The 139159-nt window shown below is 37.2% G+C and overlaps 9 protein-coding genes, 1 long non-coding RNA gene and 1 pseudogene across 13 annotated transcripts; 7 read left to right on the top strand and 4 right to left on the bottom strand.

Annotated features, from left to right (window-relative positions):
- Positions 1 to 31392: 31392 nt before the first annotated feature.
- Positions 31393 to 43830, bottom strand: LOC147512728 (uncharacterized). The gene is made up of 18 exons (XM_086595743.1): positions 43305 to 43830; positions 43178 to 43236; positions 42977 to 43108; positions 42763 to 42903; positions 42183 to 42239; positions 41253 to 41347; positions 39820 to 39952; positions 38866 to 39012; positions 37768 to 37961; positions 37571 to 37637; positions 36312 to 36445; positions 35940 to 36006; positions 35256 to 35318; positions 34942 to 35171; positions 34730 to 34859; positions 33528 to 33620; positions 32905 to 33108; positions 31393 to 31911 (listed from the first exon to the last, which is right to left on the bottom strand). Exons 1-18 carry the CDS (start codon positions 43651 to 43653, stop codon positions 31618 to 31620), a joined length of 2589 nt encoding a protein of 862 aa, XP_086451869.1. The 5' UTR covers positions 43654 to 43830; the 3' UTR covers positions 31393 to 31617.
- Positions 43831 to 44608: 778 nt separating this feature from the next.
- LOC147512727 (uncharacterized) lies at positions 44609 to 47343 on the top strand. Its single transcript, XM_086595738.1, has 2 exons — positions 44609 to 45208; positions 45742 to 47343. The coding sequence occupies exons 1-2, from the start codon at positions 44856 to 44858 to the stop codon at positions 47015 to 47017; spliced, it is 1629 nt and encodes a 542-aa protein (XP_086451864.1). The 5' UTR covers positions 44609 to 44855; the 3' UTR covers positions 47018 to 47343.
- Positions 47344 to 47632: 289 nt separating this feature from the next.
- On the bottom strand, positions 47633 to 51460 carry LOC147512726 (plastidal glycolate/glycerate translocator 1, chloroplastic-like). 2 transcript variants are annotated; one of them, XM_086595741.1, is made up of 8 exons: positions 51026 to 51460; positions 50629 to 50944; positions 49857 to 50118; positions 49647 to 49762; positions 48936 to 49045; positions 48598 to 48775; positions 48200 to 48329; positions 47633 to 48079 (listed from the first exon to the last, which is right to left on the bottom strand). In XM_086595741.1, exons 1-8 carry the CDS (start codon positions 51065 to 51067, stop codon positions 47929 to 47931), a joined length of 1305 nt encoding a protein of 434 aa, XP_086451867.1. In that variant the 5' UTR covers positions 51068 to 51460; the 3' UTR covers positions 47633 to 47928. The 2 variants fall into 2 exon arrangements, with proteins under 2 accessions (XP_086451867.1, XP_086451868.1); XM_086595742.1 differs by lacking the exon at positions 51026 to 51460 and having other exon boundaries at positions 50551 to 50685.
- A 736-nt stretch (positions 51461 to 52196) lies between these two features.
- LOC147512725 (plastidal glycolate/glycerate translocator 1, chloroplastic-like) lies at positions 52197 to 56777 on the bottom strand. The gene is made up of 8 exons (XM_086595740.1): positions 56592 to 56777; positions 56194 to 56509; positions 55427 to 55688; positions 54679 to 54794; positions 53959 to 54068; positions 53189 to 53366; positions 52793 to 52922; positions 52197 to 52627 (listed from the first exon to the last, which is right to left on the bottom strand). The coding sequence occupies exons 1-8, from the start codon at positions 56634 to 56636 to the stop codon at positions 52447 to 52449; spliced, it is 1338 nt and encodes a 445-aa protein (XP_086451866.1). The 5' UTR covers positions 56637 to 56777; the 3' UTR covers positions 52197 to 52446.
- Positions 56778 to 65651: 8874 nt separating this feature from the next.
- LOC147512724 (uncharacterized) lies at positions 65652 to 66604 on the top strand. The gene is made up of 3 exons (XR_015217257.1): positions 65652 to 65740; positions 65892 to 65978; positions 66155 to 66604. It is a non-coding gene; the product is annotated as an uncharacterized LOC147512724 (long non-coding RNA).
- A 4781-nt stretch (positions 66605 to 71385) lies between these two features.
- On the top strand, positions 71386 to 75703 carry LOC147512723 (AMP-dependent synthetase and ligase family protein). Its single transcript, XM_086595736.1, has 6 exons — positions 71386 to 72618; positions 73785 to 73974; positions 74173 to 74318; positions 74982 to 75049; positions 75166 to 75268; positions 75394 to 75703. Exons 1-6 carry the CDS (start codon positions 71515 to 71517, stop codon positions 75505 to 75507), a joined length of 1725 nt encoding a protein of 574 aa, XP_086451862.1. The 5' UTR covers positions 71386 to 71514; the 3' UTR covers positions 75508 to 75703.
- A 187-nt stretch (positions 75704 to 75890) lies between these two features.
- Positions 75891 to 80634, top strand: LOC147512722 (uncharacterized). The gene is made up of 10 exons (XM_086595737.1): positions 75891 to 76170; positions 76269 to 76334; positions 76428 to 76608; positions 77289 to 77485; positions 77636 to 77686; positions 77790 to 77881; positions 78017 to 78069; positions 79036 to 79118; positions 79741 to 79845; positions 80187 to 80634. The coding sequence occupies exons 1-10, from the start codon at positions 75946 to 75948 to the stop codon at positions 80322 to 80324; spliced, it is 1191 nt and encodes a 396-aa protein (XP_086451863.1). The 5' UTR covers positions 75891 to 75945; the 3' UTR covers positions 80325 to 80634.
- Positions 80635 to 81539: 905 nt separating this feature from the next.
- Positions 81540 to 83598, bottom strand: LOC147512721 (small ribosomal subunit protein mS80 (rPPR6)-like). Its single transcript, XM_086595735.1, is given in 2 exon segments — positions 81540 to 82728; positions 82730 to 83598. Coding segments are annotated over 2 exon segments (1644 nt in total). The 5' UTR covers positions 83546 to 83598; the 3' UTR covers positions 81540 to 81900.
- Positions 83599 to 99096: 15498 nt separating this feature from the next.
- On the top strand, positions 99097 to 99573 carry LOC147512720 (LEAF RUST 10 DISEASE-RESISTANCE LOCUS RECEPTOR-LIKE PROTEIN KINASE-like 2.4 pseudogene; annotated as a pseudogene).
- Positions 99574 to 100144: 571 nt separating this feature from the next.
- LOC147512719 (P-loop containing nucleoside triphosphate hydrolases superfamily protein) lies at positions 100145 to 104051 on the top strand. 2 transcript variants are annotated; one of them, XM_086595734.1, is made up of 4 exons: positions 100145 to 101712; positions 101807 to 101854; positions 103164 to 103238; positions 103456 to 104051. In XM_086595734.1, exons 1-4 carry the CDS (start codon positions 101613 to 101615, stop codon positions 103866 to 103868), a joined length of 636 nt encoding a protein of 211 aa, XP_086451860.1. In that variant the 5' UTR covers positions 100145 to 101612; the 3' UTR covers positions 103869 to 104051. The 2 variants fall into 2 exon arrangements, with proteins under 2 accessions (XP_086451860.1, XP_086451859.1); XM_086595733.1 differs by having other exon boundaries at positions 100154 to 101712; positions 101807 to 101861; positions 103159 to 103238.
- A 1415-nt stretch (positions 104052 to 105466) lies between these two features.
- LOC147512718 (urea-proton symporter DUR3-like) lies at positions 105467 to 122013 on the top strand. Of its 2 annotated transcripts, none has more exons than XM_086595730.1 (3): positions 105467 to 106093; positions 121103 to 121210; positions 121301 to 122013. In XM_086595730.1, exons 1-3 carry the CDS (start codon positions 105908 to 105910, stop codon positions 121448 to 121450), a joined length of 444 nt encoding a protein of 147 aa, XP_086451856.1. In that variant the 5' UTR covers positions 105467 to 105907; the 3' UTR covers positions 121451 to 122013. The 2 variants fall into 2 exon arrangements, with proteins under 2 accessions (XP_086451856.1, XP_086451858.1); XM_086595732.1 differs by having other exon boundaries at positions 121711 to 121993.
- The last annotated feature ends 17146 nt before the right edge of the window (positions 122014 to 139159 follow it).

Raw genomic sequence — 139159 nt, 5'->3', positions numbered from 1 at the left:
AAAACTAAAAATTACATAGATTTGTATTCTAATACAAAATCGATCGGCTAGCATTTGTGAATCTTGCGATATGATAGTAAATAAATTTAGTTGCAAATATGTGCATATTACATGGTCCCAAAAATCTTGTGGTTTACTGGCCGGTTTTGCTATACTAATCAAGAGTTGTGACGAGGACATTGATCCATACAGACATACAGTATATAGATGAGGGTTTACCAATGAACTTGATTAAGGATTTGTTTGAAACCGAAAGTGTTGCAAGTCTCTTTACTTCTTTTGCTTTCAACCATCTGATCTATACACAAATTGCACAGAATTCATCTCATCTGACCGTTTCATGTTTACTACATTACTCTGTCTCTGACTCTCTGTGTGTGTATAAACTAGGATTATCGAAAGAAGAAAGACTGTGTTGCTGCCTTCCTGGAACTTAAGTTATCTGATCAATCCATGTTTGATATGTAGAAAAAAAAAAAGTTCACTCCGTGTTTACCTCAACTATGTAAAAACCGTTATGTCCCAGTTTGAACGGCTTAAATGTCCATCACATCAAGTCCCATGCTTGAGTATGGGCCTATTGTAATTGTACTAAGACTCTAAGACTAAGAGAATTAAATGATAGATTCTTGATGCAGATGAGTGTGTTAGTTTGTGTTCAAGCATGTGGTTAGAAACTTGGAATGTTAGATGATGGCTATGTGGGTCCAAAAACTGGTCGGGTCATTTAGTGCCGTTGGGCCACATGCTAGAACATATCCCGTTTGGGTCTCTTCCTGTCGCTTGTTTCTACGGAATCTTTACTTGAATGGCATCTGCTACTCTGGTAGTGAGCAACAGACTAACAGTTACTTGAAATGGCGCCTGCTGCTCAGCTAGTGAATAAAACCAAGTATAATAATTTGTATTCTGGTTGCACCACAATTTACCCCTTTATATTTTCATTAAGATGTTACGAAATGAATAAGAACATATTGAAAAAAAGAGGACTGCTGCTCTTCTCTGCTAATCGGCTAGCATATAATTGGTGGCTTGCAACTTAGAATGTCTTATTTTTTTCACGTATGACCTTAGGTTTGTTACCTTCGTTATTACTAAAAAAAACTTTTTTGACCCAAAAAATAAAATAAAATCAGGTATTGTGTTTATATCCATACAATCCAGATTTTAAACAGATAGTGTCGTGAACAGCTTATATAGTGTCTTGAACAACTTTTTTAATTTACGCTTCTTAACTTTTTAACAATAGGAGGGGTACTAACACTCATTTTCACTGCTAATTTTTTTTTGGGTAAATTTCTGATTCGGCCATGATAATGTCAATGTGTTCCCAATTCGGCCACAAAATGCAACTCAACAAGATTTTGTTAAAGAACTAGTGGAATAATGTCGTGACTTTTTTTCGGAGTTCTTGACAATGGCCGGATTAAGAACAAAATGACATTATCATGGCCGAATCAGAAATTTACCCAAAAAAAAAAATAGCAGTGAAAATGAGTGTTAGTACCCCTCCTATTGTTGAATCCTGCATCTGCCCCTAGTTTACACATTTGCACAGAGAAATTAAATCCACCTAAAACATTTGAATAGTGTGCTGACTATTATGACACTCTTGGGTTAAGCGTGTTTGGGGAGTAGTAGACTTCCTGGGTAATCCTTATGTTGCACACATTATAAAACATAACATCAAAACATATATGTGATCGTCATGTATGTAAAGACGTAAAGTGACCCATTTTTTACCAACCATGTGACGAGCTGTTGATAATTATGTGGAAAAATTGATCTCTCCATTTCTCGATCTATTTGTATTCCTTGGACAAAAACCTTGTCAAGGTCGCCTGTGTTCAGAATTCAGATAGTACTACTATGTTCTTGTCTTTGCCAGTGGACAAAAATGGATTCCTCTGATGTAATTGGATTGTTTATTACTGAAAAACATTCCTTGACGTATACTGTAATCGATCACGTACATGGCAATATGGCATACACAAAAGAATATCATAATACTTTTGTAGCCAGTACGCTTGTTTTTTTTCTTAATTACGTAGTAGTGTAGGATGTTAATTTAAGTAAGTCTCACTTGAGCCATACCGAAGTGACGATAGTCTCTCTGCATCCATACCCAAACACTCCGAAATAAAAATACTTCGAGAAAAGGCTAGCCTGGAGAAAGTAGACTTGAGAAGAATTTCTAATCGGAATAAGATAAAGACAAAAGTAATGTGCTAATCAAACTACCGTTTTCAGTGTATGTCTTGGAGCAATACGTCGATATTCATTCTTCAAAGTTGCAAATGACTCGTTCTACCAGGATACTTGTAGGCTTATCTATATTGACGAAATGTGCATTAGATTGTCCATATCATTACCATTAAAAGGCTGAAATCAGTATTTATGGACACTTCTAAATGTTCAGATCAAGCTCAAATGAGCTTAGTGTACTTATTACTAATCCAATTTTTCACGTTGCCTCTTCATTTGGCCGCTGGATAACTTTGGTTGAATGGGAGCCTTCATTAAGACTCACGAATGCAATCACATTATACTCATCGTTTGCACAAATCAAACAGATCTCGAGACTATTTCCCAACCTAAATAACTTAATTATTTCAACCTACTGTTGTAAAACACCGACCTTTTCGTATAAAGTATTAGCATCTTTCAGTTCATAACTTCGGACTACTTGCCTTCTCTCGATGTATAATGACATAATGTAACTGCCCACACCCACGAACTTTGGCAGGAAAAAAGTTGTACTAGATTTAGATCTTGAATTATAATTCCTTTAATTTTCACCAACCACATATATAGTTCGGCACTATTTGATGCTTGCGGGATTAGAGTCCAAAACCTCTGGTACCGTCATCCAACTGTGCTAGTTGACACCTACTCATTCTTTGTATTCAAAACTAAAAATTTAAACCTATTAGTCTATGTATTTTTGCTATAAAATCATATCTAAACTTTTGGCTAATAGATTAAAAGTACATATAAATAAAATAGTTTCTTCTTTTCAAGGAGCTTTCATAAAAAGTAGGAATATAGGAGATAATATAGGTTTGGCTAGTGAGATTTTCCATAATATGAGGCATATAAAAACTAAAAATGGGTTTGTAGCTTTAAAAATGGATATGTCTAAAGCCTATGATAGATTTGAGTGGTCTTTTATAGATAAGATTTTCTATAGATTGGGTTTCAATGAAAGTGGGAGATTCCTCATCTCTCAATGCACTACACCATAATAGGATATTTGCAACACACACCTTTTTTGCTTTGCAACGGTTATTTACCGTTAGCAATTTACTAACGTTAAATAAGCGTTGGCAATGTTGCAAAGCGTTGGTTTATTTGAGTGAATTTCATAAATTAATTACTAACGCTTAAAAATCGTTAGATAAGTGTTACAAATTAAAATTTCGCGAAATAGGGAAACAAAAAAAATTCGCCGCTCTATTATTTCGGTCAAAGTATAAAACATAACTTTCTTTCTCTCCTCTCTCTCTCACCGCCGCATTTCAATATCCGATCTCGCACTCCTCAAATTTTTACTTCTCTCTCTCCAAATCCTTGAATCCGTACAAATCCTTTGCATTCAAATTTGTTTATAACTAAAAAATTGATTTTTTAGGGTTTTATTTTCTACTTATTTTTCCAGATCTAGTTTCTTTCTTTGCAAAAAGAACGCAGATCCGAAATCAACTGTCAGTTTTACACTGTTCTTACTTGGGAGTTCTGAGTTAGGGACAATGGTTTGGGTGGATTTTTATTGATAGTGTTAGAAACCCCTGTTTTCTTAGATTGGTAAGTTAATGAACAGGTAATTTAAAGCTTACATTTGGGAATTCTCTTTCTTCTTAATACTTGAAATACTTGTTTTTTGTTATGACTTGGAAAATTTGTTATGTTTTTTTTGCCCTGAATCTCGTCCATTATTACTTCATGGACTTCTTCGAGAATACTATTTGGTGAGTGAATCGCTCTTGGCTCAAGATAATGTGATTCTAACTTCGGTTGTAACTTCGGTTAAGTGAACCAAGACGAGTTGGTTTGGAGAATCTATGGAGATGGCAAAACGAGTTGTCGTCCCTGAGTTCGGATGGAATTGTTATGAAGAAAATGAAAGGCGATTTTTCCAGAGAAAAATTTGGAAACAAATATAAAAAAGGTTAAAGTTGTTCTCAAGGTAAACTAACTAACTTATTATATTTTACATTTTCTTTCCTATAATCATTATTATTATTTTTTTACCAGAAAACTTGCAATTGTAAAACAGAGCAGTAACAAAGCTACTACGAAACAAATCAGTAAGTATGCTTGCATTACTACAAAATTTAATTTGACTGCTTGAAATTTATCACATTGCATAGTGTACAACGTAACAATTGCATGGACATTTGTCTTGGAATCCAACAAAGTGGTACGATGTGTTCGACGAAATGACCCAAACCACATAAAATTTGTACAAAATGGAGTGTCTTATTATATGATGCAACATTGTTCTTCCTGACTATAACTTGTTGGTCTAATTGTGTGTCGCGGCACGGTTGGTATTTGACAATGAAAGAGTGCACATTGGAGGCAATTAGAAGGGCTTGTGATGTTGCTCTGAATGGGACGGTTGGTTTGGACATCCTAAGTGACGAAATTGTCTCTGAACAACTTACTAGGTATATATTATGTTGTTTCAAAATCTTTTCTTTCTTTCTATTTTTCGTTAAAATCTGATATCTGGTTGTACGATATAATGATTTAGAAATTTTCCACTTAGTAGTGTTGTATGAGTAACTTTTGTTCGGTATGTTTTGCTTCAACAAACCTGAAGAATTAAGACTTGAGAGCAAAATAACTTAAGCAAATATGTTTTATGTAGAGGGAAATGAGAAAACGGGTCATAGACAGGCTACCATCTCTAACTATTCACGAAAAGCCCACAACCTGCTTTTGTTTTTCGTTGTTAGGAATATCCAGTTTTTCGGTCCGGAATCTCAGTGGAAAGTGACAGAGTCCTTTGTTATAATCATAGGTCTTGGAGGAGTTGGGAGCCATCGGCTTCCATGCTTTTGAGATCAAGGGTTGGAAGGCTCCTCCTTGTGGATTTTGATCGTACCTTACCTTGTCTATGTTACTTTTATTTAGATATTACACATACTAATTTAGTATGCATGCATACTACTTTTATTTAGATATTATACATACTAATTTATGTTTACTTGAGAAGGTATCACTTTCATCACTAAATTGACATGCTTTGTGGCGGCGAGGGAAGATGTTGGAATTCCAAAAGCACTCTGCCTTCGAAGCACTTTTCAACAATATTTCCGAGAGCCAAATAGATGCAAGAGTGCAACCGTTAAATACGATCGGCTGCGCAGAAGAACTTCTTCGGGACATCCCCGATTTTGTTCGACTTGTATTGATAATATTGATACAAAGGTAATATTTGCTGTCATATACCGGTGGATATCTTGTTCTAGCCATGTACCTAAGCTTTTGAAAAGCACATCGGCTTTTGCCGGCCTTATGTGGGGCTTCACCCAATTACATGTCCGTTTTTTCTGTTTCCTTTCCCTTTTAAGCTTTGCCCTTCCCGGGTTATGTATGCGATATGATGTGAGTGCTCGAGGATCCAACATCATGTTGACTTTTGTATCTAGAAAATCTCAACGTATAATCGTAAAATGGGGTCTATAGGAAAGGTACCATCCACATGTACTGCGGGCCTCACCAAAAGAATGCCTCCGTGCTCATGACACTTCTCGGTTTAAGCCCATGCGTGAGGATTTGACAAAGTGTGAGCCCCGTGCGGCATCGCCTTTGTGTCGAGGGATGTTAGTGGGCACTTTCGGACACATGCATGTACCTTGTTAAGTGTTAAGTAGTCCTTTATATAGTTGTATTTGTACCCCAATCGATTGCTAAGTTGTTTTGCCAAAATAGGAATTAAAATTTGAAAACTTTCTATCTAAAGTTGAGCACCTTTAGAGTTTAGACGATGGCTTCGTGAGCTATTCATATATTAGTGATTTAGATTTATGCGTGTATTAAGTATTGGCATATCTCGATTATATCCTTGCTTAATTCCCAATTGTTTCGCCCCACGGCCGAGGATCGGTTAATCGCGACCGAAACCCAATTCTGTTTTTATCCTTGTTTGAAATTGTTATGACTTGGAATTCGGACTGATTGATTTGGTGGATATGTACTTGTGTTTTTGTAAAATAATTGGCTCATTACGGGCGTAGAGTAGTAGTACACTAGAATGTGGGTGATTGAATCCCATTATGTAACCCAATCAAGTATGGATTTTGTATCTTATTGTCATTTTTAGTGGTTGATAGGTTGTTTTTACAGGTTGCACTTCTTGCTGCATGTGTACACGGGTTTGAAAGTCATCTACGCAATTGGTCTTTGGGGCTAGAGCAGACCAACAAAATTCGAAGTTGTTGATTTAAGAGAATCGATAAACGACCCACTATCTCGCACTATATTATTCTTCCCCGGGTTAATAATGGAAACGTTCTGTTTTAAGAATTTTTATCTTTTGCTACTACATGAGTATAAGTAAAATGTGTACTACATTTCAGCATTGTATATATTCATATTATTCACAAAAAAAATTAGGACTATGGTTGGTAAAGTTATTATCAAATATATCATGTACTCATGTAGTTGCTACCTAACCAACCATGAGAAAAGAGGAGACTTGTACATGATAATAACTACTTCCTGTCTTCAAAACGCGACCCACATCTTAATTATATCTACTAAGAGGAAAAAACACATTTTGCCCTGGTACTTGAGCAGTCCACAAAATACAAATGATCAAAGAAAATGCATGATGACCCATATAAGTTCACGACACTCTCCATCACATTGTTTTGGAAAACATTTTTCATTCGCAAGCGTTTGTATGGTTTTCCAATGAAAATGTTATTCTGCAGGTAAGATACCGTTTGAAGAAGGATCACGGTATTGAAGGTGGAATACCTGTGGTCTTTTCATTAGAGAAACCCAAAGTAAAGCTTGCTTCCATTTAAAGGGTTCTCTTCAAGATGAAGAAAACCCTTCAGATTATCAGGTGAATACCTTATGCTTGCACTGGGATTTCTAGGTTTATTCTCTCTCTTTCCTTTGGTAGTTACTTTCCTATTTGTTCTTATGACCATTATATATTTGTTTTTTTAGTGGAGTCTCAATCTGGATTTACAGTGGACTATATAGGTATATGAGTATCTCATATATACTAGTCAATATTAATTATAATATAGTAACATTGTTTTTAAGTAAACCGATTCATCTTTTAAATATGCAATTGTAAGATCTATAGATAAAATTTGGCATTCCGCCGTCATGCCACATGTGAATTGTTAGTCACTCCCACGAAAGGAACTGAAAAGTATGAATAAAAAATTGTTTTAGATTTTAAGGACAAGTGACTAACTTTAAATCATTTTTTTACTTTGCTTTTAGTTGTTGTTAGAGTCTCTCAATTTTCTTCTTTTAAACTGATTACTGATCATACTTGATTGTATCAGCATCGAGGCATGCATTGATCTGAAAATTGAAAATTTATGTTGGAAATTGTGTATTTAATTATGCTGAAACATTACATGTTTGCACAAAGGATGGAAATGCTTTTGATAGAAGTGTCAATCTAGATTGAAGTACAATCTTCTTTTGTATAGCCTTCATATTTTTGTGTGAGCATCTATGAAATGTTAACAGATACTTAAAAACAAGCATACTAAGCATACTTATGTTTGAAATCAACTGAACACAAAACCAGAAAATTAATTACTAAAAGTCAATTTATCAAGTATTCAGGTCAATAACATTCTGTAGAATGTGTCCTTTCATTATCATATTATTATAGCATTTCTGTGACCAATGTTTTATAACTGCGTGCTTCCATATTTTGTCATCCGGTTACATTAAATTTACATGTTGTAATTGTTAAGTGCTTTAGCTTTGATATTGTAACTTGGGAATTTTGATATCAGTTGTTCCGAGGTTTCGAGTCCGCATTATTCTGTTCTAGGAACCATTCCCGCAATTTTTGGACGGTGATGGCATCCCTACGTAGTGACAGAGCTTACGGAATTGCATGTCGAACAGAGCCAATAGTGAACCTGGATCTGGATCACTATCGAATTCTTCATCAACGCCTTATCGAACATGAGGAGATCATATATGGAACATCTGCGCAAGTTCAGGTGTGGAAATTTGATGTTTTGTGCTCATTTTAAGCATTTTCTTTCCCATGAAAACTCTTTGTTGTTGTTGGTTGATGATAGAACATGATTTGTATGCAACATGTTGTGCGGTGCGTCGACCACGGTATACATAATTTGTTCTACCTTCATACTCTGTCTAGTACCTAGATGATGAGGTACTATTTACTATTTAAGTATTTAAGTATTTATTACATAATTTGTACTACCTTCATTACTATTTAAGTATTTATTATATATTTATATTAGACCTCCTCTTGTGTAAGATTTGTTTATACTTAATTATGACTAGAATGTGTTTTTTGCAATGGATGTCTGTGTAATGAAGAAAGGTTAAATTATAGCACAGAAATTTGGTTATCATGAAGTTCCTCAAGATTCTCATAATGAAATTATAATTTATTCTTATATATTGGTAAAATGGATATCTTTTCTTTGTATCACTCTATGGTGAGATTTTTGGGGTCGAGGATATGACGTCGCTAAAACTCGATGAGATTCCTGGTTGTTTCTTTAGTTGTAGTAGCTTAAGAATGTTGAAGTTGTGCTATTTCAAATACTCAAAATATAGGTATTTAATTAATTGCATGAATTTAATTAGTATGATTGTTTTTCCGAGTTCATTATTTGTTTTGTGATTTTTTGGAATTAGATGGGCTTTGTGGAGCGGCACTAGGATTTATATTGAGTGAAGCCATTGTCACTAATGCTTGTTATTGCATTTTGAAGATTTGGAATTGCTTGGAAAATCGTGATAGAAATTTGTAACTCTTAGTAAATCTGAATTTGTAACCCTCAAAACTCTTTTGAAGTTATATATATGATTCAATGAATATAATATGTTTTTTTAGCGTTTAATTGCTTGTGTTTATTTTACTTGTCAAATGGTATGAAAAAGCATTGGTATTTTTCTTTTGCTTCTATATGAAACCGGGAGGTGCGGGGTTTAGGGCAAGAAAAAAATAAAAAAAATAATTTTTTTACAATATCAACACATTAGTAACGGTTGTAAACCGTTGCAAAACAAAAAATAAATATTAAAGCATCATCAATAATCGTTACAAATCAAACTCATAGCGTTTTTTAACCGTTAGTAATAGTCACTCTGCAACGGTTAATAACCGTTGGAAAAATTTCTTTTGCAACGCTTTTAACCGTTAGTAATTGTCACTCTGCAACGGTTAATAACCGTTGGAAAATTTTGTTTGCAACACTTTTTAACCGTTGCAAATATTTCCAACACTTTACCGACGCCCTATTTGCAACGCTTAAAAAGCGTTGCGAAAATTATTCGCAACGGTTTTTTGCCGTTGCAAATAGCCTGTTATGGTGTAGTGATGTTTGTCTACTGTTTCTTTTAAAGTGCTTTTGAATGGGGCTCCTCTGGAGACTGTTATTCCTAGCAGAGGTCTGAAACAGGGAGATCCTCTCTCCCCTTATCTGTTTATCATGGTCTAGGGGTGATAAAAGGGCGGGCAGGCTGGCCCTACCAAAACCATAAAAGCCCTCATGATTGAGGGGCCGGGTCACCCGCCCCTATTTGATATTGAGGGCCGGGTCGAGTAGGGTCAAGCATGAAAACTCAAGCCCTTAACCCGCCCCTCGGCCCTCATTTTTGAGGGCCAAATGAGGGCCGGGTCGGGCCCGGTCTAATTGTACTTCACTAGTTTACTTTTTTTTTGTATTTTTTTTTTTTGTATTTTTTTTTTTGTATTTTTTTTTTGTTTTTGTAATTGATTTAATGATATGTATATAAGTATACAAAACTAATTCTTATATCTTTAGAAAAAAAATAGATAGAGATGGTGGAAGAGATGATATTCTTAAAATATCTACATTTTTAATACTTAACTATGTTGTTAGGTTGGATTTACTTTATGTATGACTTATATACATATCATTAAATCAATTACAAAAGTGCATATATTATATTATGTTATAATTTATCCCCTATTGAAAACTAATTTAATAATTTTTTTTATACAATTTAGATAATTATAGTATAATATATAAATATAATGTAAAATAACAAAGAAAATATGGTTTTCTTTTAGGGTTTACACAAATATATATAGTATAATATATAAATTATCACCTCTATTTTGGGTTTACACAAAATAATCATAATTCACTTTTTTTTTTTTTTTTTTTTTTTTTTATATTACAAAAATACCTCATGATATATGTGGTAAACTACTATTATTAAACATTATTTGTAGTGAAAATATTTAGTTCAAATAGGGATATATAATTGTGATACCTTACATATATAATGTAAAAAATAAAATATATCTTATCGAAAAAAAAAAAAATCTTGAGGGCCAAGTGAGGGCTTGGAAGGGCCCAAATCTTGGGCCGGGCCTATGCTCCGAACCTAGACCCTAGCCCGCCCTAACAAGCATGAGGGGCCGGGCCAGCCCGCCCCTCAAATCTGTGAGGGCCAACTTTTGAGGGTTTTGACGCGCATTTTTGAGGGCCGGGTCGGGCCGGGTTGAGGGCCTGAGGGCCAAATTATCACCCCTATCATGGTCTCAGAAGCTCTGTCTAAAATGATAGCTTCAGCTGAACACAAGGGGGAGTTGCGCTGCATAGTATTAAGATTAAAAAAGAAGCTCCTTCTATCACTCACTTACTGTATGCTGATGACCTTATTTTTTTTTACAAAAGCTAATCTCAAAGAGAGTGGGTATTTGAAAAAGATTTTAGAAGATTACTGTAAGGTGTCTGGTCAAAAGATTAATTATGAAAAGTCTAGCATATATAGCAGTAGGAATGTGAATAATAAACATAAAAAGATTTTGAAAAAGTTTTGAAAAATGAGATTTTTTGATAGAAAAAATAAGTATCTAGGGGTTCCTATTATACTCTCTAGAAAGAAAAGTGAGGACTTTGATTACTTGGTTGACAAGGTACATGGGAAAATAAAGGGATGGAAGGCTAAAGTTCTTTCTCTTGCTAGAAGAACTACTCTCATCCAGACTGTAGTACAAGCCACACCTATTTTTGCAATGGCTACTTATCTTCTTCCAGCTTCTACTTGTGAGAAGATAGATAAGGCTTGTAGGAATTTTTGGTAGCAGGCACAGAGGAGAGTAAAAGTATCCATACCATGGGGTGGGATAGCATTTGTAAACCTAAGACTCAAGGTGGCTTAGGATTCAGGAAAACTCAAGATATGAATAGAGCTATGATAGCCACGGTGGCTTGGAAGGCTTACACTAATAAGACTTCTCTATGGGCAAAAACTTTCATGGCTGTATATGGAAGAAATTGGTTTGATGTGAAAGAAAACTCACCCCCTACTGCTTCCTGGTTCTGGAAAGGGATACATAGGGTGGCTATAAATCTCATTGATGGGTGTGTATGGAGTATAGAGAAAGGGGATGAGGTATCCCGGATGAATCAACCCTGGCTGAACACAAATCATATGCCACTCACTATTAGTGAGTTGGTGTATATGAGGTCTGAGTTACAAGATCTTAAAGTAAAGGACATTATGCTGGAGGATGGTAGTGGATGGGATACAAATAGAGTTGATCACATATTCCCATCTACTATAAGCAATAAATCTCATTAAGCAAGTTCTTATCAGACCAAGTTATGGTGGTAAGGATAAGCTAAGATGGCTGGGAACTAGAAATGCTACCTTTACTGTTAAGTCTGCATATCATAAGCTTCTGGGAAACCAAGAGATAGCACAGTCTTCTTCTTTTAACATAAGGACTGTTAAAGCTATCTGAAAACTCCCAATCACAGCCAGCATACAAATTTTTCTCTGGAAACTATACATGGGATGTCTTCCAACTGGGGATTTACTCAGTAGAAGAGGGATGAAGGGAGATTTCTCTTGCCTTTTCTGTGGGGCAGAACAAGAGGATTCTGTACACCTGTTTTTTCAATGTGAATGGGTTAAATCGATTTGGTTTGCATCTAATCTTGAGGGCAAAGTAGAAGAGTTGGCTGGCAATACTATAAGGGAGTGGTTAGACATGTTCATGCAGTGGACCAAGGACTAAGATGAAGGAGTTGCAGAGAAAGGGTGTCACACCCCAAATTTCCAGACAATATTTAAAACAATTATATTTAATTATCTGGAAACCCGGGGTGAAACAAAACCCAAAACTCTGTTATCAAACACGATATATACAAAACTGAAATCAAAAGAAAACTAAAATGAACAATTCTTAAATCACATTATTAAACTACAAATAAACTAACCAACTCTATTACATCTGTCTCAAAACAAAACCGTACTCTTCAGAAAATCTTAAACCCGAGGACTCCAAGAGCAACTCCAAATCACGTGTCCTTATCCACTGCACTCCACCATCTATATTCCCAAGAATACACCCACGTTGCAAAACAAAACAAACATGGGTCAGCAAATTGAATTTGCTGGTATGAGTAGACTAACAACAAAATATATATAATAATCTTTCAAATTAATAAATATAACATTACCAACCATTTCAACTTGGAAGACAATATAATTCCGTTTTCCAAAATGGCGTGTAGTTTCTTCCCAAGTAAGATTTCACCCCAATATACAAATTCCAAGAATCTCATATAACAGTACTCATCATTCCCCTTTTCCAAAATAACTCACAACATAAATACCACTTATATTCCATTTATTAAATGCACATAGGATAACCTAATTAAATATGAGTTTGGTATACCTTACCTTTGAGCCAACACGTCATCTTAGGGTAAGATATTTACGTCCCTGCAGAAAAGATTAATAGATCCTACCCTCCTGCAAAACAGAGTTAGACATCACAATAAAATGATTTATCTCAGTCAGTCAAATTTCCATTCATAACCAAACCTCATTTAAGACATTAAAGTCTAATTAATACAATATAGTTCGTCCTGCATATTCGGAGAATACTACTTATTATAACACCTATATCAAGGGTAGTCATTCACATGACATCATTACGTCATAAAGTTTCCAAGTGCATAACTATATATCTCAGACTATTACAACTCATTAATACTTTCATAATAACATATCATTTTATAGTCATTCCACAATCACAGAAAAATTCACAAGCATTCAATAATATTATTCTCAGTCACACTTCACATCCATAACCTCACACAAACCATCTCTATATTTCTTTGTAAAAAAGTATATACATCATAATACATAAATATTCATAGGCAATAACTCACTCATACGTAAAATAAATATTTCACTTTGCTTATTAATTATCTTGTTAACTCATTTATAAACAGACTCAACCCAACATTTAGTTCCTACTCCACGATTTGCACTCCACACATTTGCCAAATCACACATACACGTGTGCCTCTCTCCCACCGAGTATCACTATATCACTGTCATCTCTGGGCTTTCCATACACATAATCACAGCCTCTTTGGCCATAAAATCTCAGGTCATTCATGACACATCCAATGAATACCTTGGGTCATTCCCGCCACATTCAAGGAATACCCATCATAATACTAACGGGTCATTCATGGCACATTCAATGAATGCCCTGAGTCATTCCCGCCATATTCAAGGAATACCCAAACCTATATTCCCGTACATTCAAGGAATACGACCAACCCACAAGGCGAATACTTTAGTTCTTTTCTAGGGCAGTCCAAACTATTGGGTCATTCATGGCACATTCAATGAATATCCATCTATCATATAACATCACAAGTCATAATATCTCATTACCAAATCCTGAGGCGTGAGAGTTCTAAAGATGTGGGAGACATATTAAAACATTATTATCACTTATAATTATACTAGCATTACTCATGTCAAAATAGACCACACATGCAAAGAGTCAATTTCGTGCGTAAAGACAAATCAAACACTTAAAGATCATTGAATGTAAACAGACTTATAATCAAACAAATACAATTTACATAACCACACTCATATACACAATATCGTAAACAAATAGTTCATTAGCCCAAATTCAAGTCCACACACACTAATGTCCAAAAACAGATCCACACATACTAAAGTTTATATTCATATACAACTTCTATCTCACACATATATATTTATGTAGTCTCAAAACAACAGTAATTTCTAACACAATCACATAGTTATCACACAAACTAATATATATATATATATATATTATAGATATAGTGGCTGCACTTTTGTTCAAAGCTGCCTACGTATCCAAATCTTTCAGGATTGGAATCAAGCCTTCGTAGTTCTTAACCAATTTTCTAAATATTTTAATAATCACGATAAAAGAAAACATATAGATATCTTTTCATTCCACACCAATATTTCCACAATAATAAGAATATATCGAAAGTATAATAATCACTGACCATCTAATGCCATCATGTAACCACCCAACTATATCCATTTTAAACTTTAGCTAATTCTAACAACCTTGTTAATCCGTGCCTTGACAGACAACCCACTATTGGATCTGCCTAAAATTTGTATATGTTATTTAATTGGATATCAAGAATCTATGGATTTAAATTTGAGGTCAATCCGATAATAGGTTGACTTCCATCTAAGCAGAAACAAAGGACTGCGCCCATTAGTTTTCTGGTGTAGTTTCTACTACGACCAGTCCCACTAATGGAAGCCTCGACAGATATCAAGCCGTTGGATAAATCTAAAAATATAATATGGAAGACTACAATGTGTCAGGAAACTATGGATTAAATTTCATACAAATCCGAGTAAATCCGAGTACGGAAAGGTCACCATCTAAGCATAAACAAAAGACTGCGCACTGCAGTTTTTCTGGTGTAGAAACACTACAACCTGTCACGCTTATGCACGCCTCGACAGAAATCCAACCGTTGGATCTGTCTAAAGTTTTAATATGTCAGACTACAATGTCTTATAAAACTACACATTACATATGAAGTCAATCCCATAATAATTTGACCTCCATCTAGTAAGAAACTTCTAACTGCGCAGTGTAGTTTTTCAGGTCACCCTTTTTCAGTTCATCTTCTTCTCAAATATTCCTAGTTAATATAAGTAACAAAACCTTAACAAAATTTAAGAGGAGAAATCCAGCACGCACAAGATAAGTGTATTAATACATACGAAATTATCCAACAGGAAACCAACGTGGAAATTACCCATTATATTTTAATTGTTAACCTTGACACCATATCAAACAACACTTGCATCATCCGTTCTAACCGATCTTTTGTCAAACCACAAGACATTAATAATTACGATAATAGATCGTTGAAGCAAATATATATCAAAGAAAATATAAATAAAAATCCACTCATCTCTGTTGTGTTTACGAGCGACGTGAATGAATATAAACTTGAGAATGAAAAACACCACGCAACAATCGTCAGAAAGCAATCCCAAAAATCTTCTCCTTTCTCTCTTTTCCACTCTGTGTAAAACTCTCTCTCCCTGTTAAAACTCCCCGTGTAAAGTCTTGTGTAACTCATTTTTTTTCAAAACCCCCGAAAAATAGGAAATGGGGTTTATCTTCTTTACCTTATCTATTTCTAATATTTATCCTTTTATTTTATTTTATCTCTTATTATTATTTTTATTATTTATTGTACTAGAAAAATATTAAATAAAAACACGGGGTGTTATAAAGGGATACTGGCAATGGTTATAAATTCATAATGCAGGAAATATGGGAGACAAGGAATAAAGTTAAGTTTGAAGGCAGGATCAAGAGAGAAAGTTTGATAAGGAGTACCTCGGCAATGTGGACTAGGATCTTCAAGGCCTTTGAAGGCGACCAGGGAGTTGGTAGTCAAAAGTCCCAAAATAGGGATTACATGCAAAATAATAAATGGCTTAGTAAGGACTTATTTCCTAAAATAGAATTGGGAACGATAGTAATAAGATTTGATGCTGCATTTTTCAAGGAAACTGGAGAAGCGGCAGCTGGAGCAATTGTGTGGGATAATGAAGGATGTCTTAAAAGAGCAGCTATTGGAAGATTCCGTAGAGGAAGCATAAATGGTGGCTATAGAGATAGCAGTGAAGCTAGCAAGGAGTACAGGAGACAACTCCTTTTTGTTCGAGGGTGATAGTAAATTGGCTATTCATAATGTACTTAACACTCTGGAGTCAAACTTATGTTGTTGGAAATTAGAACCTATTAAACTTATGGTAGATGATGTATGTAAAAGTCTTTTGGTTTTTGTAAGTTTCAACTCTTATTGGATTGTAGTGTGGTTCCGCTTATGTTTTAATATATATATGTGTTGTTAGCGAAAAAAAAGAACTAAGCAAAAACAGTTTCGTGGTTCCATTCAGTTTGGCACTTTAGCTTTGGCAACATGAAATCAATATGATTATCGAAAAATAAATAAAATAAATAAAATAAATAAAAAACATGATATCAATATTGGTTTATCAAAAACGAAATGTAACTGAAATATAACCTGAATTATAGATCCCATTGTGTATACTGTATATCCTAAAACACTAGAGTGTCAGTGATCAATTTCTCTTGTAGTCTTATTCCTATAGTACAAGTCCAGTGCTTCTTCCATATATAACATGAGGTTGAGCAATAAATTTTGCTCTTTTTGCGTCAGATGGATGGGTGGAGGCATATTTTTTTACTGGCGACCCGCGACTGATCGAGACACTCCATCTTCTTCCAAACATTTGGTGCAAGTCGAGGATCGTATCCCGCTGAAGCCATCAATAGTAGTCCAATGTAATCTGCTTCAGTTTCCATCCTTGGGGAGAAAGGAAGCTCCCCAAGATATTTCGAAATCATTTTTGTCACAAACTTCGGAATTAATAAAGTAGAACGAAGGGAAAAAAATCAGTGAGAATTAAATAAATCATTCTAGTGAGACCTTCAGCCGTATGTCGAGCTGCAGCATGTGCAACCTCATGGCCAATAATTGTAGCTATCTCAGCATCCTCGAATGAACAATCCTCTGAAAACTATAATGCTTCCACCAGGGATGCAGTCATGCAGACAGCATTAATATCATATTCATCTGCCACAATTTATCTCCCAATTCAAGCCATCTATGTGCTTACTTGCCGAAGCATAAATTGGATCACTATTGACACCTCTTTCCAAAGCTTCAACTAATTCTTTTAATATCGACCTTGCTTTTACGCTTAAACGATGTTTTTCAGGTAAATGGTGTCTCTTAAGAGATTGATTTATTCATTTTTTTGAATACACGCTCTCCTAATTGTTTCTCCCTCGTATGCGACAATAGAGCACAGTGAGTGCGTTTTGAGTACGGCACAATTTCCAAATTCCAGTAATATATTGAAATGAAAACAGCAGAAACAATCATATCAAACCTTTTCTTGAGAATATCTGATGATACCATCCTTCCGGTCCTCTTAGCCTAAAATGATTAAGTCCATTTTGGTCCACGTAGTATATTCCGTCCCTCCTATAATTTGATTTCAATGTACCAAACAAGTAAGAACCAGAAAATTCAGAAGGTGTCATTGTCTTGTTATAAAAAAACAATACCAGTTCTCCAAGCAGCAATTAAAGAGGAAACAGAAAACTGTGAAGAAATCCTAGACCTCATCTCAGTAATCTTCGAGTTTCTAGGAGTCTCTAGGTTTTTGTTTCCTAAACTTGCTTTCCAAGGATCAATCAAATCAGAAAAAGAAAATTCAAAAGTCTTACTATCTGAGACCCTCGGATTGACCGTCTTTGCCAAGAAGCCGCGAAACGAATCCAGTGTGAACTTTGCTCTTATGTACCACCACATTATTATGATCTTGAAATACTAATTTGATATTTCATAGAATGTAATATAGCATGTGTAAAGGTGTGATATGGTTTTCCCTTACAAACAGTGACTGGGGGACTGGAATAGATTATTGGATGAGACCGAGTTCGACTTGAGAGCGAACTGCCTACGTATCTTACTCTCGGTTGTCTGCGGGAGAGTAGAATCAGGTCTGGCGTAGTTCATAGGAGAGGTATTTATAGAGATTGAGAGTGTATCCTTGCTTTCCACGTGTAAAGGATGTCCTAAACGAGGGGTGGAGATTAGGATAGCACGTGAGAACTGTTCTCATAGGTCTGCTGTAATGATGTGGAGCGGCAACAGTACAAGTAACTTCGCGGCCGTGACCCGATGGTGGCGGTCAAGATATGTATAAGTACCCTTTAGTCATGATTGCTTATGGATAGGGGGTCTGTGTCACTTCCCAACGTAGTTCGCATGATATTGCGATCTGTATGTAGCGTTCTACTGGCTCATGGATGCGGCCTGTATCCATAGGTCGATGTGTTATTTCCACCATGTTAGGCGCGTGCTGGATAGAGAATATCACTCCCCTACACAGCCCCCTCTCAGTAGGTTGTGAGGACGACCTGCTGAGAGAGATCGGTAGCGCGCGTGGAGTATGTGAGAGGTGGAAATTTCCAACGACCTGTGAGGAATGGCTCGTGTTAACCATGTGAGCTAGTGGGTGCGAACGTTTGACGATGTGCGGCCGCGTGGCGGGATCCGAAATTCGCGGGGAAGAAACGTGGCGCCCCGTTTTTTCGGGATGTGAAAAGACAGGACCGTTGGTTGGAAGTCGTGGGCAGCTAGGGCTAGGGTGTAATCATGATGCCTTGGAAACTGGAGGGGCGGTTGCTCAAAAATTTCACTTGCTCTGCTGAGACTTCATTTGGCTGCTTCGTCTGGTAGACAGAACTTCATTACCGCGTCATCCTTCAGGTTAGTTCTCTACCATTTTTGAACATCTTCTTCTTGTTTGGTGCTAAGCCTCTGCGCTAGAGTTGTTAGGATACCCTGTTAGATACTAGTAGGTAGATTTGTTACGGTTAGAAGAGACAATGTCAGACTCCGATGACACTCGATCTAATGAGGTTCGCGAAGTTTCTCTTTGCTGGGATGACGTAGGTGAGGAGAAGGATGAGTCTGTGTGTGAGATGGTTGAGAGTGATGATGAAGGCGAGGCGGCTGAGGGGGGTAGCAGTGAGAAAGATGTGGCTCGATCTGCGTCTGTAGCTGCTGAAGCTAGCACTTTAGGTCGCGGTGAGGGGTCGTCGTCTTCAAGCGGCCTGCTGCCTAGGGCTGTGGATAAACATGCTTTGAGGGCGTTCCCATATCTGAGAAAGAAATATGGGATAACCATAAGCGATTTGGAGATCCATGAGCCTGATCGGAACGCTCTGGTTTTTAGTGAGAGGTACACCCCACCCAATCATGGGGTGATCATCTGTGAGGGACAGCTGAGGGCGCACATGACGATACCGTTCTCCAAGCTGGTTTGCGAGTTCCTGAACCGTTGTGGCAAGGCGCCTGTTCAGTTTGTGGGGAACACGTGGCGATTATTTAAGGTTTTTGACCTCTTGAACGCCAGTGGTGAGTACCGAATCGAGGTCGCTGATGTGATCGAGCACTACCTCGTAAAGCGATCTAGGTCGCTGAACTTTAGCTTGCAAACACGAGCTACGCTGTCGGGCGTTCTGGACGGTAAGAGTAACGAGTCGTGGGACAAACGACCGCTGCTCCTTGTGGGACGCTACTGTGCTAGCGGGTTCAGTGTGAACCATAAAGTATGCAACTTTACTGGTGGGTAGCGGCGTTATCACGATTAGGGTCAACTTGGTTTTGTTGAACTTTTACTGAAACTGTTGTCTTGTTGCCTATGTAGATATCCGCCTGAAAAAAGAGTCAAGTCGACAAGTGATCGAGAAGTTCGCTAGCTTGTCGCGAGCTGAAAAACAGGCCAAGCTACCAGAAGTTGTGCATTTCTTTGAAGAGCGCAGAGGACCTGCCATCCGAGAAAAAAGAGTAGAGCAGAAGGCCCGAGCACGGGGTAACTTGAGTGGGAATGCGTCGAAGAAAGCTGTTATGGAGAAGCGTAAGAGCGATCTGGTGACGCGGGAAGACAGGCAGCGGGGCCGTACTGGGGTGAAGCGACCCGTTGGAAGTGCTGGGGCCTCTGGGTCTGGGGTGGGGAAGGGTCGAGAGGATGCTCCTTTTGATGTGGACGACGTTCTCTTCGACATTCCAGAGTATCGACCTGCAAAGGCTGCGAGGGTAGCTGAAACCGCACTGGGTGGTGAAGTGCGAACTGGGGGAAGGGCGGCTCGCAACTCGAGGGCAAGGCCGATGCCCGACTTCAGTGTCCTAGGTGAGGATGCCCCGGAGGTTGCCCCGGAGGTCGCTCGACCCAAGGTTGTTGGAGATCCCTCTGGCAAGATGAAGGGAAAGGTCGGTGCAAGGGAGACTGGTAAAGGGCAGTCCAGTACTGGAAAGGACGAACTGGAGCGCAACCTGATGTACATTGACGAGGTGACTGGGAAGAAGCGCTATGTGAGGAGGTCCGACTGCAGCTACAAGTCCGCCCCTATAGCTGCTTGCCTGTTGGAGGGGATGACCCTGGACGGTGATAGGAAGGACTTGGATGCTAAGGAGCTGGAGTCGAACCTGAGGGGGATGGACAAGGCGATGTGCCTGACAAGTAAATTTTGCGCTCTTCTTGACTGTGTTATTGCACTACATGCTATTGTTTGATAATAACGTGATATGTTGGCGCGGTATCGCCATGATCCCGGTTGGATATCGAAGAAGTAATTTTACTCGGATCGGAATTGGAAGCGCGGACGCTTAGTCGAAAGGGGCGAAATCGAATCTGCAAAGGCGGCAAGAGGCAAAAAAGGTCGAATCTGGATCTGCGGCCGGTCTCACTCACCACCGACTCTGGAGAGGACCTCTGCGGTGAACGAGTCGATTGAGTTGAAGCATGAGGTGGAGGCGTTGAGGGGTCAACTAGCCGCGACGAACACTTATGTTGAACGATGTAAGACTTCCACTCGCAGAAGCCAAAGAAGCCTATCTCGCCATCCGTCTTTGAAGTGGAGGAGCTAGAAAGGAAAATGGACAACCCGCGGGGAGGAGCGGAATGCGGACTTCGGGCGAAGCTCGAAGCTTAACCGCTTCGCCGCTCTGTTCTCTGCAGATCGTGTCACCCTCCCTTGGTGGTCTGATGAGTGAGCAACTTCAGGGGTCCCAGCCCGATCTCCCCGTGGTTGGTCTTTGAAGGCGATTGTGGCGTCCTCTGGTGATCCAAGCTCCGTCTCTGTTTTGAATGTTACTCTTGGAGAAGATTTAGGTGAAAATGTTTAGAACATTTGTTTAGCACATGCGGTTGTAATGGGCCTCTGGCCGTAAACAATAGAGCTGGTTTCCTAGGTTGACCTGGGCAGCTCGCTTTTTTCCTTTGTTATTGATTACGATGCTGGATGTTTAATTGTGCTGGATTTCCTGAGTATTCTCAGCAGCACGGTTGATCTGTGAACTGGGGCGTCCTTCTTGTCGTTAGGTCGCTCCTTGTATGAATGTGAATCTTGTTGCTCTTTCCCTTTATGGCTGGCCTTGTGTATGAGAGGAATATTTATATTTGTAAGCGTGTGCCTGCTGTTATGAACTAATTGGTGCAGGTCGTTCATCTTGATGAAGGGAAATTACGTATTTCTGGGCGGCGGCTATAAGTATAGTCGTCGTGTACGTGTCGGGATATATGGGCGGTCAGGGGGTATGAAATGATGGATGCCAGGTTGGCTAGCGTTTGGTGTCTCGATGCCATAATGGTGTGCCTTGGGAAGAGACGTTTCGTGAGAATAAATACGACTGGTCTAGGGAGAGCAACGGCATTTGCCCTTCTTGTTCTTCCTACTGCGGCTGTTCTCCTTCCTACCTGCTTCGGTTTCTCTCTGCTTTGCCTTTTACTCAGGTACGTTTTTCTTGCTTTCGTTTAGATTGTGAACGTAGAAGTTACTGGTCGCTCTGACCATCTTAGTTTTGTTTTCTGTGTTCAGCTTTCATTATGGCTCGATGTTTGCCCTACGTCAGAGGAGAAGGGAGTGTCAGAGCGAGTTCCCCTCTACTCATGGAGGAGATGGAGTTCTATCCTCATGTGCATGGGGACCGCAGTAAGAGGAAAGTTGTTGTGTCTAGTGGCAAGAAGAAGAGCAAAACGATCCGAGGGTCGGGTTTCGGCCGGGGAGGCATTGTATTCAGTCGCCGCGTGGCGGAATGCTCCCATCGAATTTCTTGGAGGGAGCGGCGACGACACGGTCAAAGGTCGCCACGTCGCTAGTGAGGGTTAAACTCCCTCGTGTTGGGGGCGTGGGGGCCGGGTCTACTACGGGGAAACGGGGAAGAAGCGTCTTTGTAAAACGCGTTCGATTGCGGCTTCCTTTCGGCCCATAGCGACTAAGCCCTTGAAGGGGGTTGTGTTAGATGGGGACCGAGCTGAAGTCGAGGATGAAGACATGGACACACTGCTGGGGACTATGGATATGGCGAGTTGTTTGGTGAGTATTCCTCTATCAGCTTCGTCGCTTTGTTTCTTAAGTGATTCTGATTATGACTCTGTCCTTGTAGTTTCTGGCTGGGTATGATAAACTCAAGAACGCTGTGCAACGTGCTGATACTGATGTCAACTCTCGGGTCGAGTTGGGATGCTTGCGAGCTGCCTGGGGGGCCGACAAGAGGAAACTTGACGCGATGATATGAAACCACCGTCTTCTTTGTTGATGAGAATGCTAAATCGGTCACCGAGATGGTCGAGCTGCAAATGGAGGTAGCGAAGTCACCGAAAGTATGCTAAAGCGATGTCGGTAGGGTTGCTCATAAAGCTCAAAGCGTATACCACGGCTGTAGTGAGTATGCCAAAATTTGGGCGAAAGTATTGTCGGTGACTAAGGCGGATGGGGTTCAAGGGACGGGTATGCGCGTTGTTCTGCGGGCTGCGAGGCATGTTCCTTCGACCAGCGCTGCTCCTCAGGACAAGCATGTGGTTGGTGCTCCGTGATGTTGATTCTGCTTCTTTGTAAGAAATCTGGTTCGTGTTGAAATGATCTGTCTGTTCTTTGCCCCTACGAGGGTTAAACATTAGAGCTGTGTTTTCAGGCTGGCCTTGAGCAGTTCGCTTTTCTTCGATACGGAGAACTGGTCTCCACGAAAGTGGCAGTTCGTTAATTTTGCTTTCTCGTTAAACTTGTCCGATCTGGATTTCTGGGTAAACCCAATGAGACGGTGGGTTTGAACCGGTTATCGGAACTTTTCTTTGTATAGCTCCATGGTACTTGTATGCTTGATGTTTATCTTATGCTTGACCGCCTGTAGGTATTACTTTCTTACTTATTTCAGTGAACTTGTTTCTGAGATGTGTTCTCGTAAAGTGTTATGCTTGTTTAGTATTGCTCGGGAGAGCGATCTAGGAGATGTAAGTGTTTGACTAGCTTAGGTTCAGGGGGAACGGGCCTCTCTGAGTTCCTGAGGTCGTGTTGGTCGCTGAGAGCGTTCTTACGTAGGTTCTAGGAGTATAGGTTCTCAACGAGTGAAACTCGGAGAGGCACTGCTGAGCCTGTACGCTCCTGAAAGCGTTCTACTTGCTCGAGAGCGTGTGTAGCCCCTGAGGGCGTGCTGCTCCTGAGAGCGTTATCGTTGAGTTGATCCTAGGAGTATAGGTCCTCAACTTAGCGAGATTTGGAGAGGCAATGAGCCTGTAAGCTCCTGATAGCGTTCTGCTCGCTTGAGAGTGTGTGTAGCCCCTGAGGGCGTGCTGCTCCTGGCTGAGTTGATCCTAGGAGTATAGGTCTTCAACTTAGCGAGATTCGGAGAGGCGATGAGCCCAGAAGCTCCCGAGCATTACGCGCTTGAGCGCGTGTGTAGCCCCGAGGGCATCTTTGCTCTGAGGCGTTCTAGCCGAGTTGATCCTAGGAGTATAGGTCCTCAACTTAGCAAGATTGAGAGGCGATGAGCACATAAAGCTCCCGAGGCGTTACGCCGCTTGAGGCGTGTGTAGCCCCCGAGCGTCTGCTGCTCTGAGAGCGTTCTCGCTGTGTTGATCCTAGGAGTATAGGTCCTCAACTTAGCGAGATTAGGAGAGGCGATGAGCATGTAAGCTCCCGAGGCGTTACGCCGCTGAGAGTAGCCCCGAGGCGTCTTTGCTCTGAGCGTTCGCCGGCGTGTTGATCCTAGGAGTATAGGTCCTCAACTTAGCGAGATTCGGAGAGGCGATGAGCCTGTAAGCTCCTGAGAGCGTTCTGCTCGCTTGAGAGCGTGTGTATGATGCTTGTGGTGCGAGTGGCTTAACTTGGAGATTCGAGTAAAAAGAAACCGCAGTTTATGATAACAATCTTCAGTAGCTTACACTTGAGCTTGTAGTACATGTGGACATGAATTACAATACATAATGCCACTACTGGTAAAACTGTTTTAGTAAGTATGTGTTCCAAGGTCGTGGCAGCAACTTCCCTTCCTGGGTTTTAATCCAATACGCTCCATTGCCAACGACGCGTTCCACTATGTAAGGGCCTTCCCACGTTGGTGCTAGTTTAGAGTCATCTTAAGTTTTCTTCAAAATGAGATCCCCAGGTTGAAAAGATCGAGGATGTACTCATTTGTTGTAGGATCGCTTTAGGACTTGTTGGTAGGATGCTACTCTGATGGCTGCTAGATCGCGCCGTTCCTCGAGGAGGTCAACCTCTCGAGCTAAGACTGAGTCATTCAGGCCTGACTCGACAAGCTCAGATCGGGTTGTCATGATTGTCAGCTCGGTGGGGATGACGGCTTCTGTACCATAGCATAGGGAAAATGGTGATTCGCCGGTGCTGGAGCGAGCTGTAGTGCGATGAGCCCATAGTATGTTCTCGAGCTGATTTGGCCATTGGCTCTTGTTCTTTTCAATTTTCTTCTTCAGATTCTCTAGATGGCTTTGTTGCTAGCCTCCGCTTGTCCATTGCTTTGGGTGTACTGGGGCGTAGAGAAGGCATGAACGATCTTCCACTTGGCCAGAAACTCTTTGACTGTTTTGCCTTTGAACTGGGAGCCATTGTCCATCACCAGTGTGTGTGGTAAGCCAAACCGGGTGATGATATGAGTCCAAATGAAATTCCTGACATGTAATTCTTTGACGTGTGCCAACGAAATTGCTTCGACCCACTTAGTGAAATAATTTGTGGCGGAAAGGACGAAGCGGAAGCCGGTGCTCTTCTGAGGGATGAATGGTCCCATAATGTCCACGCCCCACATGTGGAACGGCCAAGGGCTCGCGATGTTGATCAATTCGCGGGCTGGCTGTATGATGTTGTGACCAAATGTTTGACATTTGACACACTTGAGGACATACGATTTGGCATCGATCTGCATACGGGGCCAGAAGTATCATTGGGAGATCGCTTTGTGGGCCAATGAGCGACCTCCGGCATGATTGCCACACTCTCCTTCATGGATCTCGGCGAAAATTAACTGACCTTGCTCTGGACTGATGCACCTCAGATAAGGTCCTCCTGTGGACTTGCAGAATAACTTGTCATTCAACAAACAATAGCTACGTGCCTGGTGTGGGACCTTTCTGGCTTTGGTACGCTCATCTGGAAGTGTGCCGTTTGGATGTATTGTATAATAGGCTGCATCCATGTTTGACTCATCGATCTTCTAGAGCGGCAATTCGTTGCCAAGACATGGTCCGCTTGGTAAGGCGGTCGATCGACCACTTCAATGGTCGATTGTCTAGGGGCACAATTCGTTAATGCGGGTCGCTAGGTATGCTAGGTTATCTCTAGCGTGGACGGTTCTCGTCCGCGGGGTAGCTCGCTAAAAGAAGGAAGCGGATCATTAACAACTTGAAGGTACTTGGAAAGGTTACCTTCGCTGGTAGTGTACTCTTTTGCGACCTGGGGAACGATCCGACCAGTTGCGAGTCACTAAAGATTTGGATTTCCCTTACACCGAGCTAGATTGCCGCACGCATTCCCATTATTAGTGCTTCGTACTCCGCTTCGTTATTGGAAGTTGCGAAGTCGATGTGAACTGCTTTCTCCACCATAGTTCCCTCGGGGGATACTAAAACGATTCCGATACCACTGTCGCCGGGGTTGTTGGAACCATCGACGTAGAGGGACCAGACTGTTTTTATGTTCGCTTTTGTGGGTGCGACCTCTGTTTCTGTTTCCTAATTAGGGTCGCCGACCGAAAATCTGCTAGGAAATCGTGGACGACGACCTTCCTTCTGACGTCGCGGGGGACAAAGTCCATGTGGTGCTTTCATGATTCTTCTTACCCCCATATTGCCATCCTAGTGGTCTTATTTTCTTTGTGAAGGATCCTCTTCAACGGGAGATCGCTAAGTACTTTGATTGGATGGGCTTGAAAGTAAGGTTTGAATTTTCTTGCCGAGTATAACAAAGGAAGGACTGCTCTCTCTATGTGGGAGAGTAATTCTCTCTTTCTGGAGTGAGTGTCTTACTTGTGAAGTAGATCGGCTTTTCTGAGTTGTGTTCCTCTTTGAATAGGACCGATACTACCAGATAAAGCCCCAGAGTTTCTCCGTCTGTCGGCTTAGCTAAGACGGGGGGTGTTGTCAGGTATTCCTTAAGAGTGGAGAATGCTTGGTGGCATTGATCGTTCCATGAAAAACTTTCGCGCCTTTCTTTAGTATATGTAAGAACGGTCGGCATTTGTCCGATGCTCTCAATATGAATCGGTTGAGTCAGTGGCGACCATATACCCGACAACTTTGTATCTGTTTCTTTGTTTTGCGTGGTCGGGCATGTCGAGGAACGCCGAATTTGGTCTGATTTGCCCGATACCTCGGCCGAGACCCGATAACCAAAAATTTTCCGGAGGACACTCCAAAAGGCACTTCTCGGGTTTGACTTCATTCCGGTTCGTCGTAGTCTGGAGAACGCTTGCTCGAGGTGAGTGAGGTGGTCGCCTGCTTTCTTGCTTTTGACAACCATATCGTCGATGTAGACCTCCATGGTATCTCCTAACATGTCCTGGAACATGTCAGTTACAAGTCGTTGATATGTCGCCCCTGCATTTTTCAGTCCGAACGGGAGAACATTGTAACAATAAATTCCTTGCTCAGTGATGAATGAGGTCTTCTCCTGATCTTCTTCAGCAAGTGGTATTTGGTTGTACCCACTATATGCATCCATGAATGAGAGCAGCTCGTGCCCACAAGTCTGGTCGACTAGTTGGTCGATTCTGGGTAGTGGGAAGCTGTCTTTTGGAGTTTCTTGGTTGACGTTGGTGAAGTCGACGCACAAGCGGACTGTACCATTCTTTTTCGGAACTGCCACTATGTTTGCGACCCACTCTGGGTAATCGACCTTCCGGATGAAACCTACTTGTTTGAGTTTATCTACCTCATCGTTGACTGCTTTTTGAAAGCGTAAAGACAATCTTCTAGGTCGTTGTCGAACTGGTTTGGCACCAGGGTTGACGTTTAACCGGTGGCATGCAACGCTAGGGTCTATACCAGGCACATCGATATACGACCAAGCGAACACATCTTTATTCATGGACAGAAAATTTACAAGATGAGCCTTAAGTGTGGGGTCGAGGTTAGCCCGACATAGACGAAGTTTAGGTCGTCTTGGTTCATTCACTTGTCGCTTTTAAAGAGTCGGTGTTTGGTTCTCAAGCGTTAAGTGCTCTCGGAGGATTGCACTTTGCCGATCTTTGGGCTGGTCCGATGGTATTTGGAATAGCCGTAGGGAGCTGGAGCGTCTTACGTGGTTACGACAACGGGTCGAAGTGACAACTGTTGCCGTGACAACAGAAACTAGGATTGTTTGCTGCAACTCCGCTGGTTGTATGAGAGCTGGTAGTGCGACCTCGAGACTTTGTTTGCACGACGTTCTCCAATCGGGCGACCTCGAGGATTTGCAATCTTTGGTGCGACCGCCTTGCCTTGGTAGCGGTCGGATCCGGCCGGTGAGAGGAAGTTTTTGTTGGAGCCCCCGGCATTCAGTTTTGGTGCGCTGGCTCTCACCTCAGCCACTAAGTCTTTGGCCATCGTATAGCTAGTGGGCTCGTTGCCGACGGTGATGGGAGGCTCAGCAATCTTGTTTGCTGCGATGACCTGATTACAATGATGGGCCTCAAGCTGGTTGCTTCGAAGCTCCATCATTCCCGTTGGGCCCGGATAACGTAGCACTTGGTGCAAAGTGGACGGTACTGCCTGCATTTGATGGATCCACCGTCGTCCTAGAATAGCGTTATAGGACGACTTGGTATCTAGGACGCTGAAACGCGTATTGAAGCTGACCTTGCCTTCTCGGGAGCCCACCGAGACTGGGAGTATGATGTCTCCTATTGGATCGGCCTTGGAGCCATTGAATCCGAAGAGGGGTGCGATGGGGTCTATGAAAACCGACTTTGGCAGGTTCATCTCTTGGATCGTGTGGTAGAACAAAATATCACAGGAGCTGCCAGATCGATCAAAACTTCGCTTTGACGGTCCGGGGCCATCGATCTTGACGTGGACCACAAGTCGTCGTTATGCGGGGAGCGGACCTTGTTGAGGTCGGCCTCGAGAAGGTGATGTCTCCCCTTCTACGCCCCGAATCAAGCGGGCTGAGCGGCTTGTGAAGAAAAGTTGTACACTTCATGGAGGGCACCGACGCGCCTTCTTTTTTCTCGCGAACTCGAGACGGAATCATCCTGGAGTGTGATCATGTGGATGGTTCTATCATGCTCGCGACCTCTTGATGTTTGACGGCGATTTTGATGGGAGCCTCCTCTGCTGTGAGGACGACTTTGGGACCGCGGATCGCTCCGTCGGGGTGGGGACCTGCTTCGTATTCTGCGGGCCATGAGCTTGTGGCGGAGGTCGCCGTCGGGAATATTGGTGTATTGCTTGATGTGCCCGGCTTCGACCAGGTCTTGCAAATAATGCTTGAGCCCCCAGCACACGTCGGTCTCATGGCATCTGGCGCGATGAAACGCGCAGTAGGGCTGGTCGGGGCGATCTGCTGGCTGCCTTATCTCCGGTCGGTAGAAGGCAGCTCGCTTGATCTTCTCTAGTATGTAACTAGGAGATCTGGTGAACATGGCGAATTCTCGGTCATTGCTTGGTTTGGGTTTGGAGGGTTGTCCTTGTTGTCGGCGACGCTTTTTAGAGGATGATGCTACCTCGTAAACCTCTCCTTCTTATGTTTCTTCTTCTTCTTGGTTCTGCTTTTTCAGACCCTCTTGCAGCTTGTATTTATCAACTCGAGTGTCTATTTCGCCGCTTCGGCTGGTCTTCGGGGAGCGATCTGGTTAGGTCGGTATTGCGGGTGCGGCAGACGGTTGTGAAAGCCACTGCGGCAAATGACTCTTTGAGGCCGCTTTCCATGTCCAAGAGTTCTGTTTTGAATCGGCTTAGGAAGGAGCTGTAGGTTTCCTCCTTGCCAAGAGCGAGATGGAAGAGTGAATTGAGGTCACCCTTCTTACGTCTGTTGTGGACGTACTGGTTTGCGAACAGGTCGGTGAGCTGTTCGAAGCTTTTTATGGAGTCTGCCTCGAGGGAGAAGAACCAATCGAGTGGGCCATCCTTTAGACTCGCCGGAAATAGTCTGCAGTGGAGATGGTCGAACTCTGGTGCACTGTAAAGGGCAAGACTTTGAACATATCGTGCTATATGCTGGCCTGGGCATGTGCGGCCGTCGTACATCGGGAACCGTGGTTGGACAAAGTTTGGAGGAGAGACTTTGTGCAGTATTTCAGCAGCAAATGGAGATGCGCGGTAGGTTTTCAACATCTTTTGCACTATCTGGGTGGAATCTTTCTTTACCGCGTTTTTGTCGAGCCTTTGGTTCATTTCGGTGATGTTGGTCGACGTTGATGACGTCGTCCTCTGCGGTGACTCCTAGTGGGTTCTGTGTGTCCACCTGTGCACGGAGTGTGATGTTTTCTTGCCTGAGCTCAGCTATTTGCTCGTTCACTGTCCCTAGTTGACCTGCTAAAAGGTGGAGTTGAGCTTCGAGGCTTGCCATGCTTCGTGGGCTTGAAAGTTTTGGCTACAGATTTGTTTGGAAATGGTCTGGTTTCTCAAGTAATCGAGACCACAGACGGCGCCAATGTAAAGGTGTGATATGGTTTTCCCTTACAAACGGTGGATCGGGGACTGGAATAGATTATTGGATGAGACCGAGTTCGACTTGAGAGCTTAACCGCCTACGATCTTACTCGGGTTGTCTGGGAGAGTAGAATCGGTCCCGGGCGTGGTTCATAGGAGAGGTATTTATAGAGATTGAGAGTGTATCCCTTGCTCTCCACGTGTAAAGGATGTCCTAAACGAGGGGTGGAGATTAGGATAGCACGTGAGAACCGCTCTCATAGTCTGCCAGAATGATGTGGAGCGTCGATCATACAAAGTAACTTCATGGCGCGTGACTAGTGGTGACGGTCAAGATATGTACAAGTACCCTTTAGTCATGATTGCTTATAGATAGGGGGTCTGCGTCACTTCCTAGCGTAGTTCGCATGATATTGCGATCTGTATGTAGTGTTCTACTGGCTCATGGATGCGACCTGTATCCATAGGTCGATGTGTTATTTCCACCATGTTAGGCGCGTGCTGGATAGAGAATATCACTCCCCTACAGCATGCATGTAGGAGATTGAAAATTTGAGAAACTGTTGAACACATTAACTCTCACTTTCTCCAAACATGAGTTGTGAATTCGTTTTCGTTGTTTAGTTGGAGGAGGAAAACTAGACTTTTGGTAGCACTGTTGGCATGCTAGTACAAAACACTTTTTTAGATTTGGAGATTATAATCAAGTGAGCGGAGTGAACGTTCTGGGCCGAAGAGCAGAGCGAACGTTCTGGTTGGTTTTGTCTGTCCTCATTTCTCATCTCTCCTCTTTGTCCCTCTCCCTCTCTCTCTTTCTCTCCACGCCTTCTCAATCTCTCCCTCTCCCCTCTCCACTCTCCCTCTCTCTCTCCACGCCCTCTCAATCTCTCCCTCTCCTCTCCACTCTCTTTTTCCGCTCAAGCCCCCACTGCTTCCGCTCAAGCCCCCACTGCATAGCAGTATACCAGTATAGACTATAGATCGAATTGAACTACCCAAGCCCCTGCATAGCAGTATACTAGTATAGACTATAGATCGAATTGAACTACCCAAGCCCAAGCCCAAGCCCAAGCCCAAGCCCAAGCCCGAGTTATTTATTTTAGGTTTTTCCTTTCCAAATAATATAACCATCCCGTGAAAAGATAGTTGCAGTGCTTCTTACCCTCTTACAGAAAGGTCCATTTCACGTCTCTAAAACTGCACTTGTCGTAAAATATAAGTTTATTCAATCATAAGGGACTCGACGCACAGAAATTATCTACCAACGTAAACAGATAACTGAAGGATTGTTATTTAACGGACTTTATTGCAAGAAATTTAGTCTTGATAATTCATTTGACAAATCAGTTTGGTAAAGAGTAAACAATTTCATTTCTATTCATTTCATTGCCATAGAAATCAGTTAATCTGTACATTCAATTTTGATACAACAAAAAAACCAAATTCTACCCATATAGATACAACACTTCTACCCATATAAACATACCTTCACATATCATCTACAGCAGCCACCAACTTCCCTTCTAGAAAATTTACAAAAAAGAGAATTTTCTGTGAAGGAGAACTAACAAATTAAACTCTGACTTCCACTATGTCACCATCCTTGAGCTCTGTATGAGGTAATGAGAGCTGACCATTCACTAAAACCAATTGTCCTTCAAGTCCTACTCTTCTAGCAGCATCAGCGGCAGTACTACCTGTTTGCATCCTCATTATCTCGCCATTGGGCCAGCAGACTATTACTACTTCACCAAGGGGAACAGAATCAGGACAGTCATGGGGTTCTGCATCTTGTCCAGTTTCAGTTAGACTCGCTTCAGTCCGTACATGCTCCTCCCACTGAAGCATTGTCCTCAATAGCTTCACCTAGTATAAACGATACACATCAATAAGAAGTTCATAAGTACTTGATAAGTGAGTATCTATAGGAGGCCCCATATTATCAATCAATATAAGGAGTGATAGAGTGACTCCACTCCAAAAGTGGACCTTCACCACGAAAAGAAAATCAGCTCATTTGAATAGGTTTAACAGTCCACAATTTATTTTTTATTTTTGGAACACACTTTAGTCTTTTCGCACAATTAAATACGCTTAAGTGAGCTGATTAAATATTCTTATTGTTAAAGTTTTTAGGATGATCTCCATGGGGTGTAATTCATGGCTTAGGCCAACTTTTAGAGTGGAGTGCCTCTAAGTGACGCCTTTATATGTAGATGATATGGACAAGAACCGCGAACAACTCTTTAAAGACATCCTGGCAGCAGATATCTTTGTTTCTCTGTAGAATCCAATTAAAAGACAACATAACCTTTCTTCAAATAATGCCAAGTAGATGGTATATGCCACCATTTGAGGTTGTTTCCAGAAGTGCCTCTACGAGTAACATACTGGCTACATACCTTGCATCGGAATATGCTGATTATTTTCAACATCCATACAACTTATCACATTGATAACGAGGTGTGCCAAGATGGCAATTTGGGATATTTATGTCAAGTTGCGGTCTTGTGGAAAAAGTTAGGAAGTCTGGGTACATTCAAGACGACAAAAGTACTTGGACCATGAAAAGCATTTGAAACATCATTTGCTGCACCTTTAATTAGTTAGTTCACCTATCATTTGCTCAACATCCTTTACGGACAGATCTGTAGCAATTATGAGAATGTTGTGATTAATTTAAAAAGAAAGGGCTCTCCTCAGGAGGCGGGGGGATTTCCATACTGTGGTAAAAATATTCAAAGAAAATATAAGGCTTGGATTAACTATCAGAAAAGTAAACCCACAAAATACAAAACCAAATTGGCAGGGATGAAAAGTGAAGGTATGTTCTAGATTGTAGGATGATCAGGCACTAACCTTGTTATTGACGCTGGTTTGCATGAGAGTGAAGCTAGAAGTGTTGGGGATCGACCTCTCAAACTTGCTTGCATTAGACGGAATTGAAACAACTGATTTTCCCTCGAGAACAGCCGACACAACCATCCAGTACTCCGCCGCTTCTTGCACTGTAAGATCAATAACCTGGATGAAGGTGGGAAGCAGTCGCTGAAACTGGTCTTGCTGCATGGAGATGGAAAACATTAAAGATAAATCTAATAGTAGCACTTAGGGTACCAGAAAATGTTTGTATGGTTAGCTCGTCGTATAAGTTTCACATTCCATATGAGATATGCCCATTGGTTTCAAGACTAGAGGATGTAACACCAATTATCTCTGTTCACATTCTACAAATTCACAGACCTAAGACATGGATACGCTCGATGCATGTACATAATGATAGGAAAATGCATATTCGTATATATTATCATCGGATCTTTATTCGATCTTCCAACCATATGAGAAAGGAGCATACTCCTTGATAATTTTGGTTAAAAAATAAACTGTATATCCCAGGAGGACTAAAAAGGGAAATAATATACACTTTCGGGCAAAACTGTTATTCCTTTTTTTTTTGGAGAACTCCAATAAGTAACACCTACCTTGTGGTATATGCCATCTCTACAAAGAATGTACTTTTCTAGGCATGTACACCAATCTCCATGACCTGGAGCAAACCACCACTGGTCTGAAACCTATGAAACCACTTTACAGTCAGTACAATAGGTGGAATCAATAGTTCAATAAATAATGTAAACTACTTGGGTGTGACCATGCACATGAATAAATTGAATACTTGCATCTAATACACAGCATGTATATCATCTCCAATACTGACGTTAAGTGTCAAGAATTGGTGATACATCCTTGTACTGTATACTCTAGTCCCTCCATCAAAGCACACTCCACTTGTGTCATAAATGATCTTTGTCTTACATTCTAAAACCCGTCAGTTCTACGATATAAACAATATAGTTTAGATATGTTGGAAATTCCTGTGGAGATTGGAATGCAGTGTTAGTGAGTATTCTCAAATTGGAAGGAATAATGTTGAGATGATAAGATCTCTACGCCAAAAAAAAGTTAAAATGGGAACACTTCCATCCAATGATAAATTTAATGCACTGGAAGGAATTTAACTGCTGGAACCCATAAACTAGAATCAAATTCCACCTTCACTAACAACTAAACACCTTCCTAATAAAAATACTTCGCCCATTACAGCATTCCCAACACAAGAATTGGTGATACATTATATACACTTCACTCATATTATTGTGGAATTGATTTCTAAAGTAATTACTAACCATTTACCAATAAAAAAAAATGGTTATAGAGCATCGTCTACTTTGAAGGACACAAACAAATGGGGGACATATTGATTGCTTGAAAGATCTACACCGCTAAATGCATCCTAAATTTTAAATTCACTTCGTGTTCTCCAGATGTTACAATGAACTGGAATATACCGAACGAACATATCAATGCCCCAATTATAATCAAAAGCACAACCTTAATAACATTAGGCAACTGAATCATCAACCAAATATTCAAATTTTTGCCAATTTTCTGAAGATGATTATTCTAATCAGTTTACACAGTAGCAAATATTTTCAATGTGCTACAAATAGTCAAACACCACTCCCAAGATCGTATATTTCTTTTTCTTTTTTTTTTTATAGTATTAACAAGGAAAAAAAAGGTTGAGCATTCTGTAAGAGTACAGTTGTACTTTAGCTGTTTACCACGCTAAGGATACTGCAAAAAATTGAAAAAAAACAAGATAAAGATAAAGACACTCAACCTTTTTGTAAAGACAAGCATAAGCTTCCCATCTCTTTACTTGGGAAGAAGATCTTCTGTTAGCAACTGCTTCAGAAGCTCCAAGTCCAAAACTCACAGCCACAAGAAGCTCTCTCCCACCATTATCTACTCTGTGTAGTCGAAAATAGCATATGTTAGTGGAGAGAATAAATGCAATGTCTTAAAAAAGTAACTGCTTGCAGCAACCTATACCTGAGAATAACAGCTGCAAGTAAGTGACTCCCTTCCACTCGAAGAACTGGATGTCCCGCTTTTAGGGAGATATGTCTCTCAGGTTCAATATCTTCTATAGAGTTTTCATCCCCCAATCCTTCGGACTGATAGGAGGATTTAAGTTCTTCGGAATCTTGCAAGAAACTTGTATCAGCTTCTTTATAAAGCCAATGAGCAGCAAGTCCATATTCAGCGTACTCATGCATTCTCTACAGTGTGAAAGTGTCAATTAACTCCAAGTTCCAACCATTTATTCACAATTTTCGTAAGTGGAATTGGAATTAATGTGACACCTGTGTTCTTATTTGTACTTCTAGAGGTGAGCTATCAGGACCTTGTACAGCTGTGTGGAGAGACTGCAATAAGAAAATTTGCATTAAGATGTCAACTGGAAAATGTGGAAACTACTAGAGATGATTTTTTCTATCATGACTTGAATATACTATTCAGTTGGTATGAGAATGGATCAAGTTTGTAATTTGGTACTGTAATTTAATTTCTTTTAAGAACTTAAATGTTAACAGTTGTTATGTTCCCTTGACAATAAACACAAATTCCTTGACATGAGAGGCATTTTCCAGTCACTATGTATTAAGCTAGTGAAATAAATCCTTATAAATACTTGTTGTACCTCAAACAGAGATGAAATGGAAGCAGAATGTGATGAGGTTTTATGCAAAGCAAAAAAGGGAAGGCCAAAATGACTTCCAAACTTATACATGCTTGGTTTTCTCGAAGACGTGAATGACTTGGATGTATAACATTGGAAAACATGAACATATTTCTTTCATCTTTCTTTTCCCCTACTAAATTATGGAGTGTTCACTAGCAACAACATTGCAATAATCTATCTTTAACGACATAAAAGAAAAACAAAAAAACAATACTGCAAATCTTTTTCACTTTGCTTTCAATGTTTGATCATTCTTAAAAATATTGATTAGTACCACAATGAAATCATAACAGTAGACATTTACCTGATAGCCACTAGGCTTGGGATTAACAATGTAATCATCAAATTCGCCATCGACCGGGGTCCAAAGCCTACACAACAATATAGCAACAAAGATAGGGAGTGGTGAGATGGCAATTATATATGAGGCAGTGAGGAATATTTTTGAATTATGTACGAAAATTATAAGCTTCCTTCTCTTTCACCTTAAGACATGGAATGGATGATGGCAATCAAATTTTCAGATAAGTCAGTCCATCAAATCATGATTAAAGAAAAAATATGTTGACCTCATATTTACCAACCTCAAGGCAACCTAGAAAAATTTCAGCATACGTAAGAAAATTAAAATTGCACGTTTTAGATGATGAGTTATAATTAGGGACTATTTCATCACCTGTGTACAATGTTGAGAAGACTGTAGCAACACGTCACTGCAGCTCCGTGCAATGTCCCATTCTTATCTCCGACAACTACCCTTAAAGCCCGTGCATCATAAATTTGCCTAATGCCAACATTTTTGCGCTTCATCTGTCAAGGAAGAAAATTTGGACATGAAACAACACCATTAACAAATCACCATTTTTATTGGAATCATTAGTAAACACAACACATGAGTGAAAAAGCATTAATAAAAGACGGAGGAAAAAGGAAAAAGAAAGCATTACACGTCACTTTGTACTTTCTAATTTTCAAAATGCATAAGCTTTGATTCATAAGTTGGTCTTTTAAGTATTTGTATATCTCAAAAACTCTTGACTTTCAAATGAGCCCAGTACTTAAAACAAAACCCTAGAACAAAAGAGCGCTTGTGTAATGTCTACGACATGCGCCAAAGGCAAGAGGCATGTTCAAGCGTACACAGTGTATCGAAATTCAACTCTACGTGAATTTGCCGGAGACCACGGAGAGTGACAAAGCTGGGCAACTGCTAATCTTTTGAATACCGGAATAAAGATTTTGTAGATAATAGCATACAATAAGTAGATAATCATAACAGGGATTGGATATCCTCTGCGGTGGGTTTTCAAGAGCAATGCTTGATAATCTACAGTAGTTCAACAGTGGCATCAAATTTCAAGGTCAGCAAAAGGACAAACTACACTTTCTTTAGGACAAGTTGAATGGAAGTTCTCCTAGCACAAGTTTTCCATCTCTTTAAATTGTCTCAAGCAAGAAGAAATGACCGGTCTAGGATTTCTTGTCGACAGGTCAGTGGAACGATTTCAAATACAAAAGATTGAATGTAAAAATTGGCCTTTTAACAGTGATTCTCTTTGCTGAAGTAAGGGACCCAATGGTTGTCTTTTTTTCCCCCTGTGAACTGATGCAACAGTTCAGATCTGGTGAGAATAATTGCTTTTGTGGTCAAGTTTTGGTTGTGTGTCATCCCTATTTGTGCACCTTTGCTCTTCGTGGCTTGAGATGAAGAGAAGCACATCAACATCTAGGAAAAAAGACTTTGCTTTTGTTTGACAACCGTGGTAGAGAGATCACATCACCCAAAATCAGCACCACCCTTGAAAGTTCAGGACTGTACCTTGGTGTATATAACACTGTGTGTATACATCATATCCCTAAATATATTTGCTCAGTAATTTGCCAAATTTATATTGCTCCTTTAGATACCCAAGTAAACCTAAACGCAGAGCATACCTTGCAATATATACTATACAAGCTTTTTAGGCGACTGGATAAAGTCACTTCCATTCCTGGAACATAACTGCAAGAAATAGGCAAAAAAAGAAATTCTTATGAGAGACAGGATGTCGATCACCCTCACTTCTCACCAAAACATCCGCTGAAATATTCAAATGACATAAAATATAGATGTAATAGAAGATCAAACGTACGATGTGGATATTAACAGCTCTCTCTCAAGTGCTTCCTCACACACTGCTAGAGATGCCAAAGCAATGTTGGCATCTTTGACAACCTTTGGCGCTGCTTCTATAGCTTTGGAACTTGACTTGAGATTGTTTAGAAAGTTAGTGCGCTTTCTTCTATCAAGCAACAGATCAAATGGCAGTACAGCTTGCAAAAGATCCTGCAGATTAAGAATGAAAAGAGAGAGGTAAGATCTTACTCCTAAGAGAGCCCAAATAAAGAATACCCTTAAGAAATTAATAAACTAGGAACAAAAAATAAAGTTCTGCCAGGAATATACCGCACTGAGATCTTACTAAAAAGAGTTCTCTTTTAAGTTTGAAAATGTTATGCAATCATTTATTTATTTATTTATTATTTCTTTTCTATTTTTAGGATAAGTAACCTTTACTGATCAGTGGTGCAAGGTACAAGAAGTGAGAATATGAGTGATTTCCTCACACGACAGTGAGTGCAGATGTAACACCACCTGAAAACCATTATGTCATCATAATGATGACATGAGGTTAATTCAATACCAGGTCTTTGAAGTAGTAGTTTCTTCCGCAAAAGTACCTTCCAAGAACAAGTAACCATATGACAACTGCACTCATCTGATAAACTCAGAGTTTACAATAACAATTACCTTACCAACTCCTTGACTACAAAGCAAATCCAGAATCATTCATTATAAGTCTACCATTGTATTTCAAATCTTTCTAATGCACATATATGAAGATAATACATTTGACTTTGGTATTAATTCCTGGTGAGTGATAAGTTCACAATTTTATAAACAAATGCTTTTACTACATACTAAAAACTACACCCAAAAAGATGCATGGAACAAGAACTACCAAAGATTATAATGATGACGATTAGGTTTGATTGCAGAGGAATAAATACTGAACTTAATTTGGTATTATTCACAGTACACTTGTTACAGAGATAGATCATTCATCTATACTATTTCAATATATTTCTGAATAAAACTGGGATTTTTTTTGTTTTGAGATGGTAAAGCACTAACATTGGAGCAAACCTTGGCAGATCTAAAGAAATACAATAAAAGACAAAGTTCTTACCTCCATCATTACATGGTCATCAGTTCCCAAAGGCATTCCATCATCTTGATTCGATGGATCTGGCAAACTGGTTCTTGCAGATATTCTTCTCACAGTAGGATTCCACATTGAAGCCAGCTCAGCATGTATTTGACGAAAAGTTTGAGGCTGCAGCCAATTTCATTCCAGAAGAGCTAAATTACACGATAGAAACAATAGAGAAAGATGCATCATTCAAGCTTGGATACTCAAAGCTTCAACTTTGCTAAGAAGTACTTAAGACATGCAGCCAATCAAGGTTTACAGCTTTATCACCTTGAAAGTGCAATAATAAGGTGCTGATAAAGAGCTAACCCACATGAAGTACTAAGACAATATTTTTCTACCAATTTCTTTTTCTAATTAATACTTTAGTGACGAACATTTTAACTTTATCCATGTAGACGCTCAAATGAAACAACGAATCATGTGTAAGTATCTGAACGGCACATAGTCCCATTAACAAATTGAGATTTCTTCAGCAGAAACATGATACATGACTTGGTGGGATAAGTGACCAATAAGGAAATTACACTGAGATTTTTACAGCCCCAAGAAATTATATAAATATGGTACTCCATCCCCCATTCAAATTGTGAATAGGTCAGTTTTGTGCTTCCAAAGGAAGCAACAGTATTTAGTCGATTTAACACATTGCTGGTCTCAGACAGGGAAAGCAAGTAACACAACTCACTAACTGATATTTGAAAACTAAACAGGAAGGACTTTATATTCTTGGACACCGTATAATTATACAACTTCAGCAACCGTAATCATCCTTGGAGATAATTTGCTTAATCAGATGTTACTATCAGGAAAATTAACCATCAGATGAGAGTACAATAAAAGGAAATGAACATGATATGCATTTCTTAAAGTTCACATACAAACTAAGAAACATGACCATCAAAAGTACAGATTTTAATCAGCTCCGACCTGAAGAACAGCAAAGCACAGATCTTCCAGTTCTGATTTTAATGCCCACATACCCAATTTAGAAGCAAGTGAACACCACACATCTAAAGTCTCTTGTGCAACTGCTTGAGCCTTAGATGATGACAGCGCATAACTGTAAAAGAAAAATATCAAAGTATGATCCACATTATATTAGAATACAGACCTTCCATCACCACACTGATGTATGACAAAAAATACCAAAACCGCCAAAAACATAAGAAGTTTCACTTTTTACTACTTTTTCGGTAGCATAATGAATTTAATGTTTAAAGTAATACTTGAAAATAATTACAAATAGTATGTTGTGTATTCCTCATTTAAGGTAAAGTTATGGTGTTTATATTCGATTTACTTTATGTGAACAAGTTATGTTAGTTAGTTTAGATAAAAAAAGTATTCCACTTTTCCTTTATTAATTTAACTAGCTTCTCTAGAAGTCTAGTTTCTGCTGAAGAAGTTAGAACTTAATTTGGAGTCCAACTAGTTGTAAGGTTTCTGTTTTCAGTTTACTAAAGCATTTAGTAAATATTGGGGATTTAACTCAAAACCAATTGTTTACGAGTGGACAAGCTCAAGAACTTATATACTTTTATGCAAGTCTTTCAAATGTCCCATGTGGAACTAAATTAAACATCTCAACACGCCCCTTCAAGTGTGGCATTACATGAGCCTAACACGTGAACAACATACGAGCGTGACATGGAGTATATGGGCCTTTGTGCCAAACACAATAACTTGCTCCAATACCATGTTGAGAACCACTTGCTCTAAAAGATCGTGCTGAGAACCACTTGCTCTAAAAGCTTGAACTTGTATTTGTATAAAGGGTCCAAAACATGGTGGGCACATGTCATACCACAAACATGGAGTGGACGCATTAACACTCCCACAATGGAATAGCGGGTCCCACACATACAACCACGCTCTTCCTTAGACTTGAAGCTGCAACATCCCTCTGATACCAAACATTAGGGGGATATAACTCCAAACCAATTTGTTATGACTGGAGAGGCTCAGGAACTTATATACTTTTATGCAAGGCTTTCAATGTCCCATGTAAACTAAATATCTCAACAATAAAATTTCTTCCTAAATCTAATTCTCATTCTCCCTATCTTGTGAACTCAAGACCTTCTTCACTTGTCCTCTAATTCTCATATGGACTCAAGAGCTTCTTCTTCTTTTCCTTGTGAACTCAAGTGTTTTACTGCTCGCGCTTCGTCGCGAGTGCGTGCAGTAGAATGTGAATATGTGAAGGTGAACAAAGAAAATTATACCCAATAAAGAAGAGAAGATGATGAAGACATGAGATAATATTTATTGATCCGAAAGAAAAGACAGTAAAAAAAGCTCTCCACTTCTAATCAATATAAGATCAACAAAAAGTACTAAAATAGGACTAAATGTCATACATGGTTCTCATGTTATGCAGGCGGTCAGCAAGCTTTATCAGAACTACTCGAGGATCATCAACCATGCCCAAGAGCATCACTCGTAATTTCTTTGCCTAGAAAAAGAATGAAGATACATGAGATGTATTAAATTGCTGCACAAAATTGGTCTGTGTAGTTTTCTTCGAATATAATATAATTCCAAAAAATAGTGGAACATAGGAATCTCTACTAAATTTCATCTTACATATTTTAAGTTGCTTAATAAATGATTTAATGAATTGTGTTAAAATTCATCTGATTAGGATTTATAACAAGCACACAGCTTAAGACTAATTCTTGCCAATTTTCACATTTTATGTATCAAGTGTAACCTGAAACCCTGTCAATTATCCAAGTATTCTAGACCTGAAAGTTGGGTAACTCATCAAGTACAGGCTGTACAGAGAAGCTTGAAATCATCAACTTCAACATAGAACTCATTTCCATATAACAGTTGGCCAAAAGGCAATATAAATCTATAAAGTTATTCCACCCCATATCTAGGTATGTCCCACCTATGTTCTATCCCGGGGTCTCTTCTTGATATTCATCTCTACAAGTTCTAGCTATTACAGTAATCGACAATTAGACATAATGACCTAGCATGGTAAAATTCATTTTGATTTGCACCACCAAACAAATGCTTCTCATTTAAGTACAGACTGTGTTTTAACTCTTAACCATAGCAATTACGTTTTAGTAACTTCCAAAAGCGCAAGCATGTTTGGACACAGACCAAATTAAATTAACAAATGATCATCAACAAGGACAACATAATAATAAAAGGCACCTTTTATGACTAGATAATACTATTCCCACTACTCTGCAATTGGCAGTTGTTAACAATACGACCTAGCAAATACACTTCAATAAAAAGTAAATACCAAAAATGTTTTCCAATTAATATACCTCTTCATGAGCAAGAGCACACTGGTTTAAACTCGTCCTGCGGTGTCTCCGAAGCAGCTGCATGGAGGAAGCTAACTCTAAAACAACTTAAGGAAAAACTTTAACGTCACTCCAAAATTCCACCACATTGACGAAAATCAGTTTATCATTTGGTGGCTTATTCAAAACAAAAAGTCGGTGTATCAAACAAATTATAGTCGATCCAGACAAGTTCCAGTTCCGCCAAAGACAGGAAGGCGACCTTCAGCTGAGATGGTGAGATTGTTATGGTCTCACACGGGCTCCTCAAAAAGGGAGCCACAGCTAAACAATCGTGTATCTCTCTACCAATTCACAGAAAAGAGACAGTCCACCAACCAACAATAGGCCATGTAAATTTCCTAAACCCGACTTTATCTAAGGTATCAATCAATCATATATTCTGCCGTTCGAATTAAGCAATTATTCTCAGCAATGTAATATATAATATAGGATTTCTTTACCCCATTATCAAAGATTATTTGAAATGTCCCATGATTTACTGCAACATAGCCAAATCCATCACATATAATAAAATACCCTCATCAGTTGCAAATCATACTTGATTTACGCCACTTAGCCTCGAAACACCGCCAACCAAATTCGCCACATCATCACCAAACTCCTCTTCTATGTTCCCCAGACTTTCACATGCATCGTCAATCACATCATGCAGAATCCCAGCCACAACTGTATCTACCGCCTGCATCATACTCACAGTCAACCACATATTCAACTGCCCAACATACTCATGATAGCTATAAGTAGATATATACCCGTTTTCCACTCGATGGTACCAACGCCGCCAAGATTCTTCCAGTATGTATACAATGAGTTAGATAATGCTCTCCTGTTTTCCTAAATTGCCCATCATGTGCTTTCCTTGCAAATGCAATAGCCTTTTGCACCTGCCCCACACAACTCAATATCTTAGCTAGTAGAAGCAAAAAATACATACACAACCAATTCGCAAATACCTTAGCATCATTAAATATTGGATACCCAGTCACGTCTACACCATCCAATACAAGAGAATCTGCACAACAAAAACATGTTAACATATAGTTAAAAAAAAATTGTATATATAAAATATGAAGTAATTACCAGGTAGTTCGTCCAATCTAGGCCATAAGAAATCAACCTTAGTACTAAGACAAGCACCAGAAGCAATAGCCATAGCAGTAACAGCAACGTGTGCTATAGCTGAAGAAACAGCTGCATGTGCTGTACTAGTGCCCGTAACAGCTGCTGCAGCAGCTGCTATCATATTACCAGACGTTAATATCGAATTTAAAGATGACGAGACAATATATTTCGGTACAATTTGGTCGAAATAACAACGGAATTTTACAAATGAAGTTCTTCGGTGTGAACGGATTAGTGGACGAGTTAGTATTAACATTTTTGACGTTTGGGTACGTAAGTTTGTGCAGCCGGATGAGGAGCACGACATATTTTTAAGTTTTGTTTTAATGGGAAATTTTTTTCAGTTGTGGGAGTGACAAAAAGTGTGTGGTGGTTAGGACTACATGATTAATTCATGAATGGCGTGAAATTGGTGGTTGTTATTTGATAAAGAATTTTTTTGCCTTTTGGTGACTCGACAGAATAGATTCTAGAATCGAATCATAGATTTTATCGGTTTCCGTTTACCGAAACGACATATACTAGGGATTTCGACACTGATTTACTACAGAAATTCAGTAATTTTTTTGGTCACATGGGTTAAATTTAAGTTGGAACTACCAAAGTTTGTCAATATACTGCTATGCAGTGGGGGTGAGCGGAGAGTGAGAGAGATTGCAGTCGAGAGATTGAGAGGAAGAGATTGCAGAAGAGATTGAGAGAAAAAGAAGAGGCAAAGAATGAAGACAGACAAACAGAAACCAACCAAATGACTTTTTGTCCACATACCCCCCACTCGGCGCAAAACGTTGGCTCCACTCACTTGATTATTTGAACTGATCGATATCAGATAGACTTATATCACATAGAAAATCACACAAATGAAAAAAAGCAGCAGAGAAAAGGAGAAAGGGTGAAAAATGAAAAAAATTGAAGACAGAAATACATAAATCAACCAATTTGGTTTTTGTCCGCATACCCCCTTTCGCTAAAGATCGTTTAATTCGCTTCAAATCAGCAAATAGCGTGATAGCAAGTTGAACTTTTCATTTAGGATTATTGGATGACAGTATCATCATAATGACACTTTGTATAAATTTTTATAATTCAAAATTAATCACCATTGGATCATCTTTTGGTTGAAAATTGAAACGCATAATCGTATATTTGTATTTGACGAGTATAGCGTGTATATGACAGGAGCTAGTTGAGTTGTTATATTGTTTTCTTATACAATGCTGCGTTGTTAAAATGCATTTTAGTGAGCTAGGATACAAAAAACCAGAAACATCTCGAGCAGTTCGGTTCGGCTACAAGAAAAACTAAGCATTATACCCCAATGCCACTGCAGAATCTATGTCCGTACCGAAACAAACAAACCAGGTTCTATGGAAGTTCTTGGTAATATCACACCAGCTGGAAACTTACAGCATACTAGCTACCCTTCTCTAAACCTAATAAAGCATGCAGTCATCATCTCTTCTCTGTAATTCGAAGTCATCTCTGTTCAAGTGTTACTCCTGAAGAGAGATGGCAGAGACTCCTGAAGACATACATGTCTCTACCGTAGGCTCGCCAACAAAGCACAAGACCATGGAACCTGAGAAAGATTTGGCTATACCGGATATTCATAATATACCAGTTAAGATAAAGAGAGCAAATGATTTTTATATGGAATATGCAGGGCTTGAGGAGCGACCAAGTAATGTAGAAATTATACTTTGGTATATATATGAGTTATGTTCCTATTTCGTCCATACAGTTCTTGTCCCTATAGTGTTTCCTCTCATCATAAGCCAAATTGGATCTAAGGCAGATGATTCATTACCCGCAGTGGACCAAAAATTCACAGGCTCACCATGTTCCCCAAAAGAAATGAAACTGTGAGTACTTTTCCTTCTAAATACAATTAATTATTTATTTCATTTTATATTTCATTTTCAGTATAGATTAGAAGTTTAGAACATGCTTTAGTAGAGCGCCTTGTGTACCCAAGACGCAGCTCAGCTGGTTTGGAGTACACCAACACTCGTGACTCGTGAGACATCTGACATTTGAGTCTCTTGGGACTCTCTAGATAGGGGATTGCTGATTTGACCAGACTCGGGTACCTAGCCTTCGGACCATGGGCTGGTTCCAGCACCCCGGCTTTAAAGTCCCTGACCTAGTTTTGCAAGCTAAGAAATGGCTAAGCAATGGCGTTGCCTGAATGAAAACTTCCTTGCAGTATAGACAGTAGACTATCAAAATGTAAAAAAGCCAAGAACACAATTTCCTGTGTGTCAATAATAATGTAAATAAGATGAAAAACTATCGTGCTGAACAAACAAAAGCCAAGCAACAACAGTCACATATTGTTACTTCAATTCACATAGCAATACAGCAATATAGTTGAAATAGACGGATCCAATTTCAGGTACCAAGATCTTATTTCTCCATCAATAAAGGTTAGCAATTACTCGTTCACACCACTGGAATGGACTGCAATTTCATGGGCTGCTGGTATATGTCTTGCCACTCCAATCCTGAGCTTAATCAGTCGTCCACTGGACCACGGCAGGAACCACAATCTCATCTTTGGTGGTGCAACTGCCATAGGCTCTCTTTTTTGTCTCCCTGCCGGTTTTTTCAGTGTAGCATGGATTTTCCCACCATACATTGCAGCAATTGTGGCCGCAAGTGTAGTCTGTAATGCCTCCCACACTCGTCATCTAGGTGTGATGGTTCGTGGCTACTCAACATCAGTAGAATCACAACATCAATTCCCTCAGCGTAGGTCAGTTGGAAGTTGGCTGTCACTGCACGCTACAGCTCTCGGTTGCCTAGGTGGTGGTATCATTTCTGCCTTCACTTACCGCATGCTTCATCACAGAGAAAAATTCCTAAGCTTATGGGTGGTATCCATCTTCAGTGGCCTTAAATGGATTGTTGGGTCAGCCCATGCTTTCTCGGTTAATCGTCCAGGTGTATCAAATCCTATTCCTTTGAAACATCATGTGTTAACCGTATTCAAATATCCACACGCCGTTGGAAGCCTAATAGCTGTGGCTTTGTCATCATTCACATCGACGTGCATATTCACAGGAGGCACACTATATGTTATGGGGCAACTATGTGTTAAGCCGGTGTTCATGCTATTTTTATGGCTAACTTACTTCTTATTCCCTTTATTTTCTCTTCCTTTGTTGCACCCGTTGCAACAACTTGCGAAAACAGATGCAGTGCGAATGCAATTACTCGGTTTCCTTGTTTCAGCTACTACTTCTGGCCTTGGATTCTATTTTAGAAATGTGGACTGGAATCGACCTCATATTTTGTCCATGGTGGCTGTACAAAGTATGGCTACAGGGATCTTACACGCATTTGGGCGAGTTCTGTTGTTGGATTGCACTCCAGCTGGGAAAGAAGGTGCGTTCTCAGTATGGTTTGCATGGGCTAGAGCTGTGGGTGCTTGTGGAGGATTTGCAATTGCATCAGGATTTCCAGGAAATGTAAACAGAACCTTTGGTTTTACATTTTGTACTTCCTTGGCTGGAGTACTTGTTCTGATATTCGGAAATATAAGTAACTATGGTGGAGCTGTGGCTGCTGGTCATGTGATGGAGGACTCTAATGAGAAGGATTCAACCGTCCATGGGTTGGATAGATTCAGTGAAAGATATGGCTCTGTTATTATGGAGGCAAAGGCTTAAAGAAACAGAAACACCCATTTAAGATAGGTCCTGTCACAGGTGTGAGTTTTTGTATTTTTACACGAAAGCTCACCCTCATCACCGGACCAATAAGTATATTGGTGAGAAAACGACAGCTCACCCCTCATCACCGGACCAATTTTATGACACCAATTAACGACTTCTATCTCTCCCCCACTCCCCCCTCTCGAGTTGTTACGCAATTGTGGATTTCGCTTACTAGAATTCTTTCTCAATAAATCAATTGCATATTTAATTGTTGTATCGTTGTGAAAACATGGTTCTGGAAGTAATTATTGTTCTTATATATTATTATTTTCCAGTGACGTATGTGTATTCTGTTTTTTTTTTTTTTTTTTTTTTTCTAAATGAAAGTGAAAAATTCTAAAGACAATATAACATAACGGCTTTCAAGAAGGTTGCACTGAAAGATCTAGGAATTTTACCCAAAGAGATTAGTACAAGGTCATTTGATAAGATCAAGCATATAAGAAACCTCTCACGGGAATAACTGAATAAGGATGTTGATCTTTACTGGTGTGGTAGCATCTGTCACATTTGCACACACGCATACAAGAAAGAAATTCTTTTGTAAGAATATCGATCAACAATAAATTTTTGGTAAGAAGTTCCATAAACGGTGGTGGCACCTAAAAAGAACAAACACAATTGTTTCAGATGACAGTGACTAGTATTTCTGTAGGAGGGAGGCGACTGGTACAGCCGTGCAGTGCTCTTAGATACAAAATAATTTACATTGCTTGGCAGCATCTCCGTTGTGCCAATATGTAGTTATGTACCCTTTCATGCTAGAATAATCTTCTTACAAAAATACTAGTCACTAGTTAACAGAGGGAATTGTAATTCACAGAAGCTGCTTTTCGACATCATTCCTATAACCAATTTTGACTTCACCCAACAACAAAAAGCAAGCTCTGCCTTACAGCAGGAATCGAGCATAATAATGAACCAAAAATACCCGTGAGTGCATAAGCAATGGCACAAAATGGGAGAGCCTCAGGTTCTTTTGCTGACAATGCTGCTGTTCCTAATCCATGAGCACTGGAACAAACAACCAAAGTGTAGCGACATCAATATATTTGGCAATTTGTACAATTTGTACCATGCTGCATCAGTGTGGGTTTAGAGTTTATCAGTTTAAAATTAAGAGATCGAGGGTACCTAGATGCAGTGGCTATTCCTCGAGCAATAGGGTCTTGCAAACGCAGTTTATCAAGCATTGTCTGCACAAAGTTTGCTCCAACTAGACCAGTCAAAACAACCACCGCTGCTGTTAGAGATGGATTTGTCCCTACATCAAATGCAAAAAAAAAGTTTATCAGATAGATCTCGTGACAAAACCCACTCACTTAGTGGCACGCTAAAAAATTTCACAAATGTTTTTCATGCGTTCCTCATATTTGTTAGTATGAAAGTCAATTTGCCACGAGAAAACAAAAACTAGTTTGAAGGTAAAATCTAAGGTTTCTCCAGCATAAGATCATATTTGACTTACGTGTAGAGAGCTACTATAAAGCAAGAAAAGCTATCTGTGGATGCAGATTGTCAAGAGATATAACCTTCAAAAAAGGAGACAATGCTGAGGGCCAACGCCACTGTTATGCATCTCGGCAAAATGGATACTGTCAAAGCTGGTTCTAGCCCAACAAGACGCCCAAAGAAAGCAGTCGAGTACAATGAGAATAATGTTGAGATAATCACAGAAGAGAATATCTCTGCTGCATGTCTCTTGACAAGCTGAAAAAGCAAGTAATAGACAGGAAACAATTATTTAATTATCAAGTAGAAAACTGGTTCGAGAACTGTATGATGGCTACAGAGTTAACCGAGCATTGTGGGGGAAAAAAAAGATATGGCCACTCACGCAGTGAGTGTTGGACTTGAAAGTCAAAATTACCTTTCTCTGTTTGAACATTGAGAAAGCAAAAGAAATAATAACTGATCCCAAAAATCCCATTAGAATGTCACCAGCTCCAGGATTAGAAGACACCTTTGTCAGGTAGCTTCCTGCAAAATTAACGCTTTAACACCTTTTTTACAACGACATAGAGGGTATTATTATATTATATATCATCGAAGACATCAAGACTATGTATTGAATATGCTTGGTATCACTGTAAGTAAGGTATACTCAATGGTAACATATATTCCAATCTCTGATTATAGGTTCAGGGAAACAACACATGCGAGTTCCCCCGCATACGCCTCAAGTGGTGAAGGCCCTTCCTTCGCACTTGGTAATAGCTGATCAAATCGATTCCATGATTATGAGTTCATACTTACTAATCTATGTTCATCCTTATAGCAGTGCCTTTAATAGTAGATATGAAGATTATATTAAATCCACTAAAAAAACGGTAATACCACATAAGAGTATGACTTTGTGAGTGTTGAATATTTGACATTTAAGTGTGTAATGAAAGCCTATACCACATAATGAACTGTTTGGATTGAGAATTCATGTGTTAAAGCTGATCTTAGGTGCAATAGTATATGATATTGTTGATACAGATATAAGCATGAAGAACATTATTAAAAAGAAATGCAACAAAATGAGTAGTAAACAAACTGAACCAGAGGTTGTTGGAATAGTAAATGAGTAGTAAACCTAGAACTGCATCCATTCCAGACCGCGAGAAATACCCATATGCAAATGCTGCCAAATCTGCTGATAGTGCACAGCTAATAATTGGATGAAGCACCTTCTTGACATTTGATGGCAACCTGCATATCAAGACAGCAATGTCAATATTGTGAAAACTTAAGATAACTGATTATACCACCTTGCAATTTTAGTAGAGTAAGCAGGAACTTTTACCCAGTGCCGACCATGTAACCTAAAACCGTAGCTGCAAGTAAGAAAGGAAGACAGGTCCTTGCACTTGTCCCAATTGCCGTTGGGTATATCAATGCCGTAGCAAACGACACAACAAAAACTCCAGTCCAAGTCCTCACTTCAAATCCTGAGAATGGAGAAGGTTTTCCCATTGGTTCAGCAGCTACCATTTCTGTGTTTACCAGCTTTCTTACTGCTATGGCAGTGTAACCTGCGACAGCAAGTGAAGCTAACCATCCTCCAGCTGCAGGAGAAACAAACGAAAACTATGTTCTAGTCTTTTGATATACGAAAGGAATAAGTATAATAACTCTTTAAAGCAATGAACTTAATTCAAGAAAAAATGAAATAGGAAATTGAGGTTGTACGCTTAAAGTTATTTTAAATGTTCATTTCATCCTCAGTCATGTTCCTAACTTATTCTGGCCTCCATGTTTTTCTCCTGTTTCAACAACACTTCTATATTCTAGCATGAATAACAAGTTTCTCTCCAGTTTCTAACTTATCCCTAAAGCTAGTTTTGATTTTTAGGAAGAAGATCAGCAGAAGGGATAAGTTATATTAGTCCCGTTTTACAGTGTTATTTTAGTCCTGTTTTTACAAAGTTTGTAAGTTTTAACCATAGTTGCAACTAAAACCTAACAACCAAAGCACAGTGCTGAACACCAAGAAATACCTTGCTTTGCACACGAGATCAACATTCTCAAAATGCAAAACATGAAGATTTTGAGAGTCAGTTCAGAGCTTCAGGTACCTATAATGAAACAGATCTTGATGCCGGAGGCAGTTGGTATATCCTTAACAGCTAGAGGCAAAACCACTAAAGATGGTACATAAAACAAAGGGAGCCATCTTTGGATAAACATTATTGCAGGCTCAAAAAAGTTCATCAAACTTGTCGCTGCAGACGGAATAACTAAATCAAGAATAATCAAAACCGAAAATACACTGAACATCCCAAAAAGTGCACTTGGGAACTTTATAGCAGCAGCAACAAAAGCCTGTTTCAGAAACTTATCCATTGCCAGTATAATCCCAAGCGCAACCACCAAATGCAATATCGATACAATCTGAAATAAGAGCTACAATTAGTACTGAAAAAAGAACAAGGGTATTCTTCGTTGAGGATTTTAAGAAACTGTACTACTCACACTTATAGGCCTAATAGAAGCACCCCCAGAATCATTGACCATCGATTTGGCGTAAATTCTGTCCTGGGGGCTATATTTTTCGACAAAGGTACGTGCAAAAACTTGGAACCATCATGAACAAAGGATCTAACGGATGTGGTCGAAGTTCTAGGACAATTGACACCATTGCAAGAAACCAAAAATGGACTATTTTGAACTTTGTATGTGATTTCATTACGGCGCTTTCGGAGCGGTTTAGAGGAATAAATAGTGGGAAATGGAACTGCTGAAGTCGCCATGAGCGGAAAGTTAGCGGTCCTGTAGAGAGAGAAAGAGAGAGTCCATGTTCAAAAAAATTGTATGGACCTAAAATGCCGTTAGAATCAAAAGAAAGAGATGAGGTTTACAAGCCGCCTGTCTCCTCAATTGTTACTACTAGAGTATTACGTTTTTATTGTGGATACCATTGTTTCCCGGCATTTATCTGCCACTTCTTTTTAAACTTTGGCGGAAAAATCAACGGTTAGAAGTAAAAGATTTCAAGATAATGTGGAAATCGTCGGTGCTCATTTTTTGAGTTTTTTTCACGTGTCCGATAACGATACATAGGGCTGGACTAAAATTTCCATGTTCCTTTGGCCATTTTCGATGACAACAAATGATCGGCAAATTTAACAAACATTATGTAAAGAAAATAACTTGAGAAAACTTCAAATGAGTATTGAAAGTCCAACTGCTTCCCTGCCTGCATCCGCTTCAACTAGGAGGTTGTTCCATACTTCCATCAAAAAATATGAGACTCGGCTTATGTATTGGATTCCACGAAAAAGTATGTTACAAAACTGAGGGGGAGTCGGGGAGATGTATGAAGGCATAAAATAAAGTTCAGCATGTGCTAATTAGTAAAATTGGTAAAATCTTTGGGTGGTGCCGTGATAATATTAGAGGTCTGGAACTCGAACCCTGCCAATTTTAACATAAAAATTCCGCCCACCACCCAAATGCAATGAAAGATCATGCGAATTTACCAAAGAGATCAGTACAAGGTCATTTGATAAGATCAAGCATATTAAAAATCTCTCACATATAAGGGGAATAAGTGAATAAGGATGTTGATCTTTACTAGTGTGGTGGCATCTGTCACATTTGCACACACCTATACGAGAAAGAAATTCTTTTGTGAGAAGATATATCAACAATAATTTTTTTATTTCCACAAAGGGTGGTGGGCTGGTGCCACCGTGGCACTTAGAAAGAACAAACACAATACGGATGTTCAGAAATTCAGATGGCAGTGACTAGTACTTCTGTAGGAGGGAGGCACTGGTGCAATGCTCTTGGATACAAAATTTACATTGCTTGGTAGCATCTCCGCTGTGCCAATATGTAGTTGTGTACACTTTCATGCTAGAATAATCTTCTTAACAGAGGGGAATTGTAATTCACAGAATATGCTTTTCGACATCATTCCTATAACCAACAACAAAAAGCAAGCTCTGCCTTCCAGCAGCAATTGAGCATAATAATGTACCACAAATACCCGTGAGTGCATAAGCAATGGCACAAAATGGGAGGGCCTCAGGCTCTTTTGCTGACAATGCTGCTGTTCCGAATCCATGAGCACTGGAACAAACAACCGAAGTGCAGCGACCGTTAATAAATATGCTTATGAAATTTAGTCTCTCCCAACCCATTATAAAATCAATATATTTGGCAATTCTGAAATTTCGTAACATGCTGCATTAGTGTGGATTTTGAGTTTATCAGTTTAACGTTAAGGGAGAGTACCTAGACGCAGTGGCTATTCCTCGAGCAATAGGGTCTTGCAAACGCAGTTTATCGAGCATTGTCTGCACAAAGTTTGCTCCAACTAGACCAGTCAAAACAACCACTGCTGCTGTTAGAGATGGATTTGTCCCTACATCAAATGCGGAAAAAAAGTTTATCAGATAGATCTCATGACAAAACCCACTCACTTAGTGGCAAGCTAAAACAGTTCACAAATGTTTTTCATGCGTTCCTCATATTTGTTAGTATGAAAGTCAATTTGCCACAAGAAAACAAAAACAGGTTTGAAAGTAAAATCTAAGGTTTCTCCAGTATAAGATCATATTTGACTTACGTAGAGAGCTACTCTAAAGCAAGAAAAGCTATCTGAGGATGCAGATTGTCAAGGGATATAACCTTCAAAAAAGGATACAATGCTCAGGGCCAATGCCAGTGTTATGCATCTGGGCAAAATGGATACCGTCAAAGCTGGTTCTAGCCCAACAAGACGCCCAAATAAAGCAGTTGAGTACAATGAGAATAATGTTGAAATAATCACAGAAAAGAATATCTCTGCTCCATGTCTCTTGACAAGCTGAAAAAGCAAGTAAAAGCCAGGAAACAATTATTTAATTATCAATTAGAAAACAGGTTCAAGAATTGTATGATGGATACAGTTAACCGAGCAGTGAGGGGAAAAAAAAATTATATATATATATATATATATATATATCCCAGCTCCTAAAAGGACCTTAAATAAGTACCAAATCTAAAACACCCACAACTTCACCTACAAAATGATTTAAAACCTAATCTTTTGTGCATATGATCTACTAACCATAAAGAACATTTCTACAAAAGTTCAATTTGTTTGACAATTTTTAACATTGGCAAAAGATAATTGCAAAAATTAGACATTTCTAGACCGTTAGATATTTTTTCAAAAGTGGACAACAATTTTTATCTAAGTTAGAGGATATCAAACGAGTTGAATTTTTGTAGAGATGTTATTTATGGTTAGTAGATCATATGCACAAAAAATTAGGTTTTAAATCATTTTGTATGTAAAGTTGTGGGTTGTTTTAGATTTGGTCCTTATTTAAAGTCCTTTTAGGAGTCAGGCTGTATATATATCAGCATATATATATCCACTCATGCAGTGTGTTCGACCTAAAAATCAAAATTACCTTTCTCTGTTTGAAAATTGAGAAGGCAAAAGAAATAATAACTGATCCCAAAAATCCCATTAGAATGTCACCAGCTCCAGGATTAGAAGACACCTTTGTCAAGTAGCTTCCTGCAAAATTAACGCATGAACATATTTTTTACAATGACATAGAAGTATTATATACTATCGAAGACATCAAGACTATGTATTGAATATGCATGGTATCATTGTAAGGAATACTCAACGGCAACTTATATTCCAATCTCTGAGTAGAGGTTCAAGGGAACCACACGTGCGAGTTCCCCCGAATACATTTGAAGTGGCGAAAGCCCTTTCCTTCGCACATGGTAATAGGCTAATAGCTGATCAAATCGATTCCATGATTATGAGTTCATACTTACTGATCTATGTTCTTCCTTATGGCAGTGCCTTTAATAGTAAATATGAAGATCAGATTACATCCACTAGGAAAATCGTAAGACCACATAAGAGTATGACTTTGCTATTTGTGAGTGTTAAATATATGTCAATAAGTCTGTAATGAAATGATATACCACATAATGAACTGTTTGGATAGAGAATTCATGCTTTAAAGTTGATCTTAGGAGGAGGAGTATATGATATTGACATATTGTTGATACAGATATAAGCACGAATAACATTATTAGAATAAAGATGAAACAAAAACACTTATGATTGAATAAGAGGTTGTCAGAATAGTATTGATCGAGTAGTAAACCTAGAACTGAATCCATTCCTGACTGTGAAAAATATCCATATGCAAATGCTGCCAAATCTGCTGATAGTGTACAACTAATGATTGGATGAAGCACCTTCTTGACATTTGATGGCAACCTGCATATCAAGATAGCAATATCAGTATCGTGAAAACTTAAGATCACCTCAAGCTTTTATGCTTAATGCTGATGGCTCACTTCAACAACACAAGACTAGTTATGGAGGAATGATAAGAGACGACCAATGTAATGTGGTTCTCATGTATGATGGAGGTTCAAAAAAGAGATCTATTCTGTACCTAGAACTTCTGGGAATAGAAGAAGGGATGAAAGCAGCAAAACTGGAAGGAGTAGAACATCTAGTTATCAACTCATACTCATTAAGAGCAGTGCACATTATTAATGAGGTAGAAGCACCTCCTTGGTTCTTCCTGAACATCTTGAGTGCCATAAGAACACACTGGCAAGTCTTCAGGAGAGTCTCTTTACATCACATATTCAGAGAAGGAAACAGGGCAGCTGATTACATGGCGAAAACTTGTAATAGAACTGATGAGGGTGTTGCCTATAGAATAGGGCCTCTAGAAGAAAGGCTAAGTGTAATAGTACAGCAAGATGCTCAAGGGTATGTATATACAAGGGTTTAAATCAATACAGGTTTGGGTCTGACTAACCCATAAAAATTTCAAGAAAAAAAAAACACTGATTATACCACCTTGTGATTTTAGTAGAGTAAGCAGGAAAATTTACCCTGTGCCGACCATGTAACCTAAAACCGTAGCTGCAAGTAAGAAAGGAAGACAGGTCCTTGCACTTGTCCCAATTGCCGTTGGGTATATCAATGCCGTAGCAAACGACACAACAAAAACTCCAGTCCAAGTCCACACTTCAAATCCTGAAAATGGAGAAGGTTTTCCCATTGGTTCAGCAGCTACCATTTCTGTTTTTACCAGCTTTCTTACTGCTATGGCAGCGTAACCTGCGACAGCAAGTGAAGCTAACCATCCTCCAGCTGCAGGAGAAACAAACGAAAACTATGTTCTAGTCTTTTGATATAAGAAAGGAATAAGTATAATAACTCTTTAAAGCAATGAACTTAAATTCAAGCAAAAATGAAATAGGAAATTGAGTTTGTACGCTTAAAGTTATTTTAAATGTTCATTTCATCCTCTGTCATGTTCTATTCTGGCCTCCATGTTTCTCTCCGGTTTCAACAACACTTATATATTCTAGCATGAATGACACGTTTCTCTCCGGTTTCTAACTTATCCCTAAAGCTAGTTTTGATTTTTCGGAAGAAGATCAGCAGAAGGGATAAGTTATATTAGTCCCATTTAAAAGTGTTATTTTACTCCTGTTTTTACAAAGTCTGCAAGGCTTAACCATAGCTGCAACTAAAACCCAACTACCTAAGCACAGTGCTGAACACCAAGAAATACTTTGCTTTGCACACGAGATCAACATTCTCAAAATGAAAAACATGAAAATTTTGAGAGTCAGTTCAGAGCTTCAGGTACCTATAATGAAACAGATCTTGATGCCGGAGGCAGTTGGTATATCCTTAACAGCTAGAGGCAAAACGACTAAAGATGGTACATAAAACAAAGGGAGCCATCTCTGGATAAACATGACTGCAGGCTCAAAAAAGTTCATCAAACTTGTCGCTGCAGGTGGAATAAGTAAATCAAGAATAATCAGAACCGATAATACACTGAACATCGCAAAAAGTGCACTTGGGAAATTTATAGCAGCAGCAGCAAAAGCCTGCTTCAGAAACATATCCATTGCTAGTAAAATCCCAAGCGAAACGACCAAATGCAATATCGGTACAATCTGAAATAAATGCATGCAATTAATTAGTACCAAAAAGGAAGTGTATTCGTCGTTAAAGAATTTAAAAAACTGTACCACTCACACTGATAGGCGGCCTAATAGAAGCACCCCCGCTATCATTAACCATCGATATGATTTTCCTTGGGGCTATTTTTCGACCAAGTTATTGCAAAAACTTGGAACCATGAGCAGAGGTTCTAACCGATGTGGTCGAAACCGGCAGTGGGTGTTATTAACTTGATATTTTGTTTCATTATGGCACTTTCCGAGTGGTTTAGAGGAAGTAATTTTGGGAAATGTGACTGCTGAAGTCGCCATGACAGGAAAGTGAGTGGTGGTGTTGGAAACTTGGAATCAAGAAAGGAGATGAGGTTTACAAGCCTGTCCTCCTCAATGTTTTCTTGTGGTTACCCTTGTTTCCTGGCAAATTGTCACTTCCTTTTAGACTTTTGGCGGAAAAATCAACGATTATAAATTAAAGGTTACAAGATATTGTGGTAATCGTCGATGCTCATTTTTCACGTGTTCGAAAAAGAAGTGGAATTAATCTAGGGCTGGATTAGTATAACTTACTCTGCAAAACCAAAATAGTCTCCCTTACTCTTCCATCTTCGATGACATCAATTTTCAGCAAATTTACACATTCCAATTCTCAGATGTAAAGCTTTTAAGGCCATTTTTTTTTCAATGAAAGATTGTTGTATATATGAAACAATTAAAAAAAATCTTAAAACACCAGTTTGTTATATCCTTAAATTACAAGTTGAGAACATTATGTAAACAAAAACACCTAAGAGGACTTTAAATGCGCTTCAACGTTCCATTGTCAAACAAACAAACAAAGGGTTAAATATTCATCCCCCTGCTGCATCCACTTCTCTACTCCATCTTGAAAGTCCAACCGAAGGTCTTCAAACCGTGTGATCAAGAAACATGTTGCCATTGCAGCCCATCTATCACAGGGATGCATGCACAATACCACTTCAGACATGGAGAGTATCAATGAGACAGAGACCTACACCTTGTCTAAAGTAATGTATATGGCTCCCCTAACTCATGGTCAGGTAATTATGATTAATGTTGAAGGCGCATCGAAAGGGAACTCGGGACCTTCTGGCTATGGACTGTCTTTAAGAGATTGGGAAGACAACTTCAAGTTGGTAGTTGGCAAACCTCTAGAGATTGTAGACAACTATTGGGTTAAGTGTTGTGCAATTATCGAAGGTGCAGAAATAGCAATCGACCGAGGATGGCTTAACATGTGGATTGAGTCTGATTTGGCAGCAGCAATCACAGCGTATAGGAATGAGTCCATGCATGGAAACTGAGAGGAAGATGGGAGTGTTGTTTGAGGAGAGCTCAATCCATTTCTGTGTCACACATATGGAGAGAGAGGCTAATACTGAATCAGACCCAGTAGCTAAGAAAAGATTAAGTATGACCATAGGTGGATATTTTGAACATTTGGTCAAGCCCCATGGGCAGTGGCGGAGCCAGGAATTTAAGTGTGGGTGAGATAGCCAGAAACCAAACATATAAAAAAAAATACACTATTTATTTTTTTAAACTAAAAATTCAAATCCGGTCACAAAAACAAGTATATTTCAAACATAAAAAATTATATAAAATGATTGCAATAAATATATTATAAAAAAATAAGAAAATAAAAAATAATTCAATCTAAATAAGTACTTGTTCATAGTTGTCTTTGACGGCCTTCTTTTTCATCATTCTTCTTCATCTTCTAGAAGCGTTGTAAGATCAACTTGGTATCAATACTATCAAAAACTTCTTTTTCAATATATGTTATTAAACAATCATTCAACCATTCATTCGCCATCCAATTGCGCAGACGATTTTTTATGATATTCATAACATAAAATGCCCTCTCTACGGTGGCATTAGCAATAAGTAAAATCAGCGTCAACTTAATCAATAAATAAACAAGTGGGTACACAATATTTTTCTTTGTCTCAACTATTTTTTTGGCTAGTTTGCTAATTTCATTTACTTTACCAAACTTAGTATCGGAACGCACATCAATGATATAATTCTCAAACTGATCCGTTAATTCCATCTAATCTATAACTGAAAAATCATCGGGATAAAGTCGAGCAAATGGATCAACTTTTGCTTATCGAAAGCAACAAATGATTCACTAGGATAAAGACATGCCATACAAAAATAGGGTTGAGCGGGCAACGACTTTCCCTTAATCAAATACTTTAACATATATGCTTAAATAATTAAAATAAATCATTAATCAACTGAATTGAAATTGCACCAATTAAAATAAACCACCAATGATATTCACAAAAAAAAATTAAATAAAAATATATGGTTTAATGAATTTACAAAAAGAATACAAGAAATTTAAAAAACATGGTTTAGCTAGGAATCAATATGAAAAGATAAAAAGGAAAAATAATTTAATAATATTAGGCTTACTTTTAGGAATTATAGATACCTAATTAGAATAATAGAGATAGGGGAGGAAAAGTGGAGTACGTGGGTCGTGGGTTTTATTTTACTTTTTGATAATGAGGGCAAAGAGCCAAAATGGAGAACGTTTGTAGTCTGTACTATGTAGTATGTACGTGGGGTTTTTGTTTGTTTGGTTTCGGTGTGTATGTGCTTTTTTCTTTTTTCTTTTTTCGGTTATGGGTTTTTAGTTCGAGGCAATTGAATTGCACATTAAAACTATATTTTTTCCCCCGAAAGTTTGAGGGTGAGCCAGGGCGTACCCTAACCCCCCTAGCTCCGCCACTGCCCATGGGGGGTATATAAATGGGAGGCTCCATATCATTTTACCATATGCTTTCTTAGTGTGGGAATGCATTCGTGCATTCTCTTTTTCCCTGTATTTATTTTTTCATTTCCTTTAATACAATTTTTAAGTTACCAAAAAAAATGTTGGGTTTGGCTACACCACAACTACAATGTCATCCTATCGGTTGGGGTTAATAACGGTTCAGGTTCATATTGGTTTGGTGGATGACAAATTCGGAACTAACTAAACCATTGTATATCCGGAACTTAAAATTGAACTCATTATCGAACCTAAACCAAATTACCAAACCCAATACCGCTTTTTTACCAGTTTTTTTTGGGTAAGTTATTAGGTTATCCGAACCAATCGACAACCGTATAAACGATGTAGATTCAAAATGTAATTTGCGGCGATGATGATGATCTTGAACTCATAGAGAACACCACACCAATAAAACAATAGGACATACCCCAATTTAAAAATAAAATAAAATATTTTAACTCTTTTGCCAAAGAAAAACTCAACAAAAAATCTATTTAGACTCCTTTAATAACTCTATAGGGACTCCATATCTTACTTGACCATCCAAATTATATTTCTCTTTCCAATAATTAAAAAAACAATAAATCTATTTAGACTCCCTTCATAACTCCCTAGCGACTCTTTATCTTACGTGGCACCCAAATTATATTTCTATTTCCAAAAAACAAAAAACAAAAATATAAACAAATAAATAAGTAATAACTTACCCAATTAAATAATTAAACCCAAAATAGTAAGAAATAAATAACAACAACTTACCTATATTGCACATAGAAATAAAAAATTAAAAAAAGAACACACACACACACAAAACAAAACAAAAACACACAAAACAAACAAAAAAAAACACAACAATAACAATAACAACAACGCCAAAAAAAGTTTCACTCCCTCTCTCTTTCTTTGTTAAAAAAAAATCAACACACAACATACCCTTTTTGAATAAAGAACAAAAAATCATATGATTCTATTGACTTAAACAAATGTGTAGATGAACTAGACATAGAAGATAATGAATGGTGTGAATATCAAAATGGTGTGACTGAATATGAAGATGGTAAAATATGATGATTTGTTTGCCACACCCAATTAAACTTTTTGATTTTTTGCTTTATTTATTTGATTTTTTTGTTTGTTTGTGGAAATATTAGTAAGTTCGTTGATTTATTTATTACTATTTTTAGTTTTAGTGGGTGTTTGGTTATCATTTTTTCAAAAAATCATTTTTTATTAAAAATCATTTTTATGAAAAAAAATATTTATTCTACAAACAGTTTTTGAATAAACATATTTGGTTGTGATTTTTCTTAAAAACTATTTTATCAAACCATATTTCGCACTATATTTCTTGAGATATTTTGACATATCGCATAAAGTACTAAAGTCTAAAACATCGGTAGTTCATTTGCTTTCAGCACCCAAAAATTTCCTTCAAAGAAAAACTGTTTTTTAACTTGAAAAACAAGTTTTACCTAATTATCATAAAACTAGTTTTTGGGACCAAAAAGTATTTTTTGATGAAAAACTATTTTTTTTAAATAGAGACCAAACGCATTTATTTTTTCAAAAAATGTTTTTTCACTAATAAACATTTTTTTTTTCCAATAAATAAATAGGATCCAAACACCCCATAGTATTTAAGTAGTATGTTATTTGTTATTATTTTGTTTCTATGTTTGGTTTTTTATTTTTGGAAAGAGAAAATGGGATTTGGATGCCACTTAGGAAATTGAGTCCCAAGCTTTGTTGCATGGGTACCCCCTAATTTCTCTCTCAGATTGCAGACCGGTCCTACTGGACACGGACACTTTTGACAATTCTGACACAAGCAAAACAATACCCTAATTCTCAGATCTCGCCGTGTCCAAATTGTCGTACCCATGTCCAAACCAGACACTCCGTCCCGTACCCATGCAACACAGGTCCCAAGTTATAGAGGGAGTCTGAGTAGAAGCGCTCTTAAAAAAAACAAAAACAGAAACAAATAAATAATTAATAACTAACACCCGAAATAGTAACAAATAAATAACAAAAAATTTGCCTATATTTTTACAAACAAATTAAACAAAAATAAAATAAAAAAGATAAATAAAAGTAATAAAATAAAATAAGTTGGGCACCCAAAAAATCCATCTTCGTCATTCTCAATCCCCTCACTCTCTTTCTTGTCATAAAATTCTATTTTTTTAATCACTTTAGTTTACATTAATTTTGAATAGAGAAAAAAAAAATCATATGATAATCTATCTATTGACTTAAACAAATATTTAGATGATTATGTCAAAAAAATATGATGATTTGGTTAAGAAGTGCACCCAATCCATCTTTTCTTGAGAGTTAAAATTTATTTATTTATTCTTTATTTGGTTGATTTGTTTGTGGAAATATAGACAAGTCTTTATTTATTTATTTGTTATTATTTTGGTTTTAATCATTTAATTAGGTATGTTATTTGGTATTAACTTATTTAGGTGTTTGTTCTTATTACAACCCCCATATCATGTTGTTTTATGTTGGGACCCTCCCAAATAAAAAAAAGTCTTTTGAGTTATCCCCCAAAGATATGTTCCACCATCAGTTTTGTGTTTAAACCCCAAATATCCTAACATCAATCACACTACAATTAGACCCCAACATCTGTCTCCGAAAATGTAATGCTCTAAAAACACTCAAGAAGAAAATGTTCATTTTTTTCCATAATACCCAAACTACCCTTTTCCATTCAATAAGAAAAAATTGCATGAGCAAATTATTTTCCTCCCCAATTAAACATGGCCCACTTCAATAAACTTAGATTAAAACCCCAACTTAGGGTTTTATTTTGCTTACTCTATTGCAGTATCAGTATTTCAAGAAAAAGTTATGCTTTGCAGAACATGAACTATCTCAGATGGAAGAAGAAGCAGAGGGAGTTTTGGGAAGGTTATTTGAAGCAGAAATTGCTGCCGAGTTACTTATGGGAATTTCAAAAGGAAATAATGCAGCACCACCAAATTCTTAAGTTCAATTTGAATGGTTCACTTCAGCGAGAAGGAGATTTAAGAAAGCTTCAAAATAACATGGAACAGATTGGAACGAAAGAAATTTCGTTATCGAATGTGGAAACCAGCAGTTCAGAACATGAGAATTCCTTCATTATGCAGACTAACACTTTAAAAGCCACCGCTGATTCTGAGGCATCTAATTTGAGAGAAAAGATGCACTCACTTGAGGAGAAACTGAAAGATTCGGAAACTATGCTACAAAACACAAAAGCCTCTATGGAAGAAAGTCAGGAGCAACGGAACATTTTAGCTTCTGAACATAGTGAACTGAAAAAAGTAACTGACATTCTGAAACGAAATATAGCTAAAGCAGAGAAAGGCAGAGAGTTTAGCAGCCAAGTGTGCAGTGTTGACAGAGACTAATGTGGAGCTCAATGAGGAGCTTCAGTCACTAAGGATTCATGGTAACACCTTGGAGAAAGTCAGTTTGCTTGAGAAAAAGCTGAGGGAAACCGACATTGAGTTGCAACATGCAAAATCTGCAGATGCGAGTGAAGAGCAGCAAAGTCTGCTGTATTCAGCAATTGATGATATGGGAAATTTGATTAAGGATTTAAAATCCAGAGTTTCAAAAGCTGAAAGTAGGGCTGAGAATGCTGAAGCAAAGTGTGTTTTGTTGTCAGAAGCTAATTTGGAACTTAATGACGAGTTGAAATTTCTAAGAACCAGGATGAAATGTTTGGAGATATCTTTGAATCAAGCTGATGATGACAAAACAGCAACTGCAAAGGAGATCAGCATCACGGCTACAGCAATTTCAGATCTGGTGATGCAACTAGCAACAGAGAGAGAACGACTCCATAAGCAGGCATGTTATTGTTTGCATCTTCTTTTTGTACTTTCTCTGTCATGTGTCTTTAGACCGTGTATTCCTTTTTCAAGTCACATTTTCATAATACTGTACATTTAGAATATAATTTCTGAAGTAAGCAGTTTGTGATATACTATGGAAGAGTCTCAATGATACGTGTTTGGTGAACATCTAGGATTTGCAATTCTCATACTGTTTTTCTGTTTGAAATGGAACTTTTCATGCAGATATCTTCATTAATAGAAGAAAACAAGACCTTGTCCATGAAACCAGATCAACCCTTGAATGGTCAATTAACTCAAAAACCCTAAGTTGGGGGTTTTAATCTAAGTTATTGGAGTGGGCCATGTTTAATTGGGGAGGAAAATAATTTGCTCCTGCAATTTTCTTGAAAGGGTAGTTTGGGTATTATGGAAAAAATAAACAGTATTTTTAGAGTTCTGAGACAGATTGGGGGTCTAATTGTGATGATTGAAATTTTGGGGGTTAAACACAAAACTCAACATATCTTTGGGGGGATAACTCAAAAAGACTCTTTAATATATTTAATTTGTATGTATTGTAGTTTATGTGGTTTTTTATTGCAATTGTTCATGTCTATTTGACATTATTTCTTGTAGGCAAGAATGGGCAGACTTTGGAACAACGTGAGAATTATGCTTTAATATCTTCAAAACTTGACCATGTTCCACAGGTTTGCATATATACTTTTTATTTATTGAAGTTTAAGTTGGAGAACACTAGAACATTTAGTTAATCTTTTTCATTGATATGTATATTTTTTTAAGGTCATTCTTGGATCTCTTACTGAGCCATCAAATGGATTTATATCACGTGGGTGGAGTGGATCATCTTCTGGATTTGTTCGAGAACCTCAATTTTTCGAAAATACAACTCAATCTAACTTCCATGGACTTTATAATAGTTATGGTCACAGTGATCCTTCAAACACGTCATTGCTCCCTTTTACTGACTCGTGTCTTTTTCCCCAGGTTAGTCTTGAACAATAATTGAGTATTAGACATCCCATTCCCCTTTCAGAGTGATAATAATATTGTCTATGCAGGGATTTGTTGAACTTCTATCACAGCACCCGTCAAACATAGTCACACGACCAAATCCATTGAGGGGTCCTGCAAGGCACTTGGACTTTTCAAAACTATACTCTAGCGACCAATGTGATACAGTAAATTGAAAAGAACAAGGCGATATCAGGAAGAACAATGTGATGTACTCCACATTTAGACAAACATGATTTTGATCAAGCGACAAGAACTACATCTCACGATTTTGGACATGCATGATAGTCATCATGTTTAGCATTCGATCTTTAATAATGGATCAATTATTTAGTTTGTTTGTCATTACATTATTGTTTTCTCATTTTTATTTTCTTTGGTTTGTTTGGGTACTGAAGTTTCATTAATTTTTGGCCAATAAATACAATGTTTTTTTTTATAAGTGACTAGATTTTGTTAAGATAAAAGAATGAGGGAAAATAGGGAGCGGGAAGAGAGAGAACAAAAAAGAGGGAAAAAATCTCCCCGTACTCATTTTTTGCCTCCCATTTATTTTTGTTTCCTTTTTTGTTGGGATATCCCTAAAATTTTGGAATTAAAACTCACCCTATTTAGTTTCCCATCAAAGACCATTAATACTGAGTAGTGGAGAATGCTCCCAGTGACCCACGTCAGCCTCTCTTTTTTCTCTGAGACTGACACATCATATTTTTCTTAAAAAAGGTAAATATACGCCATTTTTTGCAGATTTCAATTGTTCGTAACCCAAACAAAATAATAAAACAAAACTCTTCACCAGACAGAAAAAAAAAAAAAAAAAAAAACCTACAACTTCTTATTCACCGCCATTACCATGAAATATTCAGCAAGAGCTCATTAATGGAACTAGCACTGTTTCTCCCCAACCAGTGCTGCATTTGTTTGGGCTACTCAAAATCCAAAAACATTTCACCCAACTTATTAAACAAACTGCTCACCCTTTCTCACTTCCAAATTCCAAACCATCTCTCAAAATCTCTCTAAAAATAATGGCTCGAGCAAGATCGACGAATCCTCCAAGAACAAGAAAGAGGGTTGAAGCTGAAACCGACACCAACAGTACCAGTAACTCTCTCAAACGTGCCAAAGATGGAAGTGCTTTCACCCGATGGTAATAATCTTTCTTCTCCTTAAAATAAAACTTCAAACTTTATCTGTTAATATATTTTTTTTTTTGCAGTGAAGAGTGTAATAGAGATATAGCGGTGGTTATGCACAGTTGCAGCCAAGAATCTAAACTCATAATGAAAATGGGTTTTATTGGATATCAATGGAAGAAAAATAACCATGAAAGTCCCCACCACATATTTATTTTCATTTATGGCTTCTTTGTACTGTGGAAACCCTAATTTCTCAGGTGAAAGAGATTCTCATTGAAGAGTCAAATGTGCAACCCGTCCCACATCCAGATTCTTGTTTCGCGGTGACATCCATGGCCAGTTTAATGATCTTTTCAAGCTCTTTCAAACCGGTGGACATGTACCAGAGACGATATCACTGGAATCGGTATGAAGGCTTCAACTTGAATAATTCTTGGTTTGTAGTTTTGGATTGTAATGCCAAAAGATGTTATGTTTTTGATTTGAGAAATTCTAGATAAGCAACTTCAACTTATGTTGTTTTGTTTTCATGTTCATTAATCACTCGATCACCAAAGTTTTTGCTAGAACCCATGCTGTTGATGGGGTTTCATGGGGCATGATGGGGATAGGAGCATCACAAGGCTCAGAACTCATGATTTTTGGTAAGAAATAAGTAAAGCCATTGTTAAAATGGTTCGTAATGCTTTTTCCTTTCTATGCTCATTTCTATCACTGTATATTTGGTCGGCTTTGTAATTGTACAAGTCAATGAGTTATTTATGTTGTTGATGCTCTCTTCATCTTAGATTTTGGTATCACTGATAATATTTGGTGGCAGATGATAGTTCCTATTGCGGTCGAAGATGTTAAGCGAAAGGCCAGGATATTGAGAGCTCTAACGGGCCATGAGAATGTTGTTCAATTTTATAATGCATTTGAAAATAGCGATTACGTCTACATAGTTATGGAGTATGTTTTCTATTTAATCTTTTGAGCTTCTTATTATTCAACCATATATCCATTTGGCCAAAACTCGAATCAGCTGGAGTCACACAAAGGTTTGTTTGGTTTCCTTAAATTCCTAATAATAAGTAGGCCCCCCAGTTCACACCTTATTGTTGTTTTATGACAGGTGTGTTGTACGTTATGAGTGGAAAAGAAGTGGAAGACAAACATATAGAATTAGTACATAGTAATTCTACAAGGAACAAAATTGCAGCCTACTTGAATTCCATTTATTTAAACGAGGGTTCATCTGAAGCGGCTTATGTAGCTGCAGGCTCAGTTGTTTAGGTAATAATGTTTCTATTATTATATGTTTTATAATAATAATGTACTATAATTTTGCCACGTTTAGAATAAGATTGAATGTATATTTTGACAGGCTTCCGAGAAGTTTCACTGTAAGTTCCTCCCTAATTTCCGTTCTTGCTTAATTTGGTCATCTTCATATGTATCCATTTCCGTTCTTGCTTAATTTGGTCATGTTCTCCATATTTAATTTTATGTGTACATATATTTATCATTTTGTTTGTATCATTGTATGTCTTTACCTCCATAGGTCAAAGTGGCTATAACTCAAAGAAGAAGCTTTAATACGACTCATCAGGTTGAGTTTTAACACTTTGAAGGTTTTGTTTTTTCAATTATGAAATCTACTTTCAATTGGTGTAATATGATATTTCCATGTTGCATGACTAAGGAAGCTCATGCAAGGATGGAATGCTAGAATGCTTCGTCCTTTTCATTGAAATCAGTGGGGACAATATCCATATATTATATATATACTTCGATTTTTTTATCCATTTCGGTGTAGACACCCTCCTGATGTTTACTAAAAGAGCTATAATTGCATCTATGATATATAGGTCGATAAAAAGTGCGCAGAACCTACCTCCTCCTACTTTTGGCTATTTTTTGCTTCAATATATAAGAGACTGTCCAAGATTTGTTTTTTACGGTGTCATTCCTTTCTTTCTCCATGCAAGACTATATTGAACCAATACCTGTTAAATACTTAAGTTAGATGCTAAGTTTATTGACAAAGGCCTCGAATTTGCACATGTGATTTCAGAATACAAAGTTAAACCAGGACAAGCGCAGACTATCAGGAAATCTGAGCCTCCTGTAGAGTTACTACCTAAAGCACGACCATCATCTCTATCTGCCCAAAGATACTTTTTGATAATGAATGAAACGAAAAGGCAGAAAACTGGTAAAACAAATGATTTAAGTTTCCTTCTTTGAATGATTTTTTCGTCATCAACACCCTAAAACTAGATTGGACTTTTGGTTTCTCTCTCCAAATATGGTTTTTTCGGGTATCGGGTCATCCTTTATAGCTCTAATCGATATGACAAAACAGAAAACAAAACATTTTCTTTAGGACTACTGATCTATATCGGTGTTAGTGAGCTCTCTACTTCTTTGTTAGCCATGAACACCTTTTTAGTTGTCCTTTTTTTTTCATTCATTCGATATGGTATGTAACTATCATTGACAGATTGTGTTATTTTAATCAATCGAATAGTTGAAAATTATAGGATTAGGTAATTGGAGAGAAGATTGAACCGCACTCTCGGGGGTTCCGTCAAGTCCTTGGATCTTTGTTTCTTCATAAATGGTTCATGGAAAATCAAAAGTTTTGCTTCGACTTCGGAAGCCACTTGCATCGAAAAACCACATAAAGGAACCATCTATTGTAGTTGTTGCAACAGGGGAGAAGGGGAAGTAATCCGTCTATCCATTCCAAATCACAACGCCTTAACAAGATTTAACACAGAGTCGGGGTTCTCTTCCGAAGGCTTCTTTGATGGCATGGATATCGATGCAACAACAACTATTAATGGTTGAATTTGCACAGGTGATTTCGTACAAAGTTAAAGCGGGACAAGCGCAAAATATCGTGAAATCCGAGCCTCCCCGTAGAGTTACTACCTAAAAAGCATGACCATCATTTACGCCAGCCAGACTTTTTTTTGATACAAATGGAACGAAAAGGCAGAAAACTGGTAAAACAAATGATTTAAGTTTCCTTCTCTGAATGATTTTTTCGTCATCAACACCCTAAAACTGGATTGGACTTCTGTTTTCTCTCTCCAAATATGGTTTTTTCGGGTATCGGGTCATTTTTATAGCCCTAATCGATATGACAAAACAGAAAACAAGACATTTTCTTTAAGACTAGAGTACTATACTGGTGTTAGTGAGCTCTCTACTTCTTTGTTAGCCCTGAACGCCTTTTTGGTTGTCTTTTTTTTTTTCATTCATTCGATATGGTATGTAACTATCATTGACAGTTGTGTTATTTTAATCACCGAATAGTTGAAAATTATAGGAGTAGGTATTGGAGAGAAGATTGAACCGGCACTCTCGGCCTCAAGTCCTTCGATGTTGTTTCTTCGAAATGGTTCATGGAAAATCAAAAAGTTTTTCTTCGACTTCGTGAAACCACTTACATCGAAAAACCGGATAAAGGAACCATCTATTGCGGTTGTTGCAACAGGGAGAAGGGGAAGTAATCCGTCTATCCATTCCAAATCCACAACGCAAAAGCGAGTACTAACACGAGAGTCGGGTTCTCTTCTTGAAGGCTTCTTTGATGGCATGTCGATGCAACAACAACTATTGATGGTTCTAATGTCAAGCAAATGGACAGAACTCTTCCTGATGGCTCCTTTGCCAATATGGATTTTGTGACTTACCAAAAAGGTGGATGGTTCAGAAATCAAGCAAGTGAAGGATCCTCTTCCTGAAGGTTTCTTTGAGAAGGATGATGCCCACACAAAGAGGGACGTTGTTGGTTCCGAAGTCAAGCAAGTGAAGGGTGCTCTTCCCAAGGCTTCTTTGATAACAAAGATGCAGATCAACGCGTGCGCGTGGCATTGAGCTCGTTAAAATTGATATCAATGAAGTTCTTCTTCTTATTCTCGAATCTCCTGCATGCGTGTCTGATGTTTGTAATTACAATTTGCTCATTCAATTGTGTAGCACTTTGAAGTAACAGTACTTATTGTAACGTGTAAAAAGTCAGAATATTAACTTCCATTAATAATTTTATTGTGATCATGAGTTTTTAGCCCGGCTTAAAACCTTTAGGATTATTTTTTTAAAGGTTAAGTATTTATGTATCTTATTTTGTATAGTCATGTCTTTTTTTTTTTCGTTATTCTATCTGGTATTATTTTTAGAATTGTAGTTCATTTGATTCTCCATTGCACTTTGTGTTTGTGTGTGTATGTGTATCTCGCGAATATTCACCCGATTATGTATGCACTATGTTAACTTTAAAAGGGCGCATCTGTTACATAGTGTCTTGATCTGTTTTCATTTAGTATATGTCGTTGTTATTTGCGAACTATATAATGCCATTAACTTTGGAACTGTTTGGTGTCTAACATTGTGTCTCTATAATATTATTATATTGATATCAATATATCAAATTAGCGAAGTTTGCCTTTTCGTTTCAGTGCTTGCTTCCCTGAATCCCTAAGCTCTGACACTTCAATTTTTTATCGGTTACTTTATTATCTTTTTCTTCATTACTCTATTCTCTTTTTAAAAAAATGTCTTGCAAATAAGTGCATCCAATCTATGTATGTAAGGTATGCGTGTTGAAGTAGATCATATTTTATATTGTGTTAATTTATCTGGCATTGAATTTTTATATCTATTTCTTCTTAACTTTATCATGTTCTCAATGAGTTGGGCGTTTATGTGTTTGTCAAATTAACTGTGGTATAAGTTATCAATTTCTTTTTCTATTAGCCTTTTTAGATCCCCAGCTTTTCCTTTGAACAACATGAGAAGTCCATATTAGATATAGTCATGTCTCAAATAAATATTGAAATTTTCTAATGTTTCCTATCTTTTTTAAACCTCATATGGAAGTTCAACCATTGCTTTCATTATAATAGATATATACATTTCAAAAAAAAAAAATCTCAATAGGATTGAACAACAATTCTACAAATCCTATCGAGGATCGTCTTTTCACATATTCGCCGGGCAAGCAAGGAATAAGAGTTCTCAAGCTACAAACATATTACACAATGTTACAACTAGAGGTACAAATTTTTCTCTATTAATTATCTACATTATAATTTAATGCATGTTGGTCTTTATAGTTTGCTAACACAGTCTATGTACGTTTTGTTACTTAGTTCACTACAATTAATCAAAGCTCAAATACATTGTGTACGCGTAAAGTGTCAACACAAACTTCTAGGATTATCAAAGGGTTTTATAGATGCGTGAGAGGATTCATTCTGGATCATAACTTCACCCCTTACATGATACCCACTCCGATTATTTGTCAATATTGTGGAGCAAAACTATTTATTCATGAAACATAAATCTTCCAAGCCCAACAACACCTAATGAAGTAAAATAGTTGTTTCTTGATCAAGATGAATGTGGACAACATTTAGAGAAAATATACGTTCTTACAATCATATTTTTTTCATTTATTTCGATGGGTGTTTACCTGGATTAAAAAATTGCAAGTGGTAAGGATGGTGTTTTTTCATATCGTGCACGGGGGTTCTATTTATCACAGAATAGGGAGCCTCTTACCAACACCTGGTAGCAAACCTAGATTTTTGCAACTGTATGTCTTTGACACTGATCTTATCAAGTATTTGATGATTTTGAAAAACCAATAATTCTCAACTTTGGTGAGAATGCTCCCAAGAAGCCACATCACCCCGTTCTATCAATATAAATATATTATTTATTCAAGTGGATTTTAGGCTTTTGAGTTTTTAGCTATCTATGTAGCAAGTCCGGCCACAGGCCGGGCCAAATGGCTAGTTATAGCTAAATCTCTCACTAACTATGGATTAACTAAGGTTAATATGTGACACATGACAATCTATTATTGGACCCATATGCCCACATAATAAAAACCCCACATACTAAATTTTTCCCATTATTTGTGTCAACAAAACAAAAGAGGAAGTAGATACTCTAAAATAAATACTCCTAAAATAGAATAGCACGCCTAGACTAATATCCAACTACAGAGTTTGTCGCAGCTTTGTATAGCTAGAATGCTGGATTACAAAAACATAATGAAACTTCCTGCAAAAGCAAACATTTGTCGTTTCTTATTCTTCTAAAAAGACTGAAACTAATTTTTGGCTATAAAAGGAAAACAAGAAGAAAAAACAACTCCACTTCTCTCACTCTTCCACTTCAATGGCATCACTTCTCTCCAACAACTTGAATCTCAAAACCATCCCTGATAATGAAACCAGCAGTAACAAGGTCCAAAGCTCTGTTTCAAACTGGTTTTGTCCAGAAACAGGTATCTATAACAGCATGTTTAAAACCATTCAACTTCCTGAAACACCATTTCTTGATATTGTTTCCTTTATTTTCTCACATAAACATAATGGTGTTTCAGCACTTATTGATTCTTCTTCAGGTTACTCACTTTCTTACTTAAAACTACAAGAAATGGTATATTCCTTAGCTTCAGGTCTCCAAGATATTGGGATTCCTCAAAAAGAAGTTGTTTTGATTCTTTTGCCTAATACCGTTTTCTTCCCTGTTGTGTTCTTGGGTGTTTTGTCGATGGGCGCAATCGCGACTACTATAAATCCTTTTAGTAGTACTAATGAGATTAAGAAACAGATTCTTGATTGTAATGCTACTCTTGTGTTTACTGAAAGTGAGAATGTTAAGAAAATTGAGAGTTTGGGCATGAATGTTAGAGTTGTGAGAGTACCAAATGTTCAAAACTTTGTCGAATTTGAATTTGAAATGCCTGAGTTTGATTGTTTCAATAGACTTGTTTCGAGCCGTCCCCAAACTGCGGTTAGGCCTGTAATTCATCAGCAAGATACAGCTGCTATACTTTATTCGTCGGGGACTTCTGGTGTTAGTAAAGGAGTGGTGTTATCTCATGGGAATTTGATTGCTGCTGTTGAGCTTTTTGTGAGGTTTGAAGCTTTGTTACATAATGAGAACTTCCCAATTTTAGAAAACGTGTATTTAGCTGCTATACCGATGTTCCATGTTTACGGTCTATCGCTTTTCGCACTGGGGTTGTTGTCTTTGGGGTCTACTATTGTGGTTATGAGGAAGTTTAATGGAGATGAAATGGTTAGAGCTATTGATCGCTATAAAGTCACACACTTGCCAATTGTTCCCCCAATATTGATGGCGTTGACAAGGGCAAAGGCTCTAGGTAGGTGTGATGCGGGTAGTTTGAAACAAGTTTCAAGTGGAGCAGCTCCTTTGAGTATGAAGATTATACATGACTTCCTTCAGAGTTTTCCTGGTGTGGATTTCATTCAGGTGAAGCGAACCATTCTTCGTCAATTATAAGTATTACTTTAGATTGCTTAAATTTTGAACTATCTTTCCGTGATTTGTAATTTGAAAGCTTTTGTTGTATTGGAATAGATCTTCTTTTACTTCTATGCAATGTTAGTTAGGTAGTATAAAAAGGCTTAGAGTTTAAAAAACACGATTTGCAGCACATCTCAATACACTATAGTTTGGAGAAGCTTAAACCGGTCAAAATTTTGCAAATAATATGTTTGAGTTAGAGCCTTAGAGGTGAGTAAAATACTTGAAGTGACTGAGGTTTTTTTTTTGAAGAAGTGTGTCATCAGTTGTTTCTTAGTACATTGTGCTAATTTCGTTCTGCGAGAAGTTGATAATAAAGCTTCTCATCTCAAAAGGTACTCTCTTCATTAAAGTCCTTCACAAATCATGTGCTGTAATTTCTTTTACATTGCAGAAAATTCAATAGTTGTTATATGACCCAATACTCCCAATTTAACGCGATACTTCAAAATCTGTGTTGGACTCATCCTTAGCTTTTCAAGTGTTGTTCTGTCAAAACTATATTCTTTGTTACCTGTGTGACACAAAACAAAGTATTAAACAACTTGCAAGCCTTTGATGGAATTGTTAGTTGCTAATAAACTAAGACTACTTTACGTGTCACTATATTTAATATATGTTTGGACTTGGTATCCCTATTATTAGTTAGAACTTACAAGGTTGACTTTTCTGTTTTTAACAAGAAACCAGATAGCCTAACGCCAAATTGCAGCATAGTGCATTATTTGATGTTAGAAAGGAATTTGGTTGTCAGGTTCTATCTTTATGCGCCAGCAGAGTTGACATGATTTTTCATTATAAACTATTCAAAAGCTTTCAGTAGTTTTTTTTTTGAATTAAAAGCTTTCAGTAGTTCTTTTTCAATCTATGCTTAGATATGAATAGGGAGGGATTCTACTTAGGTCCCCAACTGGGAATCTCCTGTAGCTACATATTTCAGATTTGAATGAGGTAGCTATCAACACACCTTTGTAAACATATGATTTTCTTTAATACAATTTGCTAATTTAGAAAAAAAATATAAAAATTGCCTAAGATGTGATTCCATTGAACATTTATAAGTGAGTGATCGTTGCATACAGTCTCAATATCAAATCATTATATATTTTCAGGGCTATGGCATGTCTGAGTCCACTGCAGTAGGAACACGTGGCTTGAATAAAGGAAAATTCAGGAAGTATACGTCAGTGGGACTTCTCGCACCAAACATGCAGGCTAAAGTTGTTAATTGGAACTCTGGTTCTTGTATGCCTCCAGGCAATAGTGGTGAGCTTTGGTTAAAAGGACCTGGTGTTATGAAAGGTAAGTGGGAAAAAGTTAAGGAATTGAAGATACTGAACTGGATATGCAGTGAAACAGGACAAAGTACCTGCTTTTTTCACTGGATCTCAAAGGATATGCACTCCGTACCATAATAGCAATTAGGAGTTTCTTCTACGGTTCTACCTATATACTTCTGTCAAGTTTTAAAGATAATCAGTTCATGTAGATTCTTTCCAGGCTACCTAAAAGAGGCAGATGCAACCAAATCTGCTGTTGATAAAGATGGTTGGCTTCACACTGGTGATATTGTCCACTTTGATGGTGATGGTTACTTGTATATTTTGGATCGCTTGAAAGAGATGATCAAATACAAGGGGTTTCAGGTGCGTCATTATTTTCTTGAATTAGATAATGAACACATCTAATGAAAGCAAATAAAATTGCATTAATGAGCTCATACAAATGAGTAGTACTGGATTGTAACAAGTCGCCAGAGTTAAAATATTACGCTATGTGCAGTTTTGCCACTAAACTTGGATTAAGTCTACTCTTTTTGATTAGTATCTAGATTCTCAGGCTATTGACATTATTATACAAAGAACGGAACTTGCTGTATGAGTAAACCAACTTGAGTAATTAACAAAATAAAAGTTATTATACTATTATCATAACTCAACTTGATTGGACATTTGGGCTTGTTGACGATTTTGATCGATATTGCACCTTTGAACCTTTGTTATGATGCTGCACCTTTGGACGAATCTGTTGGAGTTCTTGATGTGAAATGGAATTATATCTCTAAATTGGCGCCAATCCTCCCTCTATAAGCATGTTTATAATTGGGAGTTCCATTGACTTTAACATGTTTTTGTGGAGAGGATCAAGGACCATTTCATTGGTTTAAGGGTTAAAAACCTATGCATTTTTGTAATTCAATTTTGTTAGTTTGTTTTTCGTGCATTAGAAGCACATTCTCTCTCATTCAACATCTTTATACTCCAGACACAGATTCCAATTTCTTAAATATCAGCAATATTATGTTGCAGATTGCTCCTGCTGATATAGAAGCTGTACTAATGTCACATCCAGAAATACTTGACGTTGCAATTACGGGGTAAGAATCCTGTTGAGTTTTCGCTTGCATTAACCTTCAGTCTATGAAGTAATTATTTATTTTGAGTTCGACACTAATATGCTTTTCGTCTGATTAGTAAACCTTTTTGTATTTAGCTATACAGATGATGAAGCTGGGGAGATACCAGTTGCGTTTGTTATCAAGAAGCCTGGGAGCAAGCTTTCACAAGAAGATGTGATGGACTTTGCAGCACGCCAGGTATTCCTTTAGACCTAGTAACTTTTCGTGTGTCGTGGCTTCTTCATTTATGGAACATATTCAGTGCAGGACAGAGCATTTCTCTTTGTATTTGTGACGTAACAATGCTTAACATTCCGTTTCAGGTGGCACCACATAAGAAGGTGAGAAAGGTAGTGTTTACACACTCCATCCCCAAGTCACCAGCAGGGAAGATCCTTCGAAGGCAGCTTAGGTGCTCCTTGGTTTCTAGAATCTAAAAGTGGAGCACTGCCACTATTCGCCTCAATGGACTGGATTTTTGTACGCTCTATGGAAGAGCAAAGATTTTATAGCCATCTCAAACTTGTATAGCCTTCTAAATTGTTCATTTTATGCTGTGTAATATATAGTGAGTTAGTGACTTTTTCTCTGGTCTACTAAGCCAAAAAGAAAGAGGGGCACGTTTCAATTTCACATGGGCTACAAATCACCAACTAGCACGCCAGGGATGGCAGTGGGACTCAACATTTCCAACAGGAATCAAATGAACTGGGCCTATATCGTGGGCCTTGTTTCGATAAAATAACAGTTAAATCGGGCCTAATATCGAGGCTTTTATTATGGGCTTTGTTTCGTTAAAGTGAGAAATAAAAGGGTCTAAAAATTTCTAAAACCTCTGAAAACAACATTCTAGGGTTTAACAGTAGAACAAAGAAATGGCTACAACAAAGTTGTTGGCAGCAAGAAGATCAATTAGTTCTCAATTCATTTCATCACCAGCATTTTCTCAATGTATTAAAACCCTACACTCACTTGTTTCAAGAAGCATGGTTACTTGTTCAAGTCCCAGATATAAAAACGAAGCCTCAGAAGTCACTTCGCCAACTGTCGATACTAGAGTTCCTGCTACTGTAATTACTGGCTTTCTTGGCTCTGGAAAGGTCTGGTATGATTTTTTTCATATGCCGTGGGTCGATATTTATTTCTTTGTCGGAAATTTCTGTTACATTACTTTTTTACTTTAATGTCATAATTGCAGACGACTCTTTTGAATCATATATTGACTTCTCAACATGGGAAGAGGATTGCCGTCATAGAAAATGAGGTACAAAACACAAGTTTTGGTTTTTACTTTACGGTTCGCGATATGTATGTGTTGGAGATACTTTTTATATTGTATGTTTTTACAACTTTTCAGTTTGGGGAGGTGGATATTGATGGTTCATTAGTTGCTAGCCACTCGTCTGTGGCTGAGGATATTTTAATGGTTAATAATGGATGCTTGTGTTGTACTGTAAGAGGAGATCTTGTCAAAATGCTTTTGGAGTTGGGTAAGAAGAAAAGAGACCAGATTGATCATATTGTTATAGAAACAACAGGTATGGTTTCCTTTTTCCTGAAGGTTTAGTTTCACACTTTTGCACACATAACAAATGTAAAATTTGGCATGAATGTGTCATCATAGTATCATACTACATGTTGTAATAAAGGCGTGATCATAGAATAGATATGGAATTGCTGATTAAATATTAAGTGTCCTCTATTCCTCCCTTATGTCTAATTGTTACCACATTGTAGTACACACAATGTTGGTTAGTGTCTTCCATGCTTATGCAATTGCATGAGTTGAAAGCTGACATGTGGAATAACACCTATTCGATTCTAATTGTTTTAGTAGAACTTACAAGGAGTGGTAGTTGGTTACACTGAGTTTAGATCAGCCCATGCACTCACACTCTCACAGCTTGTTCCCAAAACTTCTAATTCAGGTGCGAGAAGAAAATTATTCTCATAGAAGTATTTAGATCATGCCAAAGTTGAAGGTTACAAAATTATCTTTGAGTCCGGTTCAAGCATTGTGATGTGTATATTCTCTATTAGTTTTAGCATATGCATTTTACCCTTAAACTCTCTTTTGGTTTATATTTTGATATTGCTCTATTTTTCTTTTGTCAAGTGGACTTTGTATTGAAGTACAAATTAGTCTTGTAACTTTGTAAGGCCTTGACAAGTTTGAGTTGAGAATAATTAGACTACCCTTGGTTTTTTCCTTTCACAGGTCTTGCAAAGCCTGCTCCTGTCATTGAAACATTCTGTACCGATGAACTGGTTTCAAAGTATGTGAAACTTGATGGTGTTGTTACTTTAGTTGACTGTAAGCATTCCATGCAGCGCTTAAATGAAGTGAAACCAAGGTTTGTGGTGAATGAGGCCGTAGAACAAGTAGCGTATGCTGATCGTATCATATTGAACAAGGTAAGAACGCTCCTATTAAAGAAGTTAGCGTCTTCCCTTTGCTTAGAAATATCTCCGACTTCTTTGTTCTCTTAGTTTTCCTTTTTGTGTCTTGCTTATCTCCTTCCATTCTGTCCATGGTTTGATCCACCAATTTTAACCACTTTACAGATAGATTTGGTGACAGAGGTCGAGCTGGAAACCCTGAGAAAGAAAATCACGGTATGGTTTACTGCTTTTCCATGTATGCTGTTTTAAGGTTAAACATGACATTCGGTTTCTAGCTTCAGTTTCCTCTGTCTTTCATATTTTACGATTGGTTCAGGATATCAATGGGATGGCACATATCAAGGAAGCTAAATTTGGAGCTGTTGACCTGGACTTTGTTCTAGGTGTGGGTGGATATGATCTTGATAGGTTGGCTGAGTTTCCTGCATTATGACCTGGTTTTATTATTCATTGCTGAACAAATGGAACTCTGTCTCTGATATTTCTGGTGAAAGCATGTCGTTTTCGTATGCCTAAGATGTTTACATGTGTATGTGTTTTCAGAGTCGAGTCTGAAGTTCATGTGGATGGAAACCAACAGCACAAGGCTGGGCATGGTAATTATTATTATTTTATTGTACTGTAGAAGCTGTATGCAATTTTAAATGATACTTCTTTTGTTCCTTCCTGTTACTACCACTTTCCTGTTGTGTTGTAAGAAGTGTGTGCATAAAGTAATATCTGAGAATACGTTCGACAGTTTTTGTTTGGGTATATTTGAAAGAAAAGGTTTTATTTATTAGGTGCGGAACAGAAAACATTAGACCTGTGAGGACGTAAAATGGTTCCACCTGGATTCAAAAGATGGTTTAGGGTATTATATTAAATAAGTAAGCTAATAAAAAGTCTCATCTTATAATGTTAGATTTAGATGGTAACATTTACAGGAAATCGTTCATACTCTTTGTTTATTTGCATAAAGCTACTTTGAGAAAAGGAAAAAAATGAAGAATAGGAAAAGGTAAAGAAGAGGAACCCAAATTGAAGAGAAACCTTATTGCCATTTTTGTGTTTACATAAAGTCGTCTCTGGTGGGCCCATTTCACGTCCTAACAGCTCAGTTGTTTTCCTTGCTATATGCTTCATGCCTTCATCCCTTCATACGGGCCATCTAAATTTCTCTCTCATCGACTGAGCTCATATATTGACATATTGTTAGAGATGATCTGCTGGTCCTCAAGACTGAACAGGTGCCGTAATACAGGGAGACATGCCAATATATAAAGTATTGTGGAATTCAATATAGTGTCTGGGACTAAACAAGCCTATTTTGGCCCGCCCACCCGGTTTATATATTTCCAGTTTTGCTCCTCCCTGAAAAATAAATAAAAGTAATATGTATGTATCTGTGAAGTGCTTGATAATGGACTATCTACTTGGGCTGCTTCTTATTACTTTGTCTCCAGAAGCTTAGCTGTACATATTATATACTACATGCTGCTTCTTTCTGGCATGCAAATACTTGAATCTTGTATTTGTCTGAATTTTCTGTTTTCACTCTTATTGGTCTTTTCTTCTAACAGATCATCACAAGCACGACCATTCACATGATTCTGCAGTATCTAGTGTCAGTATAGTTTGTGAAGGAGCCCTTGATCTTGAGGAGGTATGCATCTGCTCTTTTAATATAGATGCACTTACTTGATTACTTCAATGTCATTGGCAATGTGAACTTCCTTGAGGTTTTGTGTTTCCAAATATTAAGATGCTTACTGCACAATCAATGCCGTGAAGGCCCCTAATAGTTACCAAATCCTTGCTTAAGTAAACTTAGGAGCCAGTAAATTGCCGCAGCTCCTAATTGATGTTCCAAATTTTACTCTTTCGTTGCCGGATGGTAATTTTGACTGTGCGTCTTAAAGTGATATGAATGTATTTCTTTGGCTGTAGTATGAGTTCACAAGAAGGATCAATGAAAACGAAGTGCTTAGCCTAGTGTTCAGACCCAAAGAGCCTTCGAACGACAAATAGATTATGAGCTTAGATTGAGTAAATTTTCCTTCCATTATTACTGGAAAAAAGATTTTGTGTAGTAGTGTTCAAGCTTGATTTATTGGATCCTAATCCATTATTATGTCCCACCCATACATATATAATCACAATAATATGACTGCCACTACTCGCGAAATTATTTTGTGAAAATTTTGTTTTGGTGGTTTGTTTGTTTTTGTTTTCTGGAGCTTTTTAATTATTGTATCTGAACTTGTATATTTTGCATCTACATGTAGGTTGACGATTGGCTTTATAGAGTGATTGAGGAAAAGGGCGAGGACTTGTACCGCATGAAGGGGATTTTATCTTTAAATGATTCTGATGAACGTTATGTCTTCCAGGTTTGACACATGGCCCTTTGCTATAAATCAAGTTCTTTCAACTAGACTGATGACATAAGAATCGTGGCACTTATAACTCAAGTTCTTTCCCCTTACTAATGAAATTTCACTTTACGGAGCAAAGAAAAAATGAAAAAACAAGAAAAAGTGGCAGTTAAAACCACTCAAATGGTTAGAAATTATTATCATCTGACGTTGAGTATTATTGTTTGCCAGCCTTTTTGGATTACACAGTAGCTATGAGAGCAACAGATTCGGTGTCTTGCTCTCTTCCGTCTCAGCATTCATGTAATTCTGATTTAGACCTGACTCTAGTCCCTACTTTCTTGCTTTTCTTTCAGGGGGTGCAGTCAACTTTAGATGGATGCCCAGGCAAAACATGGGGTCCTGATGAAAAAAGGGTAAACAAGCTTGTTTTCATAGGAAGGAACTTGGATGAAACTGCCTTGAAGAAAGGTTTAAAGGGTTGTTTAGTCTGAGGGAGAAAACAATTATCCTCCATCGTCAGAGCAGGAGTTCAGTGGGGTCACCAACGTAAAATATCAGCCATTCATATATGATCATTGTATGTTTCAGTAATGGAGGAAATATATTAAAAGACTTGAGACTATTTCAAATTTTGTTCAGAACAAGTGAAAAAGGAGTTTTAAGTTGTCCTCGATTATACAAAAGAAATTAGAGAAGATGGAAAACTGTAGTAATGAATGTTCAGCCCAGTAGAAATATCTGTTGTATTTGGGTTACAGACTCATACGTCTGCTATATATATGAGGTTTTGATCTGGATTGACGGGGATCAGAGTCATCAGACAATTTGACATTCACTTCCTCGAGAAAAACATGGAACAGGTTATCGTAAGATAAAATAATAGTTTAGAAATGCACACGCTATTACAGAAACTACAGAAAAGCATCAAAGTTTCTAAACAAACCTCCAACAGAAATCACCCAAACCACTGTATTACTGTAAGTACTCAATATAAAGTCTTTTCAATTTATAACTCAGACGAAATAAATCAAGGGACTGTTGCGGTCGGATTCTTAGTGATATTATCTTCTAATACGTTCATTGCCATATGTGAGTTAGGAAATTGTTTCAGCATGTTAGAAGTATGAAGCTCGTCATCAGTTATTCTTGGATCTAGCCATTTTCCTAATACTAAACTGAAGAGAGTTAGGATGCGACATGACTGGTACTTTGTAGGCATTGTTAAAGATAGATGTCAGGTATATTGAAGCCCAAGGTATACAAATGACAGGGACACAGGGATTTTAGCGACTACAAACACGGGGTTAGAGTTTTCAAGTCGCTCTTTGAGGTTCCCCTATGGCATCCCAACCTTATCCTGAACTCCTGATTCTGCCCAATCCATCACCTGGGGCCTGGGCTGGAGTTGTTTTGTTTCTTCGCCATGGATACTGTATTGCCTCTTTTGACACATCCTGACGAATACACTTTCAAAATGCATGTCAATGTGGTAAGGACGTTCTCCAATACATGCAGATTACAACTTAGTACTGCAAGGCTTTCCTTCTAGTATAGTGTAGTGGCTACTATTGAGTAGTATTGACCACAAAATTTGGCATTATTATCTCAAATTTGATTTTCCAAATCCGCAAAAAGTCCAGTGAAATTGTGAAAGTAATTTCTAATTTCAAAAAAATTAAGAAAAGTAAAAGGTTACCCAAATATCACAAGCTAAAAAGGCTTCACCTTCAGTCTCAATTTATCCCATTACAAGATTGCTCCAACATATTGACAACGTGTAGAAAACAATTATGTTTTAACATTACGAACTCCGTTCATGAAAGTAGATAATCAAGAGGACAGTAAATCAGGATACCATCGTAACATATTCTAATACAATCATGATTGAAAGTAGATAATCACGAGGACAGTAAATCAGTAAATATAAGCACTTCTCACTTAACTAGTAGTAGTACTGTAGTACAGAAGAGCTTCAGAGATTTTGAACAATCTCAACTTGCATCAACAACGATTTCTAATACAAAGTGCTGAACTAAAGGAATGCAAGTTGAGACGTGTGAAGCCCTTTTACTCGATTTCAAACTCCTTTTCTGCATTTACTTTGTGCTCTTCCAGTTCCTTGACTGCGGTTATAAGATCCCGGGTGATTCCATCTACATGCAAATCGTTCTCTTTCATCTCCTCTAACAATTTCTCAGCTGTTCTCCAATCAAAAGCTTCGAGACACAGAGATTGAATCATCTTGTTATACTCGTCATCATTTGGCTTTAAACCACTTTCCTTCATCTCATTAAACAACTTCAGAGCCTTGTCGAATTCCTCTATCTTGCAATACCCGCGAGTGAGTACATGGTACGTAACAGGACTAAGTATTGAATGAGTATTCTTGGCTTCTGAAAATACATTTTGCGCTTCCTCCATTAGACCCTTCTTTGCATAACCACTCATAATAACACAGTAAGTGTAGACGTCAGGTCTCAGTCCTCTATTCTCCATCACCTTCACCAAGTCCCTCGCCTCCTCCATTCGTCCGGCCTTGCAAAGTACATTAATAACTGAATTGAATACTGCATTACCAGGGGGCGGGCCTTCATCAATCATCTTAAACAGCAAAGTTTTCGCAGCTTCAATATCTTTGATTCTTAAAAGACCACGGATAACGCCAGAGTAGTGTTTGATCGCATATTTTCGTCCACTTTCATTGAAATCATCAAGCAAGTCCAGAGCTAACTTGACAGTGTCATTTTCCTTGCACAAAGAACTTACTAGCAATTTAATAGAGAAATGAGGAAGGCGCTTCTTCTTCTCTTTCGCCTTCAAATACACCAAATGTGCTTCTTTCGTCATATTCCCTTTACAGAAACAGGCAATAAGATTACCAATCTCCTTAATATCATCCAGGTAATTTCCCTGCAGTAAGCATCTTTTCGCAAACAACCCACGCTTTATCAAATATTGAACGCCGATAAAGCGCTTCAATGGTGAAATAATAAGAATTTGCATTTGGCTCACATCCAAATTCCTCAAACTTATTAAAAACTTCAAGACCAGCCTTCCCTTTACCCGACCTCCAAAACAACGAAATCAAATGGTTAAGACTCTCACTACTCAATAAACTCTTCTCCTCTTTCCCAATCTTCTTAACCAAATCCCACAATGAATATATCTCTATCTTTCTCTGACCATTTCCAATGACCTTAATAAGGCAATCCACAACTTGGGCAGTCATCGAAAACTCCGTCTTTTTCCATGCCCACTTAAAAAATCTTATTAAACTCTCACCTGGAACAAGTGGTGTTTCAATAACTCTAACCATAAACTCCTCATTAACAGTTAGTTCCAACTTACCTAAACTAGACTCCAAAAACCCATTCACAGCTAAACTAGCATTCCTCAGTACAGACACTACCTTAACAACCTTCTCATTAGTTCTCTCAGGAGTTTCTTCAAACACTTTTTGTTTCACAACAACACTGCCAACCCACTTATTACTCTGGCCATTTTCTTCTAATATAATGTCGGGGTTTTCATCTTCGACGTCATTTTGAGCTATGAGGTTTGCATGGGTAGAGAAAAATTTGTAGTTGTTGAATAAATGTTTTGATGAATGTGGAAATGGAGTTGGGATTTTATATGGTACTTGGTTTTGAATTTTAGGAAGTGCTTGTTTTGAACATTTTAAGATTAAATCTTTGCCTTTTGATCTCCACATCTTCCTTTCTTTCTCTCTAGTGTTTTCAGTGAAAGAAATTCGAAATATATAGTAACATTTCGATACCGTTTCGTTTTATTCCGAAACCGAAATATTCGTCAGAATGCCGTTCGAAATTGTGAAATATTGAAGTATCTTGTACTCGAAGCATTAGGCTTAGGGGTGAATTCAGATCGGAAAATTTTCCAATTTTTTTTCGGAACTTTCCAAATCTGATCCAATTATTTTACGGATCACAATTTTTTTTTTCTCAAATTCAGAAAGTTCAGAAAATCGGAAAATTTTCAAATTTTTTGGAATCCGCATCTAATATGGATATTGGAAATAAAAGGTAAATCGAAATTTGAATTATATAATCGGATTCTCTTTAGAATAACCAATTTTATCCGAATATATTCATTTATCCAAGGCCCAAAATATCGATATCAATAAATATATCGGTGTACCCAAAACCGATATATATCGGAAATTAGAAATTTGAATTATATAAAAATGGTCATTCTCTTTATATCGAATAACCAATTTTATATCCAGCGTTAATATATTCATTTATCAAAAAAAAGAGTTTTTTGGAAATGTATTAATTCGATATCGGTGTACAAAATACTATATATCCTTTTTGGTCAACACTTTCATTCATTTTGAAAAATTTTTTAGATCTTTTTAACACTTTCATTCAACAAATTTTTTCTTCATGTTAATGCATTAATTCAGTAAATAGGAATATGGGATCAATTGAAACATGTACTAGAATGACAATATTGATTTCTTGAAGTTGTGAGAGAGACAATTTAATGTTCTATTTCTCTAGGGTTTTTATTTGGTTTGTAAACTATATGTAATTTTAATTTAGTAACTATATAAAATAGACCGCTATATGTTAAAAATTCAGAAATTAATCAAAAATTGGATGGATCGGATTTTTAAAACTACGTCCAATTCCGATCCAATTATTTTTCGAAAAAATAGGATATTGGAATTTCGAATATCGGAACACAAATATCATTACCAAATTCGGAAAAATTAGGTTTTCGGAAAAAAGAGACACCCCTAATTAGGTTCAACACTATTTTCCTTCATCTCACATCTAAAAATCCTAGCTCTAAGAGCATCTTTAGGAGAGAAACCAAGAAAACACCAAATTTTTTAACCAAACCAAAAAAACACCAAACAACTTCAGAAGAAACATCAAATATTTGACATTAAATGACGCGGTTTTGGATAAACCGCACCATATAGCCTACATGGCTTTCTCAAAACCGCGCCACTGAAGCCCACCTTAAAAGCCCAAGCCCAAGCCCACGCGATTTTCTAGAAACTGCGCGATGTGTCGCACATCAATTTTTTTCTTTCTTCTCTTTTTAAATCTCTCGTCGCGGTTTTCGCAAAATTGCGAAGCCTATCGGAGCTCAAGCCCATGCGGTGTTAGAAAAACCGCGAGAGAGATTTGATACAGCACCAAAACTGAAACCAAATTTTGGCCGATTTGGTGTTTGGTTTGGTGTTTTTTTGGTGTTTTCATCAACATACGTCTTTCCTGGAGATGAAAAAACACCAAATTTTGTTTGATGCTAAAATAGTATCTCACCTAAAGATGTTCTTATATACAGTCCCGCACGTAAGTACGGAACTCTTCATCATTGCTCTCTCTCACATGTAACGAACGCCTCCTCAAAATGGGCCTTTTTTTTTAGGAAAAAAAAAAAGTTATTTTGTTTCACTAGAAGACTTTCACTAGTTGGGCTTATGAATCAAATAGGCCTATCAAGACTTAATAATGGTATGGACATGGGTAGTGGGTATGTAGCCCATTAGGGGCCTAGGCTGCCTACCCCTCAGAGCTAGCCCTGAGTACACATAACTACTCCAAAGCCCTTGTCGATCTGATCAGGATTAAGCTGTTAAAACCAAAATAAATATATGAAATAAATTTATGACACGTTCAGCCTCCTAGAAGACTGGCATATCAAACCTTGATAAGATAGACAGAAATGAGAGAAAAATCTATTTTCTTTGTCGTCATCTTCCTTTTTCATGGATTTTGCAGTTGGGTATTTCTGATGCTGGGCAATATTACTACGCACAGGGACAGACCCAAGAATTTCAGAGAGGATATTCAAGTCAGAAATTCAACAACCAAAAAAATTCATTAGTGCCAAATACAAAAAGAAAATTGACCCATCATCTGAATGTGGAATTTGTTTGGATGTTCTCACAAAAGAGAGGTGGATTCTCCCACAATGCCAACTCTCCCACAATGTCAACACATGTTTCACAGAGAATGTATGGCTAAGTGGTGAAGTCTTATGGCACAACATGACATATTTGTCGAACTAAGCTTCCTTGATTAATGTTTGAGTTTGAAAAAATATGTAGCCATAAAACTGGAAACAAGACTGAAATTTCTTCGTTTTTACGGATGTATTTGTAGTAATTAATGTGATTACTTAACTAACTCTTTCGACTTTTCCTACTTATTTTCAGACTAAACTAGTATATGTTTATGCTATGGTGAAAGTATATGTTTATGCTATGGTGAAAGACTGATGATCAGTAACTACTCGTTTCTTACAACGTGAAAACCCCACTCTTCATAAAACCCTTCGACTTCTTTTTTATGTTTAATACTATAAGTTTGATTGATATTTTGTGAGAATGCCTAATGAGGTGAAGATCATATTGTAGCTACTTGAATACGAAAAGAGATGTGATAAACACCATTTTAAATGCAAAACTGTATTTGTCGAGATATTCCCACTACATATAATACAATTATGTTTTGAGGTTAATTAGTTCGATGCATTTGCATCCAGTTTCCGATTTTCCGTGTTATTATTTAAGGTTATTTCAATGCATTTTCGTCCAATTTCTAATTTCATGTTAGTTATTTTTTGAGGTTAGCTCTATGCAGTCCCATCCAGTTGCCGATTTCCCGTTAAATATTTTTTGAGGTTAGTTCAATGTAGTTGCACCTAGTTTTACATTTCCCGTTAATTATTCTTTGAGGTTAGTTTAATGAAATTGCATCCAGTTTTCAATTTTCCGTTAATTATTCTTTGAGGTTAGTCATTGAAGTTGTATCCAATTTCCGATTTCTTATCAATTATTATTTGAGGTTAGTTCGATACATTTGCATCAAGTTTCTAATTTTCCGTTAATTATTTGAGGTTAGTTTGATGTATTTGCATACAATTTTCGATTTAATGTTAATTCTTCTTCTTTAATGTTAGTTCGATGCATTTGTATCGAGTTTTCGATTTTCCGTTATTTATTCTTTTTTGAGATTAGTTCGGTTCGATGCATTTGCATCTAGTTTCCGATTTATTTTAATTATTCTTATTTGAGATTAGTTCAATGCAGTTGCATATGTTAGGAACTACTACACCTCAAATATACTTACTCTTTACCAATCAACAACAGTACAAACATTTATCTCTTTTAGACCAAGTATGAAAATTTCAATCCGGGCTGAGCCTAGTGAAGATTCACTATGTCCTTAAGACAAATTTTCCCCCTCACGGTACTTCAATGTTGGATGGGAAACTATCTCCCAAGATATAACAAATTTTTTCTTCTCTGAAAGGTAGCACTTCAATTCCATAGAATCAACGAACTCAACATTGTGTTTTGACTAAGAACAGAGATGAGAAGAGACGGTGAAAGAGGATATCTCTTCATGCAAAAGCGTCTTGATATTTATATGAGAGTGGTGTCTTTTCGAAACAACATAGTAACTGTTTGAATAATCACACTTTTCAAAATGATGCACATTTTCAACATAAAGCAACGTTCCGAACCGTTGCATATTTCGAAAGGTCGCACCTTTTCGGCATAATGCAACGTTTCAAATTGTTGCACTATTTCAAAAGTTTTTTCTCTTTACTGTTTCAAGTGAAACTGTTAAGCTTTATGGGCCCAAACGGATTGAGCCTTGTTAAGAAATTGGTTGTCCAAAAAGAATATATACTACACACCACCTAGCCATGCCTAAGCCCACCCCCCCCCGGTTGGTCGGACAGACGGACGGTGGGCGGCGCACGCGCACGTGTGTGTTTCTTGTTGAGCTTGTTTGCGTTCCGTCTCCACGAAAAATTAGTGGTACCCCTTGGGGCCCAACCCAGGTAGCCTCAATTTGGCCTTATAAACTCAACAAATATTTGGTTTTCTTCCCATGTGGGACTAAGTGTTTTTCACATTCATTTATCAACCATTTCATCTCAAGTGGGCTAGGTAACTTGGGAGACAAATTTGTCATTACTTTCTCAATGGATTTGCGCAATTCCAAGTCCTATGTGTTCACAACACTATAGACTTTCAATTGCAACCCATTTTTCTAGCAATCCCTCACATGAATGAAGATTTGGCTTCTTTTATCATAAACATCGGATATCTGTTATATTTCAAATGAAAAGTTACCACATCAAGTCAAGTAGTATGGGAGGCCTTGAACTTGCCTTAGTGAAAGACAATCGGAATTTAATTAGACGATCAGTATACTTCAATTAATGTCCTTGAACTGTCAGTTGTTTGTATAAACCTAGACAATCATCTTTACGTAGTACCTTCTCAAACACAGTTGGTTATCACGTTTGTGTTCATTTTGGCCTTGAATACTTTTTGGTTTTCAGAGAGTGCTTTTGAGACATTTGCCTTGAAATTCTCATAGAAGCAGCCCCCCACTCACACTCACACTCACATAGGTGATTTCTATAAAGAGTGGTTTGCAATGTTCCACTTGGATAACATAACTTTCCAAGATATAGTAAATCATTAAAAGCTTAACTTATCCTAATTCTCACGGCAAATATGCACTGTCTTATTATAGCAATGAGTTAGAGTATAATATTACTCTCCAGTGCTAACTGAGTCACAAACATAATTCAGTTGTCCCTTTGAACCTAGATTTTGGGATCTCCAGTCAACTAGGTTGGTTTTTCCATTATGAGTACTCGTGGTTGATTATCTCAAAGGCTTCAAGCCCATTCTCCTCCTGGATAATCTTTTCTTATTTTCTTTTTTGGGTTTCCAACATATAGATAAAAAATAGCTCACTTATAAAACACACTTGTTTTCTCACTCTCAAAATTTTCTTTTTATGGATTTCTTTTAGAAAATATTCTATTTGAAATAAATATAATGAACATGTCCATTTTTTACAATTATTTGTTCGTTATTCCACATTTTGCTTAGATATTAAATTTTCTTTCATTTACTTTTTAATAAAAATAAATATGTTGTTATTTTGTTGTTGCATTTTAGGGTTTGGAACTTGGAACACCGTTAACTATGGAACAACCATCTAATGAGGCTCCTACAAGTAGGACATGACTTTGGTACAACCAAATGAAAAATACTGTAAGCCTTCTATCGGATATTCTAAGGAGAGAGTAAGGTCGCCGACCCTAGGGTTTTAAAAAGCCCAATACTATCGGATATTTTAATATCGGACAGTAGTTCTACTGGATATTTTAAAATTGGCCCGGCCTTGGAAGAGAGAAAGATGGGAGTTGGTAATGGGGAGGGCAAATAATCTAACGTGACGTTTTGCAGGTAAGGCAAATCATGAATCGGAAGGGGTATAAGGAAACAGAAATCATGAATCGGAAAGGGTATAAGGAAACAACTCAAAAGGCTTCAGTGGAGGACGGTTGCCTTGAGAACATGGATGGAGCCCGGATTTTAAGGTAGGGGGTGCGAGATTATGTGCACACCCCATCCCACCAAAAAAAAAAAATTATGCGATTTTTTTTTTTTTTTGTTAGAAGGTCTAAACAATAAAGATCAACAAAATTATTCATTTATTTCAATTCACAAAACTAGAGTGCGTTGACTACTAAGAATTAATATGGACTGACGAAGTTAACTACTTAAGCATTGAGCCGTTAATTGATACTACTATGTCATATATATATATAATCTAATCCATAAGTCTATAACAATTCAACAAATTGTTAACTTCTTATAATGTTATAAGTCTATATAAAGTTATACTATCATGTGGAAAAAATTATAAAATATTAACATTGAAAGTATTTTTTTTTTAAAGTGAAAATTTTATTGATAATGATAACGAGTTTTACAAATAATTAGGACAAATGTGCAGCAAGTTGCGCCGTAAGTCATTTATGAATTTGTTTTTTGTTATTTTTTGTTTTGTTTTTTTTTTTTGGGTTGAGGTCTAATGTTTGTTTAAGAATTGAGAGTGAAAGAAAGTAGAGATCATTTATGAATTTGTTTTTTGTTATTTTTTGTGTTTTTTTTTTTTTTTTGGGTTGAGGTCTAATGTTTGTTTAAGAATTGAGAGTGAAAGAAAGTAGAGAGAGCTTACGGGTTTATTATAGGTGATTAGAATTATACAAATTAGCCAGTTGGGCTTTGGGTCTTTGGCTATTTGTTTTAGTCTTATTAACTCATCAAACATTCAAAGACACATTTTTCCCTTATTAATGGTTTTAGATTTAAAATAAATGATAAATGATAATTTTGTAGGGGCAAAAAGTGAAATAAAAAAAACTGTTTGTTTATTGAAATGTTTTTTATTAGTTTTTTTTTTCATACTATTTTTTTTGTTGATTATAATCTCACTATAGTTATGAAAATTTTGTTGATGATGGAAGTTTGCTAAAAAAAATTGGGGGGTGCGAGTCTTTATAGTTTGAAGATTTTTCTAGGCAATTAATTATGTGGTAGTGGAGCTTTTCTAATCTTAGGGGTGCAACCGCCCCCCACACGCACCTTTTTATATCCATATATGCTTGAGAAACATATGAAGGTGAGAAAAATTAGGCTTTTGCCTGGAGCTGTAAAGAAACTTGACCTTAAAGTTTATATATAAGTTGGAATGCTTAAAGATTAGGCTTGGTTGTTGTTTTTTATTTTGTTTCATATTTTCTTGTTGTTGTGCAGATTGCAGACACTTGAAAGACACACAAAAAAAAAAGGTGAAGGACTATTTAGAGAAGGTATATGGAGAGGTTGAAATGGCCAAGGAGTTTAGCAGAGCAAAGAACAAAAGTGGTACGATTACCACTAAAGAATCTAGCGTGCTCGCCTTCAATCGTTGTTGTCCTTGCTTCTCTACTATATATGCAAATTAAGTCTGTAATTCACAAAACAATAAAATAAGTCTGTAAAGATTAAGCTTTGAGAGGGTTTCCTCCATGGACGGAGTTGTTTTTAGTTAAAATCCCCTTTTTTCAATCTTACAAATCTTTTTTTCCTAAAGTACGAACACTACTCCAAGTTCCAACTTTCTATCTCAATCAAGTAGTCAAGTCAAAAATAAATAATCCCTAAAGCTTAAGCGCTTTAGTGCCTCGCCTTGACCAAGGCGCGAGAGGTAACATAAAGCGTGCGTTTTTTGTGCCTTTTGTCGAGGCACGAGGCGCACAAGGCGCGCGCCTTATCAACTTTTACAGTGTTTTCATTTTTTTTACAATTTTTGCTACACGTGACACATTTACACTTGATCCAATTGTTGTATGATATAAGAAATTGTGCAAATTTAGTAAGTTTCATTGTGGAGTACAGTTTAAACTTAATTTTGACTAGTTTTTGTTAAGTTGTATGGATTGAGAGAAGACACAAAGATGGATTAAATTTTAAAGGGTTAACTAGTATTACCCAAGGTTCAAAATATCGACGATATATCCGATATATCACAGATATATATCGGTATTTTGGTACACCGATATCGATATTTTCGACATATATCCACCGAATATAATACCTTTTTTTTCCCGATATATATCGGAAATTCCGATATAAAAGTTTATATCGCCGATATAATCGATATATCCGATATTTACGATATATATCGTTTGACTTTTTGACCATTTTTTAATATAAATCCGATATTTCCAATATATTTCCGATATTTCCGATATTTCCGATGTTTTAAATAGTTTAGATCCCGATATATATCGGTTTTGGGTACACCGATATATTCATTGATATCGATATTTTGAACCTTAGAATTAATTGTCAACTTGGTTTGAATTTTTCAATTCAAACAATTGAAATTACACAAATGCCCTTTGTTTTCAAAAATAAAATATTTTTTAATTAGGTGGAGGCATTTATGTCATTTTCAGTTGTTTGACTTGAAGTTTGGTCAAAACCAAGTTGATTTAGGGGAGACTCTAATTTCCCATCTAGTTGAGAGGGGAATCCTAATTGGCTCATCTAGTGGGGGGTAACACTAGTTCACCCAATTTTAAATGAAGTTTTACAGAATTCTAAAATTTGAATCACGTGTTCTATTTTATGAAGAACTTTTGGCTCAATCTCACATTATTTTAGTTTATTGAAGTTGAGCTAGATTGTATTGAGAGATACGAGTTTTATTTTGCTCTTTACTTATTGTTTAAGATTTTTCTTTTAAATGACTACAATGGTTTTATGTTTACAATCACATAAAATTAATTTTAAAGTTTAGTTAAGCAAATCAATGATAATTCATGTCATATTTAATATTTATTTTATTTTTTATTTGATATATCTATTTTTTTTATTACTACGTGTCTCACTTTAATTAGGCGCACGCCACGCCTTACGCCTAAAGCACAAAAGGGTGTTGCGTCTTAGGTGCACTTTAACGCCTTTACTACACTGATCTCAATACACTCCAAGCCTCCAAGGTCTCAAGATTTTCTCCCTTCTAGTTGCTCAAAACTTCCTGATTACAGAAAGATTCTTTTCGATAATATGGAGAGTCTTCGGGGCTTGGAGAGTTGGAGGCATGCCTAAGTTACTGAAGCGTAAGGAGCTGTGTCATCTACTGTCATCTACTCATTATGAAAGTATAAGGTCTAAGTATTTAGGTACATTACTTTATTAGCTGGCTCAATCCTACTAAAAGAAAAAAGAAACAGGAAGAGCTCAAATCAGTCGCCCGTGACATTGGTTATTGAGGTGAACAGTTTTTAGATTTACTTATGCCTAAATTACATGTTCCTCACCGTGACATGGGTTTTAGTAGTTTCCTCGAAAGTCGGATTGAGGTGAACAGTTTTCAGATTTACTTGTGCCTAAATTACATGTTCCTCTATAAGAGCAAAAGTCTACGTATGCATATTCTTCACCTTGCATATATGACTATACTTTCTGTGATCTTTAAAAAACACGTCTCTGCGGATCTACCTCCTTCATCAGCACAAGTTAATTGAATTCATTATGTTTTGAAGGTTATAGGCTCATTTTAATTTATATTGTGCACCCATAACATGCTATATGGAAATTCCTTGGTTCTATACATGGGAGTATGGGACCATGATGAGTACCCCTGTTAGGTTGATTTGTGCATTGGTACAAAACTCAGGAAACACCTAGCGTTTTCCTTTTATGGCCCCGTTATATTTGTTTGCCTATTCTACTGTCAAGGTTTTTACGTCCTCAACTATATGTTATGATGTACTTTAGGTTGACTTATTGTTTGCATTATTTATTTGTACCGTGGTACTTTGTCAAATTTGGCTAAGAAGGAAGGAACTCGAAGTGAGTTTGATATTACATAATAATAAAGGAAATGTATTGTACCTTAGCTTACCAAGTTTTGGTAATATAGTTTCAATCAACGTTTCATGTAAAAACTTTTCAACATTACCTCACAATACATTTGGTCCCTTCCAATTGCCCATTTATTTATTAGTATTATAAACTTTTTAGGTGTAAAAATATCCTTTGATTGTTATATTCTCAATGGACTTATGAGGAATAAGTAACTGTGCTACCGGACCTTTCATGTATAAGAAACGGGTCATGACTAGTATTTCTATATTATTATATTAATAAAATATCTATTTATCGGAAAAAAAAAATGTGGTACATGTTTATATTGTCGATTCAAAAAAGACAAGAGGGAAAAATTAGGTGGATTGCATGTGTAGAGTATTTCGGATATATTATCCAATGAAAGTGTAGTTTCTTCTAACTTTTAATGGTAGCAAATTACCAGCACTGCTTTTACATTTTCTATAAAATCAGTTTCACTAAATTAGAGCCACCCCAAGTTAGTATTTAACAAGTCTTTTGTAACATTCATTAATTATAGTCTCAGTTATGCGTTTCCTTATATTGCCTCAAGATGTTGTTTGTTTTTTGTTAATGCTCTACTTTGATGTTAATATGTAGCTGCAATATATTGTCTGAGGAAGAAGTTGGTATATGAACAACAAATTGAGCACCTAATAACATGTCAGCTACTTATTTTTTATCAGGTTATGATGTTAAGTTTTAGTTGTTTTTTCAGGAGGTTTATGTTACGCACATATTTGTTTAGGTATTTTAAATGACCGTAGAGATTAAAATATTTTTTCTTTCTCTTCCGACAGTAAAATTGATGATGTCGACAAGCTAGACAACGGATAAGATGATTGAGCAGGCTGATGATTTAAAACTGATTCAAGATGCAACTCCAATTGGTTCATCTGCACATTTCGATATGGTTCGTCCAATCTTTAGTATTTTACGCTTTATGTTGTATCATTTTATATGCAAAAGATTCGGAAAATTAATTAGATGATTGAGCAGTCAGATGATGTAAAACGGATTCATGATGCATTGTCAACTCCAATGGGTTCATCTAAAGATTTCGATATGGTTCGTCCATTCTTTAGTATTTTACACTCCATGTTGTATCATTTTATCTGCAAATGATTCTAAAAATTGTCGTCGATCATTACAACATAAGATGACCCCCCTTAACATAACCAATCATAAAAATAAAGTAAGTGTAGATGTTAGGACTATATTGAGTGCACTATAAGTAATCCTCATCGAGTCTTCAGTATTCATCTTCAGTAGCAACATTTATTTTTTTTAACAAACTTTTACTACTGCACCTCTTAAAATTTTCACAACTATAGTGAGAATATAATAAAAAAAAAAAATAGTATGAAAAAAAAACTAATAAAAAACATTCCAATAAAACCAATGTTTTTTTTACTTCTCTTTTTGCCCTTACAAAATTATCATTTATCATTTATTTTGAGTTCAAAACCATTAAAGAGCGAGTCCAAAACAATTAAAGATGGACAAATGTGTTTTTGAATATTTGATGGATTAATGAGACTAAAATAAATAGTCAAAGGCCCAAAGCCCAACCGGTCTCCCTCATTTATTTCACTCTCAATTCTTAAACAAGCGTCAGACCTCAAAACAAAAACAAATTTAGAAAGGACTTGTGGCGCAGCTTGTTGCACGTTTGTCCTAATTATATGTAAAACTCGTTATCATTATTAATAAAATTTCTACTTAAAAAAAAAAAATCAAAACAAAAAACAAAAACAAAACAAGATAATTTTTTACTTTCAATGTTAATCTTTTATAGTTTTCTTCACATGATAATAGGGTTATAGATACTTATATATAGTATTATAAGAAGTTAACAATTTGTTAAATTATTGTAGACTTGTGGAATAGATTATGTAGATATATATAGACATAATATTATTAATTAATAGCTTAAGTGCTTAAGTAGTTAACTTCGTTAGTTTATATTAAATTATTAGTTTTGTGAATTGAAATAAATGTATAATTTTGTTGATTTTTATTGTTTAGACCTTCTGACAAAAAAAAAAAAAAAAATAAAATTACATATTTTTTTTAAGTATAAATTTTATTGATAATGATAACAAATTTTACAAATAATTAGGACAAGCGTGCAATAAGCTGCGCCGCAATTCCTTTATGAATAGCAAATCCGATTTTTTTTTTTTTTTTTTGTGTGTGGGTATGCCATCTTCAAAGGCGGCTAGGGAGTTGTGATTTTTGTTTTTTTTTGTACGCCATTGGAGAAAACCATTAGGTCTTCAAACGCTTTCCCACAAACCCTATACACTATTTGATCTATTGTGGTTTGGTGCAATGTCGCACAAAACCATTTGACTTAGCCTAAACTTATTATCAGCATTTGGCTGAATGCCATTTTCCTTCATCTCATTTAACACTCCTAGAGAGTTGTCGAAATCCTCTTTCTGGCGATCTCCATCAATTACACGCCAATTTGGATTAATGTTTACATAATCATTCTTTGTACGATTCTTCGTGGCTTCTAATAAGACTCTGATTGCTTCCTCTCGATTTGACCCCTATTTACATAAGCACTCATAATAATATGATAGGTGTAGATGCTAGCTCTCACTCTTCTACCCTTCATCACCTTTACCAGGTCCATCGCCTCCTCCATTCGTCCCGCCTTGCATATCACAACAATAGCTGTATAGAGTGCACAACCAACAAGCCAAATTTGGTCTGCTTCTTCAGTCAGCTCGAGTAGCAAATTTTTCGCTCCTTCAATGTCATTGTCCTTGCATAAAGAATGTAGTAGATATTCGACAAGGAGAAAATAATGAGGCATGTTTTTCTTGTTTGCCATTTGAAACAACAAATGCTCTTCTTTTGCCTTATTTATTTTACATAAAAATTTGATGATGGAACATTTGAATCAGTCCATATACCATTGGGCATCTTTCTTGCATTGAGCATCTTCTCGCAAACGAACCATGCTTCGTTCACGAGTGAACACCGAAAAAGTACATAAGCGGTGAAATGGTAAGAATCTGGATATGGGTCACATCCAAATTTCTCAAACTTGTTAAAAACAGGTTTCCTTTTGCTCAAAATCCAAAACAATTTGATTAACTGGTTAAGACTCAGTGTTCAATAGTCAATACTACTACACCTTTTTCCTCTTCTCTGATCACCTTAACCAAATTCCAGAAACAATTTCTCTTTCTCTCCCTCTTTCTAAAACCTTTTATCAAAAAATCTGACTGTTTACGTAATGCGCATTTGAAAAATCTGATCAAACTTTCTCCTGGAACATGTGGTGTTTCAACTACTCTTACTAGAAAATCTACATTCAAATTTAAATCCATCTTATCTAAGGCAGATTCCAAAGATTCATTTATACTAGTTTGAAGGACATATGACACGCTTTCAACTTGCTCGTCACTTCTTTCAGATATTTCTTCAAACACTGGTTCATCTGAAATGAAATTGACAATCCCCTCATTTTCTTTTAATGAAAAGTTGGGATGTTGGGAAATAGAAAGAGAGATTTTGAGGAATGGGATTGGTTAGAGAAGGATTTGTAGTTTTTGAAGAGAAATATTGTTGAGATGTTTGATGGTAGTAGTTGATTTTGAATTAAAGGTTGTACTTGTTTTGAACATTTTAAGATTAAATCTCTGCTTTTTTATCTCCACATTTTCTCCTCTCTCTATCTAAGTGTGAAGAATTGTGTTTCAGTGTTTCATTTTTTTATATACTTTCTTGGCCCCCAAGTTACAGGGGAATGCTGGCGGCCAGACGGGCCTGGGTGCCTCTAAGGAAAACAGTTGAGGATAATCCAAATTTGTATGTTTTTGGATGCTCGTTAGGGAGGGATACCACAGTTGTTGTTGTTTTTTTCTTTCTCAGTTGGATCTCGCAAGTGTGGGGGTGGGGTATCCCTAATATTTTCCCTAATTGCAATTAGTAAGGGAGGTTATGCAGGGGTATCCCTATATAAAGCTAAATGGATATAACACGAATTTTGCATTGAAAGATGAACATTCTTAAAAAGTTGAAGGTGGAACTGAATGTTGTTTTCCTAAGAGAAAATGACCAAAAAATACATTAAATTTTGCAGTTGGTTTCAAAACAGACAATATATATATTTTTTTATTCAAATAAACAATGTAATTTCAAAACATTTCAATTTAGTCAATCCGTCGTTAAAAATTTCCCCAAATCTAAATTTGCTTATGTGGCATTAGTTTCAACCTTGAAGAATCCACATAACATTTTGACACACCAACTCTTGAAATGTCAACTGAAAATCCGAAATTATAATCCACAGCAGTAGTAGGAGCTTGAGCACAACAATTGCGGAAACAATTACGTCCACAGCCGGTAATAGGAGCTTCATCTTTCTGGTAATTAGAAACAACAGTAGTCAAGGTATTATTTCAAAAAAGGTATTTTCCTTTCTGGCGTATGTGAATGTATTTAATTTTTAACTCACATGGTGACTGTGAGGGAACTGGGAAGTGAGGTTGCACTTGTACCCATTGAGAACCTAATTAGGAACTATGACTAATAGTTCAAATTAAAATTGAAGATGAGAATTACTTTACTACTTTAGAATGAAATTTTACAAACATTACTGAAAAAAGGGTGAAACTCTGAGATAATATTGTCTTACTGATACAATGGGAATATTAAAGCAACAGGCACGATATTAAAAGGCTGGTATATGGATGAAATGGGGTGGAAAAAATTTGAAACTTTTATTCATCGAATTGGAGAGTAGAAGCAACAACAAGAACGACAAAATCATGATCTCATCCTCCTCTCACAAACCCAATTGTACCCACCAAACATTCAATCTCTCATGGCTTCCAATATTCAGTATATTACATATACATGCATGTACACAATCTCTACCAGCCACTCTCTTCTAAAATTTTACCAATAAGGCGATATAATTGTACTTATTTTCTCAGTTTCCAAAGGAAGGCGAGGGGGAGTAATACAAGAATGAGGACGGCCTAAGAGTTTAAAAGAAAAAGGGGAAAGAAATATAAATGAAAAAGGAAGGTGACAGCTAAACCCAGAGAGTGCAATAAAAATGGAAAGAATAGATTAAAAATAAAAAATGAAATAAGTAATCTCTCTGAGTACATCTGACTTCAAATGAGAAGAGAAAATTTAACCAGTGCTGGAGTGTTTGGGGTGTTTGCAACTAACCCTAGCTATCATAATAAAGAGAAAATGGAGGGAAAAAGTTGCACTGGCAGGAAAAGTGATAGACAATGTGCAACTAATGCCACCTCAAATCTCAATTTCAAACATCTTAAATTTCGATTTCATTATAATTTCAGATTTTTAGTTGACATTTCAAGAGTTGGTGTGTCGAAATGTTATGTGGATTTCTCAAGGTTGAAACTAATGCCACATAAGCAAATTTAGATTTGGGGAAATTTTTAACGACCCACATCAACACGCCATTCAATTAATTTGACGGTTTGACTAAATTGAAATGTTTTGAAAGTACAATGTTTATTTGAATAAAAAAAAAATACGTTGTTTGTTTTGAAACCAACTGCAAAATTTGATGTATTTTTTGGTCATTTTCTCTTTTCCTAACACAGGAATAGTGCTCTTCAATTCCACTGTTAAGAGGTCTAATACTCTAATCTTAAAAACAACTTTGAGTTGAGTGCTGATTTATGATGGTTACGTTGTTTATCAAAAGCTTTTGAATCAATTATGAAGTTGTTAACGGGTTACGGGTCAAATACATTCAGATGCACAGGCATTAGTTAGGAAGCTTGGTCTCCTCTTAATTTTCTAAGGTAATTCGGCTCAGACGGGCAAAAAAAAAAAAAAAAACGCACAGATATGGCAGGTTATACTACCACCTAGAGATGCTCTAAGGTATTGAAAATATTCAATTCTAACAACGAGGTGAAAGCGCAGTTCATGGCTTAAGTGGGCACAATATATACAACGCACCACAGAAACTTAGTTCAGATCAACTATATGGGTTCTGTTTTGATACAAACATGAAAGCCGTTGTATATGAATACATGGAAAATGGATCGCTGGACAAAAAATTGTTTGACAAGAACCAGATAATGGATTGGGAGAGGTTGCAGGGTATCGCAATCCGAACGGCAAAGGGACTCTCTTATTTGCACGATGAATGCCATGAAACGATAATCCATTATGATATAAAGCCTGGTAACATTCTTCTCGATTCAATTTTCGGTCCTAAGATTGCTGATTTTGGGTTAGCTAAGCTTTATGATAGGGGCATATCAAATGTCCCTATGAATAGATTTAGAGGCATACCTGGTTATGCTGCCCCAGAGTTATGGGGTCAAAGTTCAGTTGTTACTTGTAAATGTCATGTTTGTAGCTATGATATGATGTTGTTCGAAATTGTGGGGAGCAGGAGGAGGAGGAACTTGGATCCCAGCTTGACTGAGGACCAAGAATGGTTCCCGAGAATTGTTTGGGAGAAATTTGAGAAAGTGTAGCTAGACGAATTTTGAGGGTTTAACATCGGTTGCTTGTTTTGGTTCATAATACAGTTTGATTTTCCATTTTCTTCAGTGGATGCTATATGTTAATTGTATTGGAATTTTGGTATAATTTATCAATTACCACATGTGAAGTTCGTGTGATATTCTAAAAGAACACATTTATCTATTGATTCAAAAAAAATAAAAAAATAAAAATAATAATTCATCTTTTGAAAATCTCACCTAGAAAGAAATTCTAATGGTTGACAATTATGACTAAACTCTAATTTGTCAAATAACAGTAGGGACCAAGTCCTAGAAGATGGCATTATTTATTGTATCAAAGTCTAACTTATATATTCACGTGATGTTGCACATGAGAGATAATATTGTCATTTCAAAAATACAAATAGATTGACCACAGTCAACAGCCAAAACTAAGACTAAATTCTAATATTTAAGTTTTTCTGGACCAAACCCTAATAAACCAACTACTGTTAGGACTAAAGTCTAAAAAACCCATTAATTTATTAGATTTCCAGCATTTTCAATCAAAACAGAAATTTCATGGTTGCTTAATGATACAGAATTACAGATATACTAAAACTTAGGTTTGGCGTACGAAAATAACAGCAAGGTCGACTTCCCAGAAATGCATACCATAATATCAACTGCGCCATCAACTAAATATGCCTATCAGACCCAACCGATGTGACTATTAGCAAGAAACATATATCGTCTAGACAGGGTTTGCTCCTTGCTTAGGAATCCAATTGGCCTTAACTTCTTTCTCTCAATGTCAGAAAAGAACAACTGATCTTGGAGATGCATCACGAGTTTCGTGCTTTCAAATAACTCACTCCTATCAACATCTCTCGCTGGGATAAAGCAGTGGTCTGTGTACAACAATTTTTGTTAGGATGAACTAATAATTCACAATATGATTTAATCCACTCAAATATACCTCTGTCATCTAAATATAAACTAAACATTCTTGCTTCATCGTGTTTGAAAATTGTGAGGCACAGGGACCCCTTGATTCCAGTCAAGAAATGGATCCCCCCTTGATTCCAGTCAAGCAATGGATCCGCTCCTGATCCAATGGACATACATCGGCCACAATCGGCCTGGTCAAATGGTTGGATTTCTGTGCTCTTGAATTCGTTCGTTTCAACATTTATTGAAACCAAGTAATACACAGCTTTATGTTTAATCCGCCCTTCATCCCAAACATCTAATGCCAACCAATGCAACTCCTCCTTTATCAAAAGTAGTTCTGTTAATGGCTCAAGTATCCTGGCATTTTTCCTGGGTGAGCTTGTAGGAATGTCTACTTTTTTCCACTCGGTTTCGCCATGTGTGAACGCTAAAAATTTTCCATCAGCACAGATCCCATACACCTTGTATTTATTAATGATACCATCGTAGACTAAAGCCCAACGAACACAAAAATACGTAGGAAAATATTTAGCAAGAGGAAAACCACAAACTGCCCAGTGATAAAGTTGTACATGTATAGTTGGTTAGGAGTTAGGACGATATATGTTTTCAAAAAGCAGCAAATAGTTACAAGAAGACATCAACCGTAAGTGGTTTGGATTCATGCCTTGTTTGAAGGAAAATATCAGTTTCTTTGGTATCTTATTCTTTTGAGAGTTGATGATGAAGTGACTAAATTCATCTTCGGACTCATTAACACTTGATAAGATGATATCTCCTTTTTCTTCTTCCTCTGGACGTTGATGTGAACGAGCCAAAATCTCCTTGGCAAGAATAGGATTAGTGATCATGCTGTGCCATGACTTGCTTACACACTTTAACCGAACAAGTTCTTTAACAGGATAACGGAGTAAAATATAGGAGATTAGTTCTTGAGGTAAGTTATCAATGCTTCTATTTGATTTTTTTGTGATCACCATAACGAGAAAAATAGGGTTGAAGAGATCTTCACAGTTGAATTTTCTCTCTGCCTTTACACTAAAATAGAAACTCGACTTGGAGTTGAAAAATACTCGTCCCACCCCGTTATACTCTCTGCGCACCCCATAATAATAATGTGGTCTATACTCTATCAAAACTCCAAGTCCAATCATTACAGAGCTCGATTTATTAATCATCCAATCATGGGCTTGTCCTCAGACAGCAGCATCATAGGTACTTTTTTTTTTGTTACTGACTGATTAATCTTGTTATCATCCATTGGAATCTTATTTGTTTTGTTTTTTCTTCTATGTCTGAATTGAAACAGAATCTGCTACTCCTCTTGTTGTTGTGATCATGGGTGTCTCTGGTTCTGGTAAATCGTGAGTCCTTCCCTCTTTTTTTGTTTTATGTGTTTGCAATCTAATTATATAAGAAACTTTACAATCTCATTGTTGCTTTTGGTGGAATGAGGTTGGGCTATTTGTTTTTCGATGATGAAATTGGATTTTGTTTTAAATTTCTATCAATGTGGCTCGATGTAATTTCGGATGGAGTGTTAAAGTGTTTATACTGGACGTTATGGAGCATATATAGGGGCTTTTGGTTGAAAGGGAGTATCGCCTTAAAGTATTTGGTTTTGTGTAGGTTGCAACTCATTGCATTTGGAATCACTATTATATAGTAGTTTGCTAATGGACTAGGGGTTGTCACAGTAGACTAGTACAGTGTTGTCGTCGAATTAGGCTCATGAGAATATTATGTTGTTTTGGATGGTGGCAAAATAACGATGGTGAAAAATCCGTTAAATCTATATGAGCCGCATCCTACTATGCTTAAAGGGCTGATATCTTCCCTGGAATTATAGCCATGAAGTCATACACAGTGTTGAGTAATGTATCAAGGTTCATGTTATTGAGTGATGACAGGGTGGCACTACTCCAGATTGGGAGGGTTCCAGATTCTGGTGCTGCATATTACCTCGGCCAGCTCAGTGTGTGATGTATTTTGGGTCGGTGATGGAATCTAATCTGTTCTGCATGTTACTCATCTTTCTCCTCCCAAGGCTGTAGGATTTGGGATTTATTAATTCCTTGGCTCAAGAGGAACACGAAGCATTCTGACGGATTTAGTCTTCTTGAATACTTTTGACAGATAACAAATTTCTTCCATTAACATTCCTATGGGTTCTTTACTTGGATTTGGTCATTTTTGACCTATTAGTTTTGAATGTGCGTGAATTTTCTTTTGAAAAAAAGACATCCTTTTTGCCTCTGTAGACAGACTGTGTTGATGAAGATACTCACTGCGGGATCCCGTGTTTAGATAAGACCTTATTGGCCAAGTGCTCTAGAAAGTATATGTTGGAAAAGTGCCATGCTTAACTAATGGTTTCTTGTTTCTTCAGCTCATTGTTTGTAGGGCTCCAAAGTTCGAACTTGTTAAAATGAGTAAAATATTGTATTTTTTTTATCCTCCTTGATTTGCTCTACACCTCAGCAGTTCTCTGGGAAATCTTGTGTTTGTACTCGGAAGAGTGGAATGCTTGAATGAAGACTTCTTGTTAATCCATGTTATTAGTTGTAACCATGTAGATTGATCTGTTCCTGCGTAGGTACCTCGTTCAGTACTACATAGGAGTTTGTAAAACTTCTCTGACGTTAATTGTACTTATTGCAGTACAGTGGGGAATATGCTTGCAAAATCCACGAATTGTATTTATCTTGATGCTGATGATTTCCATCCACAAGCAAATAAAGGTAATAAAATTTACAACTTGATGTTATTAGTTGATTGCATTTCTCTCCAAGACCAACACAATGATTCCAGAACAACTGCTACTTGGTCATGCTATTGATGCTTGTAACTATGTGTTTTAGCTGCATTATGTTTCTTTTCTTTGTTTTATCAAATCAGTTTTTTAATTAGGGAAAATAAAATGAAGGTTCTTTTTTTCCCCTTTTTTACGAAAAACAGAGAAGATGGGCAACGGTATCCCTCTTTCAGAAGAAGACCGAATTCCATGGCTTGAAACCTTGAGTGCCGTTCTCAGAGCAAACATTGTCAATTTTAAAACAGTTATTCTTGGATGTTCTGCGCTACAGAAGAAGTACAGAGAGATTCTGAGAACGGCAGACCCAGAGTATGAATTAGGGAGCTATGGTGGTAGAGTGAGATTTGTTTGCTTGGAGGCTCCAGCAGAGGTAATAGCAGCACGGCTACAGAAAAGAGCTGAGGAAGGAAACCATTTTATGCCTGCGACACTCTTGCAGTCTCAGATAGACTTACTTCAGATTGATGATACTGAAGGGATTATCATAGTCGACGCCACCCTAAGTCCTGAAGCTATTGTGACCAATGTAAGAGACCTGATCATTCCTTCAAAGTGAAGAGTAAAGATATATTTCCAATCTCAATACAGTTGAGAAATCACAAATGCCTGCGATAGAATTTCTGGTCCGCCCAATTGGTGATTTACTTGTACCAAACACTTTCGTCAATTAATACATTTTGTAATACTACTATGCATATATATACTTTAACAGAGCTACCAACCAGTACACTTTCACCAAGATTTCCCGCGCGAGTGTAATTCTATTCAGCATCAATACCAATAGGTACTCTGAGCTTTCTGATTAAGAATTTGTTTTTTTTTTGCTTGGTTAAGTGAGAATATAGTAAAACTTGAAACAAAAACAAAAGATGTTGTATAGGGTGGCCAATATATTAAGAATTTGTTTAGTTTATTAGTTAGTTCCATATGTAAATCTACTGTGAAAGTGCATTTTCCTGTAGCAGCAACGGTGTGAGCTGAAACGCTGAATGCAAGTTTGTGCTTTTTTATTTGTTTGCAGAACTGCAGATGATTCGAATGATTGCAACACTGCCTTCGTTTTGGTAATATAGTAGCTAAAACAAAAATCTTCGTTTTGGTAACCAGAGATTCATGAAAAAAGCATGCAAAGTTCAAAGCACTACTCTCGTTGAGGAATGCTATCATGCATTCAGGCAAGGCCACTCTCGAAAGTAGTATAGTACACTCTTTGTGTTGGGGTTCTTCTTAGTGTTCTGATATCTAGAGAACGTTTTTAGCCTCCTAAGGCAAAATGTTTGTCTTTTGGTGAGTAACCTCCATGCAACTCAGAAGGCATTGTGCTTGCCAGCATAATATTGTATCGCGCCTATAGCCCATTTCCTTTCACCAGCATTCATTACTTCAAACTTTAGAATACCTAAAATTAACTGTGAAAATGACTGTTAATCGGAGTGACAGTGGCTGGTTAACAGTAACTATCTCAGAGAGATTCTTGTCCTGCTGTTACTTTGTCTTCCTCCAATATTGTGGACATCCATGTCTGGACAACCGACAGGAAATTTTATTTTTTTAAGCATTCTGCCAATCACTAACGCTCATCACTAAGTTTAGGTTCCGTGAATCATTTGTTCATGTACCATCGAAATGTTCATCCAACATCACTAGGAGAATGAAAGACAGTCGACAACATTGTTTTCGCGGATGATCAAATGGATATTAGATTAATGTACAATCCAACTTTCAATACTAAGTTGAATTGGGTTGACAATCCAAGCCGTTCCTATATATGGTAATTCTTAGACAGTTCATAGAAATATAGAATAGACTACTAGAAGATGAAAAAAATGAAATCACAAATTACATTATCGATATTCTGTTCTTATTGACTATGACATTTTTTTTAATAAAAAAAGAAGTAATATGTACATAAGTTTTAACACTAGGCATTTTTTCAAGATTTAATTCTACCAAGTGTGACATTCAAGACCAGTAGTGAGCGAAAAGTTGTTGCTAAGCGCAGCAGCAATCATTCATTACTTCGATTTGAAATCTGGAATTGACGAGGGAATGACGCATAATCTAACACCTTTATGTATAGTTCTATCATATTCTCTTAGCGGCCATTTTATTGTTTTCCCAGCTGTAGAGAGGAAACTTATGTCAAACAAGATAATTTTACAGAATGAAAAACTGAATCTGTTATTGATTGATTGAATGAACTGTTACATTGCTAGAGTATTTATAATGTGGCGGTTACAATACACGTCACTGTAACTGATTAACTAAAGTAAAACAGAATTGTAAACTAATTATAACTAATCATTGTCTAAATCTTGACTGTTGACTTGATTAAAATCTGTTGTCTCAATTAAACAAACGTAAGCAAATAACAACTTGGAATTCATCTAGAGAACGAGATTCTTGGAGCTATTATAGTTTTCTGATGTTCACTTGGCTCCACTTCCTCCAAACTAACAAACATGTTGTACTTCTCTTAGTTTGACTTCCCTTGTACATATCGTCACTTACACCTTACTGAGTTGCTTAATAATATTGTCCACTTCCCCATTTACTTATATTCAAGGCTGCTCTATTGATTTTGCACTCCACTACATGGCATCTTCTTCTTGTCCACCTTTCGATTTCGCAGGGAGTTATTACCATACTTCTGGAAGTGATGGTGGTCAGTGTATTAGACAGAGCAGTTTCTTTCAAGGCAAAGCCATTCTCAATCAAGGAGTTGGATATTCTGTTATTTTAGGCTTTGGAGCTTTCTTTGCTGTCTTCACCTCTTTCTTGGTAAGTTCATACTTCTTGTTTCCTTTAATATCCCTCCTCTTTCGTTCAAAAATCGTGGTCAATACTCGTTAATAATTGAGGTGAATCAAGAATATATGACCTTTCTGTGCTAAAGATAATTAGTTACGGAAGTTTAAAAGATTTATCATGTATGTCACCACATTAACTGATACTTTCTGAGTATTTAGAACAACAATACACTGCAAGTTCTGCACTAGCTCTTTTTAGTCTTTCATGGTTGGTGATGAACATTTGAAAAAACGTTTCAGTTTTCCACAAATAAGGGACACATAATTCTGCTTTGATTTTCTTCCATTGGATAGTCTGACTGTTTGTATTAGGTGCAAAGCTATTGGTTTGACTTTAAAGAACTCAAGCGGTCTCTTTCATTTTAGTTGGGTGCTGTATTGGGCGCCACTCATATTAGATCGGGCAGCCTCCGCCCAAGCCCAAACAACAAAGCCCAAACAATAAAGCCCAATACACCCCCCCCACCAAATTGAAACCGGGAAAACCTACCATTACCGGTCGTCTCTTTCGCCCAAACCCTTCGAAACCCTAACCCCAAATTCGAATTTCAAATCTCCAACAATTCGAGTGCCCGATTCGAGTTTCTCCAACAAATCTCCAACAATTCGAATTAAGAACGGTTGTTGTTTTGGCCAAAACAACAAATCTCCAACAACTCGAGTTTGCAAAGCCTTCGACTGGGTTTGATCCACCATTGATCAAAATCTCCAACACAATCTCTCCACCATTGATCAAAATCTCCAACAATTCGAGTTTGATCCACCATTGATCCACCATTGATCACAGTTTGTATGTGTTTGTCACTGAAAACTAGATTTGAGTTTCTCAATTCGTTTGAGTCTCTTAGAATACCATCCTTATATACCTTGTGAAAAGTATAAAGAGTTCAAAGAGGATCCAGACTCATCACTGAAAGAGTGGTGTAAAGGGAAGGAGGATGTGAAGTGTTGCCCTGTGTGTGGATATATGATAGAGAAGGTGGATGGGTGCAATCACATTGAGTGCAAGTGTGGAAATCATATTTGCTGGGTTTGTTTGGAATATTTCAGCAGCAGTGAGGATTGCTATGGGCACCTGAGAACGGTACATCTTGCAATAATATGAACCCTATTAGGTTATGTTAGTGTGAATATATATCAATAATATGAACCCTACTATTAGGGTATGTTAGTGTGAATATATATCTCAATTATACTGTATCTGAATGTAAATTTATTTGAACGTGTAAGCTCAACTCAAGGTATATGTGCTACCTCGTAGATTGTGCATTTACACATTCAGATTATGCCCCTTAATACTGTTCACTTCCTCTGTAAATCCAAACATCCTTGTGTGAAGCATTCCAGTTTGCATAATGAGTAAATGTTCTTCATTTGCTTGCCCTCTTCTCTCCCTTTTGCATTTGTACTCGGTAAAATCATTTCCTGGAAACTACAAAGTTCCGCTTACAATTCAGATGAAACATTACGGAACTAATTATGAAAGGATCATTTTACTGAAGAACGAAACTTGAGATACTTTTGTCCCCGTGCAACCATTTGTTATCTTGATTAGAGCAAATCTATAACGCGGAAAATTCATTCTTTTTAGTGTTGAAGATTTTCTTTTGTTATCTATAACGCGGAAGATTTTCTTTTAATAATTCAAAGGGTATCAAGGAGATACATGTTTTCATGAACACATACATGTTTTCATGAACACATAAAACATCATTTGCTTTAAGCACCCTATCCATCATCTAACTATTATAAAAGTGATTTCTTAGCCTACCAAAAAATATTAGCCTAAAAATACTTTTGCTATTGCTTTATAGTCCCCAAAGTAATTTTTAAGCTTCCCTATCCATCATCTATTATTGTAAAAGTTGAGTTTCTTAGCCTACATTGTTTCTTAGACCAGTGTACATCCTTTTGTTCCTTGAATATTAGCAAACATAGAGACTAAATAATACTTTTTGCAGTTAGACTCTCATTATTAGTTGTCCATGCCAATAAGTAAGGTGGTTCTTAGACATTGTAAAATATTATTAGAGTGCGTTCACGGAATATGAATCCCATAAGTTTTGGTATCCTAGCCAAGAAGTTTGTTCTCAGATCTAATTATTTAGTGAGCTCAAAATACAAAAATATTAGAGTTAGAGTCGATGCATCCCTTTACAATCGAAGGCTCACACACTAACATTGTAAACCAAGGACCTGCCTCAAGCATGTCTTAGTTATTTTTTCTCAATCCAAAATTTCTTCCATACCCATTTCGTCCTAGAATGCCATTTTCTTCTTTAGTGTTCCTCACGAAGATGGTCAAGTAATGGCTGATGTGACATACAATAAATGTGGACTCCACGAATCGTCCCACCTAGGAGATGTCTTCGGTCGAAGATAACTAGACTGTGAATATGATTTTTTGTTTCTCTTCTAGAACATTATCATATAGGAAGATTTCAGGTAAGTCAGGTTTTAGCGTGATTATGTTGACATACTCATATTAGTACGCATTACTTACAAAAAGACGATTTTGTTTTTTAGTCGCTAATGTCTTGAGGTTCCGTGTACCCCTTTTAATTATTGGTTTCTTTCTTCCTTTGGAAAACCTGAATTTGTGAAGCTGGTGTTTGGCATGTCTGTGCAAATGATAAAAGTGCCCCCGTTGTTGCATCTAGCTTTAGCACACCCGAGTCTGATTGAATTGCGCCATACAACCTGTGTGTAGTGCAAGCACTCTCCACCGTCGCATGTGTTAGTGTTGTAGTTATAGAATTGTCTTTCGCTAACCCACATGTTTACTGCACCTATAGCAGAGAAGTCACCAGACTACCAGCCAGATTCTCCATAAGAACCGCCGAGTGCACTAAATTGCATGTACCGGTCATCCGGTTTGCATAGTCCGCAAAGGGCGGTCGCAACATTGTTGTCCCAAGTCATGGGTCCAACGCCAACTTGTGCACGAGCTGCGTTATGAACGCTTTAGGAAGTCTTGTGGTGAGTCCCGAGCTAGAGATACGTGCACCATGACTAAGCCCAATAGGCACAAAAGTAATTCTAATTCCCCGTGTACACAATCCCATTATTCTAGCTTTAAAATTTTTCTCAGATTGCACAATTAGTTTAGTTTTCTTGATGAATTTAGACAGAATGAGCTTGGTATTTATATAGGGAATATAGTTCATACATAATGATCAGTATGAACAAAAAAAGTAATTAAATTCACAAATGCATCAACCTTAGATGTTATCTTTAGAAATCGTGGGAAAACTGAGAGCAGCCCATGTGGGGCGCAACTATGTATATTCTGAAAATAATATATATGAGGTAATTAAATAGGGATTCTTCAACTGGAAAACCTGAATTTGGATGTAAAGCTGGTGTTTGGGAGTACTTGTTTAATTTCTTTTGAGTTTGGAAGAGTCCATTTCCCTATATGGATTATTAATATGACTCTATGACTCTGTCCAAGAAGAGGCAACAGTGTGGGTAAGTTGAGTTTCCATATATCAGTGCTACTCAAGTCAATATGGTAGAATTATAGTAGATGATTGAAAATAGGGAATGGACAGTTGAACTTTACCTAGCTAGCAATAACAATGTCAATGGCTGAAACGATTATGCATAACCCCGTCCATGATTTCCCTTGACACTCCTTATTTAATAATCATGAATCTATAACATTTGAGTACGCGCTTAATTGAAATATTAAAAGTTCTAGATGATAAAAGTTAACTAAATGGTAGAATTATAGCATGACATGTTCACTTATAGGATCTGTTGTGTCTTTTTTATGATTGTGTGTATTCTAGGCTTCCATGCTTTGTTGATATGTATTTGGGTTTCCTCGAATTTCCAAATATTGTTTGACACGGCAAGTCGGCAAAAAGGTGGACTGAATAAGTTACGTTCTTTTTAGTTGAACGATTTGGCCATTGGTGTAGGTGCATGTCATGCTAGTTCCATCTGCATTCGAATGTGGATTAATGGCTTGAGTCATTGTTGTTTCATTATTGTTTACCTTGGAATAAAACCTTGTTATATTGATTACTTGATGATTAATGGTGGAGAGCTAGAGATATTCATTTCTTGAAGTTATCTCGTGTTTTTTTGTTATGAGGGTTAGTTGGGTATTATGTTTAGGGCGCCATTGCTCTCTTTCTACTTTTTTAGTTGTAAGTTGTGAATATTTGATTCTTACACTCCGCCTTTGGGGTGGTAGGACATCTTTCTTGTGTTTGATTTATATGTGCCGCCCGACAGAGTACTAGAATGTGTTTAGCTAGTCTTCGAATATTAACTTGTCACATAAAGAATGGGTCCAGATTAACCCACCAAAATTGGATTGGGTAGCCTCCAAGCCCAAATTGCGGCCCAAAAAAGCCCAAGACACCCCCACTTCCATCGCTAAACCGAAAAACCTTCTCTAGTCGGTCATCTCTCAAGACTCGGCCCAAAACCCTTCAACCCTAACCAAAAAACGAATTAGAATCACCCAATCCAATTAGAATCGCCTGATCCAAAACCATTCCAATTCTCCCAATCCAATTAGAATCGGTACAATTGTAATTGAGAATCGCACAATCAAATTGAGCCATCGAGTTTTTCTTTCCTGAATCAAGTTTCATATCCAATTTGAATCAAGTTTCATATCCAATTTGAAGGTAAGAATCATATTGGCTTGGTTCTATTTCTTGTTGGCTTGGTTTAACTACTTGTTTTAGGAAATGGGTAATATTTGATGGTTTGGAATTTGTAATGGGGTACGGTTGTTGGTAGAATCTTGTTTCTGTTGTAATGGGGTACAGTTGTTCATTCCTCCTCTAATGTATGAAGATTGGATTTGTTTCAGTGTAACCTTATGTTAGATTCTTGAATTTTGAATGGAACTAGTGCAACATTGTCTCCATTTTAGTAATAATACGCTTAGAGAAATACTAGCGATGCTACCCCTTAGAGGGGGTAGCATGGTGATACCCCAAACATGTGATTTAGAGCCCGCTTGAAAATTAAAAAATGAGTTGCTTTACATCTTGTTGCTAAACTTTTATAGTGCTCATCTTTCATACCTAGTATTTTCCTTTAGGGCTTGATGTTATAAGAGAAGATACTTTTACCATTTTATGATTAGTGTCTCTGTACATTCTCCATTACTCACCTTTTATATTGCTTATGTTCTTGAGTCTTGACTTAATGAGTAATGACCTTGATTACATGCAGCTTTACGAAGTACTTGCTTAAGGTCTGGATACAGGGGAACAAAACTGAAGCGGTAAAGCATTATAGGTGAGAAGCTTTTTCTTTGGTTATCAAATTTACTGAATGTACAATCAAGGTGGTTTTTTTGGGTGGTTTCCCCTATGCTTGACGAGGGATAGAAATTGTATTGTGGGTTGAATATTTTATAGGGTGTTATGTACATATGGTTGTTGGAAGGATGTCATTATTGATTTCCAGGTTATGACAGGTTTAAGTATACGAAATGTTGACTAAACAAAGGAAACTCTGCCCAAAATTCGATAGAATTTGGATAGTGTAACGCCTCATTCTATTTCTTCATATATACTTGGAGTTATCATAGCAAGCTTATAAGTACATTTGTTTTACGACTGGGATGATCTCTTTTTTCTAGTGGTTTTTTTTGTACATTGTTTATTTAAATATGGTTTACTAATACTTATTTTATTTTTCTTTGTAGCGATGGGTCCTCGATCAAAGAATGTGAAGAATGTAGCGAAAACTACATTAAAGGGTGTTAAGAAATTGTTTGGTGGCGGTTCCTCTAGCGGTGATGCAGTTGGAAGAAAAGACATAGACATAGAATGACGGCTTAATCCAAGATCGTAACAAGATGAGGGACCATTTGGAAAAAGAGGTTCCCGAGGTTCCCGAGGTTGATTAGTTTTTAGTGAAGATAGTGTAGATAGTGTAGATAGTGATACTAATGTAGGTTTAGATGTAGGTTTAGACAAAGGGAAGAGTATAGTAGAAGAGGAGAGTGAGAGTGAGGAGGAGAGAGGAGGAGGAGGATGAGCGGGATGATGATGTTGAAGAATATGTGGTAGAAGACGCACCACCAAATGGAAGAAGCACCTCCGGTATTGGATTTAAGTAAGAAAATCCAATGATGATTTGGAGTTTCAAAGAGGTGTGTATGGGGGAGGCCCGTGATGAGTCGAGTTGTTGTATGACTATGCGGTGCATGTGTCGCCTCGCGATGTTTGGGATAGAAGGGTAATATTTTGTTTTTCTTGTGTACTTTGATTTTCTTTTACAAAATCTTTTGTTTCGCTCATATATATCTAATGCGTGCTCGGTTGTTTCAGAGGATCGCTGAGCGTTGAAGTGTGTTTCACACTTAGCGAAGTTATCCCAATGGAATTTCAAAATGAATGTGAAAGGTCTCCGAGATTTGCCGCGGCAAAATGAGAGAAGGACTGGGTTGTTTGATCTCGTGGAAGGTTATCACGAGCATATGGATCCACCATTGATCTCTGCGTTTGTGGAGAGATGGCATCCGAGACCAACACCTTTCATATGCCGGTTGGGGAGATGATCGTGACTTTGGACGATGTTGTCCAAATCTGTGGAGTCACAGCTTAGAGGAAGAAGCGGTGCAAGGGGACAAAGGTGAGTGAACTTACAACAATCGATAAATCTCTTACATCTTGGTCCGGGCTCCCTATTGATTTGATTAGGGCGGAGATGGAAGCTAGCAAGTTCACTTCAAAAGTAAGGCTAGAATTCATCCGGAAGCATTTTGCTAACAAGATTCATGATAGCCCTATATGTGACGCTTTGAATGTGGTAGAAGGCCTCGAAGTTTCCGGGATGTTCAACGGATTTATTAGAGCTTTTATTCGTTTTTTCTTTGGATGTGCCGTTTTTACTGACAAGTCTGGGACTGGAGTGCCTATATGTTATCTGAGGCCGTTGTTGAAATTCAGTGAGATAGAAGAGTATGCATGGGGTGCAGCAATTTTGGCATTTTTATATAGAGGTCTCTGGCCGCCACATGTGCGAAGGTGAAAGGGGTTACGAGCTATATGACTCTTCTACAGGTAAAATTTGAATATTTTAGAGTTTATTTTTTTTAATGTTAATTTTATTACTCTATCAATATGTTAACTATTTGTGTATATCTAGGCATGGATCTATGAGTATTTTCCGGTATTCATGACAGTCCCAAATTTCAACTATATCTCGCCTCACCGTGCTCATAGACACATCCCGTCGCTCCCACACTATTACGACACAATAACGTGCATTGCAGTTTTTATCGGCGATAATTGATGATTTGAATGAGTTCAATGTAAGTATTAAATTCAATGACAATTTGGTATTTAAGTTTGTTTATATTTATTTTTAGTAATTGATCATTAGAGTTGTTAATGACACATTTGATTTTGTTTCAGGTTTGTTTGGCATCCCTACAAAAATATCGAGATACAAACCCGATCGATGACATTGCATTTTTGAGGGATTGCTATGTTTTTCAACATTGTCGAGCTTTACTGCCGCAAGGGTGGTGCGTCGGTTGGGTCAATGCGTGCAACTTGTACCTAAAGATCCTCCAATGCCAAATTGGAGAACAAGAACCGTGGGCGGACGCTGGTATGAAGTGAGTGGACCAATATTGGGCCACTTTATCGAGTCGTCGGCGAATCACGTGATCCAACTCTGCAACCGAGGACCTATTTCGCCTTATCCATGGGAGTGTCATCAAAACTACATGACTTGGTATCGCGAGGAATTCTCATGTAGTTTTGGTGAACCCCGAGCTTCTTCCGATTCATCCCTCCCCGAGACACCGCCTAACCGTTCACCGATTGTAAGTATTGTGATTTTTAATTGAGTTTTCTCTAACCGCGGATTTTTGCATTCGATTGGTAACTTATCTTGATTTTTCTTTTTTCGACGTAACGACGTCATCGATGAAACCAATCGCTTGCTAGAGAGGTCTGCAATTGGCTGGAATGATATGCCGAGGAAGCAAGGTCCTCCTTCAACAAAGCGCATAACTTGACTAGGTGCAAGTACATTGGTGGGCTTATAGTTGATTTGTTTCAGTTTTAGGGTTTATAACTTTGTAATTTAGTTTGATGGATGTAATTTGTTTTTTGTTTAGGGTTTGTAATTTTGTTAACTTCGAATGAATTGATGAATATGATGTTTGCATGAATGTTTGAATGGAATTTAATGTTTAGGGTTTAAGGTTTAATGTTTGAATGTAATTTGTTTCAGTTTAGGGTTTAATGTATGAATGGAATTTTATGTATGGATGAATTTGATGAATGAGAGTGTTTGATATCTGATGTTTGAATGGAAAAGTGGAATTTGATGAATGAGAGTGTTTGATATTTGATGTTTAAATGGAAAAGTGGAATTTGATGAATATGAAAGTGTTGTAAAAACAAAACGAATTTTGAAAATTTTTTCTTCCAAACGACCACCGCATCGCTTGGCATAAAAGGCCAAACGACCTCGCCAGATCGTTTTGTATTAAAGCCAAACGACCACGGCAGATCGGTCGCTTTTAATCTCAAACGACCCATGCAGATCGTTTGTTCTAAAGGCCAAACGACATGACCACATCGTTTGGTCTAAAGGCCAAACGACATGACCACATCGTTTGGTCTAAAGGCCAAACGACATGGCCACATCGTTTGCCCTTTAGACCAAACGATCTGGCTGGGTCGTTTTGTATTAAAGCCAAACGACTTCACCGTGTAGTTTCGGTCATTATTGACAACATACGAACGTTATTTCAAATCACTCGATTGCGGTCCGAATCAACTAGTCGATCACTTTCGATTGCCATCCGAATCAACTTAGTCGATCATTCGATTTCAAAATCACTTTCGATTGACGTCCGAATCAACTTAGTCGATCGCTTTATTTCCAAATCACTTTCGATTGCCGTCCGAATCAACTTAATCGATCACTTTCGATTTCCAAATCAAATCAAATAAAAGCCCTAACATTATTTCCAAATAACAAAAAATAAAATAAAATTACATTTGTTCCAAATTACATAAAAATATCAAATTACATCAATATATCACTTAGTCGATCGCCGATTTCAAAATCACTTTCGATTGTCATCCGAATCAACTTAGTCGATTACTTTCGATTTCCAAATCAAATCAAATAAAAGCCCTAACATTGATAACATAAAAATCAAATCAAATTATACTTGTTCCAAATTACATCAAAATACAAATTACATCAAAATATCATATCGACAACATACAAACAACTTAGTCGATAACATGTAATCGTTGGTCTTCAACGAGCTCATTTTCCCATATTAAATTGGGAATGTTCAATGCCATAAATTGCAATTGCCTTCTTTCGTCAAGGCCAAATTCCAACTTTCAGCAATATCATATCGAGCTCTAAGCCATTGGCGACATCGAGGAACCGGACAATCTTCAACAAGTTCAACATTGACAAAATGATTTCCACCAACATGTGCTACCCAACACTTGGGTCACTCTCTCAGATTTGCTTGGGTTCTCAGCGCATGAGAAGGAAGCACCGATGAGCTCCTAAATGCATAAGGACAACATTAAATCTTGAAGCAAATAAGTATCCAAAAAAAGGCATGCTCATCCACTTATTTAAGGGTGCGAGTAACCTTCTTCATGTAGGATTTCCTTCATCGAATAAAAACCTCACTTTGATTGTACAAAGTACAATAAAGGGGGAGGTTGTCAGTAAGCTCTTCGTACAACTCCCTTCTCATCTGTGGCCATTCTTCTTGACTTCTTCCTAATGCAATGCAGAAAGCTCTATAACCGCAGTTGTCATCGCCAACAGGGTCATGGACTCTAACAATGTATTTATGCATTTCTTCAGGAATATCCAACCCGTAATCCTTAGGACCCCTCGTCTTTCCAAAGTCTAAGCCATCTCTCACATTTCGTGGTGTGACCGTTTTGGAGAAGGCTTATTTCATGGTGTGGTTGTTTTGGTGTTTTGGGAGAAGGTTTATTTCTTGGTGTGGTTGTTTTGGTGTTTTGGAGAAGGCTTATTTGTTGGTGTGGTGTGGATGTTTTGGGTTGGTAGTTTTGGAGAAGATTTCTTTCTTGGTGTAGTGTGGGTGTTTTGGGTGGGCGTAATGTTTGGTTGTGGACGAGACCCACTCTTCATGGTCACGCGTTGAGAAATGTTCAAAATGAGATGGATCTCGCTTTGAAGAGTTATCATCTCCAGTTTGAAGCTTTCTGCTGCAGCTACCTTTCGGCCGACCTTTGGTTTTTGCTTCCTCACAAGGCGGTACTAGCCATGTACTTTCTGGTACGGCAATCTCCATAAGCTTCCTAATCATAACCCTCTGCTTTTCTTCAGAAACCATTGCAAACCTATTCATGAACAAGTCCATCGAAGGTGCAACATCGGGACCAACACCCACTGACACATTGGGAGAAGCAGACAATGTTTTCCAAAAGGGTCGATAGCGATCAAAGGGATGGACCGCTCTTGCTCTTCAAACTCAATTAATTCATGAGCACATGGCGTCCATGGCTCGTGCGCAAAATAGCACCAACACCTTATCTCTCCATCTTTAACACGCTTTTACGCGGGTATCTATTTCTTCAAATAACAAGTCTAAACACTTGCGTGGAGACAAGGCCTCCGAGTTCACGCGAAACAAAGGAATCCGGTGGTGGTGCTGAGTTACAATCATACTTCTCTCGAAGGTAGCTCTAATCTCGGACATCTGGATCTCTAGAATCGGGTGGATTAAGCTAAACATACTCAAAAAATCATGACAGTTTGCATTTCCTAGTACACGCTTCACCGAAAGATGAGACCCTTCAACTCTATTGGTCGTTGTACTCCCAAAGTGAATGTGTTGGTCAGTCCAACAACATACGAATCGATCCCTGTGAGGAAACCAAGTCTCTCGCAAATAACAAACAAAATTGGAGTACTCAACCCTGTAATATTTTTCCAAATCATCCCATCTACGCTGGAAAATAACCTCTGTCTTCGATTTGACTACAGTGTTCCACGAGAACTGGGCCTTCTCTACAAGTTCTGTAGTTGGAAAAATATCGTAACATTTTGAAAGGACGCACGTAGCGATATGCCATCTACATAGATGCTTGTGTGCGTTAGGAAAAACTCTGTCAGCGGCACTCATCAGGGCTAAGTCCCTGTCAGACACGATCACAGATGGGCTTATGTCACCAAGCAAGCCACTAAAATGATGCAGGGCCCACTCATAGTCGACTGTTGTTTCAGACTGAAGCAGCACCTGACACACGGTGAAAGATTTCCACGTTGAAGTCACCCCAACAAACTGTACGAAAGGCCACCGATACCTGTTAGTTTTGTAGGTAAAGTCTAACATGAAAACTGTTGGAAAAGTCCGAGCCAACTTAACACCTTCTGGATGGGCCCATAACAATCCCGTTATCTCCTCGGTATTCTCATCCTGTCTCAACTCCTCAAAATAATGTTCTTTTGCTAACAACTCACGCAATCTCTGTAATTGTGTTAGACCGGTTCATATCCAATTTCCTCACCTTCTGCCTTGCAGTGTAGACTTGGGATATACTAGAGATGTTATCATGATACCTATTCTTGATGGAATCCAATATTTGTTTAGGTTTTATTCCACACTTACTCATCTCTGACAAATACTCGAACTCTGGAATGGTTAGTCGAGTAGCAAATGCATGTCCTTCAAGGGTCTTCGCCAATGGATGGTTGTGAACACCATTAAGAACGACAATTTTCCAACTATCGACAGTGCCGCATTGGAAAATACCTTTTAACTTAAATGGACATCCCGATTTCTTGGTTCCCCGACCTTCTCTTATTAGCCTTCTCTTAGCCTTCCTTCTTGTGTGACCGATACACACCCGAAAGCACTCGCAAGCCAAATTCAATCTTGCTACTCGGTTTCCTTTGGCACACTCAGACTTTTTCAATGACCACAACAACATTAACTTGTCTTCCTCTAGCGGTTGCCCAATCGATTGCCTCGCTACGTGTATGAAAGACCTAAACACATAAAAAACAACAACTATTATTAATACACTAATAAAATTATATTTAGAAAATTAAAAAAAAAAAATGAAATCAATGCCTACTCAATCATACCTCTTCCGTAGTAAAAATTTCTGTTGTATCACTTAAAATCGGTTGACAATCCACATCATTCGAGTTTGCAGAAGATCGGTTCCCGGATAGCGGCAAATAATTCTACATATAGAAGAATAAAACAAGAGTCTCAAACAATTTGCATTTAGTTTCAAACGACCCAGCCATGTAGTTTCATCAAGAGTCCAAACGACCCGGCCATGTCGTTCTATAATGTAATGAAACGACCTGGCCATGTAGTGCTATAGTGTAATGAAACGACCCAGCCATGTCGTTCTGTAGTGTTCTCAAACTACACCGCCATGTCGTTCCGTAGTGTTCTCAAACTACAGGCCCATGTCGTTTGATAGTGTTCCCAAACCGACCCGACCATGTCGTTTGGGGCTCGGATTTTGCATTCATTCATTTTGCATCCATTCATTCATTCATTCAATCAATCAAGTGTTTTGTATTCATTTTAATCAAGTGTTACCTCATTATTTAGGTTTGCATTTTGTCGTCGAAGATTTCTCGAATTTCATTTGCTTTCGACTTGTCGCGATCTTCAAATTCTTCACCTTGACCTTCAACATTTTGTTCCACTTCTTCACTTTCAACATATCTTCTATTTTCTCCTTCTCTAATTTGTTGTTCTTCTAATTTTTGTTGTTGTACCTCAAACATTACCTCAAATACTTCTTCTTCATCTTCATGTTCCATTTAGAGAAACTTGAGTGTGTAGAGAAACTTGAGTATGTAGAGAAACTTGAGTATTCTATGTAAACCCTAAACTCTAAACTGAGTGAATGAGTATTCTATATATATTTGAAATTTTGATATATTTCGAATAATTGAATGAAATATATTTGTAAACCCCCCAAACTAGTCTATTATTTACAATTGAATAAAAAAAATGGAAAATAACAAGTTTAGATATAAAACAAATTATTATTTTAGATTTGGATAATTTAGTCAAATATGTTTGAAATTAAATTTTTTTTTATGTCGGTACGAAATTTGTAAACCCTAAACCCTAAACCCTAAACCCAAACCCCAAACCCCCAAACTAGTTTATGATTCAAAATTTGAAAAAGAAAATAAAAAATAATAAGTTTATAAATAAAACAAATTATTATTTTGAATAATTAAGTAAAATTTGTTAGCACGAAATTTGTAAACAACTCTAAACCCTAAACCCTAAATCTCAACCTAGTTTATGATTCACAATTTTAAAAATAAAATAAAAAATAATAAGTTTAGATATAAAACAAATTATTATTTCAAATAATTAAGTGAAATATGTTGGTACGAAATTTCTAAACCTTGAACTCTGAACTCTAAACCCCAAACTAGTTTATGATTCACAATTGAAAAAATAATAATAATAACAAGTTTAGATATAAAACAAATTATTATTTTAGATTTTATAACATGTTTGATTACATGTAGCATGTTTGATTACATGTTTTAACTTGGTTATAAATATACTATGTCATAACAGATAAAGAGTGTAGAGTGCATGTAGTTTTATTGATGTAATTGTGTTGTTTCTAACCCAATTTTTTAAATCGGATTTCAATTTTTCTAATTCAATTGAAATCGTTTGAGTGCATTTGGAATCGTTTGAGTCGTGTCCATCGTCGTTTGAGTGTACACTCAAACACGTGACCAAGTCGTTTGAGTGTATACTCAAATTACATGTCCAAGTCGTTTGAGTGTATACTCAAAAACTACATGGACAAGTCGTTTGAGTGTTACTCACACTAACACACAAACTACGCGGCCATATCGTTCGCGGCCATGTCGTTTGAGTGTACACTCAAACTACGTGGCCATGTAGTTTGAGTGTACACTCAAACTACGCGGCCATGTCGTTTGAGCCTACACTCAAACTACTCGACCATGTCGTTTGAGTGTATACTCAAACTACATGAACCCGTCGTTTGAGTGTTAGTCACACTAACACTCAAACTACGCGGCCATGTCATTTGAGTGTAAACTTCTACATGGCCATGTCGCTTGAGTGTATACTCAAACGACATGGCGGCCGCAGTGTACAGTTTGATGGCCGCCAGTAGTTTGAGTGTTAGTGTGAGTAACATCAAAACTATACGCGACCATGTCGTTTGAGTATACACTCAAACGACTTCGTCATGTAGTTTGAGTGCACACTCAAACGACATGGCGGCGTGTTTGAGTGCACACTCAAATCGACATAGCGCCAGTAGTTTGAGTGTAAACTCAAACGACATGGACACGTAGTTTCAGTGTTAGTGTGAGTAACACTCAAACGACTTGTCCATATCGTTTGAGTATACACTCAAACGACTTGGCCATCTAGTTTGAGTGTAACTCAAACTCAAAGTAACACTCAAACGACATGGTCATGTCGTCTGAGTGTACACTCAAACGACTTGGCGAAGTCGTTTCTGTTTTCACTCAAACGACATGGTCATGTAATGTTTACGTTTTACTCAAACGACCGCGACCATGTCGTTTGAGTGTAAACAAAACGACTTTGGTCAAGTCGTTTGAGTGTACACTCGACGACATGGTCGTGTCGCTTGAGTGTAAAACGTAAACGACCGGAGGGTTCGTTTTGGCGATACCGGTTGAATTGGTTGCTGGGCTTGGGCTTTATGGCAAATTTGTAATATGGCAAATTTGTAAAATTTCTTTTTTTTTGAGGGGTTGCCCAATCCAATTTGATGAGTGCCCAATGGAATCACCTTTTAGTTTCATCAATGTGACCCACTGGATGCTATAATCCAAACTGACTGCCTGTCTTAATTATGTGGTATTGGGTCCAACTAAAGATTCAATGCGGAAAAGTGAAAACACACTTCAAATTTATACATTCACTTATTATTTGTTCACATTTAGTCCTTTTATCATTGAGTAGGTATGGCTTGAGAAACGATATGTGGGATCTCGGCACACATCTGAATGGTTCAATACTGCTGGAAGAAATGTGAAAACAGGACTTATTGCCAGTGTTGTAGTATCCCAGGTACCAAAGTTGTAAATTCTGTAATCTTCTTTCATTCAAGTCTAACAACTCGACCTCTTCCAACTAACGTTTGCATATTTGAATCTGAAGTGGACTTTGAAACGCCCATATATGTTGGACATATTTCGTAACAAACCCACCGAATATAATGGACAAAATCCTTTGCTACAACTGAAGGTAGATATGCTTTATCTATCTAATATAAGATATGCTTTATCTAATAAAGGGTTTCCAAGTTGAGGGGGAGACTTGGACCGAGGCTTTATAAGGGTTTCTATTCTCAAAAGGAAGTACCGGAGAGTTAATAGAAAAGAAAAACCGTACCTTTGTGTTTGGTTGATGAACCGCAAGCTATAGAGAGGATTGTTTGGCTGATTTATTTGCTCTCCATTACTCTTCTCACATATGTATCTAGAGTTGTGATTACTTGTGATGCTATTTTGAGAGGAATAAAATTCCCAAACCAAAATCCAAATTGATTAAAGTTGTTCCTGCTAAAGGAAGAGTTATGCTTGCTAAGATTGCAAGACGAAGGTTTTAACGTCAAGGACTACAAGTGGAGAAGTGTGATATTCGAAAGAGTCAAAGATAGAAGGAAAAATGCGGTATTCGGGTAATCATGGGATTTGATCCCCGTTGTGAGTAGTTCTTTCTTTGAGTCTTAATACTTCGATGTGAGCACAAGACATTGTAATACTTGATTTTATTGAGTGGATTTTTTCCACTGCTTGTGAAAGGCAGTGGCGTGGATGTTTCCCAGTGATTGGGTTTACCATGTTAAAAAATTCTTTGTGTCTTGTCTCGTTTTATTTTTCAGTTTGATTGTCATAGATAATTGTTTAATTGTTTGCTGGTGCATGATTAAATCTAATTGTGGACATTGAATTCAACGAGATTACTCTTGTCAAATCAAATCTGGGAATTTCAATTGGTATCAGAGCGGGTGCTCTTTGTTTGGGTTTAACAACCCTAAGAGTTTGATTTTTTCCCCAAAAGATATATTTTCTTTTCCCGATGGAATTTAATAAACTTGGATCAACTAACAGATCTCCATTTTTCGATGGGTCTAACTTTCCTTATTGGAAAGTTAGAATGATTGCCTATGTACAAGCCTTAGGTGACGATGTTTGGGTTGCCATTGAGAATGGCTGGACTTGGCCTAGTGTGACCATTGGAGAGGGTGCTACTGCTGTCACCACTCCCATAGCTAGGAATAAATGGAATGAAACTCAAAAAACTCTATCTAGTTTTAATTCTAAAGGTCTTAATGCTATATTTACGGCTATGTCACCTAATGAGTTTCGGCGTATATCTTCTTGTACCACTTCAAAAGAAGCTTGGGACAAACTATGTATGACTCATGAGGGAGACAAAACAGTTAAGGAAAGCAAACTTGAGTTATTGACCACCCAATTTGAGACATTGAGAATGGAGGAGAGTGAAAGTTTTGATGATTTTTTTGTTAGACTCCAAGATATTATTAACAACAAGCTCTTGGTCTTAATTATCCAGATGTGCAGATTGTCCGAAAGATTTTGAGATCACTTCCTAAGAGATTTAGGTCACGTAAAGATGCTATTCAAGAAGCACATGATCTCAAAACCATGTCGGTGGATACTTTAGCTGGTAAATTAAAAACTTTTGAGTTTGAGTTGGAGATGGAGAAACCTAAGAATGAGAAGACTCTAGCATTCAAGGGTACCTCCTTAGCTTCTAAGTCTAGGATTTTCTCACATCATGGTGTCTCACATGACTCTGATAGTGATGATGATATCGACCAAGAGATTGAGCGGGTGAGTAAAGAGTTTCGAAGACTCATAAAAAGGAAACATGCGATGAAGTCTGATCTTGTCTTAGGAAAGAAGACCATATTCAACAAAACTCAGGTGGACATGAGTAAGGTGCAATGTTTTAAATGTAAAGAATATGGTCACTATGCCCATAATTGTCCTACAAAGACTTCTAGTAATTATGAAAAGAAAAAATCAAGTTTAAAAGTCACTTGGGATTATAGTGGTAGTGATTGTTCGACTGATTTTTTGAATGCCACTTGTGAGGATGATGATCTTGCTGCTAATGTTGTTGCATTCACTTCTAGCATTCATTCACATGCCTTGTCTGATTTTTCTGCTGATGTTAGTGTTCATGGTAGTACTAGCCTTGATATTGAGAATGTTGATTGGGAGGATATGTATGCTTCTACGGCTAAAAAGTATGTCAAACTTGGTAAAGCTTACAAGAGCATGTCTGCCAAGGTTGAAATACTCGACAAAGAAAAAACTGTTTATGTGACAAAGCTTGAGAGTTTGGAGAGTGAGTTTAATTCCCTTGAGATGAAATTCAAGTCTACAATGGTTGATCTTGAGCATACAAAGGCAGATTTAGTTTCAACTCAAGAAAAGCTCAATTCATTTTCTGTTGGCTCCGAAAATCTTGATAAAATGCTTGGAGTGGGAAAAGCTTCAAGTGACAAGAGAGGTCTCGGATTTTCTGAAAATACTAGAACATCAAAGAATACCTCTCGTGTCACTAAGTTTGTAAAGGCAACTACACCTAAAATTCTTCCCAATTTAGCCATTTTTAAGAATAGTTGTACTGAAACTATGGGTAACGTTCAAAAGAAGAAGCCTTTTAGAGTTGTAAAATGCTATAATTGTGGTAGGAGAGGGCATTTGACATCATATTGTTGGGACAATCATTATACTTTCCCTGATCCTTATTCCATTGGAAGGGGATTTTGGAAGCCTACTCACCAGCCCACCTTCAAACCAACACATATGGGTTTTAGAAATCAGTCCAGGACTTCTAAGCATAAGAAACATACTAAGGGAAATGGCAGTGAGAATAACAACAATTCTTCATCTTCATCTATTCATGTGACTCATGCATATAGTTCCTCTCACAGTAGTAGATCCATATGGGTGCGGAAGGATGAGTTGAAGTTGCTATTAGACTTGCGAAAGTCTGGTGGTAGTCCATCTCAAGGATGAGAGTTGCATTCTTTATAGCCTTGTGCTTCCTGTTCTACACACAGGCTATGTCCTAGTGTTTTGTAGGTTTTGTTTCCTTTGCATTTTGTTTTCTGTTTAGCTTGTTTTTCACGTTGTTTTTCTCCCACTTCTTTGCACGCATCTGTTTTCTTATTGAGACTATAGAGTGTGAGAGAGAATGCATTTGATTAGATTTTCAAACAAAAAGAGATGCACATGTTGAATTTATTCATGAACTATAATTCTCTTACTGGCATCCAATGTTTATTGTTTTATTCTTGTTTCTTGTTGTGTGAAGGTTCATTGATTAAAATTCAGTTCATTTGATTTATTGTGATATCAATCTAACAATGAATATCTATTATAATGTTTCGCCATTTTTTTTGGATTTTTGCAATACACACACAACACGCTTATGCCACTATTTAGGTCTTATAGTTTTTCACATGAGCTGAATGACATATTTTCTATAAGTTTGTGAAATCTCTGCAACTCAACATATTATATATTTTTTAATTTATGGAGCACAGGCATGTAATCACCCAGGTTGGTAGATTCGTAGGGGTTTAAGCCTGGTAATCTAAGGCCAACTGGTCTGGACTTACCAATCGACAACCTGTTACAAGTGATGGTTCCTCTCCACTATATAAACTCTTCCTATCTCTCTTTTGGAGCACAGGCATGTAACCACCTGGGTCGGTAGATTCGTAGGGGTTTCCACCTGGTAATCTAAGATCAACTGGTCTGGACTTACCAATCGAAAGCCTGTTACAAGGGATGGTTCCTCTCCAATATATCTATGTGAAAAAAAAAAAAATAAAAAATAATACACGCTTGCTGTATAATCTATCTATATATTATGAGTTATGGATTTCACTCACTTATGGTTCAATTTTGTCAATCCTCACAAGTGGGTAACTATGTTTCCTAAATGCGTGTCCTTTGGAGCACGAAAAAGAATTCAAACATGTGGCTTGGCATTATGGCAGAAATTTAAGTTGGGATTCATGTTTCAATTGATTATATGAACTGTGTTTTTTTTTTGCATTTTTCATGGGACAAGGTGCAAGTTTGAAATTAGTTTCTTGCTGCCATGTTTTTGAATTATTCTCCATGAACATGTTCAACTTTGGTTCTTAATTGTTTGATTGCATTTTTCTTTCATGCCTTCAATTGTTAAGGGCATCGGTTCTGCCATGTGTCAGCTGGGCTATTAAATCGTTGAGTACTCCCCGAGTAATCAATGAGTACTCGCTACTCGCTGTTTAGCCGACCCGACTAACAATTTAATCCCAGATTACAATCGGGCTCAAAAACTCCCCGAGTACTCGGCTGATTAGGCTCGATTAGCTGAGTAATTGTGTTCACTATTTCAATGTTAAACATTGAACTTGACATTTCGCCGATTCGCCAACCCTCGATTCTGTAAAGTTCTACATTTTAATCATATTTATTTTAGTTGATTGAGTGTTTTAATTGTTTATTGATTGATTGGGTTCTTAATTGGCTTCATTATGTTGGTATTTCAAAGTTAAATATATTTAATAATTATTTGTAAAGAAATATAGTGTTATGAAAAATCGTCCGATTAATTCCGATTAATCCCCGACCGATTACACCTACTCGCTACTCGCTTTTCTCCGAGTAGCGATTTAACTGCACAGTGTGTCAGTAAATTGCGCATAACTTTCTGCTCTCTTATTTGTTTTACAAACAGGTTGTTGTTCCTGAAAATAGACTTCTCAAGCTTTCCAATGGTACCAACCGTGTCTTCTAACTCCCATCGGGTTCAAGACAGACTTCCTGCTAAATGATGCAATTGTCTCACTGCTGAAACTGTTTGAGCATTTCTGATATATTTTGACAGAGGTCTAGGTAGGTTTGATTAAGGGGGAGTTGCATTGGTTTAGGGGGAGGTGTACCGATTAGGAGGAGTTTCTAATAAACTTCTACCAAGGATGCATTTGTTTAGGGGGAGTGTATGTTGCATTACATACCTTTTGAGTTTTCAGTTGCATAGTTTTATTCAAATGCATCACATGCTGCCAGTAGATATATCATTGAGAGGGAGCACATTGTTTGTTTATCTTCTTGTTTTTCTAATGGACTGCTTTTCGTCAAAGGGGAGAATAAAGATTTTTACTCGACATTTGCTGTGTTTGCTTCTGCTGCCATTTATTTCTATCTATTATACTGTGTGTTTTTTTTTTTTGCATATTTTAGTCTGTCTTTCGTGACAAAAAGGGGGAGATTGGTTTGTGATTCCTAGAGCTTGTTATATTTTGGTATCATGATGTTTTTGTTTATTGTGCAGCTACAATAACTTTCACGATCTCATCCGAAGTTGAGCTGAATTGGAGACAGTACAATGCATTGGGTGTCTTGAGTTTGGGAAGTCTCGAGTCATTCAGTGCACTTTTGTTTTCTCATAAGTGAGTGCTGACTACTTAGTTGTACAGGTGGTTTTGTCACGAAATGATATCCAAAGGGGGAGATTGAAACGCCCATATATGTTGGACATATTTCGTAACAAACCCACCGAATATAATGGACAAAATCCTTTGCTACAACTGAAGGTAGATATGCTTTATCTATCTAATATAAGATATGCTTTATCTAATAAAGGGTTTCCAAGTTGAGGGGGAGACTTGGACCGAGGCTTTATAAGGGTTTCTATTCTCAAAAGGAAGTACTGGAGAGTTAATAGAAAAGAAAAACCGTACCTTTGTGTTTGGTTGATGAACCGCAAGCTATAGAGAGGATTGTTTGGCCGATTTATTTGCTCTCCATTACTCTTCTCACATATGTATCTAGAGTTGTGATTACTTGTGATGCTATTTTGAGAGGAATAAAATTCCCAAACCAAAATCCAAATTGATTAAAGTTGTTCCTGCTAAAGGAAGAGTTATGCTTGCTGAGATTGCAAGACGAAGGTTTTAACGTCAAGGACTACAAGTGGAGAAGTGTGATATTCGAAAGAGTCAAAGATAGAAGGAAGAATGCGGTATTCGGATAATCATGGGATTTGATCCCCGTTGTGAGTAGTTCTTTCTTTGAGTCTTAATACTTCGATGTGAGCACAAGACATTGTAATACTTGATTTTATTGAGTGGATTTTTTCCACTGCTTGTGAAAGGCAGTGGCGTGGATGTTTCCCAGTGATTGGGTTTACCACGTTAAAAAATTCTCTGTGTCTTGTCTCGTTTTATTTTTCAGTTTGATTGTCATAGATAATTGTTTAATTGTTTGTTGGTGCATGATTAAATCTAATTGTGAACATTGAATTCAACGAGATTACTCTTGTCAAATCAAATCTGGGAATTTCAGACTTGGGCTGCAACTATATTGCAAAGTTCTAATGTCGCGTGGGAGTATGGCGTTAGTGGACCATTCTGGCATGCAAGTGGAGCTACCATTCAGGTCTGCCTAGAACCTTATCACATTACCATAATCGATATTTCAGTTTTGGAAAATAAAACTTTATTTTTTTGTTTATTCTAACCAGGTACTTCTGTTTGGTATTATGGCTATTGAGATTAAACTAGTTTTCGAACCCGTTCTATGAACGGGTGTCGTTATATTAAATTATTATAAAAATTATAATACCTATGTGGATCTATGAGGTATAAATATTATATTTTAAGTGTTAATTTTTTCAAGTTTACATCCATTATCAGTTATATTTTGTGTGTTTATATAAATCAATTGATAAATAATTGATTATGGACAGAGTAGAGGTGTCAATTAAAGGTGGGCGAAAACTGTAGGATTTGAGGAGAAAAGTTATTCTGGGTTGTATTATCCCACAACTCTTTCGTTGTACATAGAACTTGTTGTTGATTGGAAATGATGTTATTTTTCAGTTTTTTAATGTAAATGGTGTAAATTTATAAAATTTTGTAATGGCTGAAAGTAAGAGCAATGAACAGCAGCTGCACAGAAGAAATGTTATCAATGCATCTCTGTTGCTATTTCTGATTATGTAATAGCTAGATTCCTTCGTGTATAACAAATGATATTGGAACACGCCCCATGCATGTCCGGATTAACACCAAGACTTGTAAAAGCATTACACGCATTGTATGACCGAATGTGCTCACGAAATGACCTCGCATTGGCATTAGATTCTTCATACAATGATTTAAAGGCAGGGGGCAGTTCAGAAAGCAAAGGGAATTTGATCTTTCCTTGTAAACAGCACATCCCAAATAGAGGTCTATTTTTGGTTGACTTTGATACTTGTTGATCTTTCCAATGTAGGGCAGAACAGAATCCACATTGCACATCCATTCAACCAAGATAATGTTGTCCTTTCTATGGAGTAGGTACATCTACATCCATTGGAGAGGTGAATACTCATTGCATACGATTCTTTTCTTGGCGAGCGCATTGAGCCAATTACTGCCGAGTAGGTACTACCCCTCGTGAGATAGTATGTTGAGAAAGAGTTGAAGAAACAAACATATACTTTATAATATAAGGAATAAGATGAAGAATATTTCTTTTAGAAAAAAAAAAAAAAAAAAAAAACAACAACAACAACAACAACATGAATGCTAATATTAATACATGCATATGAAAATTGTCAAAAACTGCTTTAAACATTATTAATAGTTTAACCAACAACTTACAAATGAGATAACTACAAAAACAAACATAGAATATCAAATCTTTGTTTCACAATATATAGAATAAGAATTCGCAATGCATCTTCGTACTATTAAAAAATTGATAGCATGACATGTCCAGTAGCAATTACCTCTCAATTATACCTCAATATTCTCAGCATTTTGATCGCGGAATTGCTCCCAAAGTCTTGCTTTATGAATTTCTACTTTCGTTTGCTGTACTAATCCTTATGAGATGGAATGTTGAGAAAGAGCTGAAGAAGTTGAATTCTGAGAAATATTGTAATCGTTTTTGTTGTTATTTCTTTTCCTTCTTGAATGCTAATAATAATACATTCGTCCAAAAAGTGTCAAAAATTGATTTAAAGAAACAATATAAGGAATAAGATAAATAATATAAAAAATAACAACTCATAATAAGTTTGTTATTTTTTAGACTGTAGATGCTAACAAAAGTACAGAAGAACTGGAGAAGCTGTGCTATGATTAAAAAAATATACCTCAATATTCTCAGCATTTTGAGGGCGCAATTGCTCCCGAAGTCTTGCTCTATGAATTTCTACTTCTGTTTGTTGTTCAATGATGATTATACCTTTAACTTAAAAAATAAATGGTAATCATACCTCAATTGATTAAAGAGATGTAGTGAAGAGAAGTTAGAAAATTATTGCTATTCACATATTGCTTCAAAATTACTTGCTCGCTTCACCACAATGCGGTTGAGTTACTATCTAATTATCTATGATTAAAGAACTACTATAATCAATTGAGAACAAAGAGGGTACCTGTTTTGTCCATTGTTTGAAGACGTTTACTGAAAAAGAGTTGAACTTGGAGTGCTTTTATGGGAGTGTTTCTCTTTTACGTATTCGTGAAAGGAAAAATATGATTTTTTAAATTATTCTAAAAAATATTGGTACTTTATGTTTAAATTATTATTTTTTCGGTTTATTTTGTTTATTTCATTTGTCATTGTTTTTTAAGTCTAACGAATGGTGGGTTGTTTGAATTATTAGGATTAACAACTATCTTAACTTTGATGTATAAATTTGTACTTATTAGGAGTTCTGATACATTAGTAGATTTAAATAGTAGGTTAAAATGTTAAATAAGTTTCTCGGTGTAAATTTACTGCTTTGAAAATAAGACATATTGTAAACATTTGTCTATAAGCTTTCAAATGGGCTTTGAAGTAGGTTATGCTATCTTGGTTTGGTTTGGTTTGCTTATTCGCTTTAGTGCATGAACTTCAAATGAAATCAGAAGACTTCTTTTGTAATGCTGTATTTCGAATAGCACATTAACTACGAATATATTTCAAAACAACATTATTTTGCTACAAATGAAGTAAATAAATGAAATTAATGCATATCTAAAGTTTAAAATAAGTGTTTTACAGAAAAAAAAAATACTATGTGACCAACATAATAAAATTTTGGTATTCAAGTACTAATCCTCATGGTTTTCTTTTTTTTATTATGGAACTCTCCATGCCCTTCATTCTTTTAATTTTTTCTTCGAGATAATATTTTTTTTCTTTGTTGTGTTTATCATCAACCAAACAATTTAGCATAATATTTTTGAGGATGTCGAGTTGATTATGTTTTTCTTCAACTTCTGTTATTTTCTTCATAAGTTTTTTGAAATTGAAGTCTTCAATTTTCATATCACATTTATCCTTTATAAATTGTATTGCGTGAAAAGCTGCTGAATCCTTTGCTTTTGCAACATAATATGTGGTGCTTCCATCAATTCTTTAACTATGATGTCTTCATTGTTAAAGAATAAGTATTTCGGTACCTTTAATGTTACAATGCTTTTGAATCATCCGCTATCTAATTTTGTGTTGTAGACCGGATCTTGTTGAATGTTAAGTCCTGCTTCTAGAATTTCCTTTAGCATTTTTTTTTTTCATAAGCTGTAATTTTCATACGCCATTATCTGCAATAGACATAATAAAATGAAGTCAATAAATAATTGAAAATAATGGAGAAAAGGAAGAAAATAGGCCACTTGGTTTTTCAATATGTGTAGTTCAATTGTTTTTTTTAGGTTAATAGATTATGTTTTACTAAGTGATTGAAAGTTCACTCTATTAGGACCCAAGATTATGACACGTGTTGGGTAATTTGAAATGTGGATTTTTAGTTTTATGGTGTGGGCATGTGTAAAACGTGTGAGTGGTAGTTGTGGCATTTTGAAAGGGCATAACACCAAACACACTACAATAGACGGTCAAACTTGGTAAATGATGGTTAACTAACGATTGGGTTACCTAAAGCTAAAAAATGTAAAAATGTGGGTCTAACGCAAATACCCATATTATTGGGACGACCTAAAGCTAAATCATGCACCTTATTTTAAATTAGATTTTTTTTTTTTTTTAGGTAGAAGCTTTTGGGTTTTAGAAACCTCTAAGTTTACTATTATTGTTGGGCCTAGGCCCATCAAATTTGGTAACATATGTTTTAAGCAGGTATTGTATTTCAAATTCTATTCAAATTTGACCTGCTACACTACACTGCCACTTGATTACTTGAAATCGATAAAAACTTGAGACCAAAGAAATCCTATCCATGAAAATTCATTCTCTATTTTTTGAAACGTCATGACTCTTTAAGTTTCAACATTCATGGCGTTTCAAGCTTAAGCTAATGTATCGTTTCCTTCTCCATTCGTTCGACATTCTAGATTCTCAGCTTATCCATTGAAATTCAATTTTGAAAGGAAAAAGGCCACACTGAATTCTAAAGCGAAAAAAGAAGACAAAGAGGTATTGGTTTTCACTCATTTTCATTATTACTGTTGTTGAAACTAAAATTGCTATTGATTTTTTGCTAGGATTATTTGATTGATGCACTTGTTTCTATTGGTGATTGCTTTTCTTTCAGTGGATGTATTGCTTATCTTCATGAGGACTGTAAGTATCGTTTTTCTGATTTATAAGTTTTAATTAGTTAACCCAGAAACTTGTGGTTGTTTATACTTTATAATCCATAGGTGGAAGCCTTCACGACCTGATCCTTGGACATGGTTATTTGAACACAGTTTTGTTCAGTTCATTATATCCATACACATTGTACTGACACAAATTAAAAAGATGGAGCATAAGAGTTATACGGTCATATGACCCAATCCTGAATGTGCAGTACTTCTTACATTTCCGTGATCTGTGTTTGGTAAAAATAGTTTAAGAGCTGTGTTGCACGGGTACGGCTGAGACACACCGGGGACACTCCAGAGATATGACATTTTCAGTTAAAATATGGAGTGTTTGACTCGAGTACGGCTTCCATTTTGCAGTACCAGCGCAACACAGTTTAAGAGTATGTCTGGGACTCTGGCCTACGTCTCTAGTGATTGCATCTAAAATAGAAACTTATTTTTGTTGTAAAATTAAATGCAAATGTAGAGAAAAATAAATATTTCATTAAGTTAGGATGACTATAGATAATTCAAATTGAAAAAAACAAAAATATAAATTTGATGAATCTAACACTGTGCTAATTCTCATCCAATATAGAATTCAGCTTGAAAACACTACACTAATCTTCATCCAAATTTGATGAATTATTTGGGATGCTTAGGTAGTCCATTTCCCAATTTGGTGCTCCTATAAGCAATGCTTCATTTATTGACTTCAAAGAGGCGTTTCTTTTCTCAAGTTTTCAATATATTGATGAAGTTTTTTGTTTCTCTAGTATTTGCTTCATGTAGCTGTTCAGGTTTAGTAATGACTTCTTTGTGGTTGACGTCTAAAACCTCAAATTATTAAATAAGATACTGTAAAAAAAATAGTTGACCTTATCCATATTTGTTAACTATTTCTAAAGCTTTGATTGAATATCTTCTATTGTATGGAATGAAGAAAAGAAAAAGAACTCAATTATATATGTAAAACTAATGTATCGAATTCAACATGTAAATCAGAATAAAAGAAAAAACTGAAAGTTTATCTGTGTTTTTTGTTTTGTGTTAGGAGGATCGTTGGTTTTTTATATATATAGGTTTGTTTAGGTTAATTGATTAGGCTTTCTTATGTCATTAGAAGTTTAGTATGAATAGGATTCTTATTTTTTATATATCCCTAATTAGTGTTTTTGTTTTGTGTTTATATAGATAGGTTTGTTTAGGAAGTTAAGTATTAATAGGATTCTTTTTAGTAGAGTTAGATTATTTTCTAGGAACGGACTAACTCGGTAGGCAAGGGTTTTTATTATACAATATTAAATACCACTTTGTTGTCCTGGGAACCTTGCGGTCTGCAACCCTTTGCCCAACCTCTTCTATTGTTCAAGTTTATGGTGCCAAATATAGAATGTATCAAATAGAAACATCGACCGTTCAAGGGATAAATTTCAACCACTTGGCGAATGTCATACTGGTTAAGACTCTCTGTAGTCTTGATAGACTATTTGCTACATAGTTATTATAGTATATTGACTGATAGGAATTGGAGCACTACAAAGCGGTAAGAACTCTCTACTTGGGCACACCCAAGGGGAGTCCTCTACTTTCTCTCAAGCTTTGAGTTTGTCCTTGTGCATCCCATTCAGCGATTGTTAATTATAACAGATCACTATACTTATTTATTGAGCTATATCAAAGTATGAAGTATCCCCATCTGAAGTCTGAACTGAAGTTGACATGAATCCCATTTTGGATTGAGTATCCTGCTTCAACCAACCAAATGGTGGTGTTGCTGCATTGTTATGTGCTCTATTGGTGGTCTCAGAACTCAAGGAAGTGTTAGCTCCGTTTGCGTGTGGAAAAAGGTGGATCAATAATCTGGCAAGAGCTCAAGGCCTCACGCTATGTCACTTTGATAAAATTGGTACTGATAGTTACACTTCAAGCAATCGAGGTCTTGGTCAATAGAATATCTAATACGTTGCCAACATTTCTCCAAAACAAAGACAAAAAAAGAAATGAAAGACAAAAAAAGGGGGAAATGTACTCATTTATGCTTGGACTTTAGAGTCGAATCTTTTTAGTCCATTTTGAAGTTGTGAAAGTGTGAAACCGTTGTTTCCACTTTCCAGTTTTAAGTCTTTGTTTTTTTTTTTTTTTGATGAAATTTACTTTGGCTTCATTGCTTGCAACATTTTCAGCAACTTGTATCTGTTTATTTTGCCTTTGAAGGATCTTATAGGGTTGCCAAGTTTTATGTTTTCTTTTATGCATCCAGCTCCTGTCCAGTTGTCCGTCCATCTGTGTAAAAATTGTTTTGTTTTGAGGCACTTCCTGCTTTATGCTCAAACATGCCTGAAGAAATGGAAAAAGGGGCTGAGATTAAGGCATGTTTTGTCGCAGGCTCGTTAATTGACTGTCTCTTTGGAAAGAGTAGGCACGGAGTTGACTATTTAAGATAAGGTGCTTGTACCTTTTTTTAACTTTTGTTTGTGTTCCCCTCACCCCCTGCAAATGCCAATTTTATAATGAACACATATATCAAATTTCGTCCAGAGTTACTGGTAATTCCAACTTGCGGGGGTCACAACAGCGACTTAAACTTTCTCTGAGCTTTATACATTCTAAGAATCGAACTTCTTATTTAGAGTTCCAACCCCCCCAAGGGTATGAGATGCTTGCCGAGATCTTGTGGCGATGTTACACTAATCGCCACGCACATCCAACCGGTCCAAGTAGGTTGAATCCCTAACTCTTGGTCGTCAAAGATTAGAACTTCAACCTCCAAGTTGAGTTGAGATCTTGTGAGCATGATGTTACACTACTTAACGCCTTATACAAAAATAATGATAAGCTTAGCACATCCAACCGTCCAAATGGAGGTTGACTCCCCAACTCTTGGTCGTCAAATATTGGAACTTCAACCTCTAAGTTGGGTTGAGATGCGCGAGCATGATGTTACACTACCCGCCTCGCACATCCAACCGGTCCAAGTAGGTTGAATCCCCAACTCTTGGTCGTCAAAAATTGGAACTTTAATCTCCAAGTTGGGTTGAGATGCGCGACCGTGATGTTACACTACTCGCCTCGCACATCCGACCGGTCCAAGTAGGTTGAATCCCCAACTCTTGGTAAGTAAACCAAAAGACTAAACTTCCAAAACTTAAACTTTGTCCAGGCTTTATACATTCTAAGAATTCTACAATTCAATTGGTGTCCTACGTTGTTTATGAGAACAGAGGATATAAGGGGAGTGGTACACTTAACTAATTAACTAATGATTAATTATACAAAATACGTATAAGCTTGGAAAGTGTTCGTCAAAGAAAGATTGGAACTTCAACCCCCAAGTTGGGTTGAGATGCGCGAGCGTGATGTTACACGTACTACTCGCCTCGCACATTCAACCGGTCCAAGTAAGTTGACTCCCCAACTCTTGGTCGTCAAAGATTGGAACTTCAACCTCCAAGTTGGGTTGAGATGCGCGAGCGTGATGTTACACTACTCGCCTCGCACATCCAACCGGTCCAAGTAGGTTGACTCCCCAACTCTTGGTCGTCAAAGATTGGAACTTCAACCTCCAAGTTGGGTTGAGATGCGCGAGCATGATGTTACACTACTCGCCTCGCACATCCAACCGGTCCAAGTAGGTTGAATCCCCAACTCTTGGTCGTCAAAAATTGGAACTTCAACCTCCAAGTTGGGTTGAGATGCGCGAGCGTGATGTTACACTACTCGCCTCGCACATCCAACCGGTCCAAGTAGGTTGAATCCCCAACTCTTGGTCGCCAAAAATTGGAACTTCAACCTCCAAGTTGGGTTGAGATGCGCGAGCGTGATGTTACACTACTCGCCTCGCACATCCAACCTGTCCAAGTAGGTTGAATCCCCAACTCTTGGTAAGTAAACCAAAAGACTAAACTTCCAAAACTTAAACTTTGTCTGGGCTTTATACATTCTAAGAATCGAACTTCTTATTTAGTTTTCCTCATTCTGAACTTCTACAATTAGATTGGTGTCCTACGTTGTTTATGAGAACCGAGAATATGAGGGTAGGGGTGGGTGAGCTTAAAACTATGAAAGCGGTAAACATGAAAATTAACTACGCTTAGCTAATTAACTAATGATTAATTATACAAAATACGTATAAGCTTGGAAAGTGTTCGTCAAAGAAAGATTGGAACTTCCACCCCCAAGTTGGGTTGAGATGCGCGACCGTGATGTTACACTACTCGCCTCGCACATCCAACCGGTCCAAGTAGGTTGACCCCCAACTCTTGGTCGTCAAAGATTGGAACTTCAACCTCCAAGTTGGGTTGAGATGCGCGAGCGTGATGTTACACTACTTGCCTCGCACATCCAACCGGTCTAAGTAGGTTGACTCCCCAACTCTTGGTCGTCAAAGATTGGAACTTCAACCTCCAAGTTGGGCTGAGATGCGCGAGCGTGATGTTACACTACTCGCCTCGCACATCCAACCGGTCCAAGTAGGTTGACTCCCAAACTCTTGGTCGTCAAAAATTGGAACTTCAATCTCCAAGTTAGGTTGAGATGCGCGAGCGTGATGTTACACTACTCGCCTCGCACATCCAACCGGTCCAAGTAGGTTGAATCCCCAACTCTTGGTAAGTAAACCAAAAGACTAAACTTCCAAAACTTAAACTTTGTCTGGGCTTTATACATTCTAAGAATTCTACAATTCAATTGGTGTCCTACGTTGTTTATGAGAACAGAGGATATGAGGGGAGTGGTACACTTAACTAATTAACTAATGATTAATTATACAAAATACGTATAAGCTTGGAAAGTGTTCAGAAAGAAAAAGATTGGAACTTCAACCCCAAGTTGGGTTGAGATCTTGCGGCGTGATGTTACACTACTCGCCTCAAGCACATCCAACCGGTCCAAGTAAGTTGACTCCCCAACTCTTGGTCGCCAAAGATTGGAACTTCAACCTCCAAGTTGGGTTGAGATCTTGTGAGCGTGATGTAACACTACTACTACCTCGCATCATCTAACCAGTCCAAGTAGGTTGACTCCCCAACTCTTGGTCGTCAAAGATTGGAACTTCAACCTCCAAGTTGGGTTGAGATGCGCGAGCATGATGTTACACTACTCGCCTCGCACATCCAACCGGTCCAAGTAGGTTGAATCCCCAACTCTTGGTCGTCAAAAATTGGAACTTCAATCTCGAAGTTGGGTTGAGATGCGCGAGCGTAATGTTACACTACTCGCCTCGCACATCCAACCGGTCCAAGTAGGTTGAATCCCCAACTCTTGGTAAGTAAACCAAAAGACTAAACTTCCAAAACTTAAACTTTGTCTGTGCTTAATCACTTATTTTTTCTAAAAAGAACCGTCAATTATCCGGTGAATTAGTAAATTTTCTCCCCTGAACAACTTTCCTGACCTTATCTTGAAAACCCAAAATCCTTTGGTTAAAATAAACTTTGACCTTATCTTGAAAACCCAAAATCCTTTGGTTAAAATAAACATTTTGTGTAGCAGAACTATGGCTTAGCCAATATATCAACATTTGTCTAAGTAAGTCTATATTAGCTCAGTGGACCTCTGGTACAATTGGAATGGTCACCAATAGAATATTAACAGTGTAATACCTCACATTTGGGATAAGATGTGAATTTGCCATACATTGTACTTCAACAGTACAATAGAAATGAATATTTTGAATACTAAAATATGGTCTTGTTTAGAGAGCATCTTTACTTGAAGTCAAAATCATTATCCCGGTGAACAAAAAGCATTTGCCATAGAAAGATACCATGTCAATTAGACAATTAGTAAAATCCGTCTTAGAAATAAAAGTATTAACATTTGAACTAATGAATCCCGGTGAACAAAAAGCATTTGCCATAGAAAGATACCATGTCAATTAGACAATTAGTAAAATGCGTCTTAGAAATAAAAGTATTAACATTTGAACTAATGATTTCATACTAACTCCGAGATAAAATCAAACAGTAAAACCCCAAATGACAAAACAAACAAAGCACGATTCAATAAAAGCAATACAACATTAATCTAGAGATTAGAATCATGTTTTTTTTTTATCATTAATAAAACATTTGAAAATAAGAAGATGGCACAAACTATATAGGAATCTATATTGTCTAAAGTATTAAACCACTAAAGAAAAAAAAAAACCTTGTACCTTGATCGATATTGATTTCATCTCAATGGGTGAGGATGAAGAATCTTCTGCAATATCAAAGAACACGTGGAATTAATGTACTTGGGGATAACAGAAAAGATAAAACCAAACACACTATATTGCATTTTAAAATGGTAACTTATAATTAAAAAATAGCATCGAAATCCCGAGGAGATCAAAGGAACTTCACAAGAAAAAGGATTGAGTCCGGGAGATTGTTTTCTAAATAATTTTGAAACAAAGAACGATTCAATAAAAGCAATACAACATTAATCTAGAGATTAGAATCATGTTTTTTTTAATCATTAATAGAACATTTGAAAATAAGAAGATGGCACAAACTATATAGGAATCTATATTGTCTAAAGTATTAAACCACTAAAGAAAAAAAAATCCTTGTACCTTGATCGATATTGATTTCATCTCAATGGGTGAGGATGAAGAATCTTCTGCAATATCAAAGAACACGTGGAATTAATGTACTTGGGGATAACAGAAAAGATAAAACCAAACACACTATATTGCATTTTAAAATGGTAACTTATAATTAAAAAATAGCATCGAAATCCCGAGGAGATCAAAGGAACTTCAGCAAGAAAGGATTGAGTCCGAGGAGATTGTTTTCTAAATAATTTTCTCGGTGTTGTGAGAATGAGAGAAGGGAAGCTTTTGGGTTCCGAGTGAAATGAAATCAACATGCGATAGAAGCTTTATTGTTTCATGGAGGTGATTGCTTTGCCAAAAAAAATTGGTGTTTTGAAAAGCTAAAATTTGGAGAAGAAAGTACGAAAATTTTACAATTGTTATCAAATGAACTAAAATGGATTAAAACAAAAAGTGAAAACTAAAACCAAATGAAGAACCAACATACCTCAACTTCTAGTGATGTTCCGAATCCCCCTGGGTGCCACATAAATCAGCAAAAGAGTAGCCCACTTGACTGCCTTCCTCGGTCTACCAATAAGGTGCCTTGGCGTGCATTTGGCCCATCGGCAACCTGTCTTTTTCTCCATGGCATGACTCCAAGCCCTCTCTCAAGATGGATATACCTATTTCAAAACTTAAAAGATTAAGTACATCAAGATCAAGCATTGTGACAAAGAAAGCACATGACCACTGAAGAACCATGACTTTAAACAGAATGACAACTTTCCATAATACTATTGCAATTTTGTGTTGAACTATCTAGGCTTTCCACTTCAAAAAAACAAAGATGGACATGGAATAAACCAACCCATTATCTGAAGAT

The sequence above is a fragment of the Coptis chinensis genome, chromosome 3 (assembly GCF_015680905.1).
Source record: "Coptis chinensis isolate HL-2020 chromosome 3, ASM1568090v1, whole genome shotgun sequence".
Classification (NCBI taxonomy): Eukaryota; Viridiplantae; Streptophyta; class Magnoliopsida; order Ranunculales; family Ranunculaceae; genus Coptis; species Coptis chinensis.
Note: the sequence above shows the minus strand (reverse complement) of the source record. Positions and strands in the feature narration are given on the sequence as shown.

Coding starts and splice junctions, on each gene's coding strand:
- LOC147512726 (XM_086595741.1), bottom strand. CDS start 51,067: ATGGTCAATGATTCTGGGGGTGCTTCTATTAGGCCTATAAGT. Junction 50,945..51,025: donor CTTCTATTAGGCCTATAAGT/GTGAGTAGTACA, acceptor CTCTTATTTCAG/ATTGTATCGATATTGCATTT. Junction 49,763..49,856: donor GGTTACATGGTCGGCACTGG/GTAAAAGTTCCT, acceptor CTTGATATGCAG/GTTGCCATCAAATGTCAAGA.
- LOC147512725 (XM_086595740.1), bottom strand. CDS start 56,636: ATGGTTAATGATAGCGGGGGTGCTTCTATTAGGCCGCCTATCAGT. Junction 55,689..56,193: donor CAAGATCTGTTTCATTATAG/GTACCTGAAGCT, acceptor TTTCTCCTGCAG/CTGGAGGATGGTTAGCTTCA. Junction 53,367..53,958: donor CAATTTTCAAACAGAGAAAG/GTAATTTTGATT, acceptor TTGCTTTTTCAG/CTTGTCAAGAGACATGGAGC.
- LOC147512719 (XM_086595733.1), top strand. CDS start 101,613: ATGTGGTCTATACTCTATCAAAACTCCAAGTCCAATCATTACAGAGCT. Junction 101,862..103,158: donor GTCTCTGGTTCTGGTAAATC/GTGAGTCCTTCC, acceptor TACTTATTGCAG/TACAGTGGGGAATATGCTTG. Junction 103,239..103,455: donor CCATCCACAAGCAAATAAAG/GTAATAAAATTT, acceptor TACGAAAAACAG/AGAAGATGGGCAACGGTATC.
- LOC147512722 (XM_086595737.1), top strand. CDS start 75,946: ATGGCTACAACAAAGTTGTTGGCAGCAAGAAGATCAATTAGTTCTCAA. Junction 76,171..76,268: donor GCTTTCTTGGCTCTGGAAAG/GTCTGGTATGAT, acceptor TCATAATTGCAG/ACGACTCTTTTGAATCATAT. Junction 76,609..77,288: donor TATTGTTATAGAAACAACAG/GTATGGTTTCCT, acceptor TTCCTTTCACAG/GTCTTGCAAAGCCTGCTCCT.
- LOC147512728 (XM_086595743.1), bottom strand. CDS start 43,653: ATGTCGTGCTCCTCATCCGGCTGCACAAACTTACGTACCCAAACGTCA. Junction 42,240..42,762: donor GGCTAAGTGGCGTAAATCAA/GTATGATTTGCA, acceptor TCCTCCATGCAG/CTGCTTCGGAGACACCGCAG. Junction 37,638..37,767: donor GAGCTGTTAATATCCACATC/GTACGTTTGATC, acceptor TATTTCTTGCAG/TTATGTTCCAGGAATGGAAG.
- LOC147512727 (XM_086595738.1), top strand. CDS start 44,856: ATGGCAGAGACTCCTGAAGACATACATGTCTCTACCGTAGGCTCGCCA. Junction 45,209..45,741: donor TCCCCAAAAGAAATGAAACT/GTGAGTACTTTT, acceptor ATCCAATTTCAG/GTACCAAGATCTTATTTCTC.
- LOC147512723 (XM_086595736.1), top strand. CDS start 71,515: ATGGCATCACTTCTCTCCAACAACTTGAATCTCAAAACCATCCCTGAT. Junction 72,619..73,784: donor CTGGTGTGGATTTCATTCAG/GTGAAGCGAACC, acceptor ATATATTTTCAG/GGCTATGGCATGTCTGAGTC. Junction 74,319..74,981: donor TCAAATACAAGGGGTTTCAG/GTGCGTCATTAT, acceptor ATTATGTTGCAG/ATTGCTCCTGCTGATATAGA.
- LOC147512718 (XM_086595730.1), top strand. CDS start 105,908: ATGGCATCTTCTTCTTGTCCACCTTTCGATTTCGCAGGGAGTTATTAC. Junction 106,094..121,102: donor CTGTCTTCACCTCTTTCTTG/GTAAGTTCATAC, acceptor ATCATTGAGTAG/GTATGGCTTGAGAAACGATA. Junction 121,211..121,300: donor CCAGTGTTGTAGTATCCCAG/GTACCAAAGTTG, acceptor TTGAATCTGAAG/TGGACTTTGAAACGCCCATA.